General features: G+C 45.3%; 8 protein-coding genes across 21 annotated transcripts in view; 1 reads left to right on the top strand and 7 right to left on the bottom strand.

Moving 5' to 3' along the window:
- Positions 1-11,043: 11,043 nt before the first annotated feature.
- Positions 11,044-23,388, bottom strand: plppr3b (phospholipid phosphatase related 3b). Its single transcript, XM_047374356.1, has 8 exons — positions 23,118-23,388; positions 22,131-22,236; positions 20,334-20,519; positions 16,098-16,224; positions 15,754-15,949; positions 15,616-15,673; positions 15,288-15,461; positions 11,044-14,806 (listed from the first exon to the last, which is right to left on the bottom strand). Exons 2-8 carry the CDS (start codon positions 22,230-22,232, stop codon positions 13,433-13,435), a joined length of 2,217 nt encoding a protein of 738 aa, XP_047230312.1. The 5' UTR covers positions 22,233-22,236; positions 23,118-23,388; the 3' UTR covers positions 11,044-13,432.
- Positions 23,389-23,950: 562 nt separating this feature from the next.
- Positions 23,951-38,877, bottom strand: med16 (mediator complex subunit 16). The gene is made up of 16 exons (XM_047374358.1): positions 38,537-38,877; positions 37,071-37,247; positions 32,690-32,797; positions 32,413-32,582; positions 32,049-32,330; positions 31,823-31,972; positions 31,638-31,743; positions 31,401-31,556; positions 29,527-29,744; positions 26,791-26,997; positions 26,486-26,696; positions 26,271-26,413; positions 25,793-25,985; positions 24,560-24,776; positions 24,404-24,487; positions 23,951-24,246 (listed from the first exon to the last, which is right to left on the bottom strand). Exons 2-16 carry the CDS (start codon positions 37,207-37,209, stop codon positions 24,120-24,122), a joined length of 2,511 nt encoding a protein of 836 aa, XP_047230314.1. The 5' UTR covers positions 37,210-37,247; positions 38,537-38,877; the 3' UTR covers positions 23,951-24,119.
- Positions 38,878-39,581: 704 nt separating this feature from the next.
- LOC124873368 (mitotic spindle positioning) lies at positions 39,582-54,445 on the bottom strand. Of its 4 annotated transcripts, none has more exons than XM_047373958.1 (6): positions 54,315-54,445; positions 53,288-53,439; positions 46,564-48,490; positions 44,899-45,101; positions 44,772-44,810; positions 39,582-39,974 (listed from the first exon to the last, which is right to left on the bottom strand). In XM_047373958.1, the coding sequence occupies exons 2-6, from the start codon at positions 53,345-53,347 to the stop codon at positions 39,885-39,887; spliced, it is 2,319 nt and encodes a 772-aa protein (XP_047229914.1). In that variant the 5' UTR covers positions 53,348-53,439; positions 54,315-54,445; the 3' UTR covers positions 39,582-39,884. The 4 variants fall into 4 exon arrangements, with proteins under 4 accessions (XP_047229914.1, XP_047229913.1, XP_047229915.1 ...); XM_047373957.1 differs by having other exon boundaries at positions 46,564-48,532; XM_047373959.1 differs by lacking the exons at positions 53,288-53,439; positions 54,315-54,445 and adding an exon at positions 52,931-53,019 and having other exon boundaries at positions 46,564-48,532.
- Positions 54,446-62,662: 8,217 nt separating this feature from the next.
- Positions 62,663-78,184, bottom strand: palm1a (paralemmin 1a). Of its 8 annotated transcripts, none has more exons than XM_047373965.1 (12): positions 78,100-78,184; positions 77,894-77,965; positions 77,774-77,802; positions 76,758-76,797; positions 75,619-75,699; positions 69,487-69,614; positions 69,288-69,351; positions 69,142-69,163; positions 69,011-69,079; positions 68,852-68,917; positions 63,956-64,087; positions 62,663-63,553 (listed from the first exon to the last, which is right to left on the bottom strand). In XM_047373965.1, the coding sequence occupies exons 4-12, from the start codon at positions 76,791-76,793 to the stop codon at positions 62,928-62,930; spliced, it is 1,224 nt and encodes a 407-aa protein (XP_047229921.1). In that variant the 5' UTR covers positions 76,794-76,797; positions 77,774-77,802; positions 77,894-77,965; positions 78,100-78,184; the 3' UTR covers positions 62,663-62,927. The 8 variants fall into 8 exon arrangements, with proteins under 8 accessions (XP_047229921.1, XP_047229918.1, XP_047229922.1 ...); XM_047373962.1 differs by having other exon boundaries at positions 77,894-78,016; XM_047373966.1 differs by having other exon boundaries at positions 77,934-77,965; positions 78,100-78,152.
- Positions 78,185-85,511: 7,327 nt separating this feature from the next.
- map1sa (microtubule-associated protein 1Sa) lies at positions 85,512-94,315 on the bottom strand. Its single transcript, XM_047375699.1, has 7 exons — positions 93,898-94,315; positions 92,356-92,457; positions 90,590-90,672; positions 89,726-89,866; positions 86,460-89,583; positions 86,057-86,271; positions 85,512-85,964 (listed from the first exon to the last, which is right to left on the bottom strand). Exons 1-7 carry the CDS (start codon positions 94,028-94,030, stop codon positions 85,809-85,811), a joined length of 3,954 nt encoding a protein of 1,317 aa, XP_047231655.1. The 5' UTR covers positions 94,031-94,315; the 3' UTR covers positions 85,512-85,808.
- Positions 94,316-97,952: 3,637 nt separating this feature from the next.
- Positions 97,953-116,148, top strand: trmt13 (tRNA methyltransferase 13 homolog). Its single transcript, XM_047373766.1, has 12 exons — positions 97,953-98,104; positions 104,839-104,975; positions 105,095-105,147; positions 105,243-105,309; positions 108,536-108,595; positions 108,665-108,734; positions 109,006-109,112; positions 109,391-109,612; positions 111,040-111,112; positions 111,180-111,254; positions 111,336-111,741; positions 115,784-116,148. The coding sequence occupies exons 2-12, from the start codon at positions 104,865-104,867 to the stop codon at positions 115,959-115,961; spliced, it is 1,422 nt and encodes a 473-aa protein (XP_047229722.1). The 5' UTR covers positions 97,953-98,104; positions 104,839-104,864; the 3' UTR covers positions 115,962-116,148.
- Positions 116,102-126,982, bottom strand: lrrc39 (leucine rich repeat containing 39). Of its 2 annotated transcripts, none has more exons than XM_047373768.1 (9): positions 126,731-126,982; positions 125,381-125,592; positions 124,621-124,729; positions 124,392-124,548; positions 124,108-124,244; positions 117,249-117,394; positions 117,020-117,172; positions 116,643-116,803; positions 116,102-116,404 (listed from the first exon to the last, which is right to left on the bottom strand). In XM_047373768.1, the coding sequence occupies exons 2-9, from the start codon at positions 125,503-125,505 to the stop codon at positions 116,376-116,378; spliced, it is 1,017 nt and encodes a 338-aa protein (XP_047229724.1). In that variant the 5' UTR covers positions 125,506-125,592; positions 126,731-126,982; the 3' UTR covers positions 116,102-116,375. The 2 variants fall into 2 exon arrangements, with proteins under 2 accessions (XP_047229724.1, XP_047229723.1); XM_047373767.1 differs by having other exon boundaries at positions 116,643-116,818.
- Positions 126,983-127,116: 134 nt separating this feature from the next.
- The window catches only part of dbt (dihydrolipoamide branched chain transacylase E2), a 15,677-nt gene continuing 1,351 nt past the window's right edge, over positions 127,117-141,442 (bottom strand). Inside the window, exons 1-12 of one of the 3 annotated variants that reach the window (XM_047373765.1) lie at positions 137,005-137,059; positions 135,301-135,432; positions 135,033-135,165; positions 133,977-134,052; positions 131,760-131,941; positions 131,553-131,680; positions 130,308-130,557; positions 130,050-130,216; positions 129,853-129,930; positions 129,576-129,767; positions 129,430-129,501; positions 127,117-128,445 (exon numbers count right to left, since the gene is read on the bottom strand). In XM_047373765.1, coding sequence (XP_047229721.1) covers positions 128,278-128,445; positions 129,430-129,501; positions 129,576-129,767; positions 129,853-129,930; positions 130,050-130,216; positions 130,308-130,557; positions 131,553-131,680; positions 131,760-131,941; positions 133,977-134,052; positions 135,033-135,066 — 1,347 coding nt within the window. In that variant the 5' untranslated portion in view covers positions 135,067-135,165; positions 135,301-135,432; positions 137,005-137,059 and the 3' untranslated portion in view covers positions 127,117-128,277. Of the gene's footprint in view, positions 128,446-129,429; positions 129,502-129,575; positions 129,768-129,852; positions 129,931-130,049; positions 130,217-130,307; positions 130,558-131,552; positions 131,681-131,759; positions 131,942-133,976; positions 134,053-135,032; positions 135,166-135,300; positions 135,433-137,004; positions 137,132-141,442 lie in introns of those variants that run through there. The other 2 variants (XM_047373763.1, XM_047373764.1) reach the window with 2 other exon arrangements.

Raw genomic sequence — 141,442 nt, forward strand, 5'->3', positions numbered from 1 at the left:
GATCAGCTGTCTCCAGTCTTCACAGACATTTTTAACACCTCACTGGAGACATGTCATGTGCCAGCCTGCTTCAAGTCCTCCACCATCGTCCCTGTTCCCAAGAAGCCAAGGACCACAGGGCTTAATGACTTCAGACCCGTCGCCCTGACCTCTGTGGTGATGAAGTCCTTTGAGCGCCTTGTGCTCTCACACCTAAAAGACATCACCGACCCCCTCCTGGACCCCCTGCAGTTTGCCTACAGAGCCAACAGGTCTGTAGATGATGCAGTCAACCTAGCCCTTCACTTCATCCTCCGGCACCTGGACTCCACAGGAACCTATGCCAGGATCCTGTTTGTGGATTTCAGCTCTGCCTTCAACACCATCGTCCCAGTTCTGCTCCAGGAGAAGCTCTCCCAGCTGAGTGTGCCCGACTCCACCTGCAGGTGGATCACTGACTTCCTGTCTGACAGGAAGCAGCGCGTGAGGCTGGGGAAGCACGTCTCTGACTCCCTGACCATCAGCACCGGTTCCCCCCAAGGCTGTGTTCTCTCTCCTCTGCTCTTCTCCCTGTACACCAACAGCTGCACCTCCAGTCACCAGTCTTTCAACCTTCTGAAGTTTGCGGACGACACCACCCTGATCGGACTCATCTCTGATGGTGACGAGTCCGCGTACAGATGGGAGGTGGACCATCTGTTGGACTGGTGCAGCCAGAACAACCTTGAGCTCAACGCTCTAAAGACAGTGGAGATGGTTGTGGACTTCAGGCAGAACCCAGCCCCACCTGCCCCCATCACCCTCTGTGACTCCACAATTGACACTGTGGAATCTTTCCGCTTCCTGGGAACCATCATCTCCCAGGATCTCAAGTGGGAGCCAAACATCAGCTCCCTCATCAAGAAAGCCCAGCAGAGGATGTTCTTCCTGCGGCAGCTGAAGAAATTCAACCTGCCAAAGACTATGATGGTGCACTTCTACACAGCCATCATTGAGTCCATCCTCACCTCCTCCATCACCATCTGGTACGCCGCTGCTACAGCCAAGGATAAGGGCAGGCTGCAGCGTGTCATTCGGTCTGCTGAGAAGGTGATTGGCTGCAGTCTACTGTCGCTCCAGGAACTGTACACCTCCAGGACCCTGAAGCGGGCAGGGAAGATTCTGGCTGATCCCTCCCACCCTGGTCACAGACTCTTTGAGACTCTCCCCTCTGGCAGGAGGCTGCGGTCCATCCGGACCAAAACCTCACGCCACAAGAACAGTTTTTTCCCATCTGCCACCAGCCTGGTTAACAAAGCCCAGAAACCACCCTGACATTCTCCCTTTCCCCCACACCCCCCCCTGTTTTTGCTGACAGGACACCTGTAACCTGTAACTCTATGAGTTACATTAACTCTCAGCTTGGACTCCTGCTTTACTTGAACAATGATCACCTGCACTGTTGTATTGCTCTTGCATCTTATACTGCTCTATATTTACTCTCACTCACTTAAAACTGTGCACATATATTTATATTATATTGTAGATATGTTTATACTGTTTCATTTGTATTGTATTGCACCGACTACGCCAAAACAAATTCCTTGTATGTCCAAAAACATACTTGGCAATAAAGCTTTTCTGATTCTGATTCTAATTCAGATTTTTGGTCATAATTTTCAATCATCTTTAATCAACTTGTTTATATTGTACATAGTCCATTAGTCTTCATTATTCTTTAATTATGCTTGATAGTTTAGTTGGATTGTTTTAGCAAAGTAAAGAGTTTGTTGATTGAAATATGTTTGACTTTAAGTTGACTTATTTTTATTAATAACTTCTTGTATTTTAAGAAATTGTGTGAATTCATTCCATATATGTGCAGAGTTTATGCTGTTCAATAATGTCAGAGCTCGTCTCACACCTTTCTATTCTGTCCTAATACCATCGCCTTACTGGGCTGGTATTCACAGGACAACCCTTAACAGACCCAAATATTATTTGATGAAATATTAAAATATATTAAATATTCTCAGATTCATAATTCCAACATTTGTGTGTGTTCATATGGTAATAAATTTTAATTCAATTTAATTTAATTATAAAATCTCAAAAGTCTTCAATTTAACATATAAATTTTTCAAGATAAACTTTAATGAATATTTAAACAACGTCCAGCTGTTTGTATTGTAACGTCTCAGTTGTTTCAAAGATTCTTCTCCGTGTTGCTGGATGCAGACGACGAGTCGCTAACGGCGCTGAATGCAGGAGATGTAGCCGTAGATCTGAGGCTGATGAACGTTGTCAACTCGTTCAATCTGGTGCTTCACCTCCGGTTAGAAGATTTCCCGCCGCTGGCCTTGGACGTTATGTCACAAATATTGCAGCGAGCGTCATCTGCATCTCATTTTAAAAGGTGGAGGCATACTTTCTATCAGCCATGCTTGCTTTGTTGATGGTACCAGCGGCTGCTGACGCTTTTGTGCGTGCAATGCTGTGATCAAGTCCGGCATGGAAAATCGCGCACTCTTCCAATCCCTCAGTGTCACAATGATACGTTTAGGTACCGAAACATGGTACCGTTTCATTTTACATGAATCTGCATATTCTGGTATCACTGGAATTCGGTCAGTATCTGTAAAAGTATCAAATTTGTTACCCATCCCTAGTCGTGTGTCCTCTTTTGGGCAGCGTATTCTTGTTGCACTGGGCCAGCTGGTTGGCTATTCTTGTTGGAGTGGAGCTGTGCTCTGGGTCACCGGCTGGTTCCTCTTTGTCGGGGATCAGTGGCTTCTTCAGACTCCTGACTGGGTGCCGGGGCTGGGGATCGGGGTCGGTTCCTGGGGGGCTGGAGGTGTTTGCAGTTGGTTCTCGGGTCTCAGTGACCGTCCCTAGCCTAACCCTAACTCTTGAAAATCCTCGGTGGATGTGCCAGTGACTTCCTCCTTTGGTGGATCTCGGCAAGCGGGAGTGCCCATTAGGTTCCTGTTGGTAGGCAACGGTACCGCTCCAATCCAAGAGAGAAAAGCAGGGAAGACAGGTGTGTGGATCATTTTTGATCCATGCAGAGAGCAAGTTTTGCGAGGAGAAGGAGGCAAGAGGGAGGAAAAAAATACCACTGCAAGAAGCATTAAATCTGAGTGCAAAAACAAAGATTTGAGGGAGAACTGAATATATTTGAAAGAAAGCAGAAGTTTTGAGGAGAAGCATTACTAAGTTTCAGTACAAGCAGATTGAAGTTCTGCTCTCAAACTGAAAATATGTGCTCTTGATTTTTGGCAGTAAATTAGTTCTGACATGTTGACAATGGTACAGTGGTCCGGAAGGTTCGTTGCTCGTGTAATTCATAATTTATTGACAGACATAGGGACAATTCGATTGGCTGCTTCTGAAATAAAAGTTGGAATAAATATTACAGAGGAGAACAAACGTGTGCAAAGCGTTTTGTTAGGCATGTAATTTGGACTTTTTACTAATGTGCCTGCTGGCAACCTTACATTTCTGGGTTACCTGTAGCCCAGTATATCAACTCTCATACCACTTGATTTACCAACCAAGATGTACAAAGCTAAATTTAATAATAAATAGCAATTAGTAAAAATATATGCAGTGAAGAGCAAAAAATAGATATATTACACAGTTAAATAGTAAAGCTGAAATGAACTTTGCAAAGTACTAAATACACGTGTAAAGCATGAGATAGTCCTTAATATTGCACCTAAAGTGAGTAAAATATTGTACCTTTGGTGGGTGAAGTGTTTAGTGCAGGTCAGTGTGCAGTGAAAGAATCTACAGAGGGCAGCTTGAGTTCAGCAGTCTGACAGCTTCAGGAAAGCAGCTGTTTCTGAGCCTGGTGGTCTTGCTCTGAATGCTCCTCAGAAACAGTCTGTGTGCGGGATGGGTGGAGTCCTTCATGATGCGGAGGGCCCTCCCCCTGCATCATGATGTGTAGAGGTCCGAGGTGGTGCGAAGACTGCTCCCCATGGTCCTATGTGCAGCCTTTACCCCCCTCTGCAGAGCCTTCCTGAACCCTGACTATGTGACAGCTGGGATGTCTCGCCGAGCAGTCATATGTCATCAGAGTGAATAGGAGGGGGCTCAACATGCAGCCCCGAGGCGAGCCAGTGCTGAGGGTGACGGAGGAGAAAACAGTGTTGTGGATCCTGACAGACTGAGGTCTGTTGATCAGGAAGTCCAGGACCCAGTTCCCCGGTGTGGGTTTTGAAGGCAGAGGAGAAATCCAGGAAGAATAGACGGACGTAGGATTTACTGCTCTCCAGATGGGTGAGGGCTGTGTTGACCACCAATGAGATGGCTTCTGCAGTGGAGCGGTTCCTCCTGTAGGCGTATTGATGGAGTCCACAGTGATGTCGATATAGTTCTTGATATGAGTCATGACCAGCCTCTCGAAGTACTTCATGTCTAGCGGGGTTAGGGCTACAGGTCGTTAGTCATTTAGGCATGTCATTGTGGAGCACTTGGGGACGGAGACAATAATAGCAGTCCTTAAGCAGGTTAAAGACTGCTCTTTCAGTACCTGAAAACAAGGAAAGCCTCAGGACCTGATAACGTCTCCCCATCATGCATAAGAGCCTGCGCCAACCAGCTGGCCTACATCTTCACTGAGATCTTCAACAAGTCACTGGAGAAATGTGAGGTCCCCTCCTGCCTCAAACGATCCACCATCATCCCGGTGTCCAAGAAACCCACCATCGTAGGATTAAATGACTACAGGCCTGTAGTCCTGATGTCTGTGGTCATGAAATCCTTTGAGCGGCTGGTGTTGAAGCACCTGAAAGACATCACAGGCCCCCTGCTGGAACCCCTGCAGTTTGCTTACCGAGCAAACAGGTCGGCAGATGATGCTGTTAACTTAGGTCTACACTTCATCCTGCAACACCTCGACCACCCAGGGATGTACGCCAGGATCCTGTTTGTAGACTTCAGCTCGGCCTTCAACACCATCATACCAGACATCCTCCACCAGAAGCTCACCCAGCTCAACGTCCCAGCCTCCACCTGTCAGTGGATCAACAGCTTCCTGACGGACCGACAGCAGCAGGTGAGACTGGGGAGCATCTTCTCCTGATCCAGATCAATAAGTACTGGTGCCCCCCAGGGGTGTGTTCTATCCCCACTCCTCTTCTCTCTCTACACAAATGACTGCACCTCATCGGACTCGTCCGTGAAACTCCTGAAGTTTGCAGATGACACCACTGTCATAGGACTGATCCAGGATGGTGATGAGTCTGCATACAGACAGCAGGTGGATCGGCTGGTACACTGGTGCAGTCAGAACTACCTTGAACTGAACCCACTCAAGACTGAGGAGATGATGGTAGACTTACGGAGAACACCACCCCCATACACCCCCCTCACCATCCTCAACAACACTGTGTCTGCTGTGGACTACTTCCGGTTCCTAGGATCCACCATTTCTCTGGACCTGAGATGGTCTTCACACATAGACACTGTTCAGAAGAAGGTCCAGCAGAGACTGTACTTCCTGAGGCAACTCAAGAAGTTCAACCTTCCCCAGGAACTGTTGGTCATCTTCTACACTGCCATCAGTCAGTCTGTCCTGTCTTCATCCATCTCAGGGTGCACCTGCTCAACACAGGGGTTGGGGTGGAGGGTTGCCAACTTCTCACCCAGTGTACATGCAAAACTAGGCAACACAGAACTTGTGCAGAGTGTACCTGAGATGTAAACAGGTGCCATGTTTTTAGCTCCCATGTATCCACATTACCAACTGTCTCCACATTGGAGCTGGGCCTGTCCAGAAAACCACTGCATCAGGAAAATACATGAAACCTGTTGGTTTGTTAACCAAGTCATCATCAAGTCAGTCAAATGATCTTGATGAAAAATCCACTGTTTCAAGAGGTGAAAGGGTGCAAAGGCACCTGGAGTTTCTTAATTGGTGTGTAGCAGAAGAGTCCAGATTAATTATTGATTGAAAGAAAAAAGGCTCAGTCCACAGTCTGATGTTCAGAACCTCCAGAGAAGAGTTCAGTGTGGAATTCATGAGTTCCTTTTAGAGCCTGAAGCATCTATGAAACTGGTTCCCAGTGAGCCTAACCCCCTGTTCACTGCTCTGTGGACTTGATGTTTAGTTTAAGGTAAGGCAAGTTTATTAGTACAGAACATTTCAGCAACAAGACAACTGAAAGTGCTTTAAATGATGACAAAAACATTCAAAAAATACATTACAGTTGCATGACAAAGGAAGGTAACGCAAAGTAAAGAAAAGTTGGACTTCAGACTGAAAATAATGTCCTCAACCTTTTTGTAAAATTATAAGACTAAACGTACCCCCTGCAGGAAAATGTGCATCTTTAACCCATTCATTGATGCACTCGGTGCTTTTTGGTCCAAATTCTTTCACCATAAAATAAAACGTTTCTCCCTGTCGACGAGGGAATTCCTTAGAATCTGTCTGGTCCATTACACATCTGGGTAATGAGTGAATATTTCTTTAAAACTGGTCCAGATCTGGACCAAGAGTCAGAGCCTTCTTGGCGTTCTGTAACCTTCATCCTAGCTATTGTTAGTAGAGCCCAGTTCAGCCACGGTCCGTCAGGGACGGGTCTTCTGCAATGAACTGCTTCTCTCTTTGGAAAGCGAGGTCCTATACTCTGTCTGTTCCAAGGTGGAAAATCCTTACTGACTTTTAACCCCAGTAAAAACTTTTACCAACATGTTTTAGTTTATAGTTCAAAGCAGCTCTGGACAAATGGGTTTTAGCCTTAATCTAAAGGAACTCAAGGATTCAGCATCTCTGCAGGTTTCTGCAAGTGTATTCAGACTAGTGGAATAAAAGAACTGAATGCTGCCATGTTTGGTTCTGGTTCTGTGGATGCAGAGTAGACTGGAACCAGAAGACCTGAGTGGTCTGGAAAGTTGATACAACAGCAATAGATCTTTAATGTGTTTTGGTGCTAAGCCATTGAGTGACTTAGAAACTAACAGAAGGATTTTAAAAACTATTTTCTGAGGTCCCGGGAGCCAGTGGAAGGACTTTAGAACTGGGCTGATGTTCTCTAGCTTCCAGGTTCTAGTGAGGACCAGGCAGAAGCGTTCTGGATCAGCTGCAGCTGTCTGATGGACCTTTTAGGCAGACCCGTGAAGAACCTGTAGTGATCAGTTCCACTAAAAGATGAGTTTCTCCAGATCCTGCTGGACAGTGACTGTCTTGATGTGGTTCTGGAGGTTCAGGTCTGCGTCCATCACTACACCCAGATTTCGGGTTTCTAGATCTGTGGTTTCTAGAGGTAGTAACTGAATCTGCGTTCTGACTCTGGCTCACTCCTTCTTAGGTACGTCTCTACATCGATTAATTCGATGCATCTACCCAATGCTTGAATTGGTTCACAGGTTTAATTTAGGCACAGGATTTGCTCTGGCTCTGCTGCTCCAGGATTGGTTACATACCCTGAACATTCAGACTGTTTCAACTGGAAAAGGTCAGATTTTTCTGCCTAGAAAACATAAAAAGATGTTTTTCAGGGTTTGAGCCGAGTCTTATCACACCGGATTTAAGCGAAAATTGAACATTTTACATCTTGGTTCTGTTGGTTCTAACAGAATTGGTCCTGGCTCGGGTTAGTTATTTCTGACAGTGACCTGCTCAGCTCATTTTAAAAGTTACAAAACATTGGATCCAAGTTTTTCTAAAGGAGACACTGCAACCTCAAAGCAACCATATATCCCTGGCTGCTGTTGCCATGGCAACCTTTGGCTACAGCATCGCCTCCAGGAGATCCAGAGATGGAGAGGTGTATGCAATGACTGCAGCCTATCTGTCTCTGTGAGGACCAGAATGCTATTCGGCTGGCAGGTTTAGATGTGGTTCTGGTTCTAACCCGGTTAAATCGGTGGTATTCCAGTTGAGTTTGAAGAGAAAAAAACACAGCAACAAGTCCTAATTCTGTTTTCAGAATGAGATTCTTCAGCTGGGCAGCTTCTGTTCTGATTCAGTTTTGGGTCAGTTCTGGTTCTGTTTCTGGTTAAAATTGAGTCCTAGTCCAGCTGGATTTGTTTGTTTGGATTTCTGGTTGGGAACAACCAAATAGCTAAACTCTGGATCCATGGGATCTGGATCCAGACTTATCTCTGGACCCATGTGTCCTCTCCATGGCTGGACATGGAGAAATTGTAAATGTCCAGAACCAGAACCGAACAAGATGAAGCCGCATTTAGTTTCTAAGCTCCTCAATTCTGGAACAAACTCCCTGAAAATCTGAGAAGTGCAGAAACTGCTGCTTCCTTTAAATCAGGAATGAAAACATGTTTGAATCCAAGAAATGAAGAGTTGTCCTGTTTGAAGCGTGAAACTGAAGATTAGATTTGGATGGGATATAAATTTAAACCAGAGGCAGATTAAGATTTGCTTTTATTATCTTTATTTTACCATCCTCCCCTTTAATGCAATCCCTTTATACTTTATTTTGGTTTATCCTGTAAAGCACTTTGGACTCCCTTGTGCATGAATGGTGCTATATAAAAAACGTCCTTGCCTAAATTTCAATTTTTCTGAATGCATCATGTCAGTTTTGCTAAGTTAGGTAGATTTTACTCCCACGTGTTTGAACCTTCAGAAGAAACCATCATCACAGAAACATTCTGCATTTCAGTTAGGTCAAATGTTTATTGTTTTATCGCAACAGCAACTGGTTGTCATGGAAACTGTGTAATTAGTATTAGACAGGAAGGGCAGGAGAGCTCGTTGTGTACTTGGTTTGGTATCGGTCAGATGTTTTAATACACCTGAACTTTACGCTCCACCTGGAACTCACCTTTTCTGTTTGACTGGATGAATCCAACTGGACCTGTTCTATGCAGACGCCCTCCACAACTGACCTACCTGTGCTCCTCACGCAAGTTCATCTTCATCGACAGTGAAGCAGTATTTTGAAGCTGGTTCACCTACAGCTGAAGCAAATCCAAATTAATCTCCAATCTTGTGTCAACTGATCTTGTCCCAGACCTTGAAGGCCAGAAAAAGAGCTGGTTCTGGAGTGAAGATTTCAGCAGTTATTTGAGTTAGTGAAGGTCCCATGCATTCTTTAGTTTGTGGGTTTATTTTCACCCAGCTGCAAAGATTCATTTTAAACTAAACCAATGTGACCAAATGTTTCTGCACACAGATTGTGTGTTTTATCATCTTTGCAGCACCAGTTTCTGTACTCAAAGTTCGCACTGTTTCAGATTGTTGTGCAGAGCAATCAGATGTAGATCAATTTATTACAAAGAGCTGTATTAACTAAAACAAATACAACTGGAACTTTAACCATTTGTAATTGTGTTAGCCTTGTGCCACTGCCACAGTGTTCAATTTTGCTGGGAATCAACCCTGAAGGGCTTTAATCCCACTGTTTATTGCAACACTAGGATATATGCAGCTCCTCTGCACAACCTGCTCTTGGGAAGCCAGATCATAGCTCGGCTCTCGCTCTGTGTTGAAAAACTTATTGGTAGAGTCAAAGTATTACCTAAAGAACTGTGAGGAGGTGGTCACAGGGACCCGAAGAAGCTCTGCAGGGATGTTTCTTTTTGCCATGTCCACATGTTTTATGAAAGAACTGAAGCAGTAAGGGGGGTTGAAGTCTGCCCATTCTGTCATGCCTCTAAATCATGAAATGAGGTAGTTACAGCCCAGCATTAGCTGGCTTTGACAGGGACAAGCCAGCATCATGGGCCAGGAAGTGATGCTGTGATGATGTCTAGTTTGTATGACCTGCTAGCAGCAAGTTTTAAAAGCATAAATAAGACTCAGAAATCATTTCCACCAAGAACAGTGCAGAGGTGAACTTGATTATCTAAAGCTGATGCATTTTAGGATCACTGTACTGAGTTTGTTCCATTAATGTTTTCAAAAGAAAGGTATGGGAGAGTTCCGATGCAGGGTTTGGGATATCGGCTTCTCCACTTGTGCTTTGTCATTTTCCAGGAACAGCCAAGACAGCTTGTCTTTCCAGGTTTATGACAGAAATGTTTTGTGAAAAAAGCTTAGAATACACTCTTTGAGCCCCAGTAATGTCATGACTGTGTGACTGACAGTCAGTGCAAAGAGCTGGTGGACCACTTTGTGTCACTGTATGGGAACAAGTGTCTCATCTTGAATGGGAAAAAAACAAAGGAGATCATACTAGGGGCCGGTGGTGGGGACAGTGGTAGAGGTTCATCCTCGACATTTCACCCTCTTTGCCTGCTGATGGGGGTCTGAGGGCCGTGCTGCGCCGATTGTATGGCAGCCTCACTTCTGTCAGTGTTGCCCAGGGCAGCTGTGGCTACAGTGTAACTCACCACTGTCAGTGTGTGAACGGGTGGATGACTGATTGTACTGGAAATAGCTTTGGGGTCTCTGGGGACTTGATAAAGCGCTACAAGTTCAGGCCATTTACAATTATTATAAATTTAGATAATGGGAGCTCCAACAATTTTTAATTTCCCCTCATGATTAAAAAATATTATTGAACTGAGTTGAATGTATCCATGAGGAGAAGCAGGAGGAAGCCCACTCCCTTAGAGTAAAAGGAATGCCACCATCAGGATGCCTTACTGTTGCCACCACACATAACTGATGGTAGCTCTCAGCAGAATCTATCATGAACTTTTCTGCAGCCTCCTTGTTCTTCCTGCAGACTTCAGCCTGCCCTTCATGGTTTTCTTGGACAGAAGTAACGTCTTTGCCGCTCACTGCGCTTCTAGATGCATTCACTACCACTTGCTACTGATGCTGAGCAAGCTCTCCACAGGTGGCACCATGGTTATGACCATGGTTCCTCTGAAGCTGAATTTCTCAGCTTGATATTCTTTATGGAAACTGTTCCCTCAGCTGTGTTTTTTGCAGCAGTTTCTAAAGCTGTTTTGATGCTGCAGCTTTTCTTTGGAGGCAACCATTGTCAACAGAAGGATTCCAGAACATCTGCAAGCTAAAATGAAGCAGTCTGCTGATCAGACTGACAGAGTGATTTCATCTGATCACATCACATTTATGTCACTGCAGAAACATCTGACCACAGCTATAACTCCTGAGAAGAAAAGCAGGTCAATAATCTTAATAAGGTGACATAAAGCAGGTGATAAAGAACAGTTTTATTTTAGCCTCTTGATCGTGGCGAGAACAAAGCATGCAGCATCATCTTCAGTCTGACAGATGGAGATCTTTTTATAGCAGCAGTTAGTCACATGATGTAGTGAAGCTTCATAGTTTTACATTCAGACGGAAACAGTTTTCAGGATGTGATCACATGCAGCAGCAGGGACAGAATAGATCTCACTAGTTTTATAGATCACTGCCCAGCACTCACAGATCCTCACCCTGATTGGAGTTTCATGTCTCCACACACTCCAAGTTATTATTTACAACATCAAATCCTGATAAGATGTGGAGATGGTTAGAATGGGCGGTCATGGCATGTTTCTGATCAATAATCATTGACATCACATGCTGAGGAGATCTGTTTAGATGTGAGCCAGAATCTGAGCCACGCGAGAAAGAAAATGCCATTTTTCACAATAAATTACTAGAGAAATAAACAGAACGATAAACAGTCACGGGACTACACTCTGTCAGCAAAAACAACAATACCCAGAATGCCTTTTTTCTCACAGTGGCCCTGCAGTAAGTTAACTACAACCCAGCTGCTGTCAGCAGATAAACATCAGCATCAAACACCTGACAAAACTTCAGCCAATCAGCAGACAACTAACATATGACAACAAAGACATTACCGCAGCAACTGAACCATCACCATGGCAACAAAGCCAGAGTGCCGCAGTCACTGCTTCAACTAAGAGATCACCCTGGCAACACAGCTAAAACCGAGTTGTCACTATGGCAATAAAGCTGTTGCCACGACATCTGAGTTGTCACTGTGGCAACTCAACCGTCACCATGGCAACAAACACATGACCAGGAGATGTGTAATTTGGATCCGGGGTTCTGGTTCTGCAGTATGGCTCTGGTTCTGATATTGGGTTTTGGGTCTCATCTTGGTTTTTAAGTACAGTTCAGGTTCCGCTGTTTGGCTGTTTCTGTACAGTTCTGGTTCTGGTTAAGATTTGCTGCTGTTTTGTGCTTCCAGAAAAAATATTTTAGGATCTGTCTGTGTGGCCTTTGACCTCAGACCAATCACTGTGGATGTCCTCTCTCAGAGATGCAGATGTACTTCGGTAGGAGCTCTTTTCTGCTGAGACATGATGGAAGCGCTCTCAAGGTGTCATACCGCCGCAGAGTGTCCCAACCAATAACTTCATCATTTTTGGCACTTTGAACGTAATAAAGCCAATAGATCTAATACCCTGATGTCACTTCCTCTTAGCCAAGGTGCCAGCTTAGTGCAACAAAGCTGTATGAAGTAGTTCCCAGTAGCTGGAAGGCATGACATGATGTCCACTGACTTAGGACCAGTTTTCAAACTGAAACAAAGACTTATCATCAGCTGCGTTTAGCTTCACCTTCCAAAATATTGTTCCAAGGTGCAAGCGGTGGATGCCCACGCCGCCTACCAGGAGTGAGCAGCAGAGTGTTTCGACCCATAATGTAATGAAGTTTTTGAGCCAATAACACAATAACATTAATAAGTTATTACATCACTGGCATAACATAAAAAACCTTCTGAATCGTAATAACTACAGCTGATAACGTAATAATACATAATAAATATTACAGGTTTTTCAAATAACAGATTTTTTGCAGTTTTTTCATCAAACATGGTGGATGTCAAAGATTTCATATTCAAACATCAAGGATACAAAATACGCGACATTCACCTCCTTATTTATGGTTAATAAAGCTTATCTAAGAATTAATTCTTGAACAATATCATAATTTACAAGACAGTTGATATCTATAATAATTTTATGATCACATTATTGGCAAAACATGTTTTTTGTTATTGGCTAAAAAGCTTTGCTACATTATCATCCAGTTATTCAGTTCTTAGCTTTATTACTTTAAAATGGCCAAACTGATTATATTTTTGAGCATCGTTACATTATTGGTTCCTACAAGGTGTCGTATCGTCTAGATGTCACACTGTCAAAGTGTCATATAGTCCCGGTGGTGAATCAGCAAGGTGTCATAAGGTCCAGGTTCTGTATTGACTAGGTGTCATTTGGTCCAGTTGTTTTATTGCCAAAGTTCTGTCATCCAGTTGGACCCCTCAGGTGTCATTCCATTCAGTTTTTTTTGTCCAGTTGTGGTACTGTCAAGGTGTTATAGTGTCCCGGGGTTGTATCATGCAGGTGTCATACCATCTAGGGGTCATATTATCCACGTGTCACACAGTCCAACAGTGTACCGTCCAGGTAACGTCTCTCCAGATGTCATATAGTCCAGGTGTAGTACCATTCAGGTGTCGAATCATTCAGATGTCATTTCCTCAGAGTATTTTATTGTTGGGGTATTTTGAGGTGACAGTGACCAGTTTCAGGACAAGGCCTTTTTACCTTGCAGGTTAACAGGTTAATCCTTGAACCTCCGTCCCTGCAAACTCTTATAATAGTTCTCTTGCTCAGTCTGGTTACGGATCTCTCGATCCAACAGAACTAGTGCTGTTTTGCGTCTCATGGCCATTTCCTTGCGCTGAGCGTCAGGCGACAGCCCCACATGTAAGGTTGGGTCAGTGGCAGCAGCTGGCGAGGCTGAGCGGCGTGGACAGAAGCTGCTTGCACGGGTAGCTGAGTCTCCCCTGTTAAGCTTGTTGAGCTCGTAGGAATCTCGTGGGCCATCTCCATTGGACGCCGCTACCCACTCCCATGGATTTCCGTTTCCAGCCAGGGGTGGGGCCTGTGGAAGGGGTGAGGTTTGTACAATAGGATGGTAGGGGGCGTGGGCATCCACTGTTATGATGCCTGGTCCGTCCCGCTGTTGTTCTGAGGGATGGCGACAGTGTGGGGAGTCTGTGTTGGAGGAGGTGCCAGAGCCGGTGGACGTGGTCTCAGAGGATTTCTCGCCAGAGGAGGAAGAGGAGGGAAGAAGACCCTGCTGCTTCGACATGGCAATGATCTGCATGAGACGAGGCTGATTGGCAGCACCCCGACCCGATCCCTCCCCACTTGTCTTCTCCCGGATGGCAAGCCACTTGGCCCTAGTCAAGGCGCTTTTTGGGGACACCGGTGGGGGTCCAGCTTCAGGAATCTGTGGTGGTCTAGGAGTTGCTACTGCTTTGGCGCCACCTGGAGGAGGAGGTGTGGGGTTGCGACCTGAGCCTGCCCTCACAGGTTGCACTGAGGGCTGGTAGATTGGGGCCTGAGAACCAGCATCGTCAGTCCCAACAGAGCTTACTTCAGAACCGTCCTCACTGGGCTCACAATCCACATCTTCTCGAGCCCCTAGGCCTCGCATCTCCATAGATTTCTGCTTCCATTCTGTCATCAGCTGTTGTGACCTCATTGGGTCCACTGGTACCTGAACAGCCTTCAGACGACGCTGAACTGGCTGAATCGATGGCACCAGATCGCCCAGGACCTCGTTAGTGCCAAAAGGTCCGTTAACATTCATGCTTGTTCTTGGCAGGGTGTTGCTGAATGTCAGCATGGTCTCTTTTCCCATCGGGCTCCTAGGGGCCAGCAGCTCCACATCAACACTGGCCCTCTTCAGGCTCCCCATGGAGCCCTTCTCCCTTTGCAGGGGCCCGAGGCCTTCCAGTCGCTCTATGGGTGCCGGAGCCGCTGCTATCTCATCATTACTCTCAGAGGCAGAGGCAGGGCCCTTGTTGTACACCGACTCGTGTCCACGCTCTGTCAGCGCTCGCAAAGGATCTTCCATTGGAGGGGGAGGGGGTGCAGCCTGAGCGAACTCATCCGAACACTTGAAGTTGGCGACTGCGTGAAGCGCCTGGAGGATGAGAATAAAATCAGACCATCACAGAGCATCTGGAACAGAAAAGATATTCCTGCCACCTGCTGGGTAAGTCAGGTGATCAGGCAGCAGGTATTTCAAGTTGTTGGGTGATTACATCTAACCTACTGGTCTTATGGACTGATGATGTACAAAGCAAAACAGACTAATGTTCAACAAGTTCTCTGTTTCACATCTTCATGTTTTTAGTTTCAGTTTTTTCAGCTGAAACATGGACATTAAATAAAGCCCTGACGCCTCCACAGGGTGAGCACCTCCACGAAAGTCTCCTGAAGAGTTAGACTGATGCAGTCTCCATGACAACTGCATCCCGTAGTAAAGCCCATGACAAAAGCCAGACAGAAAATATCAGTCCTAGCCTTGAGCCCTTAGATGATAAACTCCAACTGTACGCTGCTCTGGTTTCTTTCTGTGTGAATAAACAAAAAAGTCAAACGGGTTTGTGTGACGATCTCACCAGGTACACAGAGATAAAAGATCCAATCAAGAAACCCACATAGACATCGATAGGATGGCTTCGATGCTGCGTGATCTGAGTCAGGCCCGACAGCGCCGCTGCGATGGCAAACGCAAACACCAGGACTGGCTTGAGCAACTTGGTGGAGTCGGATATGGTGGAGTTAAAGTACATCTGAGAAGGACAGAACCAGCAGAGACATGGAAGAGAACCAACAACAGCCTTCAGACCAATGTACTGGGAGAACAGGTAATCGTTATCACTTTCAGACCAACAAACAACCGAACAAACCCAGGTTACTGTTTGCTCCAGAAAATTAATCACTTACCGAAACATAAACCGCAGCGAAGGCCGAGAGAGTTGCATGCTGGGAAGGAAACGTCCTCCTGTCACAGAGACACCAACCTGTCATTAACAATCAGCCTTTCCCAGAAGACACGACACAAACATGAAGAGAGGTCTCCACCTGGCTGCCATGATGGCGTGCTGGTCATGTCCTGAGCAGATATCTTTGGTGATGTAAGCATTTTGATCACATGACACGCCTGCCAGAGTGTAGTTGGGTTTACATACGGTGAGAAAGAATGGGGCGTGGTACCCTGTCGATAACTGGATGATGTCAGTAAGCAGCGCTGTCGCACAGAGTCCGAACACATGCACACCTGCAGAGCGACACAGGAACACACACATTTGCAAAAGTAGACAGACGACCGGTGTGGCATCTTTGTCAGGTGTGTCGAGTGATCAGGTGTTTCAGGTATATCAGACAGACAGGTCACTGGTGTGGCAGGTGGATAGACACACTCATACCTACAAAGCGGACGGTCCTCCTCAAGAACGAGTTGAAGCTGCAGCCACCGGCGTTGATGCTTCCTTCAGCTCTGTGGATCTTCAGGTGGGGCTGCAGGCAGTAGATCACTGCTTCCACCAGCATGATCTGACAAAACAAACGCACCCTTAGCTGATCGGGGATCAGGGCCCTGTCCCAATACCCACACTACACCCTACGCCCCTCTATGAAGGGTTTACTTTGTACAAGTGCATGTAAGGGTTGAAGTGGGCAGGTTACAAGCTGCAAAATTGGAGAATTGGGACAGTAGAGGTTACGTCATCGACTTGCACCTCTGCACTGTAACATCAAAAAGGGCGGGAACCAGCGCTGTTTTCACATCTTGCTGCTAAAAAAACGATTTAAAACTGCAACAAACAGTTTTGAGGAGAAAGTGCAGGAAGTGACGGAGGTTTATACACCAGACTCTCGCTGCACCAGTGTTTGTTTGAAAGATAACTTCAGTGTTATGATCTACTGGCCCAGACTCACTCTGAACCCACTGGTTTCTTACAATGTTGAGCCTGGAAAACCAGTAAAAAAATATATTTGTCTGCTTGCTGTCTAAAGTTTACACAGTTCTTATTATTCTAATTTGATGGCTGGTTACGTTGACGGTTGTGGTTGGTTTTTGCACAGAACGTCATCTGCAGCAGTGAATTGTGGGGCACAAAGTGGGCGGGGCTAAGGACCACTCTGGAGAATTGGGACACACTACGCACTCGAACCCATCAATGGGAACGCGCAATTCAGGGACAGAAGGGTGGAAGTGCGGGTATTGGGCGGGTATTGGGGCAGGGCCCAGGTCTGGTTCCTCTCAGGTGAAATCCATGTATCAGTCCTGGGAGAATGTGTTCAGAGGGGAACATGGATCCACCAACAAACAGTCCAAGAACAAACCGGTTGGGTTCTCCACTGGTCATCTAGCATTTCTCCAACGTTACAATCCAATCAGTCCATTTTTAGAAGATGGAAATATTAAAAAAGCAAAACATTAAATGTATGACAATGTAGACGTGCAAAGGTAGGAAAAAAAGTCAATAAAGCAAAACAACTTCTGACAAGAAATAAAATAAAAAAATAGAAATAAAGATTAAAAGAGTAATTAAATAAAATATATAAAAAGAAGTTAAAGCAAAACATTTAAAAGAATGTCCTGCAGAAAATGAGTCATATAAACAGAAGACATTTTCATGTAAGTTGGAATAATGAGTAGAACCTTCAGGAGGTTTCGATCTAAAAACCTAAAAATGTTTTCTGGACCCAGAACCTCCAAACACAAAGTGGGGGTGGCCTTCTAACATCACCTCCAGCTTCTGTAGCCTCTGGACCACCATCACCATCTCTGTCTGTTTGGACCCTGAACCGACTGCATACAAAAAAAGAGTGTGGAACTAGACCTGGGGCCTCGTGTACAAAAGAGTGCACAGCTTTCATACTAAAAGTTGGTGGTAGGAAGAAATGCGTCCAAATAACCATGACAACGGTGCTGTGGCAGTCACAGAGGGACTTTGACTACACCCTGAGTGATGTTTGTGAATTACAGCAAACCAACAACTACTTGAATGACATCAGCGACTCAAACCTGAAAATAAAACATTTGTCGGCCTGAACCCGACTAGTTCTACAATGTCTGCATCAGATCCAAATGGAGCCATCTAGCTGCTGCACTGATGTTAACATGATGTTAAAGATGTTAACAGCTTTACAGAGAGTGAGTTTATTCAGAACTTTATCATGTCGAGGGCAACTTTTAATCATCTATGTCGGCGCCTCTCCTCTCAACTCCACAGGCAGAAGACTTTGTGCAATCCAGTGTCCAATCGGACTGCAGCAGGGGCAGATGATCACAAGGTCTGTAACCTCGATAGCATTTTAAAGTCCTCTGTTTGAATGGCTGTATACAAATTATACAATACAAACTATGTCCCACATCCAGACGGTTCCTATGAGCCTTTCAATTAGGCTTGAATAAAGTTTTATTGCTGTTTATTAACGAGCTTTAATGTCTCGCTGTCTCTCCACTGTGCAGTTTTATTCTAGCCTCCCGTCTGTTTTGCTAACTGCTACCGTTTCCTGTATGGAGGTTAATTTGTCTCAATATTATTCAAGGTTTCTGGAGAAATACACAACTACCTCAAATGTAGTATAAAACAGAGTCCATGTCAGGCAGATGGCATCCCATAATCCTGTGTGTTGTCCTCACAACCCGTGAATCTTCCTCTCCTGTGCAGTTCCCTCACCACACTGTCCTGCTGAGACACAGAGTGCTTTCCACCGTGGCTCTGTAGATATCTGTAAGCAGCTGAGGAGATGAAGAAGAGCTGTTGTTGTATCTTCTTCAACAGGCGAGGGGCGTTTCTAGTCCAGGAGAGGTCAGAGGAGATCTGGATGCTCTTGAACTTTAACCTGTCCAGACCACTTCCCACAGGACCTCATCGACCTCACCAAAAAGAAGCGTTTGTGGTACTTTGTTGGGGTAGTTGTGTATTTCTCCAGAAACCTACAGTGAAATTATGAAATATTAATACTGGTTATAATATAGATGACCCTCTAATATAATCTGAAGAGATTGTGTTGTCACCTCTCATGGTTTTGGAGAAATAAATTCCTGAAAGTGAAAACTGTACAGTAAAATATTAAATATTTATTCTTTTACATAAAACATGAATGTGAAAGTTGTAAAAATGTAATTAATATAAATGTTCTGTAGGTTACTTTTCTGTTTTCCTCTTATTTTCTCAACCGTTGCCAGGATCTGGTCCTTTCTGCTCCATTAATGCATCTTGTATGAAGCTAATCTTTAAGAGAGAGCTGGTGTCGGCTGACGTCACCACGTATTTCTGACTGTCGGCTCAGTTTTCTTCTGTACAGTTGATGTCTCCTCACTGAAGCGACGCTGCAAACCCTGCAGTTCGACCAGAAGTTCAGAGGTGGAGGGGATCAGAGTCTGCTGCTTTAGTCAGCGCTAACCAATAGGGAAACGTCTTACAGCGTTCGTCTTTAGGCCCCGCCCAGGATGTTCATGTTTCCAGAACTCAAAATTATTTGAGTTCAACCAAAATCATCGTCAAAATCAAAAAAGCGAGACTCGTAACCAAAGATTTTTGACCTGCGCAAATAAAAGTTTATGTTTTGCAAATAACTTTTTTCTCTTCGTGAGAAAAAATGAGTCATTTTAATCAATAAAGGTTTTATCAAACAATTTTATTTCTCCCCAAAATAAAATATTCCATTTAAAAAAAAAATAATCGTTACAACTCTGAAAGTTTTGATCACAACTTAATATTTTTTGATTGAGATTAGTTGTTTTTTTTGATTGAATAATATTGAGACAAATTAACCTCCATATTCCCGCTGGGTGGCGCAAAATTGTGACAAATGCCACAGAAAGTGACGTCAAAGTTGCATTTCATTAGCCTTGGTGGTTCCCACTGGAGTCACACAAGATCAAATACGAGTCGGATTCAGGACCACATATGAATGTGGCTCAAATGTGAGTTGTAGCTCATGGCTACGGCGCAGCAGCACTGATAAAGCTTGTTGGTGTATATCTGCACTTTAAAGATCTACTGTAGCCTGAAACTGGTCCGGTTCTGGTACCAAATACAGCAGCTGGTGGTGGACTGCAGGAGTGCTGACATTCTAGCCGTAACTCTAGAAGCTAATTTGGTCTGTCTTCTTCTCTTTAGCTGAGGCGGTACTCCGTCACCACCTGCTGTGAACCTGGTGTTACTACAGATCAGCTATCTAATGACTGTGGTTTTGTCCCGGGCTCATTTCCTCCCCCCAGAATGAGGCTGAGGATGTAAAGGTCAGTCAGTCAGTCAGTCATTTTCTACCACTTATTCCATAGTGGGTCACAGGGAAGCTGGTGCCTATCTCCAGCAGTCTATGGGTGAGAGGCAGGGTACACCCTGGACAGATCGCCAGTCCATCGCAGGGCAACACACAAACAACCAAGCACACACTCATTCATACACCTAAGGGCAATTTAGAGAGACCAATTAACCTAACTGGCATGTTTTTTGGACTGTGGGAGGAAGCTGGAGTACCCGGTGAGAACCCACGCATGCACGGGGATAACATCCAAACTCCATGCAGAAAGACCCCCGGCCAGGAATCGAACCCAGGACCTTCTTGCTGCAAGGCAACAGTGCTACCAACTGCGCCACCGTGCAGCCCCAGGATGTAAAGGTTTCATTATTAATCAGTACCGAAGCAGCCGGGCCGGCAAAGGCGAGGCTCAGCAGCATCAGCAGCGGGATCAGCTCATCTCCTCCATCCACGTACGGCATGCTGAGGTCTCTGTCATGGCACCGGAAACCCACCTGAGCCGGCTGCACCACGTCTGTCAGCTCCAGGAAGTACAGCGACACCATGGAAGAAGCCACAATGGGCAGCTGCACAAACACAACACAGAAAGTCAGGGCTTACACTCAGGTTCTGGTTCTGTAAGTACTAATGCAGCAGTGGGACAGCTCTGAATTGATCCAGCTGGACTGAAACATACTGAGATTCTCAGGAGAAAAAGACAAATCTGCAGGAAAACCAAAGGCTCTGGTTCTCCAGACGTTGCTGCAGGTTTACATTTCTGTGACAAAAGAATCACCCCTCTTATTAAATCCCGAATCAGATGTGATTATCCACATTTCTAAGTCCAATTTCACAAGCCACACCCAAGCCTGGCCCGGAGAATCAACATGGCACTACAGAGAGAAAATGTCCAACAGCAGAAGGTAGAGTAAAAGATCGCAGAAAGCAGAACATCATGCTCCAATCTAAAACAATCAAGAACAGATTAGAAACTGAGTCTCTGACATCAATCAGTCTGGAAAGAGTTACAAAGCAATTTCTGAGGCTTTGGGTCTCCAGAGAACCACTTTGAGAACCATCATCCACACATGGAGAGAAGATGGAACAGTGGAGAACCTTCCCAGGAGAGGCTGGTCTACCAAAATTACTCCAGGAGGTCATCAACGACTCATCCCAGAGGTCACAGAAGAACCCAGAACAACATCTAAAGCTCTGCAGGCCTCACTGGCTCAGTTAAGGTCAGAGGTCATGATTCCGTGACAAGAAAGACAAACTGGGCAAAGATGGACTCTATGGGAGAGGTCCAAGGCCAGAACCACTGCTGATCCAAAAGCTACAGAACAGCCCTTCTCACATTTCCCAATAAACATCTTCAAGATCCTGAAGAAAAATGATTTTGTGGACCAATTAGACAAAAGCAGACCTTTTTGGAAGGTGTTGGTTCCGTTACACGTGAAGTAAAACTAACATAGTATTTCAGAACCAGAACATCATAGCTACAGTCATACAAGGTGGTGGTAGTGTGATGGTCTGGGTCTGCAGTGCTGCTTCAGGACCTGGACAACTTGCTATACTTGATGGAACCATGAATTCTGCTCTCTAGCAGAAAATCCTGCAGGTGAAGGTCCAAACATTGGTTTGGGACCTGAAGCTCGAGCTCACTTGGGTTCTGCAGGACCACAATGATCCAAAGCTCAGCAACATGTCCACTTCTGTATGGCTAAATAAATAAATCAATATTTTATTTTTGGAGTGGCCCAGTCATCGCTGGACTTTGAGATTTTGGGACATGACCTAAACAGGCCGTTCATGCAGGAGAACCTTCCAATGAGGCTGAATTAAAGCAATTCTGCAAAGCAGAGCGGGTCCAGATTCCTCCACAGTGATGTTAAAGACTCAGTACCAGTTATTAGGTTTAGGGGGTAATTACTTTTTCACACCAAGCCATGTTGGTTTGTAGAGATTTATTTGTTTAAAAAATAAAATCATTTTTTAAAAACTGCTTTTTATGTTTACTCAGGTTCTAACATTTAATTGATGATGTGAAACAAAAAGGGGAAAAAAGAACCAGTTTCTACCTCAAACCAACCAGTTTAAACTTATACGGCGCTCCCAGAACTCTGATCTGAACCAGAACCTCCAACCACCATACAGTGTTTGGGTAGTCATGTGACTGTGGGTCATGTGATGTTCCTAACCTCAACAAAGTAGAAACATGGCAGTAGAGTCAGACTGTCCTTCGGAGGTTTTTTCTTCATCTTCTCTGTAGACGAGGAGCTCACCATCATCATCATCCTCATCCACCTGGAACACACAGAACCTTGCATTGACTTTCATTCATTGCTATATCCAAACCCTGACCCTAACTCAATTCATACCTGGGTCCTAAACTTAACCTTTAACCCACATTTTCCCCTTGTCTGGACCAGGTAACATGTTGGTATCCCGTCAGTGGTTGTTCCATACAAAGTTATATTTACACACACATTTGCTGTCAGATGCTTTCAGGTTCAGGATGAGAATCAGGACACTGCTCTGAATGGGAGGCAGATCCTTTAGTTATCAGGCTCCTCTCCTGTGGAACCAGCTCCCAGTTTTAGTCCGTGAGGCAGACACCCTGTCTACTTTTAAGGCTTAAAACTTTCCTTTTTGATAAAGCTTATAGTTAGATCCAGGATCGGTTTAATTTACCCTGAGAGCAGATCTCCACAACCATGCTGGTACTGAATCAGCTCTGAGATAATCAGCATGATATGGAACGGTCCAAATGTTACAGTGACTAGTTCCAATAATGGACCGGATCAGAAGCTCTGTAGGATCTAGGTCCGTTAGTGGACCGGATAAGGTGTTCAGGAGATGATTCTTGTCACAGAAACATGAAGCTGATCGGAGTCTGCAGCAGCTTCTTCATCCTATCATCTTCCTCAGACCGACAACCAACACCTTTAATGCCAATTAACCTCCGACCAATCAGAATGCAGAACTCCATGGCAGACAGGCAGAAAGACAGGCAGGCAGGCAGACAGACAGACAGACAGGCAGACAGACAGGCAGACAGACGCAACTGTGGGCTCTTTGCAGACCGGATCAAAGGAATCAGAACTGGAATGTTCTGATTCTAACCTGCAGCGCGTGCACATGCACGGACAAACATTCGTTCATGCAGCAGAACGGGTCGGTCTCACCCCAGAATATGGACCTTCTGTGATTCAGGTTTCCTGCTGCAGAAGCAGAACCACAGCGGCTGCACCCGTTCTTGGGGATCGCGCGCCTTTGGTCCAGTTAGTTCGGGTTCTGGTAGTTCCAGTTCCGACCCTTTCGGTTTTGGTTTGGACTCCGTTTGCCCGCAGTCCGCAGATCTAAGATCCGTCAACGTTTTGTCTGGTGGGGATGCTGCTGCACGGCGGGAGCGTGCGTCTGCGTGTGCATGTGTGTGTGGGAGAGAGAGAGCTGACAGGGCGCCCCCTATTGGTGTGTGACAGAAAACACTGCAGCGTCTCAGAACAAACTGGTTGTGACTGATCACACCTGCCCTGCAGAACAAAGGTTCTGGTTGTACACATTCACAACACAAACACCTGACATGACCTTAAGGAAGACTAGCTCCAGAACCTCTGATCTGCTGGTGTTTCAGCAGATCAGGTGACTCATCACACTCACAGGCTCAGAGTTCAGAAAGGACCCAGTGCTCTCAGCTCCCGGTCCTCTCTGTGTGAATTTCCAGGTTCTGTTGGTGCTATGGTCTCATCCCACAGTCCAAACTCATTTGAGTTGGTTCCAGCTGAGTGTCCCTGTGTTTGTCTTGTGATAGGCCGGCGGTCCATCCAGGTGCCCCCATCTCCACCTGTTGGTTGGGTCAGGGCTTTTTATAAAAAAATCATCTGAAAATTTAACAGCACTCTGATGCGTCATCTGGACCTGAACCAACTGATCCGTTTAGAGCAGAACCAACAAAGAACTGACCTTCACAGTAGAGCACGGACACTTGGTTGGATCTGAGACAGACGACAGACTTAAATAAGTTTGGAATCTTTATTAGAAAAACAGGTTTTATTTACAGAAGACAGGGGGCGCTGCAGCCTCGTAGGTTTTAAAGCAGGAGGTTCTGGTCCTTACGCCTGCTTCATTCAGAACTTGTGTCCAGCTACATGACCACAGTGAGGGTGAACACACCTGCTCAGGTGTGTTCAGGAGAACGTGGGCGGGATCCTCCTCCATAGACCCCCACACAGGCAGTTCTTGATCCAGCGCTGCTCCCACTGCTTAATGGCATTGGTCTTGTTGGGGGAGCGAAGCATCGTCACACAGCCACACCTGAAGGGGGCGGAGTTTCACACCTTACAGCTGACCACTTCAACATCATGTTTCAAACACACCAAACATGATGAATAACTGAGATCAGGATCAGAAAATCAAACGTAACAGATGAATAAATCCTGTGCTGCAATGACATCACTTCCTGTGGACTCACCTGGTGCAGGCCTTACTCTCTTCAGTGGGACTGACGCCCATGTGAATGCAGCGCAGGTTATCCATCTTCTGAGCTCCAGGACTCCTGAAAACAAGCACAAATCCGTTCATCTGGACCTGGATCACAGTCTGCTCTGACTGACCAGCTGAGGTTTACCTGGTGAAGACGTCCAGGGGAGCGGCGCCTCCTGCTCCTTGTAACGATGAGGCTTTTCCAAACTGCAGCCGCAGTGGAAGCTTTCCCTGCAACTTCACGATAATACCATCATTCACTGGGAGCCAGTCCATACTGGGAACCAGCAGCTGACTGGGCAGCAGACAACACTCATCTATGAGGCTCTCATCGGGTTCCTGGGGGAGGCCGTCGTCCCGTGCTGCCAGATAGGGGACAGGAGCTGGGGATTAACTGCAGGCGTTTTAGATCAATATCTAACGTGCATTACAGCTGAGCGATGTAACAATATTCATAACATCATTTATGACATGCAAGAAACAAATATTACACCATCGCCAAACTGATATGAATTTCCATAGAATCCATACCCATCTGCATACAATTAACTGGAAGCTTAGTTGTTTTCCTAATGCTCCTGAATGCATCACTTACATGCTCTTCACCCCACCCATCCAGAAAGCCTGCATCTGTTTCAGGTCAGTGGCGGCATCATGGCGACAGTTAAAGAGCCCGACAAGAATTACAGCGGTCAGAGATGTTGCATCAATACAGTAGGAACTTATTTTAGAGGGAAAAAGGTTCTGGATGGAAGAGGAAACTTTCTTCACCGAGTCATCCTGGAGGAGAGACATGTCAGCTCGTTTCCATCTAAACTGCTTCTGTTGAGTGCTACATTTGGATAATCTGACGAGGAGAGAAACTGTTGAAAAACTCAATAACCGTTTGAGGTTGGACGATATGGCGGCACCAGACAGAGCAGAGCAGAGGAGGTCATCGGTTTTATCAAGACAAATTCACGGACAACAGCGTTCGTGGTGACAAGAAGCTGAGTAATGTGGCAGCTTCCATCGTGATCTCTCTGCTGCCGTGTTTCAGGCCATGCAGGACTCAGATATTCATTTTCCTTTTAGTTGGTTTTTTACATTTAGTGGTTGATTAACCTTGTGCTCTGGTCAGCTGTCAGGAGACCCATTCTGTGTGCTCAGATTATTGGCAACATTTTGGGTAGTGATTGTTTTTTGCAAGTCTGTGGATGAGCTAATCTACTGTTTTCATGATGAGGAGCCAAACTGCAGGAGTACCTTTAGCCTGGCAGGAAATCATGTCTAGTTCCAATGGTCGATATGAAGAGGACAGCTGTGTTACGGTATCATGTTACAGCCATGAAACATCAGCTGTGTTACAGGTGTGTAACACCAGGAATATTTCTCTTACAGCACAGCCACAGTTTGGTGAGCAGTCTGAACAGCAGCTGCATGCTGTCCTGGTTGTCTGACATGGCGGTGAAGGTGGGGAGGCAGCCAGGCTTCAGCAGACCCCAGATCCGGATCATCACCAGCATCTCCCTCAGCATTCCCAAAGATGCACCGTCTCTCATGAAGCCAAAACCGGGCCGAACAATGGAGCCCTGCAGGAGACAGCCAAACAGAGGCAAGAGGTCAACATCTACCCTTAGGGGTGGGGGAGGGTCAAAGTTCCCCTTTAAGGAACCTGTAAATAAATGCGAACATGGAGTCAGGTGTGATGCGGCGGCTGAATTTCTTTTGCAGGCGTTTAATCTGTGATGATTTTATTTTTGTAATGTTATTGATCTCACACAGTTCATCTGAGATGGCGTCCTCCACTGTGCTACGCCTGCAGACCTGCGTTCAGTCTGTCCACATGGATCATCCGCTGTGTGCGCTGTACCCACCTGACTCACCTGGTTGGGCAGGTTTGAAAGCAGATACAGGACGAAGTCTCCCACCCACTGGATGAGCTGCTGCAGTGACTGAAGGGGAGGACCATCCAGCACAAACTCCTCCGTCTTCAGATTGATCATCACCTTATCAATGTCTAAGGAGACACAATGCTCAGGTCAGCCGTACTCCAGTACCTGATTGCTGCCCCCAGGTGTGCTGGTTTTACCTGTGTCTGTGTTCTTGGCGCAGATCTCGGTCAGGCGGTCACCTGGACTCTTGTCAGGCGTGTTGAGGACGTGCGGCCTCAGCAGAGACTTGAGGGTGGAGCTGATGGCGATCAGCAGCAGTTTGGCGTGGAAATCACATGCTCTGGCAGCCGTCGCCGTGGACAGTTTACAGAGAGAGGCTTTGACAGCTACGATACGTGTTGCCAGAACCTGAATGAGAGGACAGATGACCGATCAATAAAAAGGATCGTATTCCAATCAGAGACTTATTAATAATCGACAGTGCAGTAGAGCAGGTTCTGACCTGCTGCAGTGCCTGGTTCTGCCTCATGTACTCCTCGTGCAGTTTCTCCACCAGGTTGTGGACCATGTTGGGCTGCACGTGCAGCAGGACGTCCCACCAGTCGTAGCCCGTCACCATGCAGTACTCCAGCAAGAACAGCAGGTGGCGCAGTGTGGTGTTCATCTCCAGAACCTGACCCATGGAGGGTGACACTCGCAGCATGTGGAGCTGAGGATCAAACAGCCACTGGTTAATGAGAGGAGGAGACCTGGCGCGTTACAGCAGGAAGACATAAAACCCGTTCAGGGCAAAGCTTTTCTCAGAAATTATTCGTTTTATTCAAAATAAATGTAGAAATGATGGCTGTGAGTTTTCTTTATTTGCTTGTTTCACCAGAACACCGGGCCGGATTCCAACCAGTACTGAGCCTCTGGACAGAGTGGACTGATGGGCAGCTGGAAACATCATCTAACATCTGATCACTCCTGATTAGCTCAGAAGAGTGGTGTAAATACACTGCTTTACTTGAATGTTTTTCATTTCATTCAGGAACAGAACCCATTTTGGGTCAGGGTCAAGTCATCTATCTAATAATCAATAGATTAATTGGATAACCAGCACATGTCCCCTCCACCACCAGAACCAGAACTTTACCTGCTCACATGTAAACCCCAGCCCTCTATCTACAGTCAGTTCAGTGACCTGGATCTACCTGTTGTTAGCACCGTGTGCCTGGATGGCTCTGAACTTCAATGAGAAAAACTGAGGTGAAGGTATGGAAGCTCCACTGAGAACCTCATGTAGATGTTGGTTCCTTGGCCCGGTAGATCAGACCCACCTGTGGGTCAAAGTAGCAGCTGGCTAAATGAAGGCCAATTTTTACTCAGCCGCAGTTGGAACCAGCGATCCACTCGGCTGGACTACTGTGACAGACTTTATGAGGGAACCAGTGGTTCCTGCATCTCTCAGCTTCAGAGGAACCAGAACGCTGCTGCAGGTCTTTCAACTGACACGCCAAAGTCTGACCTCCCTGTCTGTTCATTTAAGGATTCCTTTTCAGTTCTTTTATTTGCTTTTGCTTGGACAGGTGCGGCGTCCCTACACTCCCTCATGGTCCCTCGGGTCAGACGATCAGCTGCTCCTCAGCGTCCTGAAGATGAAGAGTAAGCTCAGAGGAGACCGTGTTTTTGCTCAAGCAGCTCCAAAATAATGGAACGACCTTCCCTTGAACATCAGACAGGCGTCTTCTCTCTGACCTTTGACCCCATCTGATTTTTAAATAGTTTTTCCTCATTCTGACTGATTTTAATTAATAAGATGGACTTTATTGACCTCACAATAGAGAACTCAAGTCGTTACAGCAGCTCTTAGTAACACACAGGTGCAGAAAGTCAGGAAGAAATGTGCAATCAAAGAAGAACAAGGTGCATGAGTAGAAACAAGTAGAAATAATAGAATCAAATAACTTATGTACAGTAAAATGTGGAGATCCTTATGCTAAAGTGACAATGATTGCAGGTATTCACAAATACAGAAGTGGTTGCGTTTTATTACTGGTTTATTTTGGTTTCCTGCTGGTTCATTTATTCTGTGTTCAGGTCTTTGCTTCTGCAGGGGTTTAAAGTGATCTATGAATAAAGCTGTAATCATTTCTACCTGTTGTTATGGAGAGCAACGTTCTGCTAGGAACATCGTTCCAGATTTGATTAAACTTCACAATAAAATCTAGAAACAATAGTTTTGACTTGTGTGATGTAGAAGGCGAGAGCTTGTGTCTCACTGGGTCTCGGCTGTAGAAACAGAAGCTCTGGATGAATGAATGAAACGTCTTATTTCTAAGAATAAAATCAAACTCACAGTGAGTCGTGTCGGTGTGCAACAGGAGCTCCATGATGATCCTCAACCTTTTATCTGGGTTCTCTAGCAAATATTTCTTTGACAGTAAAACAGGTACAGACAAGCTCCTCCTGGATCTTCTAAGCTGGACATGTAGAAGTTCATCTCAACATTGTTGTTGAATATCTGTGTGTTAAGATGCTCAGAACCAAACTGATCCATTTGTGGAGCGTTTGGATCATTGCAGCATGTCATTTGAAGCTTTCTTCCTCACATCTGGACTCAGGTTTGTTCATGATGGCTCTGGATCATCCATCTGTCTGTGGCTCCAACATTAGACTGATTATTTGTGAAGATGAAGCTGTTTATGGGTTTCTACACCAAATGCACCTTGAGCTCCGCTGCTCTCTGATATCCGTTCACCTCTACCGCTTCTCCGTGCAACAACGTTGCGGAGGAGCACGGTGCGCCCAGGTCTCGGCTGAACTTTGACCTCGGTGCACCGTGACAGATGTTCTCGCGGCCAACAGGATGTGTATCACAGTGCTCCAGACAGAGCAGAAAGCAGCTGGTCCACGTGGACACAGACTCCTTCAGAACCTCCTTTCTGGATCACAGCATCTCATCATCATTTTCTCTCAGGGTTCTTTGCTTTTAAACGTTTTGGGTCTTTTCCCCCAGCTTCCTGTTCATAATCTCCTCTCTCAATCAGGGATAATGTTAACAGAGACAGGTTGTGCAACCGCAACAAGTGTCCCCTGTGAAACACGGGACCCAGGCAGGACATAAATAGGTTCTATGAAATAAAGAACCAAAGAAAGGGATTCTATTTTAAATTGAATCTTTTGAGTCACTGGAGGAATCGTTTCACCTCGAATCAGGAACAGTTTCCAGTTTTAATATCCAGGTGTTCTGCCTCACCTTTCCATGGCTGTCGACTCCAGCCAGGGCCAACGAGGTCCAGGAGAACTGCAAGGCCTTGAAGTGGAGCGTGGGGCCTGCGGTCCTCTGGCGTTTGATGGCGGCCTCATCTCCGGGCCGCTGGGCAGAGGAGGAGGAGCCGTAGAAGACCCCCATGGTGTGGAGGGAGAGGCGGTGGAGGATCTGGATGCTGCCATCATGGAAGCCCAGAGCCAAACCTGAGAACCAGAACAGGACAGGTGGGTCACATACAGGTCCTTCTCAAAATATTAGCATATTGTGATAAAGTTCATTATTTTCTATAATGTAATGATGAAAATTTAACATTCATATATTTTAGATTCATTGCACACTAACTGAAATATTTCAGGTCTTTTATTGTCTTAATACGGATGATTTTGGCATACAGCTCATGAAAACCCAAAATTCCTATCTCATAAAATTAGCATATTTCATCCGACCAATAAAAGAAAAGTGTTTTTAATACAAAAAACGTCAACCTTCAAATAATCATGTACAGTTATGCACTCAATACTTGGTCGGGAATCCTTTGGCAGAAATGACTGCTTCAATGCGGCGTGGCATGGAGGCAATCAGCCTGTGGCACTGCTGAGGTCTTATGGAGGCCCAGGATGCTTCGATAGCTGCCTTTAGCTCATCCAGAGTGTTGGGTCTTGAGTCTCTCAACGTTCTCTTCACAATATCCCACAGATTCTCTATGGGGTTCAGGTCAGGAGAGTTGGCAGGCCAATTGAGCACAGTGATACCATGGTCAGTAAACCATTTACCAGTGGTTTTGGCACTGTGAGCAGGTGCCAGGTCGTGCTGAAAAATGAAATCTTCATCTCCATAAAGCTTTTCAGCAGATGGAAGCATGAAGTGCTCCAAAATCTCCTGATAGCTAGCTGCATTGACCCTGCCCTTGATAAAACACAGTGGACCAACACCAGCAGCTGACACGGCACCCCAGACCATCACTGACTGTGGGTACTTGACACTGGACTTCTGGCATTTTGGCATTTCCTTCTCCCCAGTCTTCCTCCAGACTCTGGCACCTTGATTTCTGAATGACATGCAGAATTTGCTTTCATCCGAAAAAAGTACTTTGGACCACTGAGCAACAGTCCAGTGCTGCTTCTCTGTAGCCCAGGTCTGGGGAATGCAGCACCTGTAGCCCATTTCCTGCACACGCCTGTGCACGGTGGCTCTGGATGTTTCTACTCCAGACTCAGTCCACTGCTTCCGCAGGTCCCCCAAGGTCTGGAATCGGCCCTTCTCCACAATCTTCCTCAGGGTCCGGTCACCTCTTCTCGTTGTGCAGCGTTTTCTGCCACACTTTTTCCTTCCCACAGACTTCCCACTGAGGTGCCTTGATACAGCACTCTGGGAACAGCCTATTCGTTCAGAAATGTCTTTCTGTGTCTGACCCTCTTGCTTGAGGGTGTCAATAGTGGCCTTCTGGACAGCAGTCAGGTCGGCAGTCTTACCCATGATTGGGGTTTTGAGTGATGAACCAGGCTGGGAGTTTTAAAGGCCTCAGGAATCTTTTGCAGGTGTTTAGAGTTAACTCGTTGATTCAGATGATTAGGTTCATAGCTCGTTTAGAGACCCTTTTAATGATATGCTAATTTTGTGAGATAGGAATTTTGGGTTTTCATGAGCTGTATGCCAAAATCATCCGTATTAAGACAATAAAAGACCTGAAATATTTCAGTTCGTGTGCAATGAATCTAAAATATATGAATGTTAAATTTTCATCATGACATTATGGAAAATAATGAACTTTATCACAATATGCTAATATTTTGAGAAGGACCTGTAATACTTTAATTTAAAGACTGTTTCAGTCGGACAGTTCTGCTGGCTCTGCTCACCGAGGCCGGGGCAGAACTTGGTGTCTGACGCCACCTTCAGGTCGGTGTTGGAGATGGAGATGGGCAGTTTGGGCAGAGCCACGGCAGACACTCGCTCCAGGTCACTGGTGGTCGTCAGGATCCTCCACTTCAGGATAGTTGGCTGCTTCTCACCCACTGCACACAGAAGGGGTCAGGGGTCAGGGGTCAAGATAGGGCTCTGCATTTTGATCAGTATAACTAGTGTGAGTCTCTTACCAACTGGAGATCGATGCTGGAAGATGTTGTTGACAGGAAGTCCCTCCTTCCTCAGGGACCAACACTCCACAATGCTGCCGTTCTGATTGGATGCACACAGCAGCACCTGAAACACAGTTGAGTTGTCAGAGAGCTGCTCGCAGTCAAACGTTGCTCATACTGGTGGAACTGGTGCCACAGGTCACCTGCTCCGAGTTCTCTCGGGTCAGAAACTTGAGATGAGTGACAGCTGGGTATTTGTCCCTCCTCATCGGGTCGGTGGTGCAACGCAGGAACAGCGATGGCAGCAGCTCAGTGTCGATACGACACTTCTCGCTCACAACGCTTACCACCACCTGAACGCACACACCAAACTGTTTACCTCACCGAAATGGCATGTTACCGTAGCAACCAACGCTGGCTCACTCTCACCTTGTAAAACTGAACCGGGGAGGAGCTGCTGCCATCGGTGGCGGCCACCACGATGTTGCCTCCTCCTGTGAAGGCGATGTCGGCCAATGCCACGCGTCCTCGCAGCCGACACAGGCTCTCACTGGCTGTCAGCAGGGCGCCCCCTGGCTTCAGCAGCGACACGGTGACCAGGCCGCTCACGGTCACCGCCAACCAGCCCTCCATAGGCTTCCCGCCAAACAGAGTGAGAGACGGAGAGAACTTCACCCGCGAAAACTTCTCCCCGAAGTTGGTGGAACCGGACTGAAGCAAGAGGAGACAGGATGACGCATTTGCCTGCTCTGCAGCATTCTATTGGCCAATAACTGACAGGAAGTGACCTCACCATCTCCACATGCAGTGCCAGTTTGACGCCGTTGTGCAGCCAGCTCAGAGCCACGATGGGATCTCCGTCCACAGAGCTGGAGAGGACCCTCTCCCAGCTGTTGACCAGGTGGTCCGACATGGACCAGCATTTAATCTGACCGTCGCCATCAGCGGACAGCAGCCTAGAACCTTCAGAACCCAGCAAGAACACAGCAGAACAGCATTAAAACAAAAAGGAACCTTGGAGTTAGAAAACCTGACCACCACTAGCAGCCTAAGCTGCAGGGAAACCTCACCAGACTGGTCCCACTCCAGACAAGAAATGACCTCGCTGTGGCCAGAGTTGATGGAGAACACGTCCCAGGGATGCTCGGAGTCAATGATGTGGATCATGTGACTGATGTCTGAAAAACAAAGCTGAGGATGTCTGGAGGTGGAGCCTGAACAGGTCTGAGTGGAGCAACATCTGAGTGGGTCTCTGGGCCTTTGTTGGTCTGTACCTGATTTATTTGGTTATCTGTGGGTTTAGATTACTTCAAATCAGAACCATGCAGCACCTTGATGCATTGAAAACTCCTGGTCCTGCAGGCCAACCTCAAATCAGGATCAAGTTTCTGTTATAACTCTGTCAAAGCTAGAAGAGTCAGCATGTTTTAGAGGACTAAATGGGAGTGTCTGAAGCATTAGGACCAAGAAGAAATGGCTGACTCTCCCTGACAACAGGTCAGAGCTTCCAACTCCTGCTGCTGCCCACACCCACCCAAGGCAGACCAAATCCCACCTCCCAGACCTGATGTTGATATTCTCCTATTGCTTGGTCAAAACCAGTCCTTCCTTCAGATCATGGAAGCAGAGGTCCACCAGAACATAGCGGGCTGACTCTCGTTCCCTCCGCTCAGCAAGATGCTGACTTCCTGAAAATGAACCTCTTGTTTGCATGTTTCCTTAGTGGACGTGTAAGTTGTCTATCTGGCTGCACTGGGGCTGCATTGAGGGAACTGGTTCTAAATTCAATTCAAAGGAACTGATTCATGTTCATAGTTCATCATCTAAACACTCTGAACTAAGTTCACAACATCAACTAGTTCTCATTAATCAGATTTTTAGAAATAGGTCATGACATCCTTCACTAACTAGCATGTGGTTTATGTTATTTGCTCCTGTTGTCCTGAAACAGCAGCTTTCATTCATTTAAATGTTCATTTTATTGTTTTCATCATCACAAAACTATGAAATTTGACCAAACAAAATCCATTTAGACTAGGTTTGTGATAAGATCACTAAAACCGGTCTTCTTACCATCTAGTCAGCCCAGGCAGGACCTGGCATGATTTAGTTTGATCCTTCAAGCTGCTCAGTAATCCTGATTAACTGCCTGATGTCCTGGATAAAGCAGTAGAAACGCTCAGTCATGATAAATAAATCCAGGAGGGCTTTAAATTATTTTGGTCATAAAGGAGTTAAAACAGCACAATGTTGCTCTTTAATGAAATCTTGATTCTGTCGAAGAACATCGATCTACTACATCGATCGAGCTACCGACCCGTATGGAAGCTGTCGCTTCTCTTTGCTGTTTGACCCGTTGGTCTGTTAGGTCAGAGGCTTCTGTTGCAATCTTTAAGTATAAAACAGATTGGAGGCGCCAAAGTCAAGTTTAAAGTGACGGGAGAACCGTTCGTCTACATTTTCAATATAGGTCCTAAAAAGAAGGCAAAAGTGGCCTGAATGTGGGATGAGAAAATGGCAGCGCACACGGACGCAGCGGATCGGTCCTCTTCACCTCAGGGTTTAGTGTGCTAGTATCACCACTTGTTTAACATACATGTCGAGCTGACAGCTGGCAGGAACCTTTTAAGATTAACAAATGCAGCGAGGGGAGTGTTTCATCAGAGTTTCTCCGCTCCTACAACATTCTGGTCGACATAGCGAGAATCCCGGCTCTCCGTGGATTATCCTCCTAGCGGTGCTGCAGGGCCGGTGCATCAGTAAGGCTACATAAGCGACTTACTAAAGCACCGCTCCCCAGTGTTTTCCTCACTAAGCAAATAACCTTTTTGCATTATTTGCTGTTATTTCAGCTTTTAACTTTGTTCTTTCTTTTCTCTTCCTAGAAGCTACACCTGGCCTGACTCTGAGTCTACCTGTGACACCTTTCTGGAGAGGGGCATCGTCCAAGCTTCTGCTGGCAACAACTTAATGCTCACCTTCTACAGATGATCCACATGACCCTGTCTTTCAGTGTTTAACCCTTTCTCTCTCCTAGACATGGCTACTGACTGAGCTTCTACTGTAACTAACTCTATGTTCTCTCTTTCAGACTCTAACCTTGAAAACTGGATCAGAGTTTATCTGTTCTTTCTTTCTAGATGAAACGACTAAAGGAGCTACATCCATTAACATTTACTTTTCCTTCCCATAGAAAGTACTCCTGGATCAGTGCTTCTTTGTTCTCTTTGTGTCTCTGCTCTGTTCTCTCAAACCTCCAGTCGGTCGTGGCAGATGGCCGCTCACACTGAGCCTGGTTCTGGTTCTGCTGGAGGTTTCTTCCTGTTAAAAGGGAGTTTTTCCTCTCCACTGTCGCTACATGCATGCTCAGTATGAGGGATTGCTGCAAAGTCAACGCCAGTGACTGTCCACTGTCTCTACATGCTCATCCAGGAGGAGTGAATGCTGCAAGTCACTGACTGGATGCAATCTGCTGGGTTTCCTTAGATAGAAAAACTTTTTATCCAATTTGAATAAATAACTGAATCTGACTGAACTGTTCAATGGTTACGATTAATTGGAATGTATGAACCTGACTGTTGTGAATCAGCCAATAGAAATAAACTGAATTGAATTAAATGAATTCCAGATCCCTCGCCAACAAAATCATACGTAGCGCCAGATGCTAACGCTAACTCGGCTATCGAACCCCTTCACCGCAGTATTAGCAGTCAGCTGACTGCGCCCTGTACGTCGTTGCCAGGGGTGTTAACCACGTGGAAATAAATCCAGAGCGCCCTAAATTCCAGCAGCACGTTGTAGAAGGTACACATCACACAGTGCTTTAGGACCACGCTGCTACCACACCTGGGCCATTCTGACCACACCACACTGGTTTTAATCCCACTGAGGAAAGCTGCCCCTAACAGCATAAAGACAGATGGAGCCTCTCAGCTGCTGCAGGACCGTTTCAGTAGGACCAGCTGGGACACTTTTGAAGACTGGGAAATGTTTAGTGATGTGAACTGTGCTACATTAAAAGCTTCAGCATTATTGTCACAGTGGATAAACACATACGAGTCTATCCCAGTCTGAACGCCTGGATGACCAGGGTCGTCCAGAGGCGGCTGGTCTGGCGACATGACCGTTCCTAACTTAGAGAGGAGGATCAAAAATCTGATTATAAAAGGAAGACTGAGGAACATCTGGACAGCAACAACGGGAGGCAAGTATGGATGGGTGTCCAGCACAAGATCAACTACAGGACTGGTCCTGGAACTGTGGGAGATGATTTATCGCTGGCAGAGGAACTGGACCACTACTTTGCTCGGTTTGAAGTGGATCCATCAGAGACAGTTAGATCCTACCCAGAAACCAATACGCCCATTGTCATAGAGAAGGACGAGGTGAGACGCACGCTGCAGGCCATCAACCCACAGAAGGCAGCTGGACCTGATGGCATCTCAGGATGAGTGCTGTGCAGACCAGTTGGCTGGAGTCTTCAACAGGATATTCAACCAGTCCCAGTCTCAAGTCCACTGTTCCACCCTGCATGAAAACCTTCATCACAGGGCCTCTAATGCCTACAGGGCAGTTACACTGACCCCTGTGGTTATGACGTGCTGCGAGAAACTCCACATCGTGTCATTTATTCATTCAATGCTTCATCCTCACCAGTTTGCCTACAGTCTACAGAGGACACTGGCTACTGCTCTTTATGCTGTCCTGTCCCATCTGGAGCAGCAGGGGGAGCTACGCTCGGCTGCTCTGCATTCAACACTGTCCTCCCCCACAGACTGGAGACCAAACTGTCACACAGGACCACACTCCACCTAGCAATGGATCGAGGACCTCCTGAGTGATCATCTCAGTGGGTTAGAGTGGACCGCTTCCTGTTTGTAATGCAACCCAGCGTCTTGTCCAGAACACGGTTCTCTGTCAGTTCAGACTAAGCAATAAGTGCAAAATGATGTGACATGAATGGAAGACAGTTACGGATTATTTAGGTATTAGGTTTTGATATTTTTTATTCTTCTTTCTCTATATTTTAGTTATTAAGTGGAGAACTGCGATTACATTTGTTGTTCAATGTTTATTTGCTACAGTGACAATAAAGATTCTTTGTATTTGCTGCCTGCACACACACGTACACACACACACACACACACAGCAGGCCCTCAGTGCTCACCTTGAAGGAAAATGCTGCAGCTCTTTCTACATAAGGAAAGTTTGTCCCTAAGGAAAGCAGAGTAACTGAGTGCTTTTAAAGAACTTCGTATTAAAAACAGCACGGTTTAGTTCACAGCTCTCAACAATGTCAGCTCCACCCAGGAACACGCAGCACTGCGTTCATTTATGAAGATGAACGCATACAACCAGAATGCACTTTCTAATGGTCCACAACCTAATGTCATCATATCTCCCACCCCCCACTGTGAGTGTCTGTGGATCTTGGTAGATTTTTGTGGGTACCTTTGTCATCATCTTCATTCTTCAGGTCAGTGGTGAAGGCCACCAGGTTCCTGCAGGACCAGGAGCAGACCAGAGGGATGGATGGACAGTGGGTGCTCTTTGGACGTTTCTCCCACTCACACACATACGCCAGCTCCATGATTTAACCAAAGAAGAAGAACTGGGAGGACACCTCACCTGAGGAAACACACACAGTTAGTGAGGCTTGAGGTTGCAGATCAGTTTATTGTTCCGATCATCTGTGAAAGATTTTAGAGTTGCTGTTTAGTTTCGCTTTTAACTGGGAACAAACCAGCATCGTTTTACTCTCATTCAATCTAGTTTTATAAAAAATGTGTTGAATTTAAAAATAAAAACATCTTGATGTGTGAGAGCCGATCCAGCACAGATCACCTGGAGACACCTGCTGAATAATTCTCTCCAGCAGTGAATCATCACAGAGGACAGGTACATAAGTCACACAGGGCCCCATGCTGGTTACATGGGGCCACATGAGGCATCCCAGTGTGAAGAAACACAAATACATCAGGTCTTCTGCACCTACTGAACCCCAAGCTTAATTCAGATGACGCTTCCTCTGCCTGACCTTCACTGTTCTGACTGTTGGATGCTTCAGTTACCACCTGATCACGCCATCACTCCTCATGCCAGAACCTGGACAGTGTTTTCAGATGCATCCCTGAAGCCTCTGGTGGCTGTTCTCGATGATCCAGCTCCTTGATAGGATTTAAATCCCCGTCACATTTGGACCAGCTCAGATCAGGACTGCACAATGCCAGGAAACCTTTCTACTGTCATGCTGATGCTGAGGGTTGACTAGGATGAACCCACATTTTCACCACCAGTCGCAGTGAGACCAACAAAGATAGAAATCAAGTGTGAGCATCGAGGACCGTGAAGGTCCATCTATGCAGAACCGTTGCATAGCATTTATAACATCCTCTCAAATATTGCATCCAAGCAGTTCTTTGCTATTGACATGTTGCACACATTGATAATCATATTTGGGTCCTGATTAAATCTAAATGAAGTTTCCTTCTGGGACCTCCACTGGTTCTGGAGCGACCTGTAAATCTCCCACCTACACAACGGTTGTTCACTATACCCTGATTTTATTAATAAAGCATAAACGGAAGATCTGACTGTTTATGGAAACTGGGAACCATAATAAATTAATTACCTGATTTAAAACGGATTTGAGGTGTAAAATTAACATAATACTGTTTAATAGGGTAGGTTCTACTCCATTTGAAAGCCCTTTTAAATATGGGCCCATTTAAACTCGGTTCAATCTGTTAGTTTGAAGACAGACTTTAATCAGATATCTTTATTTTTCATATTTAAAAACAACCTCTTTAACCTAAACCTGCAGCCGAACTGAACCAATTCTCAGACGGATCCAGGTTCAGTAGATGGAGGAAGTTAAAAGTTCGCTGGTTTCTTTAATATAGCTGCTGTTAGCTTACCTGACCGATTAAGCGCCGATAAAATAAAGAAAATAATCTGGTTCAGACTCAGAGTTAAAGCTTAAAGAATAAACTTTAATATAAACTGCGGGTCGGAACCGGGCAAGGTTTAGAATAACAGAATTTTAGAGTTTAAGTATATTCATAAAGCGGAGTTAAAGATCGTTTGTGTTTAAAAACAATCCGCCTCGGTCCAACGCAAGCTGTCCGAACAGCTGCCTGAATGTAAAACTGATTTATGGAAGCATTTCCACAACAAGCTTGACATAAAAATGATTAAATCTGTGTTGTGCTTGCTTCTTGGTGCTGAAGGTGACTGCTCTACAGATAATTCCCGTATTATCCGGTTAAACCTGCGAGATGTTTCCCGAAAAGGCGGCGCGGGCAGCCTTCAAAGCGCCGAGGACCTTTTCCCTGAGCGCGTTCTGACAGGCATACAAACATGTTTAAAATTCACATGCCCACCATCATTAATTTACTGACGCATTTGCTTAAACCTCAGTTACAGATTTGGGCAGAACATTCCTCTGAAGTTTAAAAATGAATGTGCATGCTTTCATTTTGATGGTCAGACGGACAGTTTCGCACACCGAATCAAATCTGAAACTCAGACCCAAGAGGTGGTTTATGCAAATGTGTTCATGGCAACAGTCAGAAAAAAAAAAAAGGTGTGCTTCTGAAGGCCATCAGTTAACATTTAAATGTATTTATTCTTTATTTAAATCAGGAGAAATCTCAGTCGGTAAGCATATTCTCCACCTGTCACATGGTCTGATTGACTGCTAATCAAGCTGATGGAACTGACCAATTAGAGCGCACCATGCTGGTGAATCTCACTCGGCTGGGAGTTATCTGGGTTCGTGAGGTGGAAGCACCTTAAATGATGTTAAGTCCCTTTAATCATCTCTGAATAAGGACACATCTGGTGCCGAGAATAAACCTGACAGTGGGTTGTGTCCACTGCAACGTGGAAGCTCCGATTACAGCGTTTTTTAACTGAAGCTGTAATCTGTGGAGTCTGCAGAGTAAAGGCCAGAAACTATCATGATTTTATTATTTCGTTTATTTTGGTGCATTAGCTTTATTAATGAACAGTTACACACTTCCTGCTTAGCTGTGTCAAATTAAAATTCTCAAGATTAAACCGCTGCTTCACTCTGAGGTTCTGCTGAAAGAAACCAGTTGTCTCTACTGGGCAGCAGCTGATTGGATGAGGTGAGGACGCCACGTCTGTAAGAGTCCGTCAGGTGCTGCTTGATTTGTTCAGGAGTCTCTAATCCTTCACCCTGCTCAGGATTTATCCACACTCAGGGAACCATATCTGGTTCTGCATCTGGTCCTAGTGGTCTCACTGGTTGTCTTGGTTGATGAACATTCCTGCCTCCCACAGCAGAGCTCGCTGGTTCTTATGACGAACAACTCGAGTTGACTCCACCACCTGAAACAGGAGACAAGGAGTCAGAGAAGACAATGAGACAATGAAATACTAGGGAGACTAGGGAGCAAGGAGACAAGGAGACCAAGGGGAGGATGAGACAGCTTAAGAGATTTTCCAGAAGAGTGGATCATAGGAGGGAAATGTCAAGGATTAAAAACTGGATCAGGATCTATAAACAGAACTGGATCGAATTTATTGAGGGTGCCAATTCATAACTCTTGAAGCAAACATTCAGCATGTTCCTTGATGGAGCACCACCAAGGAACATGGTGTGATCTGTCAAAGGTTCTTCCACAAGGCAGGAGGAACCGAAACATGCTGTTTGATTGGGAATAATAATACATTTATTTAAAGGCACCTTTCAGGGCACACATGGACACCCTACAAAAGTAAAAAGCAATAAAAGTAACAAAAATCTGAAAAAAAAAAAAAATCAGGAGCAAAGTAATAGAACCGTGGTGCTAATCATGGTAAAAATGTTTGTTTGAACGGATACGTTTTTAGCCGGGATAGAGACAGAGTGGCGGTGTTTCTACTGTCAGGAGGGAGGGCATTCCAGAGGCGGGGAGCGGATCAGCTGAAGGTCCTGGATCCCATGGTGGTCAGATGAGGCTGTTGGAGGAGACTGACCTAAGAGACCGGAAGGGAATATCAATGTGGAGGAGGTCAGAAAGATATGAAGAAGCAAAGGCATGGATGGCCTTAAATGTTTAGAGCATGATTTTCAATTCCAGGCGATATCTGATGGGAGCCAGTGGAGCTGTTGAAGTACAGGTGAAATGTGACGGGTGGACGATGTTCTGGAGATGACACAGGCAGCAGCGTTCTGGACCAGTTGGAGTTTATGAGTAGATTTGTGGGGGAGACCAAAGAGGAGAGAAGAGAGAATAATGTGCTCTGACCTTCAGAACAGGTACATGCAGCAGTGTTGATGAAAACTCGGATCCACAGGAACCCTGAAGGCAGGCAGGCCGTTGGACAGTCCCACGGGACATGCTCAGGACGGATTTTACATTAAAGCATCAGAGAACACATCTGTTCATGAAAATGATCTCAGAGGTCATCTAACCGCCTTTCTAACATAAAACTGAGGTAGCTGCAGAAAGATCTACATCATAGTTTTCATTTTTCATTAATTTTATGGCAAACAGATCTTTAAGTATTGCTGCAAGCTTCTAATCTGTGAAGGTCTACATTCAACATAGCTAAAACTACTCGTACATGTCATCTTCCACATATCTGGGACCTGGTTGTCGGAGCAGCAGATGCGCTTTGACTTTCCTCACCGCCGACACCTCCTCCAGCTCCTCTGGGGAAAACTCAAGGCATTCCCAGGCCAGTCACTCCAGCGTGTCCTGGGCCGTCCCCTGGGCCTCCTCCCGGTGGGACGTGCCTGGAACACCTCCCGAGGAAGGCGTCCAGGAGGCATCCGGTATAGATGCCCGAGCCACCTCAACTGGCTCCTCTCAATGTGGAGGAGCAGCGGCTCTACTCCGAGCTCCTCCTGGATGGCCGAGCTCCTCACCCGATCTCTAAGGGAGTGCCCGGCCACCCTACGGAGGAAGCTCATTTCAGCCACTTGTATCCGGGATCTCGTTCTTTCGGTCATGACCCAAAGTTCATGGCCATAGGTGAGGGTAGGAACGTAGACCGACCGGTAAATCGAGAGCTTCGCTTTTCGGCTAAATGTAGCGTTCTCGTTATTGCGGAGGCCGCACCAATCCGTCTGTTGATCTCCCGCTCCATTCCCTCCTCGCTTGTAAACAAGAGCCCAAGATACTTGAACTCCTCCAGTTGAGGTAAGAACTCCCCTCCAACTCGTAGAGGTGAAGCCACTTTTTTCCGGTCGAGAACCATTGCTTTGGACATCCCCACCGCTTCGCACTCAACTGTGAACCGCCCCAGTGCATGCTGTAGGTCTTGGCTGGAGGTAGCCATCTGCAAAAAGTAGAGACGAAATCCACTGGTCTCCAAACCAGACCCTCACTGGCCCTTGGCTGCACCTGGCTAAAGCTATTTAAGCTATTAATAGTAATAATATTAACTGCTAATAATTTCTGCTGGGTGACCAGTAAACATTGAAAACTGTATTCAATATGCTAATTACCCAGCAACAACACACATTTCATGACCCCAACATACAGGCTTCGGGTCAGCCTTAGGAATGCTAGCCATGAAGTTGATAATAAAATGAAACCAGTTTGCGAACATGAAAACATGTCTGTATTGTAATGCTGATCTGAAGGCTCCCACAGGTTTAGTCAGCAGGCAGTGCTTCATTTCCTCATAAACATCAGTGTTTTCAGCCCATCCATGACTTTCCTGTTCTGCTTCAGTGCAGCAGTGACGAGGGAGACAACTGGGTTAAGCTGCTACACCCAGTTCTGTTTGGACCTCCATAGCTCACCCATCAGAACCATCATTCAGTATAAATGGGTCAGAGAAAGTTGGACTGTGCCTGACTCAGTTATCATTTTGATCACTTTTCTACAATCACAGTTAAAGTTGGAAGTTTTATTTCAGATTTTCCCACAGAATATTCAGCTTAGAGTGTGATGATGGTTCTGACCCAGTGAAAAACCGATAACTTTTTGGATTTAATCTCCTTTCATGCCTGTTTCATCTCATCTTGTTTCCTATTGCTATAAGAGTTTTCTGTCCAATCAGGCCAGAGAATAACTGGACCCAAAAGTTCTGTTTAACACATAATGTCTCCAACAGAAAACATGGCAGAAATCTACAAAATGTTCCAGAATGTTTCTGATGAGACGATTAGAGGGAATCACCATAGCAACCAATGACAAAACAGCTTCTTCTTTACATTAATCCATCTTGGCTACCTCCATAGACCCTGAATAACTCCAGAAACCGGGTCAGAACCTCTCAAACTCAAATTGTGTGAGAGGTTATGTAAAACTCAGGGTTTTCAGCTTTAAAGGGATTTTTCAGAATAAAGCTCATAGATACCCTTCAAAGTAAAAGCACTTCTCTGTCATAGTTTGGGCCATAATTTAGGCTCTATGTTCTCCAGGAGCTCGGAAAGAACATAGTCCTTTGTTAGATCTTTGGCTCTAGATGCTTTGGGACTCTCCATATTTCTACAGGTCCTTCTCAAAATATTAGCATATTGTGATAAAGTTCATTATTTTCCATAATGTCATGATGAAAATTTAACATTCATATATTTTAGATTCATTGCACACTAACTGAAATATTTCAGATCTTTTATTGTCTTAATACGGATGATTTTGGCATACAGCTCATGAAAACCCAAAATTCCTATCTCACAAAATTAGCATATCATTAAAAGGGTCTCTAAACGAGCTATGAACCTAATCATCTGAATCAACGAGTTAACTCTAAACACCTGCAAAAGATTCCTGAGGCCTTTAAAACTCCCAGCCTGGTTCATCACTCAAAACCCCAATCATGGGTAAGACTGCCGACCTGACTGCTGTCCAGAAGGCCACTATTGACACCCTCAAGCAAGAGGGTAAGACACAGAAAGAAATTTCTGAACGAATAGGCTGTTCCCAGAGTGCTGTATCAAGGCACCTCAGTGGGAAGTCTGTGGGAAGGAAAAAGTGTGGCAGAAAACGCTGCACAACGAGAAGAGGTGACCGGACCCTGAGGAAGATTGTGGAGAAGGGCCGATTCCAGACCTTGGGGGACCTGCGGAAGCAGTGGACTGAGTCTGGAGTAGAAATATCCAGAGCCACCGTGCACAGGCGTGTGCAGGAAATGGGCTACAGGTGCCGCATTCCCCAGGTCAAGCCACTTTTGAACCAGAAACAGCGGCAGAAGCGCCTGACCTGGGCTACAGAGAAGCAGCACTGGACTGTTGCTCAGTGGTCCAAAGTACTTTTTTCGGATGAAAGAAAATTCTGCATGTCATTCGGAAATCAAGGTGCCAGAGTCTGGAGGAAGACTGGGGAGAAGGAAATGCCAAAATGCCAGAAGTCCAGTGTCAAGTACCCACAGTCAGTGATGGTCTGGGGTGCCGTGTCAGCTGCTGGTGTTGGTCCACTGTGTTTTATCAAGGGCAGGGTCAATGCAGCTAGCTATCAGGAGATTTTGGAGCACTTCATGCTTCCATCTGCTGAAAAGCTTTATGGAGATGAAGATTTCATTTTTCAGCACGACCTGGCACCTGCTCACAGTGCCAAAACCACTGGTAAATGGTTTACTGACCATGGTATCACTGTGCTCAATTGGCCTGCCAACTCTCCTGACCTGAACCCCATAGAGAATCTGTGGGATATTGTGAAGAGAACGTTGAGAGACTCAAGACCCAACACTCTGGATGAGCTAAAGGCCGCTATCGAAGCATCCTGGGCCTCCATAAGACCTCAGCAGTGCCAAAGGCTGATTGCCTCCATGCCACGCCGCATTGAAGCAGTCATTTCTGCAAAAGGATTCCCGACCAAGTATTGAGTGCATAACTGTACATGATTATTTGAAGGTTGACGTTTTTTGTATTAAAAACACTTTTCTTTTATTGGTCGGATGAAATATGCTAATTTTGTGGGATAGGAATTTTGGGTTTTCATGAGCTGTATGCCAAAATCATCCGTATTAAGACAATAAAAGACCTGAAATATTTCAGTTAGTGTGCAATGAATCTAAAATATATGAATGTTAAATTTTCATCATGACATTATGGAAAATAATGAACTTTATCACAATATGCTAATATTTTGAAAAGGACCTGTATTAAAATGTTCTTGCTGGGGTTGGTTCTGTAACTCATGTAACTGGCTTCCAGTTCTGCACCATTTGATAGTTGGCAGTGTTTACCTCATTGTTGATGTCATCAACCAGCTGGATTCCTGCATACTGAAAGACACACAGATGTTGTTCAGACAGGACGTTCTGCTCCATTCTCAGAGGCTGGGAACTACCAAAATCAGAGCAAGAAACTCACAGCGCTGTCTTCCAGCTTCAGCTTGGCTCGATGTTCCTCAAAGTCTTGTAGCAGAGTCTCCGTCAACCCTCGAGGAACAAGAGGCACTGTCCGGACCGCCGCTGGGGAGGAGTCGAGGGAAGGTGAGGAGATCCAGGGCTTAGCGGTGATGAAGGACACGGAGCTGAGACGAGGAGAGGACGAGGACATACTGACGGGTTTGTCTGAGTCATAGGAAGGAAGCACAACTTGTACATCAGAACCTCCAGAAATGTCTGGACAATCACAAGCAGAGATGTTCACACACAGCAGTGTGGAAAACCACAGATATGAACAATAAAGTTGCTTTGAGCAGAAAGGTTTTCTAGATCTTTATGTTGTGGTTCTAGACTTCTAACACCTCCATCAACAGTGCTGCAGTGTTTAAAATGAAAGCTGCTCTGAACTGAACCCCGAATGCATCTCCGTAACATGTTACTGATGGGTAACACTGTCCTCCACAGGTCAGACTGAGAAGGACCACCCAGTTCTCCTTAATGTTTAGATGTGGTTTCTCAAGGAGACCATCTGAGTCAAAATCAGAAGCTGTTACTAATTCACTCAGACCGCTGGACTCTGGCCTCATTAGGTTACTCATTCTGTCTGCAGTGGGTTTGTACTGGAGCAAGTCCTGGTTCTCACTCTGTACAGGACCACCATCACTCTGATCCACAGATCTGTGATCCTGTCAGACCTCCAACTGGTCTGAACCACCTGATAAACACCAACCCAATATCAGAACCCTGAAACATCATGAAGTGGGAGGTTCCCATAAACACATCCCTGATTTCATTATAAATGACAGATGTCAGCAGAGGTAACATACAGAAGTTAGATCCTTGGTGTCAGAGGTGTTTTTATCTCCAACACCGAGCTCATGTTTTCAGGAGGAACCTCAGCACGTTCAGGACATACAGTCAAAAGCTCCTATCACAAAACACTTCAAGGTGGGATTAAGGCACCTTTTTGCATCTCCATGTGTTCTGTGAAAGTACTGAAGCGGTGAGGGGTGTTCAAGTCAGCCCGCTCTTGACCCTGACTCACCAAACGTGGTAGTCACAGGCCCGGATCAGCTGGCTCCACGGGTCCATGGAGTGATGTGAAGAGGTAAGGCCAGCCAGCAGCAGGCTTTAAAAACGTCAGCAAGACTCAGAAATCATACGCAGATCATCCACCGCTCTGATTTTAAGAGCAACGGGATGTAGAGACTTACTTTGCAGATTTTATGCGCAGTGCTGACGTCGATGACGAACGACTCCTGCTGTCGTCCTGCCGGTTTGCTCTTTGCACTCAGCTGTGTGGAGTGTCAGCGCCTCCACTTGTTATTCAGGGATGGCCAAACAGAGCTCAGAGGTGGCCCATCTTCACCAGATGATGACAGAAATGTTTTGTGAAAGAGTCTAAAGAGATTTCAATAGAACGTGCAGCTACTACAGGGAATCAAACCTGTGACTTTCTGCTTGGGTTTGTACTGTTCAACTTGATCCAAAGCCACCTGGTTTTGGCTCTGCTCAGTGATAATCTTACCAACATGACGCCTGAATCTGAATATTCCCAACAAACAGACTTGCCCAGTTCCCGGTTCTCAGAACATTTCTAAAACTGGAACTAAAAACCCACAGACCAGGTGCTGTGAAAACCAGTTACCTGTTTTCACTGGAGGGTAGAACTGCCCGATGGCTATCTTGGATGCCTGTTCCATCAGAGGAGTTGGAGAGAAGATGGGTTTGCTGGTTTCCTTCATGGACTCCCTCAGCTCTCTCAGCTCCAGTTCCCGTTTCAAAGCCTCCTCAATCTCCTTCTCAATGAAATCTGGAGCTCCTTGCCCTCTGGGCTGCAGGCCAGTGGACCCCAGGTTCTTCCTCCAGCTCTGAGGAAGCTCTGTTTCATGCAGTGCTGTTGGTTTTAGAGAAGCAGGAGGGGAGGGAGAGAAAGCTGTTTGTCTCCTGTCATTAGAGTCTCTGCTAGTGAATGAGGAGAGGAGGGAGGTGGCCTGGTTTGTTTGGGAGAACCAGGACTCATCAGGATGTCGGTGAGGGCAGCATGGAGATAGGAACACGTCCTCTGTTCCAGAATCAGGCTCATCTCCAGTCATGTTCTCATCTTGTCGGTCAGCCTCTCTACACTTGTCCTCAAGTTGTGGTGGAGGATCTCTGCTGTCTGGTTCCTGGCTCTCCTCTGGTTGCTGAAGACCCTCCTCCCTTAGGTTTTCCCTTTGGATTTTGGTGTGGATGTTGAAGCTCCCTTGATTCTTCCTAAAGGTTGTGTCAGGCGTCAGGGACAGCTGTGAATATCTGGTTTTGATTCTGACCATCTCTCCTCGACCACTGCTGTGCTTCAGTCCTCGAGACCGTCGTAGTTCCTCCTCACGTTCCTGAGTTAATCGGATTTCCCTTTCAATAGGTGTTTCATGGACCACCTTGGATTTGCTCCGGTGATCTTTGCAAGTGTCACCAAGTTGGCCATCATCACTGGTGTAGCCTCCAGCCATTTCTAATGAGAGTACTTCATGGCCAGAGTCCATTTCTTCAAAGACACTACTTTCCCTACTCAGACTGCTCTTCGACCCAAACACCGTCACCTTCCTCTGAAGATCCGTCTCATCTTTCTCTGCTGGTTTAAATGGAGTCGTGTCATTGCTTGCATCCATGGTACCATAGATCTTCACCTTTTTTGACACATAAACATCAGGATCCAGCTCTGGAGTTAAATTCATTTGTGTTCTGGGGGACCGAACACTGCTGAGCATCAATGCCAGTTGGTCCTGCTCCATCTGCAGAAACTTCTGTCGGGCTGTACCAAAGTTGATCTGCTCCTTAACAACAGTCCCTGGCTCAGCGGGGCAAGGGGGTTCTGGTCTGGAGCTGACAGGACTGAAACTCAAACTGAACCCTTCTATCAGTCTATCTGTGGACAGTATGGGGTCCAGAGTCTCTCCTTGGGTCTGTGGTTCTGTTTGGCTCCTCTTAGGAGCTTGGCTGTGGATGATCATCTTACGAAACTGTTTCTCCTCATCCTCATCCATCATTCTGATCCCATTGTTGGGATTCACCCTATACTGGGAGTCACCATTGCTCTCTGTGAACAGACTCTCTGGCTTCTTGTTGCTGCTGTAGGTCTGTAGTTTGAATCCTTTCTCTTTCTTCAGGATGGCCAGTTGAGACTGCCGCTGTGGTGACACCATCCAGGCTTTGTTCAGCTCAGCTTCAGGACTTGCGGGATCCTCCACGAAAGAGTAGAAACCGCATTGAGAGCCAGAGCCACTGCCAGGACTGCTGGGCTGCCACTCGTCACTGCTAGAGTTCCCATCATGCAACACAGTGACAAGGTGGACTTCAACCTGGCCATTCTGGGTTCTGTCATTCTCCTGCAAAACCACCAAGGAGCCAGAGTCCCGGTCATCTGGGCTAGGAGCAGGACCAGCAATGGTTCGCAGATCTGAGGGCTGCAGCAGGGGGGACAGAGGCTTTAGCACCCACCTCCTGGGGGAGCTGTCCATGTCTGCAGCGGAAGTTGTGGAGACACTGGGGGGAGGCTCTGCTGGAGGAAGACAGTCTCTGGATCTCTGAGAACTCTGTGGAGACCAAACAGACTGGCAATCTTTGTTTGAGAGTCTCTGAAATGACAGCAAAATGGATTAAGGAGCCAAAAAGGACCAAGGATCAATGAACTAATGACAACAACATCCAGGAAGTGTAGGGTGTTTGCAAAGCACTGTGAGAAATTTGTGACTTTCTGAGCTGGTCTGGGAGCAGTGCAGATGTTTTTTGGTTTGGAAAAATGAAACTGAAGTCAGTGTGGTAAGAAATGATTGATCAGTGATTAGTTTATAGCTCAGAGGGAAGCAATAATTCTCCAATAACTCTCATTTTATCGGATTTTCACCCTGCAGTCGCAGAGATAAACCCAGAGACTGGCAACTATTTATGAGCAGCTGTGTCCTTGATTTGATCCAGTTCAGATGAACCCAATCCAAAATTCCTGATCATAAACCAGCCTAAAAGGTCAGAGTCCAGATGCTGACGGCAGCTGGTCTTGTAGGAACTGAACCGTTAAACTGAGAGACCGTCATCAGAGACGATCACCTGAATGCATTTCTGCTGAGGTCATCCAGATTTACGCTGCTTTGCAGTTGAACTGTGTCATTAGAGCAGCCTTAAACTGGATTTTATACTGGTTTTGTTGATGGTTGAGGTATAGACACAGAACTGCAGAATCATTTGGGCCCAGTTGTGTTAAAAACAAGAAACTGAATCACGTCAATGGCTTTCAAACTGGTTTAACTCATTCCGTTTTAAACTGGTTGTGGACTGGGTTGAATAAGAATAGGGTATTATTAGTTTTAAAGTGATGAGTTCCATTAACATTGTTTTTTTACTGGATTTAGCAGTCATGTTTTATGCATTTTTACATGCTTCTGGGGCCTCATGTACGAAGCGTATGTACGCTCAAGAACCTTGCAGCGCCATGTTCTACACACAACTCGGCATGTACAAAAATAAACGTTGCGTGAAAGTGTGCGTAAATCCTGGCAAACCTTTCCTATCAACGATAATAAACTACAGAGAACTGAACCTCCCCTAAATCCACTGAAATATGACTCCATCCAGTTTAATTCATGGAGCATCAAACTTGATGTTTCTTCATGACTTTGAGCTTTTATGGTTTAAACCAGAGCGATGAAACTGAATCACATTCAGCCTCAATAACGTCACACAACTCAGAAAATGATGGAAACAACCTCAGTTGGATGGAAACAGAAACTTCCTCTGTTTCTGTCACCTGTAGATGGAAATGCTCCTCAGTCTGAGCGCTGAGGAGCAGAAAATGCATGAGAACCATCTAAGGGACACTTTCATTCTCACTGAGAATAAAATGGTGTCGGATCAGCAGATGAACTCCTAACAAGTCAGGTTTAATGGTTCCTAAGGTGGACCAGCTGGAGACAACCACACATGTCCATAAATAGCTGCTAAAGTTGCTCCTAGTTGTAGAACGATGGCAGCTTTGGTTCAGCTGGAGGACATCACCAATGGAAGAAGTTGGAGATCCTCCTGACCTGCTGGGACATGATGATGCATGGCTCATCAGCTGGTTTAGATTGTCCAGGACAATCATCTTGGAGCTCTGCATGGAGCTGGTCTCAGTGCTACAGAGGGAAACAGAACCACTGGTACCAGTTCCAGTTCTCACTACCCTGCGGTCCTTTCAACCGGAGCTTCTCTGATGGATGCAAAGCAACGATGGCCTCAACTCATGATCCCTTTATACTATAATAATAATTATAATTAATCTAATAATAATAGTTGTGTTGGGAACAAACCTCCGTGGCGATGGCGGCTGCTGGGTTATTATCTATCTTTTTATGTGACGTCCTGAATGGTTGTAAAGATTTAAAGTTCTTCACAGAGTGTGTGGTGACAGTCTTCCTGATGGAGATATAGGAGACATATTCACCTCATGATGATCACCATTCAGCAATGATTGAACTCAGTGCAGCAGCTAGATGGCGCCGTTTGAATCTGATGCAGACACTGTAGAACTGGACGGGTTTGAGTCAACAACCATTTTATTTCCAGTCAGATTTGAGTCTCTGATGTCATTCAAGTTGTTGATTTGCTGTAACTGACCCAAAGATCCCTCATGGTCTAGTCAAAGTCTCTTAGTGTCGACTGTCACAGCACCGTTGCCATGGTTATTTGGACACGTGATGGGTGCTCTCTGGTTATTTATACTACTTTGCATATGTATTCAGGGGCGTGAACCGGGCGGTCCAAGCGCCACGTGCAGCTGCACAGAATCCACCATAAATTGGGATGTATGAAGGCTACGTGTGCGGGGACGTGTCTACGCACAGCTTCTGCATCTGATTTTTTTGGTTTTTGTGCGCCGCAGGTTTCAGAATTCCCTTCTATCGCAAACATTTAGTATGAAAGCTGCGCACTCTTTAGGACGTGGGGGCCCTGGACTGGTTCCATTTAGACTTTAAACTGGTTTTATTGCTTTTTTTTTGTTTTTGTATTACACTTTGGGTGTTGTTTTTTTAAATGTGTCTTGTAAATAAATTAAACTTGAGCTTGGTTCTTGACACGATTTAATTAGACTTGGGCCATACTAGTTCATTTTTAAAGATTCTTTTTGCGGCACTAGTGGCCTTATTTTTTCCAGTATATTTTCTGACAGTCAGCAGACAGGAAATTGGGTGGAGAGACGGGGAAGACATGCAGCAAATGTCACTGGGGCCGGGACTCAAACTTGGGACAGCTGCGTCGAGGATGTAAGGCCTCCATACATGGGTCTTGCGCTTAACACCCTACACTAACTGGTTTCATACTGGTTCTGTGCTGGGTTGAATTAGGCAGGTTTCTTTCTGGTTCTGAATAGTATATTGACAGGTTTTGTGCTGATTAAAAGTTGGCTCTGAACTGTTCTTAAACTGGGTCCGGACTGCTGTTAATCAGATATCCCCACTGTGTTGGTCTCATTTTGAATTTAGCCTTGTTTTAGTTCTGTGTTGGACTGGTTTAATAATAGTACAGGACTGGTGCTGTTCTAGGTGTTCTGCAGCAGAATGTAGCACCCTCTGCAAGGCTCCTGTTTGAATGTTCTGTTTCTGAAAAGTTCCTCCTGAAGCTTTGCTGGCAGCAGAACATTCGGTGGTGCTGTTAAAACCCAACTGAGAATCCAGAGATCTGAATGTTTTTGGACCTGAACTGCTGATGTGTGTGTTTCAGAACCAGACTGAACCAGTAGCAGTCAAAGCATAATTCACACAATTGTGTCAACACAATTTCCCCACGTAATAATAAAGGTTCTGAAGACCATTAACACCATTAAACATTTAAAATGTGCCCAGCTTGGTCAAAGCTGATTAAGAGCTTTAATTGCCCTTGAGATAAAATAATATGTGTACTGACTGTCTTACAGTTGACAACCTGTACCTTCAACCTGAAGGAAGAACAAAAGGGAGGTGTAGCTAGGGGGCGCTGTGGAATGCCAATCATTTTACTGGGAGTTTTAAGAAGACTGAACAGCTTTTATTTTTCAAGGACAAGCTTCCAGACCACGCAATCAAACCAAACATTAAAACAGACTCAATAAAACATCTACAGAATAAAATCATCTGTGTTATTAATTAATTGTCTTCAAAAATAAAGTCTTTGCAGGTCCTTCTGGCAAACTGTGTGTTGGTCAAAGTTGAGAGAAATGTCCACAAGAGTTTGATGATCTGAGATGGTTCAGGCTTCTTAAAAAGGTGGGTTTATATCAGGAGGTTCAGCCTGGATCAGTACAGTTTACCACAAATAAATCACATGGTAGAGGAGAACCTGGACCAAGCAGAATCTGACATGGAAGTGTTCAGAGGTTCAGAACTGCAGCTCTGTCTGCGTCCAGCTGATAAGCTGCCACTCCTGCAGAGAAGCTGCTAGTGTGTCCTGATAGCCTCTGATAGCTTCAACTGTCTTTATCAGCCTGAAGGTCCGATGGGAGACAGAACATAGGTGGACCAGTTATGGACCTGATACACAGATCCTATTTGAGGTCAATAGCCCTGGAATCAACAGGTGAGTTCATCTGACACAAACACACACAAGCTGATCCACAGTCAGCTTGTGTGTGTTTGTGTGTGTGTGTGTGTGTGTGTGTGTGTGTGTGTGTGTGTGTGTGTGTGTGTGTGTGTGTGTGTGTGTGTGTGTGTGTGTGTGTGTGTGTGTGTGTGTGTGTGTGTGTGTGTGTGTGTGTGTGTGTGTGTGTGTGTGTGTGTGTGTGTGTTTGTGTGTGTGTGTGTGTGTGTGTGTGTGTGTGTGTGTGTGTGTGTGTGTGTGTGTGTGTTTGTGTGTGTGTGTGTGTGTGTGTGTGTGTGTGTGTGTGTGTGTGTGTGTGTGTTGTCTCTGGACAGAGCTGACTGTGGACAAACATGACTCCACCCCCTAACACACTCAAGCATCTCCTCAGTCTCTTCTTTTGACCTCAAATCAATCGATTTAGTTAACAAACAAAGTTTGAATCTTACCTCAGATCAGCTTCCAGTCAGCAGCTCCAACAGTCTGAAGAGGAGCTGAATGATGCGACAAAGGTCACTATGAAGCCCCGCCCATACACTAACGCCCCGCCCACAACCCTCTCCCTCATCAGGTGGACTCTGGATCATCACCATGGAGTTGATATTTAGTATCTAGGTTCCTGCCTCACAGGAACTGAGAGGTTCTTAGAGAAGAAGAGAAACGTGACGCTGCAGCTCTGATGTTTGTGGCGATGTGGTCAGGATTGATTTTTTCTTAACTAAGACCCAAGAACAAACCTGATTCTTCCCTCACTGCCCCCTGCTGCCCAAATAGTGGCACTGCATCATGTTGTTTGTGAGCCTCACCTTGTTCTCCGGATCCAGACTCTGGCACAGAACCTTCCAGGGCGGAGTGTACCGAAACATACTGCTGCCACAAACTGGACCTAACTTGTTCCTTCTGGTTCTGGTTCAAGTGAGGATGATGGTGTCACTGTGACCAACAGCCGGCTGCAGCCCTGAGACAGAATAATCAGGATTATTCATAATTATTGTAACGTTTAATTTTGATGTGAAACAGGAAGTCATTAATGAGCTGTAACTGTTTAAATGAACAAGATTTATTTCTCCTTATTGATCCATGGACCCATCCCTTCTGCTGATCTGATATGTTGTTGAGGATACTTGGAGGACTTTAGGGATCTTCTGACCAACCTCTCTGTGTCACCTCAACAGACTGAATATTAATGTTTCCAGTCAAGCTTTATATGAAAGTTTAACCGGTTACAGAAAAACTGGTGAAACGTTGAGATTTTGCATTTAAAGCTAAAGGGGTTAATTTTGTGGCACTAGAGGCCTTATTTTTGTAAGTTATCTAACAGGAAATGGGATGGAGAGAGAGGGGCAAACATGCAGTAAAAGTCACAGGGCCGGGACTGGAACCCATGAAGGCAGGTCAAGGACCATGGCCTCCATAGATGGGTTGCACACTTTACTCCTGCTGCACCGCCACGCCCGACAAGTTCAACTCTAACAGAGGAGAAAAGGTCTATGTTTAGTTTACGGTTCTGATGGCTGAAGGTACTGGTCAGTCTGTTGGGTTTGGTTCTGGCTGTGTCGAGATGTTTGATGGTTTATCTTCAGAGACTGTTTCCTCAAATAACTGTTGGTAGTTCTTGATTGTTGAAAAGAATTTTGTTTCATCAAAGAAACCGAAACTTTGTTTGTTTGTAAACATCACAAACTTGTTTACGGAGTAAACAGCAGCTGTCGTCAGCTGTGGGGGCGGGGCTAAAACTCCACATTCAGTAAAACTGATCAGTAACACAGGAAGGTGATGTCATCATGATGTCACACAGGTAGAGGAACACACACAGAGACAAGCAGGACTCACCTCATAGAGTCGCCTCAGAGCCAGTGGACTGATGGAGGCTGTCTGTATGTGTTTACATGTGGAGGGGTGGGTGTGGTCGGCCATTGTGCTTGTGTTTCTGTCGATCAGCAGTATTCCTGACTCATTCCACTGCTCAGGAACACACACACACACACAAGTTTTCAGGATTTAAATCAGATGATGACCAGCCTGGGCCCACTGAGCCCAGTCAGAACATCATCCTGACAAGAGGCAGCCGCTGCTCAGCATCTGAACTTTGAGCAGAAAACGTTTCATTCAGAACCTCAAGTAGATGTTAGAATAAGGTTTAATAATCAGCACAAAGGTGAAAAGTCCAGATATTGTTTGTCTGAGAAGGAGGCAGTACACTTTTCATCAATTTTTTCCTTTAAAAAAATCAATAAAAACCACATGAGTAAACTAAATTGTGGGTATTTTCAAACATTCAACATGAGACAGAAAACAGAGAAAATCTTTCTTCATCCTTCCACATCCAGATCTGTGCCTCATTTACAGTTCCAATATGAATCCCAGCTGGATTAAATCTGATTGTATCATCTTTAAATAAAATAAACTGGGGAAAAAAGACTTAAATAGCAATAATAACATAATTGAAACAGACAGTGAGCCCTGAGGAACTTCAGATTTAAAATTCCAGCAATCAAAACCTAGACTGAGCATTTGTTCAGCTTCTGTCAGAGCTTTCTCTCCTCCTCCTCACATCGGCAGCCAAAACACAGACTTCTGATGCTACAGCCGTGGTGTCTCCATGGAAACAGGGATACTAATGGGATGTCAGGATTCTACTATCATGTTTCCTCAGACTCATAAATGATAAGGAAAATTATTATTATTCCTAAAGTAGCAGGGCTTGTACAGGGAATGTAAGCATACATCTGAATTCTTGTTGTAATACACTTAGCAACCTGCAGGTGGCAGAGTCCAGCAGCTGAGAATAAGGCTGAACTTTCCTACAGATGAGAACAAATTGAAGAGAATGCGGCCTGTCTGAGTCCCTGATGGAGACCTTCATCATGAGAGCGAGGATGACCTTTCAGGTGATCTCTGCCTGGTAGTTACCATGGTGACAGCAGGTTGTGCTGTATGGTCCCAGGTGCTCATCAACACTTAGAGACATGAAAATTCAGATTCTGCAGAAAAAGAACAGGAAGCTTGGCATCTGAAGGAGATAGAAACCTGGAAGCTTAGATGGATCTCTTGCAGAAGGTTTTAATGATTTATTTGTTGTTTTATTGGCATGACAGAAACCCAGAACTGCCAGTAAGCTCCTGAGTATCCGCCCGAAACACGTAGAACACCTTTAGACTGACATCTGTTGAATCAAAGACTATTCTGCTGATCATCTACTGCTTTTAATCAGGTAGAAGGTGTTGCTACAAAGATCTTTCCAACAACAGAATAAAACTCTTTTTCATATTAAACGTTTTTAGTTTCTTCAACAATGAATCAATCAACAGATTTAAAAGTTGCTCTTCTCAGAATAGAAGCTCTGAACAGCAAATCCTTTTCTGTTTTCTGGTTGTTTACTCGGTCATATCATAGTATCTGGGTGAATCTGGAAAATCCTGGAGCATTACTGGCTGGTATGCATGGAAACCATAAGCCGCAGAGGAGCTATTGTTAGATCTGCCTTCACATTCTTGTTAGTTTTTTATTTATTTAGTGATGTGTGTGGCCCAGGTCATATGTTCACTCACTGAGCAGAATTTCCCAACTGAGACAGTAAAGTATCTTTTCTATTCTTCTAAGTTTTATGAGTTTCCAACAGCGTTAAAGTTATTCCACAAGCTTAATGTTAATGGGAAAACCCAACTGTGTCCAAGTTTGAATCATCTGACCCAAACTGTGCAGCTCAGATAGGAGGAAGCTGGTTCCAGGTTCAAAAACAACCCAAGAGCCACCAACACTTAGGTCTGCCATGAACTAGAAACAGCTGGAACACCAGTATCACTCCACAGTGAAACTAGTTTAATATCACCGTGGACTGAGAGGACCAGGAAAGAATCTCTTACTCCAACATTAGCACCTTAAGCGTGATCTCCTTAATATTGGAGTTTGCTTGTTAGAGGTGAGTTTGTTAACTCACACAAGATCCCAGCGGACATAGCTGGGAGTCTCGGATCTCCGTGGTTTACCTTCCCTGGGGGAAGTAGACGAAGGCGGCACCTTGAGCAGGAGCAGAAGCAAAGCAGTAGAGCCGGCGTGCTAGCTAAGCTACAGAGACCTGGCTACACTCATCCATCCTGGATTCTGCTTTTGAGCAAGCAGGCTACAGTGCGCAGCACCAGGACAGGGCTCTGGTACGAGCAGAGGAGGGGGGCTCTGTGTACATTAATAACAGCTGGTGTACCAACACAGTAACTGTAGACGGTACCTGCTCCTCTAGCCTGGAGTATGTGACTGTTAAATGCAGGCCCATCTATCTCCTGAGAGAGTTCACCGTAGTCTTGGTAACTGCTGCTTACATCCTACCAGATGCTAATGCTAGCTCAACTGTTGGACAGCATTAGCGACCAGCAGAACCAGCACCCTGACGCTGTATAGTGTGGGGCTTCAATCAAGTGGACTTAAAGGCAGTGCTCCCCAAACTCCACCAGCATGTAATGTGTGCTACATAACCCTCTACAGCAACCTCAAGCTGGGTTACAAGGTTAGGCCACTACCACAACTGGTCCAGTCTGACTACATGTCTGTTTTTAATTCCTGCGTATGTCCCCCTCAGGAAACCTGCTCTCACCACTACAAAAACTCTTAAAATGTGGTCTGATGATGTCTTCCAACAGCTGCAGGACTGCTTTGAAAGGACCAATTGGGAAATATTTGAAGACCCAAACCTGGAGGTGTTCCAGATAGTGTTCTGTTACATGAAGACCTGTGTAGACACTGTTACTGTGGAAAAATGCACCTGGGTCGACCCTAACAAAAAGCCCATGATGACCAGGGAGGTCCAGCCGCTGCTGAAGCAGAAAAACAATGCCTTTAGGTCAGGCAATAAGGGACTCTACAGCACAGCCCAAGCAAATGGCATCAGAAAGCCCAAGTCAGGCTATAGGAGGAGGATCGAGGACCCCCTGAAGAGCAACAACAGCTGGTACGTGTGGAAAGGGCTCCAGCAGCTACCTGACTACAAGACCAACCTCATTGCTGCTGATGGTGATGCCACCCTGACAGAGGAGCTCATCCTCTTCTTTGCCCACTTTGAGATGATCCCACCACAGGTAGTTGCATTACACCCTACAGCCCACAGTAGCTTCACGCTCACTGTGGAGGAGAATGAAGGAACGCACAAGTTGCAGGCTGTGAAGCTGAGGACCCGACGATCTCCCCAGATGAGTGCTGAGGGACTGCAGTGACCATCTGGCAGTCCTTATCAGGATTTCTAACTTTTCACTGTGGACCATAACTCTGCATTCAACACCATTTCTCACAGTCTTGTGGACAAACTGAGGGACATTGGACTGCCACACTCCACCTCCATGTGGATCCGCAGCTTTCTGTCGGGTCGCAACCAGAAGGTCAGACTGGGCCAACATACATCTTCGGCCTTCGGCCTCAGCACCTTCTCTTAAACTACAATCGTACAGCAACTAAGCTCTTCTTCCTGCTGTCTCGATCTTTTACCCACAGCTTTCCTTAAGAAAGCTTTGCCTGTAATAACGTCTGATTTAACACAAATAATAAACACGTCCCTTTTGTCAGGTGTTTTCCTCCAGCCCCTTGGACCTTAGTGCAGCATTCGACACTGTTGATCACTCCATTTTATTAGAGCGCCTGGAAAACTGGGTCGGCCTTTCTGGTACAGCACTCAACTGGTTTAAATCCTACTTGAAGGACAGGGACGTTTTTGTGTCAGTAGGTAACTTTACATCAGAGAGCACAAAAATCACATGTGGCGTTCCCCAAGGGTCCATCTTAGGGCCCCTCCTATTCAATATCTACATGCTCCCTCTAACTCAGATTTTAATAAACAACAACGTAAGTTATCATAACTATGCAGACGACACACAGCTATACGTTACGATGTCACCAGGTGACTATGAAGCAATTCAAGCGCTGGGTAAATGCTTAGAAGAAATCAATGCATGGATGGGTCTAAATCTTCTTCAGCTGAATCAAAACAAAACTGAAGTAATAATCTTTGGACCAAAGGAAGAGCGTTTAACAGTTAGCACACAGCTTCAGTTAATACAGCTAGAAACCACCAGTCAGGCTGGAAACCTGGGTGTAGTGATGGACTCAGACCTGAACCTTCAGAGGAACATAAAGACAGTAACAAGGTCGACCTTCTATCACCTAAAGAACATCTCCAGGATTAAAGGACTAATGTCTCAGCAGGACCTAGAAAAACTAATTCATGCGTTCATCTTTAGTAGAATTGATTACTGTAACGGTGTCTTCACAGGTCTGCCTAAAAAGTGGATCAGACAGCTGCAGTTGATCCAGAACGCTGCTGCCCGCGTCCTCACTAGAACTAAGAAAGTGGAGCACATCGGCCCGGTTCTAAAGTCCCTACACTGGCTCCCCGTAGCTCAGAGAATAGACTTTAAAATACTTCTGTTAGTCTATAAATCACTGAATGGCTTAGCACCAAAATACATTACAGACTTGTTGTCAGTGTATCAACCACCCAGACCTCTCAGGTCTTCTGGCTCAAATCTACTCTGCAGAACCAGAACCAGAACCAAACATGGAGAAGCAGCTTTTAGTTCTTATGCTCCACTAATCTGGAATAAACTCCCAGAAAACTGTAAAAGCGCCGAAACCCTAAGTTGTTTTAAATCAAGATTAAAAACTTATTTGTTTAGAGCGGCCTTTGACTGGGCCATCTAAACATTATTAGTTAAGTTTTCAGTCCAACTTTCCTTTCATTTTCTTATAATTTTATCATTAATTTTTCATTTCTTATCATCTTAGCACTTTAATTATTTATTTTTATTCTCTTTAATTATTTGTGTTCATTGATTGTTTAATTACCTTTATGCTACTGTAATGTACATTTCCTATTACGTCTCTTTCTCTTTTTTTTCATGTACAGCACATAGTCTTGCTACTGAAATGTGCTATAAATGAACTTGCCTTCACAGGGCTGTGTATTGAGCCACCTGCTTTACACCTATGACTGCACTCACCACAACACCATTGTCAAGTCTGCAGATTACACCACAGTGGTGGGGTTCATCTCTGGGGGGTGAGTCTGGCTTTAGGGATGAGGTGGAGTGCCTTATGCAGGCAGTTCTTGTTTTAGAAAAGAACTGGAGAGTTTGGGTTGTGTCTCTGACAGGCTGGTCTGCTGTATGGGGTCCCTGCAGGGAACTGTGCTGGCACAGTGCCTGTCCATCCTCTACACTGCAGACTCTACCTCATCAACTCCCCTGGTTGGACACCTTCAGAAGTTCTTTGATGACTCTGCCATAATCAGCCTCGTCACAGGTAAGGACGACTCAAGAGTACAGAGAGTGGACACAGGACTTTGTGGACTGCTGCCAGCTGAACCACCTCCTGATCAATGCCCGGGAATGCCAAGGAGCTGGTGATGGACTTCTGCAGTCGTAGACCCACCACACTGACACCGGTGAACATCCAGGGAACTGACATTGAGGTAGTGGACACTGATAAGTATCTGAGTGTTCACCTGAACAATAACCTGGACTGGAGACCCAACACAGATGCTCTTTACAGGAAGGGCCACAGCAGACTTTAGCCGCTGGGGAGATTCTTCAGGAGTGCTCAATGCACTCCTGTTGGCATCTTCTATCGTGTTGTAGCAGTTGTTGGAGCAGGAGTTTATCTGCAGCTGAAAGGAAGCAGTTAGATAAGCTCATCAACACCATAACACCACTTTTGGACAATGTCTCCCGCCTCATGCATGAAGCTGCTGCAGAACTAGAGGGCTTCCTCATCAACTGACTGTTGCATCCAAGGTGCACAAAGGAGTGGTATCACAGATCCTTCCTACCAGCAGCTTTTAGACTTTATAACCATCCCTGCTCCCAACAAACTCAATAAGTGTTCACATCCCTGCTGTTGTTTACACAGAATTAACACAAATATTTCAAAAGCAGTTTGTATAGTGTTTTTTCTCTTAATGTACTACAATTGTACCTTTTGTAGAATCTGGATCTGATATTTTTCATAATTGTATAATTTTCTTCAGAGTTCGTATATTTCATATTACTGTACTGTCTCTACTTTATTTTTATTTTTTATTATTATTGAAGAGCAAATAAAGGATTACTCTATTCTATTCTATTCTATTCAGATTCACTCCAGTTCAAAGGAATCAAACTTCTGATATGAACTGTATAAATCTTAGTGAACTGTTTTGGACTGGAATGTTTTCTTGTGATTGATTTTTAATTATTCTGAAAGTCAGAACCAAAACATGCTGAGACCGTCTAACGGACTGGAAAAATGGAAACCAACTAAATTTGGGACATTCATTTCAGACACGTTTCCAGCTCAGCATTTAGCTGAGTTCATCTATTTAATTTAATTTAAGCTGATTTTCTCTGCCTGTAAATGATGTAAGTCTGCATCCTCCTGCTTTTATTAACTCTTCATGCTGTTATCTTTCATCAGATGGATCCACGTCTCAGGAACCTGAACTGATGTCTGTAGTTTTCGGGATCTCCTCACAGTCCAGATACTGGAGTCAGGACGATGGTCTGAGAGGTTTACCTGGGTGACAGGTAGCAGAATCTGCTCAGGTTTCACAGCTGAAAGGCTTTGATGAAGTTAAATGTCTTAAACCTGAGAGCTTCACCTGAAATCACTTGGGGCTTATGTACAGACTTGCATGATTTCCTGTTAAAACATGGTGCAGATTTTAATCCAGAAACACACAGAAGCTAATCCTGTTGTATAAACTGTTTAACTAAGCCTTGAACATGTGATTCTCTGTGTCTTCTCATGATAAGAACTGAGCAAAATGTTAGCTGGAGAATCAGACATCTATTAATGCATGCACGGATACTAACACGTACTGTTACTGTAAATAAAGGCAGAAGGATGTCGATGAAAGGGTGAGACCTTTCTAACTTTATGCATCTACTGTAAACACGGAGACAATCAGCAGCTTGGTGGAAAACTCCAAGTGTGGAGTTTAACCATTTAGAAGAAATAAAGACAAGATGATGTCTTAACAGTAGCTTTTTATGTACATCGAGCCAGTGTGCACGCACATCAGGAGGATAAATATCCGGACAGTAAAATGAACTGAGCTACCAAGGAGCCACCAATCCCCACTGATCCAGCTGGGTTGGGAGTCAGTTCCTAACCTTGATAGAGTGAATCGCACCAGGCCACAGCACTGTAGACCTGGTCATAGATCAGCTGAAGGAAAGAAATGTATCCATACTTGGACCATTGCAGCTCAATCCTCCAATTACCTGAAGAAAACTGGCTCTCACCATCTGCACGTTAGTATTGGTGTTAGACTATGTTCTCATGTGAACTAGTTTTCTATGAGTTTTTATCTTGTATTACTTGTGTTCATGCTGCATATTGTTGATGCTTCCTTTATGTGGTAGCAGTGCTGCGGGACTATGTTTGTGCATGTTATTCTAAAATTGTCCACTACCTGGCAACATTGAGTTCTCTGCTGAAACTAACACTGTTCAGAAGGAGATGTTGGTAAAACAAAAATTGAATATACAACCACCTGACGGAGAAATGGATGGTTTATGGTGAAGATGAGTAATGAGCAAGAAAATGCAACGATTGGCTGGCTCAGCTGTGTTGTGGGAAATTTATTAACCTAGCTGACAGCTGGGATGGCTTAGCTCAGGGTCCAATGGTGCTGTCTGCCAGCTCCCTCTGAAATGTCCCTGTCGTTAGGAACCCCGCTGTAGTCAGCAGTTGTATGGATACAGGCAGCACACAGCTCTTCAAAGCACCACTCCAACACTGGTGGCAGCACTGAACACAGTTCCAACAGGATTACCCTTAAAAGGGACAAATGAGTCTTAGGCCAGAAAATCCTGTTTGGCTCTAATTCTTGCTCTCTCATCATTGATAGTAACCTTTAATGTTTAATAATAATAGTTTTTACATCATCAACAGTTTCCCAGTATACCTTCTAGGTGTCGCCAAAAGGGTAGATTATTACAAACCAGCCTAAGAGTTGTTGTGGATCTGAGCTCATTTCCACAGTCAGTATTATTGATGCACAATTTTGTGCCTACAGACCCTTTGTAGATGAGCCCCCTGCCCTCAATCACAGACGCGAAACAGGACGCTGTCATGTGAGCATGAGGCAGGAAGTTTATTTTACAGAGACCTCTTGTGAAAGGTTCACCTGCAGCCTGAGGCCAACACACAGACTTAGCTTCATGTTAACTCCAATTTATTTCCTCCTTTAGAAGATGGACAACAAGCATACAGGTAAACACACCTGGGGAGGGTAAAGCTAACATGCTAATGTGCTCAGTTGTGTTGGAAACAGGAGGCGTATTCAAGTGAAAGAAGAGTAGAAATGAAAAGATTTTGTAAACCTGATGAAGGAAACTGCAAGTGATGCCATGTTGTTAAAGGCAAAGAACTGTGCAGTGGGTGGAGTTAGAATCTGAGTCATTCGGACAGGTCACATGATGGTCACATGATGCTACAGCATTTACATGGCTTCTTCTTCTTCTCCACTATCGCCCTTCCCTCCACCGCCGCCTCCCCATTGCTCGCCACTATCATTTCTGAAGGTTTGTCAGGTGTGGGTTGGGCAGCGGAGGTCGGAGGAGCAGCAGAGCGGGCCGCAGAAGCAGAGGCAGGAGGAAGTGGATCTACCTTTCTGTCAACATCATCGATTAGCACCAGCTCTGCCTTAACAGTGCCATGCAGCCCCAGAACCTTCCTGGTCTCATCCTCATCTTCCACATTCTGGTAGCCCATAAACACCATGGTGACCGGGTTTTCAGCACTGGCCTCTGCCCCTCTCGGTTCACCACCTACTTTGGCCTCCAGCCCGGTGATCTCTGCAGCGACAGGTGGGGCCGGCGTGGAAGTCAGCATGGCAACTGGCATGTGGCTAGGTGCAGGGCTCCATGTGGGCCCGGGACCTGGTTCTGATGTGAGGCCCAACTCCCGTAGGACCTCTCCTGTTGGCAGGGAGGTTACCGTGGTGACAGACTGAGACATTATCGAGGCCTCGTCAGCTTTGTGGATGAGATCTTCAACCTCAGAGGAACTGAGCAGCTGAGCGTCTTCGCCGTTCATCTCATGGACCACTAGGGGACAGGCAGAGACAGGTTAGAGGGGGACACCAGACACACCTGTAGCTGAAGGAGCAATAAAAACAAAGCACTGGATGATATCACAGCGTGCAAGACTGAATGTTTCCCTCAGCTGCAGGTGTCACTAATGATCAGGTGTGAACCACACTAACCTGATTTGTTCTCCTGAAAGTCAGGTGTGGATCAGATTATTGTGTTTCTCATGCATGCATCATGATGTCATCAGTTGCGGTTACTTTAGGAGAAAGACACTGAGTCATAACGAACAGAATGTTTTCATATTAAATCTGGAACCATCCTCCTCATCACCATTAGGATCCACTATGAGGCTGCTCGTCTCTTCTCATAAAGCCCGCTATGTTTGTGTTTATCTCATGCTGGTGTTCCCCTGCTGACCTTTCTGCTCATCTTCATACACTTTGACCCCTTGATTGGAGAAGTCAACAGGAAGTTTGGTGTTAGTGGACAAGACCCGGGTTTCCCCCGTCACTCGGTCCCGCTCTACTTTAATTTCCACTGAGTACATCGCTGGAAGGAAGGATGTGGTCAGAGAGGTTGACACACAGATTGAAGCAGCTACAACATGAAACAGGTGTTAGTAAAAATGACAGACAGCTGTTAGAGACACACAGGTGATACTCCAACCTTGAATAACTCCCGATGATGTCAACATCACTGTCTCATGTCCTGATGTCTGACCTGCCAACCCTGCAATCTGGATTTCCAGTTAAATATTTCGAAACTAGAGCTGAGTGAAAACAAGTTGACCAAAAATGAATGGTAGCTACAGCTGCAAACCTTTGTTAGCAGGTTCATGAACCTGTTGTTAATGTGCAGTAAATAAGTGAATATCTAATCAACCTGTTAACATGTTATAAACCTGTTGGTAACATTTAATAAATCTGTTAAGATGTTATAAACATGTAGTTAACATGTAATAAATATGTTGTTAACATGTTATCAACCAGACAATTCAAAGTGCTGTACATGAAAAAAAGAAACCATAAAAGACATAAAAGGAAAAGTACATTACAGTGGCAGAAAGGTAATAAATAATTAAAGAGAATAAAACATGAATAATTAAAAAGCTGATAATAAAACAAATTTAATAAAACATTATGATAAAATGATAAGAAAATGAAAGGAAAATGTTTAGATGGCCCAGTCAAAGGCCGCTCTAAACAAATACGTTTTTAATCTTGATTTAAAACAACTTAGGGTTTTAACACCTTTACAGTTTTCTGGGAGTTTATTCCAGATTAGTGGAGCATAAGAACTAAAAGCTGCTTCTCCATGTTTGGTTCTGGTTCTACAGAGTAGATTTGAGCCAGAAGACCTGAGAGGTCTGGGTGGTTGATACACTGACAACAAGTCTGAAATGAATTTTGGTGCTAAGCCATTCAGTGATTTATAGACTAACAGAAGTATTTTAAAATCTATTCTCTGAGCTACAGGGAACCAGTGTAGAGACTTTAGAACCGGGCCGATGTTCTCCACTTTCTTAGTTCTAGTGAGGACGCGGGCAGCAACGTTCTGGATCAACTGCAGCTGTCTGATCCACTTTTTAGGCAGACCTGTGAAGACACCGTTGCAGTAATCAATTCTACTAAAGATGAACGCATGAATTAGTTTTTCAAGGTCCTGCTGAGACATTAGTCCTTTAATCCTGGAGATGTTCTTTAGGTGATAGAAGGTCAACCTTGTTACTGTCTTTATGTTCCTCTGAAGGTTCAGGTCTGAGTCCATCACTACACCCAGGTTTCCAGCCTGACTGGTGGTTTCTAGCTGTATTAACTGAAGCTGTGTGCTAACTTTTAAACGCTCTTCCTTTGGTCCAAAAATTATTACTTCAGTTTTGTTTTGATTCAGCTGAAGAAAATTTAGGCCCATCCATGCATTGATTTCTTCTAAGCATTTACCCAGCGCTTGAATTGCTTCATAGTCACCTGGTGACATCGTAACGTATAGCTGTGTGTCGTCTGCATAGTTATGATAACTTACGTTGTTGTTTATTAAAATCTGAGTTAGGGGGAGCATGTAGATATTGAATGGGAGGGGCCCTAAGATGGACCCTTGGGGAACGCCACATGTGATTTTTGTGTTTCTGATGTAAAGTTACCTACTGACACAAAAAAGTCTCTGTCCTTCAAGTAGGATTTAAACCAGTTGAGTGCTGTACCAGAAAGGCCGACCCAGTTTTCCAGGCGCTCTAATAAAATGATCAACAGTGACGAATGCTGCACTAAGGTTCCAATAATACCAGCACCGTGGTTCTTCCACAGTCTGCATTTATACGGATGTCATTGAACACCTTGACAAGAGCCGTCTCTGTACTGTGGTGAGCAGGAAGTCTGACTGGAAGACATCGAAGCGGCTGGTCGTTGTTAGGAAGTTGTTTAACTGCTGAAACGCAGCTTTTTCAATAATCTTACTGATGAAGAGGAGGTTTGATATAGGCCTGTAGTTCTGTAGTAGCAGCTTGTCCAAGTTGTTCTTTTTCAATAAAGGTTTGATAATTGCTGTTTTCTGAGCCTGGGGGAAAACACCTGACAAAAGGGACGTGTTTATTATTTGTGTTAAATCAGATGTTATTACAGGCAAAGCTTTCTGAAGGAAAGCTGTGGGTAAAACATCGAGACAGCAGGAAGAAGAACTTAGTTGCTGCACGATTTCTTCTAAGATTTTGTAGTTTATTTGGTGAAATTGGGAAATTTTGTCAAAATCAGTTCTAGTTGGAGACAACATTGGTCCTGGAGTTGATGTGGATGTTCTGACTGCCTCTCTGATCTTTTGGGTTTTTTCAGTGAAGAAGTTAACAAATTCATTGCAGGTCCTGGTAGAGTGGAGTTCAGATGCTACAGTTACAGGAGGGTTTGTTATCCTGTCGACCGTGGCAAATAATACACCAGCATTGTTAATGTTTTTACTGATGATCTCAGAAAAGAAAGATTCTCTTGCATTTTTCAGTTGTAGGTTATATCTGTATAGTCTCTCTTTATAGATAATATAGTGAACCTGGAGTCCAGTCTTTCTCCACCTGCATTCAGCTTTTCAACACTCCTTTTATTCACTTCTGACTGGTGGAGCACTTCTCCATGGAGACATTTTCTTCCCAGAAACGACTTTCACTTTAATTGGAGCAATTGAATCAATGATGTCTGAGATTTTAGAATGAAAGTTATCTACCAGCTCATCTACAGTGTTACAGGACAAAGTGGAGGTAGAAGAGTAAATCTGGTTAAAGGTTTCAGCAGCACCGTCCTTAAAGATGCGTTTTCTTATCATGTCTCTTTGGCAAACTGAGTCATTGCAGATGATGCTTTCAAAAATAACAGAAAAGTGGTCAGATAGAGAAACATCAGTTACAGACACCTTGGAAATGTTTAGACCCTTAGTGATGATCAAGTCCAAAATATGTCCCTGTTTGTGTGTTTGCTGTTTAACATGTTGAGTCAAACCAACATTTCTAAGAGTGTCACATAGATCTATTGGACTTCTGTCTTCAGGATTTTCCATGTGAATGTTGAAGTCTCCCACAATAATTAAACAGTCATAATCAACACATATCACAGATAAAAGTTCATTAAAATCACTGATAAAGTTTGTTTTGGACTTAGGAGGCCTGTAAATATTCAAGAACCTGGTTCGGACCGGGCTCTTTACCTGGAGAGCCACATATTCAAAAGAGTCAAATTTTCCCAGAAATACTTTTTTACCCTCTAATAAATCTTTAAACAAAGTAGCCCCTCCACCTTTTCTTTGCTGTCTGCTCTCACAAAGAAAATAGTAGTTTGGAGGCGTCGCCTCTATCAGGATGGGAGCTTCATTAAATTCATGTAACCATGTTTCTGTTAAAAACAGAACATTAAGATCGTGGTCAGTAATGAAGTCATTGATTAAAAATGATTTTCCTGATAGAGATCTAATGTTCAATAAAACCAGTTTATATGACTTAGTTGCTGATATTAACTCTGTGTCTGGTTGTACCTGACAGTTTATGGCTTCTGTTGATAGTTTATGACTGTCTCTTATCCTTTTAGCTTTGTTCTTTCTGTCACATAGAAGCACAGAGATTTTACAACTATCTCCTATTAGGGGCCCATGTTTTTCCTGGACATGATCATTTCTGATAGAGTTACCACTGGGGCCCAGACTGTATCACAAAGAAGTGATTTGAAGGTCCTGATTAGGAGGAGATAGATTAGGAGGTGGTGGAGGTCTGCAGCATTTGGAAGATGTTGGTTTAGTAGCAGGGCCTCGGCCACGGGGGGTGTTGAATGGAGAAGATGTCAGAACCATTTGGGTCCCACTCTTAAAAACTTCTTTCATGTTATCAATGAAACCAGAAAAGCAAGAATTGGGCTCAGTGGGGAGATGGGAAAGTTCTATGTGGTCTGGGTTGGGGTCATGGGTGATAGGGGTTTAACAGGGGTGTTGGTCAGGGTCAGGGTTTGGGGGGAGGGGGTTTTAACAGGGGGGGTGCACTTCTCCTGTGAAATTTATCGGAAAGAGGCCTTTTGTGATGAACTCTCTTAGCCAACTGCCTGGTTATCTCCATCTCTGCTGGAGCTGTTGGAGGCAGCGTTATCATTGTTGTTGATACTCCATGTTCTCTGCTGAAGGTCGAAGCTGTTGGCGGATTATTTACTGAATAGAAGAGATTAGATGCGAGACGTTTGGCTCCTGGCTTGTTCAAACAGAAACCATCTTGCTTGAAGAGTTGTCTTTTTTCCCAAAAATATTAAAGTTGTCGATGAAGTTCACAGGTGTAGTAGCACATGTTTTTTTCAACCATTTATTAATCATCAGAAGTCTTGAAAAAATCTCATCTCCACAGAAAATCGGTGCAAAGGGTCCCCTGAGAAACACCTTGATATTGAGACCTCCAACAATATTCAGAAGACGAGTGAAATCCTCCTTCAGTCTTTCTGATTTTTTCTTAGCCACGTCATCCATGGCTCCACAGTGTATAATAAGGTTTTCTAGAAAAATTTAAAATAATAATAATCCTTGGGAGTCCCTGGTATTTTAGTCCAACTTTTCTGTGATTTTGGCAAAGAGATAAATAGTTAAGAGTAAAAGAATGCAAGCTAGCAGGGATTGGAGCAGAAAAGTGTCTAATAATAATGTATAATAAATGTTAACATGTCATAAATATGTTAACATGTTATTAACCTGTTGTTAACATGTAAAAAATAAATGAAAACCCTGTCATCTGCATGCCTCTTCTGGTTGACCTGTACTTCACCTCCAGTTCAGGTGTAGTTTATCTGCTGAACATCTCAGACTCACCTTTCTTCATCTCTCCCAGTCCTTCTCTTGATTTGCTGACTTGAAGACTTTTGTGAACTTTGGCCTCTGCAGGGTTTCATTGGACAAAGGGGCAAATAAAAAGACCGAATGTAACGCCATCACACTTTACTGTAATTTGACTGGTGTAATCACTCCCACCTTGGATCATCTGACCTGATGGCTTAGCTCCGCCCAGTTGGATTCTGCTTTGACCTTTAACCTGAACAGCTGATCAAAGACATGGGTCAGATGAAGAAGCAACAAAACAATACACAGAGAAAGTAGTTTACCTGGATCAGGAGCTGACATCACCTGGAGACACAAACAAACAGACAGGAAGTCACCCTCCACAATCAAAGCCTCTGTTGAGGCAACAGCTGAGACGCTTTTCGAAATAAAATGATCACAATGAGATTCAGTCCGTGTGTTTACTTACAACACAGTGTGTTACGGGCTGACTGACAGATCCAGTTTCCAGACTTAAGAGATCCTGCTCCAACCTGCAGACCACAAACACACAGATACATTCATAAACTCAGGGATAAATTAGATGAAACCCTTCAATAAATTAGTTTTAAACAGATTGGTGCAGACGTGTTTGAAGCAAATTAAAGTCACAGTAAACCAGATCAGACCTTCTGACTGACTCCTCAAGGTTCCTGGTCTTGGCCTCGTCCTCCTCTAGCTGACTCCGGACCTGGTCATGATCTGGTCCAGCAGTTGGGGGTCCTTCCAGCAGCCAACGCTCCCTCAGAGCTTTCGACTGAAGGGGAAACAGTCATACTGACGCATCCAGGTGAATATGGAGAACATGGTTCTGTTGTTGTCAGTGAGTTTGGTGGATGCTACCTTTCTGTCAGACGCTGATCAGAATGGTGCTGTAAGAACTAGAGAATCCACTGATAGATATGCGCATGAAGAGGAAGCTGGCGGACCGCGAGGTGGAGTAGACGTGTTTGGGACGAGCTCCACCGTAATTCTTTTTCTTTTTGTGCCTGACCGAATTATTCTTGAGCTGTTACGCTATAGTCCCTCGGTGGCTGGATGCAAAATGACTAGAAAAGGCAAGGGACTCAGATCTGAAAGTCTTTTTGTGACGATTTTGATGCAAAGGACAAAAACACAGGTGCCATAGCAGCTAGCGCTAGCTCTGCTGCTTCGGCTTCAGCCACCGACGAAGATATTCTAACCGCAATACATAATATGAATAATGCGGTGGATGTGAGATTTGATGAACTTAAAGGGTCCCTTAGCAATCTTGAAAGAAGTTTATCGACCATTTGTGATCGTGTTTGTGCCACCGAGGAAGCTATGGGAGCTCATGAGAAGCGTCTGGAGGAGCTGGAGAGGCAGCATGGGAACCTGGCTTTAATGTGTATGATAAGGCGGGCTAGGAAGGAGGATTTGGAGTCCTGCTCTTGGAGGCAAAATATCCGCATTATTGGAATAAGAGAAAAAGCAGAAAATGGCGGACCCTCCGAGTTTGTTGCCAAGCTGCTCTCCGTTTTATTGGGGCAGGAATATTTTGATCAACCATTGGATGTCTTCAGACACCAAGCCAGGTTCGTGGTTACGGTCAAAGATAACACCAGAGTGTTCAATACTTCTGCCCACGGTGAGAAATTTCTGAATGGAGAGGTTCGGGACTGGAACACTGACTCTGGCATAGGCTAGGCTCTAGGATCACACCATACGGCAGAATGTTACATGTACTGTGAAATGGGTGAGGTCAAATTATTTGTTTAATAAGTACGTTTGCTTGTAGCATTGAGGTTGTTTGTTTGTTTGGATTGCAGTTTTTCTTCTTTTTTAAGTGCATCCATCATCAGGGTTACACCTTTCCTTTTTGTGTCTTTCTATTATTTTACTTTATATAAAACAGATGGCTTATGTCTGGAAAATTGAGTAAAAACAGTGGGAATGGATTTACATTTGTCAGTTGGAATGTTAGGATGCTAAACACCCTGTTAAAGAGAGGAAAAGCGTTAGCTCATTTACGCACCATTAAAGCTGATATACTATGTTTTCTTCAAGAAACATATTCTGGGCTTCTTACGTTTCGCAAACAAACTTTAGCACAAAGATAAGAGGTGTTGCTATAACAAAAAAATATACCTTTTATCCACAAGCACTAAACTATTTCTGGTAACAGGGGCAGATACTGGATTGTTACAGCAGAGCTAAATTCAACTCCAGTCACCTTGGTTAATGTTTATGGCCCCAATTTTGACGATGCAGTTTTCTTTCGGAACCCTTTTTAACATTATCTCTAGTTTGCCATATGCTTATACTAATATTATCTTAGGTGGAGACTTGAACTGGGTTCTAGATCCTTTTCTTGATCGGCAGCACCGAAATATGGGAGCGTCTCAAAGTAGTATAACTATTAATAATCTTATACAGTCATTTAACTTAGTGGACATTTGGAGACTTCTTCACCCCACAACAAAAGGCATTTCTTATTTTTCAGCTGTGCATAAGACCAATTCAAGGATTGACTATTTTATTTTAGATTCTAAGCTCCTGTCAGATATTTAAAACTTAATCACAAACAGAGTAAATTTAACTGGCCATTAAATAATTCTTTGTTAAATAAGGAATGTCATTCTTACTTATCAAGCAAAATAGATCTATACATAAACACTAATGATAACATGGAGGTAAAAGATTTTACGTTCTATGAAGCCATGAAGTCTGTTCTGAGGAGTCATATCATATCCTACGAAGCTGCTAAAAAGGAAAAATCTAAATATAGGATGAGCAAAATTGATAACCAATTATCTGACCTTGAGGCATTATATAAAGAAAATAGCTATCTGGAGCTGGTGAAGAATTTTCTGTCACTGAAATATGGTATAACTCAATAATGTCCAAGGATATTTCACGTTTGCTTGTCCATGTAAAACTTTGAATTCGGGGACTGATCCCACAGATTGCTGGCTTGTCAGCTGCACTCTCGTTCGTCTAGAGCCATTCATATTAATGAATGTCTTATTAATTTTTATAAAGAGGTTTATCGGTCCCATGGAAGTTGTGATAGTGGGGTAATGGAGCAATTTTTGAGAAGATCGACTTGCCAAAATTATCGAGAGAATCCTCCTCCTTGTTGGATAAAGATATTCATTTAGATTAAATACTAAAAGTGATCTCTTCTGTTCCCAACAATAAAGCAGGGGGACCAGACGGGATTTTTCAAAGCATTCCATGAAAAATTAGCCCTTTCTATATTGCATATGCTCAATCAATGCTTGCATATGTGTTGGTTACCCCTACTTATATTTCTCTTTTACCTAAGCCAGATCGAGATCCCTGTCTGGTCTCCTCATATCACCCCATCTCTCTACTATCTATAGAGACTGAAATTCTCAGTAAAGTTTTAGCAAACAGATTAAAGGAACACATTTGCTCTATTATCCACCCCATTCTAACTGGTTTTATGCCTGGTAAGCACATGTACTTTAATATGCGCCGCTTCTTCCATATTTTGTAAACAAAGCATACAGAGGAAGCAGCAATAATATCCTTAGATGGCAACATGCATTTGACCAAGTTAAGTGGCCATATCTGTTTTTTTCACTTAAAAAATTTGGGTTTGGGCCCTCTTTTATAAAGTGGATTGAGCTCATTTATGCTAAACCAACTGTTTCCATTATCACTAATCAAGTCTTATCACGCCCCTTTACAATAAGTCGTGGTACTCGTCAGGAATGTCCCTTATCCCCTTTTTTATTTTCTATTGCTCTTTAACCATTAGCAGCAAGTATTAGACAAAATATTTTAATCTCCCCAATTAGTATCCTCAGTTTAGAACAAAACATCTCGCTTTATGCGGATGATATACTTTTGTTCATATCTCATCCTGAAACAACTGTACCCCCGCCTGTGTCCTTAATCAACGAATTTGGTAAATTCTCAGGGTTTCTGTTAACTGGCACAAAAATGAACTTATGCTTATATCTGAGAAGATTAATTTAACATATATTCACTCCACATCCTTCAAAAAAACATTTGAATCTTTCACCTACCTCGGTATAGCTGTAAGAAAGGATCCAAGGACCTTCTCCGAATGAATTGGCATAAAAAGATTGAAAAACTCAGAGTATAGACAATTGGAAGACACTCCTAATCTCTCAAGTCGGTAAAATAAGCGCAGTTAAAATGGTTGCGTTGCTACGTTTTGTTCATCTTCTCCAATCTCTTCCCTGCTATATTTCACAATCTCACTTTAAGGAGTTAGATTCAGTTGTTGTGCCTTTCCTTTGGGGCTATAAATCTATAAGAATCACAAAGAAACACTTATGCAAGCCGCATGAAGCTGGAGGGTTTGTCCTTATCAGATTTTAAGATGTATTACTGGGAGGTACACCTTTCAGTGCTGTCTTGGTGGAGAATACCCCAGGCACCCCCCTCCTTGAGCCCCTATCCGTCTTGGTTGTGTATAGAACAACAGGTATGTTGGAATACCTCCCTGTTAGCAATGCTTAACAATCCCACTAAAGTTAAAATACATAAATCTCAATATAGTGACAGCTTTGTAATCAATAACTCTCTGAGCATACGGGAACAGGTTAGACTTTATATTAAAGCACCTAAAATGTATACAGACACCCCTATCTGTGAAAATCATGCTTCTCAACCTGGTCTAAATGATGCTGTCTTCTCGGATTGGAGGCAGAGGGGCATCTGTAGCCTAAAAGATCTTTATCTGAAGGGAAAACTTTGCTTCTTTTTCACAACTTCAAGCAATATATAAAATTCCCAACTCCATTTGTTTTTAGATATTTGCAGGTCAGATATTTTATCAAAAAGAACATACCAAATTTTGAATCCCTGACTGAGTATAAAACTCTGGAAGAAATGATCAAGTCAAACCCGAGCCTTCGTGGGGCACTCTCCTCATTTCATCGAATCATTCATAACAATATTTTATTTAATACTGAGAATTACAAACAGTCCTGGGTGGTTGAGCTTAATATAGAATTGAGTGATGAAATTTGGGAAGACTGTTTAAGAAATATTCATAAATGTTCTGTAAATGCTAGACATAATCTCAAGCAATTTAAAACAATTCATAGACTTTATTTTTCACAAGAAAAACTACATAAACTTTTTCTAGGCGTTTCCCAATTTTGTATTTGTTGTAAATCTATGACAGGTACTCTAGCACACTCCTTTTGGTTCTGTAAAAATATTCAACCATATTGGAAATCTGTTTTTCAATGTTTTTCTGATTCATTTGGTAAAAATGTGTCACCAAACCCTCTAACAGCAATTGTGGGAGCTGTTAACACTGTATCTCTTGCTAATAAGTACGGATAAGCTGGATTCAGTCCCAACGGTTGCTCAGTGGATGGGAGAAATGTTCGACATGTTGCACCTTGACAGACTAAGACGGAGTTTGATCAGACATGGGACTCTCTTCTGAATTACATTAAGGGCAAAGAATCGTGATTCTTCGGCAGCTTTGTGATCTTGACTGTGCCAGGATATATAAGTTCTTTATAACTGTCAATTATTCCTTTTTTTAAAGAAGGATAATTGTGTTTGGCTCATCTATGTAGTTGTGCACTGTTCTGTTCAAGTGTTCTATTGTAGGTTCTTCTGCTTTTTGTTGTATTACCGACAGAACATAAAAATCTAGAAAAAACAAATAAATAATATGGGCATGAAAAGGTGGTTCCTTCATCAGAACCAGGCTCCTTTGTCCTGTTTTTGAAGACAGAGTTGTGAAGTGAAGGTACGTTTTTTCAGTGAAACCAGATGAATGAATGAACACTGATAGTAAATCATTTACCCCAGCTATAAACATGTTTGATCCTTAACTCCTTCCTGATCCAGTTCAGGCTTAGTTTTAGTTTCAGTACCACGTGACTCTCTGACTGTCCAAAAAACTAAAAAACTGTGTAACTGGTTTCTAACTTGAATCCAGTTTCCATCTGTTCAGCCCTATTCCTTTTTTTTCTCCCATCGTTCCTGCTGCCAGAGGAGGTACCAGTTGCTTGATGACTTTGGATCAGATCCAGTTCGGCATGTGCTCCCTTTGTCAGCTGGGATGTTATTTAAAGCTGCAGCTGCATCTCTGATACACAATATTTTTACTGAGCAGCTGTTGTTTGTTAGGCTGCATCTCACCACACGTCTGGATCCATGGTCATATAATAACCACAGATAAAACACTGAAACACTGGAGGGGGCGGGGGGTGCACTGGGGGGCAGATGTTGTTTAGATGATCTATTCATGAATCATCAGATCTGATGTTCATCCTACATCATTAAAGTTTTCAGTTTTTCCTAAATGATGATTGGATCAGGAGAAAGTGATCGTTTGGACCCAGAACCTCCTCATGCTGAGCAGATACCCCAGAGTTTGCAAACATTGGACTCAGACCAGCTAGCAGAAGAAATGAGGTCCTGGTTTGTTCTGTTCCTAACAGACCCTCAGACTGGCTGTAGAACTGCAGTACTGAGGAGATCAGCTGTTTCCTCGCCAGGTGATTAGATGGTTTTGGCAGAACCCCTGAACCTGGCCTGACTTGGCAATCATGTTTGTTTGGGCATGAACAGATTAAGTTCAAGATCTTTTCTCAGCGGTTAGTTTAGTTACTTTCATCTGCTCCTGGAAATGTTCAGGCCACTCCCATTCTGAGGCACACCTATTTAGGCCACCCCGCTTTGAGGTATTTGAAAATGTATGTTCTCAGGGGTGTAGAGCAGGTTGTTGCCATGGTTACACATTCTGTGGGTGGAGCTGGAGATATAGAACCAACCTTCAGGTGCTGCAGAGCTCTCTTTTCATCCTCCAGTTGACGATGCTTGTTCTCCATCTCAGCCTGCCACTTCCTCTTCTCCTGAGGCATGATGGGAAACTGAGTCAGTTGTGTTATATCTCTTTTGATAAAACATCCTCTTAAACAGCAGTGACCCAGAACCAGAGAGTCGATCCTCTGTCCCTCAACATGAACCCTCAGGTTTGAGAAGATGGATCAAATCCTGAAATCTAAGGTTCTGTATTTCTGATGCTTTTATTTTGAAAATGTTCACATAAAGGTCGTGGTTCCTTTAAAGGTTTGTTCATCATGTTTGTTTCTCTTTGGCTTCTTATTGCTGCTACCATCTTATCTCATTCTAAGCCCTGCTTGCTGACTGCCAGGCATGTTTGTCTCTGAGTGTGTGTCTGAATAAAGCTGGCCTGGTTTGAATGCAGTGCTGGGAAAGTGTCTGTTTCATTTCAGTCAGACTGGATCGATATCTGGATCGATGGAAAGCTGACCTCAGAACTCTTCCTGTAGTTGAGCTAACAGCTCCTTAACTCAAGGCACAGACACAGCCTGGACTCAGTGTGTTCTCACAAAAAACCCGTTTAAAACGTCTCGACCTCCATCACTGCTATCTGTGCTCAGGTGTGATGATCTGGTGCTCCAAAACATTACAGGATCCAAACTCAAGTTTTCTTTAATGTCAAGAACCGACGGATCCAGCTACCAGACCCGCTCAGAGCTCACACAGAATGGGTCAGACTCTGCAGAGACCGGTGCTGTGTAGGAACCCTGACTGCATCTCTTTCTGCTATAAATAGGATTTTATTCTTTTCAGACGTTGATTCTGGTTAAAGTGATCAGCTTAGTTTTCTGGGTTTCCCTGGTATCTGTTCCTGGTCCGTGTTGTTGGACAGAAGTCCATGGTTCTGATTTTCTTCATGAATAACCTGAAGTAGCCTGCAGACATGTCTGTGAAATCAGGTCTTCCACAAACAGGTTCTGATTCAGCAGCTCAGGGTGTCTGTATGTTCTGTGTTTCAGACTGAAGCTGCTCTTGGTTCTATGTTCTGTTGGACCAAACATGTGAAACCTTCATGCTCAGCTTCTGGGTCAGTTCTGGTTAAAACACATTCAGAGTAAAAACTCACAGCAAGTAGTTGCAGACGGTCCTGATGAACGTCCATCACTCTGAAACAGAAACACAGACGGGTTAGAGTGAGTTCTGATGATCTAATAAACATTTGACTCAAAGTTCTGGACCACACAAAGAATTGGAAAACTACAAAAACTGTTAAAGAAAAAGGAAAATAAGTGCCACAGAAAACCGAGTCAAATTAATTTCTACGGAAAATAAGGGCTCTTTTTGATCGGTTATGGATCTCTCAGAGAACAGAAACTTCCTGACTGGATGTTCAGCAGCAGAATCAGAACCTGGGGATCAAAACACTTTGCTCTGGTTCCTTGTCCTGATACGAGGCTCCGTCCCGCTGATGCTGAACAAGAAGATGATTTCAAAATGGACTTATCATGTCACCAGAGAATGGTTCTGTCCCTCTGTGTTTCCAGAACCTTGTCTGACCCAAATGGACCTAGAAACACAAAGGAGAGGCTGAGTTTCCAACAAGTTACAGAAGAGTGGTTCTAGTGGGAGAGAGGTTCTGACAGGAGGCAGGTTGGAGGAACCTGGGACTCTTAAAGAACTTTGTGATCCACCATCAGGATTTCCTGAGTCTGCTGGTCTCACAGACCAGACGAGGACCTTGAAGGTCTGAAGGACAGGTCAAAGTCCTGATGTTGAACATGTTGATGCTTCCTGTAGCTGACCTCACGAGGAACTTTGACCTCCTTGGTTTCTTCCAGGGGCCACAGACCTGCTGGGGCTCCCTCAGCCCTCTTGGGACCCTCTCAAACCTATGGGCCTTAGGAGGACTTGTAGTCCTCCCTCTCTGCAGGTGTTTCTGCAAGTGTTCTCAATCATCAGAGCTGTCGAGGCTCCTCCCATCCCCATCACAGAAAGGTCACTGAACCTGTACCAAGGATCATCAGGACATTCATGTCTCTAATGTTGGGTCTAATGTTCAGATCATGGCTTTATTCTACTCCATATCAATAAATCTGTTTATTCCAACGGAAGTAGCCCGTGCTTTTAGTCTGAAAAACTCACCGGAAGTCAGGCTGTCTGCGGGCGTCCACCTTGATGTGTCACAATAATCACAAACACAAAAAACTGATCAATAACTAATAACAACAGCTATTGTAAATCACTGATCACATTACTCCGCACAGGAAAGTAGAGCCAGCAAAGGAGGACCGTCGGCACCGACCCGCCCACGCCGGTTCTGCTGCAGAGGAAATACTTTTGCCGCACAGTGACGTCACATCGCATGTACTCACAGGCACGCGCATTCAGCGAGAAAAGCATAAACAAAAAGATTTACAACAAGAAAATAGAGAGAAAACAGAAGAAGAAGAAATAAAATGAATACTCACTCTTAGGGGCAGATCAGTCCGCTGCAGGTATGCGATGTGATGTTCATCCGAGACACAAAATAGACCCGCCCACCGGGATGCGGAGAGGGGGAGGAGTCGCGATGTGAGCTTACAAATGATGGAAAGGTTCTGACTGGTCCAAACCAACATGATCCAGATCATCTCTGATAGTGTTATGTGGTGAATGTGATGCATTTCCTCTAACTGGTTCTGAACTCCATCCTGATCCAAGCTGCAGCAGTCCAGCAACTTCATTTGGTTCTCCTTGATCTTCTAGGAACATTGTTCAGCTCTTCTGAATGAACAGCTCCAGAAGGAGGGGGAAGAATACTTAAAAGGCTCTTAGGGTCAAAGTTCAAATCTAAATGGACCCTCAAGGTGGTTCAATGTGTGTGAAAGACAAACTGCTGGTTGGATCTGGTGGACTTCAGGCAGGTTTCAGTCATAGAACATCTGTAGCATCCAGCTGTTTGCTCTGTTAGCTCCCCCTGCTGGTCTGAATATACCGATGATCAATTTCTAATAATATTGAAGAACTTACAACCTTTCGGGGTCATTCTGCCAAAAATCAGAAGCCTGTACCTCCCCTGGAGACACAATCCCAGACAGGACATGTTATCCAGAAGAGAGCTCCACGTCGTCGTGTAAAACAGCGTGTGGACCCCAACATCACCTGTGTCTGCTTTAATATAAAATGTTGCTGTTGTCACCTTTATAATTCTGCCTCTGTTGATTTATCTGCATGTTCGGAACCAGCTGGGAATGCTACAGCTGCATGACTTACAGGTGATCCGTAAAAATAAACCTGGAAGAACAAACGAGGAGCTGCAGAATGTTCTTCTGCTCCTGCTGCAGGTAAAACCCTATAGCTGGTTTTTATGTACTTCCTCTGTGGTGGATCTATAACATTTTACATGCAGGGGCAAAGGAGGCTCAAAAGGTCTACGCAGGTTGGCAATGCTGGACCTCGTCATTGAAAGAAAAGAAAAAAACATAGTGACCATTAGAATCATCTAATACAGTTTTCACTGTATTTCTGTGTTGTAGGATTTGGTTTTATTATAATTATACAGTGCATGCTGTAGGTCTTGGTTAGAGGGGGCCAGCAGGACTACATCATCTGCAAAAAGAAGAGACGAAATCCACTGGTCCCCAAACCAGACCCCCTCCGGCACTTGGCTGCACCTAGAAATCCTGTCCATAAAAGTTATGAACAGGACCGGGGACAAAAGGCAGCCCTGCTGGAGTCCAACATGCACCGGGAACAGGTCCGACTTAGTGCCGGCAATGCGGACCAAACTCCTGCTCCGCTCGTACAGAGATCGGATGGCCCCTAATAAAGGGCCCCCGATTCCATATTCCTGGAGCAGCCCCCACAGGGCATCACGAGGGACACAGTTGAATGCTTTCTCCAGGTCCACAAAACACATGTGAACCGGTTGGGCAAACTCCCATGAACCCTCGAGCACCCTGTAGAGGGTATAGAGCTGGTCCAGTGTTTCACGGCCGTGACGAAAACCACACTGCTCCTCCTGATGCCGAGGTTAGACTATCGGCCGGACTGTCCTCTCCAATACCCTGGAGTAGGCCTTACCAGGGAGGCTGAGGACTGTGATCCCCCTGTAGTGGGAACACACACTCCGGTCCCCCTTCTTATAAAGGGGGACCACCACCCAGTCTGCCAGTCCAGAGGCACTGTCCCCGACAATGTTGAAGAGACTTGTCAACCATGACAGCCCAACAACATCCTGAGACTTGAAGTACTCAGGGCGGATCTCATCCACCCCCGAAGCCTTGCCACTGCGGAGGTTTTTAACCACCTCGGTGACTTCAGCCTGGGTGATGAAAGGGTCCAACCCCGAGTTCCCAGCCTCTGTTTCCACCAGGGAATGCATGATGGCAGGATTGAGGAGATCCTCAAAGTACTCCTTCCACCGCCCAATAATGTCCCCAGTTGAGGTCAGCAGCTTTCCACCTCCACTGTAAACAGTGTTGGCGAAGCACTGCTTCCCCATCCTGAGGCACCGGACGGTTTGCCAGAATCGCTTCGAGACCAACCGGTAGTCCTTCTCCATGGCCTCACCAAACTCCTCCCAGGCCCGGGTTTTGGCCGCTGCCACCGCCCGGGCCGCAGCACGCTTGGCCCCACGGTACCCGCCAGCCGCCTCAGGAGTCCCACAAGCCAACCACAGCCGATAGGACTCCTTCAGCTGACAGCGTCCCTTACTGCCGGTGTCCACCACCAGGTTCTGGGATTGCCGACGCGACAGGCACCGCAGACCTTACTGCCGCAGCTACAGGCAGCAGCATCGACAATAGATGCGGAGAACATGGTCCACTCGGACTCTATGACTCAAACATCCCCCGGAGGAGAGCTTTGACCAGAGTTTTTACACAATATGTAAAAACTCAAGGTGTTTTTACATATTGTGTTTGTTGTTTTGAACCATTAAAGTTGATTCTGGTTTGGATTCTACGAAGCTCTGGATCCAGTTCCATCCAATTGTGTTTAAGAAACCTTACTGGTTCCTGCAGTTTTCTAATTTAACATACATTATATTGAACTCCTGCTGACCAGTTTCCTGAAAATGTTTCCCAAAACCAGGAGAAACTGTTGGAGAATCCCTCATGGGGACAAACACTCACCTGAGCAGGTAAGGTTTCCAAGCCGCAGACTCAGCGATCCATCTGGTTTGGGTCGGTTCCATTAGAATGGAGAACCTCAGATATTCAAGTGTAAAGCAAACATTCCCACTGAGTTTATAACATTGGAAACTGTTAAATATAAATCTTTAGGCAGGAATTTGAATTAATTTCACAATAACAGCCAACACGTACTCTGCTCAACAGCTACTTTTATTCTGAAAGGCAGACTTAGTGTTTCAGGACACAAACTGACTGTGGCTTCAGGTTCAGGCTGGAGCAGGGTGGTGTTATGCCTAAAAATACATTTTAAAAATCTTTACAGGATCTCAATTGCCTCTGTGGCCTGACGGAGCTTCAGAACCACATAGCAGGTTCTCAAAGATCCCAAAAGAAGCATCTCTTCGTGGCTGTCACATTCCAACAGACCTTCTTGATGAGTTGAGGTTGAAAACAGTCTGCAGCCTCAAGAGGAGGCGCCGGTGGCGAGCAGGCCAGACAGATGTTGCTGTGAGGGTGGCGGCGGCCTGAAGGACACTTTGTGAAATAACATTTAATTAAATAAATAAACTGAAATGTCTGAAATTGGGCCGGATTCAGTCGGGTTTCATCAAAAAACAGAAAATTAATAGGAACACTAAAGGAATTACAGTTATATTGATCCACTGATTTTCCCCCTATGCTTTTAAGCACTCCAACCCCCACAATGCACAGCTGCAGGTGGTACAGCAGGAGGCACTGTTGAGCACTCAGAGAAACTGGGTGAGACATCAAAAATGATCTGAGGTTAGTTCAACACTTCTTGTGGTACCGGTGTATGGTGGTGCTGCCTACTGGATCAGGACCTGCAGGAGGAACAGGGGACTTCAAACAGAACTCTTCATGCCGGGTTAGAACTCAGCAGAACAGGTAATGGTTCTCAGAACAGAAGGAGAAAAACAAAACGTGGAACCCCCAGAGGTCTGCCGAATATAATTCCTGATGATTGGTTGCACTCCTGACAAAAAGAGCTCCAACTGGGTTCTGTTCAGAGGCTGATGGATCAGAACAAAACAAGGACTGGAAAACTGATCATGAGATCCCTAAGATAAGGAAATGGTTGATATGGACACCAGGGCCCCCACGTCCTAAAGAGTGCGCAGCTTTCATACTAAATGTTTGCGATAGAAGGGAATTCTGAAACCTGCGGCGCACAAAAACCCAAAAAATCAGATGCAGAAGCTGTGCGTAGACACGTCCCCGCACACGTAGCCTTCATACATCCCAATTTATGGTGGATTCTGTGCAGCTGCACGTGGCGCTTGGACCGCCCGGTTCACGCCCCTGAATACATATGCAAAGTAGTATAAATAACCAGAGAGCACCCATCACGTGTCCAAATAACCATGGCAACGGTGCTGTGACAGTCGACACTAAGAGACTTTGACTAGACCATGAGGGATCTTTGGGTCAGTTACAGCAAATCAACAACTTGAATGACATCAGAGACTCAAATCTGACTGGAAATAAAATGGTTGTTGACTCAAACCCGTCCAGTTCTACAGTGTCTGCATCAGATTCAAACGGCGCCATCTAGCTGCTGCACTGAGTTCAATCATTGCTGAATGGTGATCATCATGAGGTGAATATGTCTCCTATATCTCCATCAGGAAGACTGTCACCACACACTCTGTGAAGAACTTTAAATCTTTACAACCATTCAGGACGTCACATAAAAAGATAGATAATAACCCAGCAGCCGCCATCGCCACGGAGGTTTGTTCCCAACACAACTATTATTATTAGATTAATTATAATTATTATTATAGTATAAAGGGATCATGAGTTGAGGCCATCGTTGCTTTGCATCCATCAGAGAAGCTCCGGTTGAAAGGACCGCAGGGTAGTGAGAACTGGAACTGGTACCAGTGGTTCTGTTTCCCTCTGTAGCACTGAGACCAGCTCCATGCAGAGCTCCAAGATGATTGTCCTGGACAATCTAAACCAGCTGATGAGCCATGCATCATCATGTCCCAGCAGGTCAGGAAGATCTCCAACTTCTTCCATTGGTGATGTCCTCCAGCTGAACCAAAGCTGCCATCGTTCTACAACTAGGAGCAACTTTAGCAGCTATTTATGGACATGTGTGGTTGTCTCCAGCTGGTCCACCTTAGGAACCATTAAACCTGACTTGTTAGGAGTTCATCTGCTGATCCGACACCGTTTTATTCTCAGTGAGAATGAAAGTGTCCCTTAGATGGTTCTCATGCATTTTCTGCTCCTCAGCGCTCAGACTGAGGAGCATTTCCATCTACAGGTGACAGAAACAGAGGAAGTTTCTGTTTCCATCCAACTGAGGTTGTTTCCATCATTTTCTGAGTTGTGTGACGTTATTGAGGCTGAATGTGATTCAGTTTCATCGCTCTGGTTTAAACCATAAAAGCTCAAAGTCATGAAGAAACATCAAGTTTGATGCTCCATGAATTAAACTGGATGGAGTCATATTTCAGTGGATTTAGGGGAGGTTCAGTTCTCTGTAGTTTATTATCGTTGATAGGAAAGGTTTGCCAGGATTTACGCACACTTTCACGCAACGTTTATTTTTGTACATGCCAAGTTGTGTGTAGAACATGGCGCTGCAAGGTTCTTGAGCGTACATACGCTTCATACATGAGGCCCCAGAACCTTTGAGGATCCATCAAAATACGTAGAGAACAGGAACCTCTGACAGTTTCAACTGTGATCTATTGGGCCAGGCAGAACCAGGACCAGAGGCTCATCTGTCAGGAATGGGGTGCGTTCACCAAGCGATGGCCTGGGGTGAATATCAGCGCCCCCTACTGACCAACTGTGCTACATTTATAACTGTGGGGGTGTAGGTTTGTAGAAGTGAGCCGGAGCGGTTGTGACAGTGCTGCTATGAACATCATCTCTAGAAGAAGTGATCACTAAGGCGGAACCCAACAAACCTCCCCAACAGGACCCGTTTCAGAACTTTTGTGATTGGATCCTTTCAGTGATTTGTTCCTTACATAAGCAGCAGCTGATGGTTGGTTCTGCTCTTCACCAGTTTTAGCCTTTTGGTACCAGTCTTTAAACATCTGATACCACCACCAATCTATAAGGACGTTTGGCTATATGACTCCAGTCAATTATTCTGTTCATTGTTCCTCAGAGCCAGCTGGTCCAAACTGGGATCAGAAATGAGGGTGCAATCGAAAAATCACAGGAAGTAATGTACATTTATCTGAAATTGCAGCTGAAAGTTCAGGACTGGAGAATATTTATCTACAGGTATGTACTGTTACCCACCCTTTACAGCACTGAGACATTAGATATGTTTACATGTGCAACATTTCTTGATCGGATTCAAATATTGGATTGAGCAAAAAAAAAAACTAATCTGAATACACTGTTTATAAAAATCCAATAATCATGATGTGAGTTTAAATGCACCACGCTTATTTCAGAGTAAGAGCATTTTGACATGCACAGTTTATATTTCCCTGAAACAGGATGACAGAGTGGGAGGAAACGAACATCCCTCCAAGTTTAGCCACTGAAGGCGGACATACGGCTGACCTTCAGTCAGGTCAGTTTGACACAACTGACCTGACTGAAGAATGAGACGATCAGAACAAGTGTGTACATGGACGCCGTTTGGATTGTGGATCGGCATAAACCACCCCTCTCGTTCAGAATACAATTTCTTTCTGCTTGAGCTGAATCAGATCAGAATTTTTCAACCGGGACGTTTCCATGTTTCATTTTAATTCTGATCAGCCCTTTATTCTGAATACTTATGTCCATGTAAACATGCCTAGTGTCTGCATCAAAGTCAGAATGAAATGTATTAAAAACTCATCTAAAAAGGAGGAAACCATGAAAATCTCATAAAAATAAACCCGAAAATAAAACAATTAAATGTGGCTTACTAAGATCTTATAAGATCTCTCTCTTCAAAGACTTTGCTAGTTAATGACCTGATTTGTGACAATCAGATTGATTTATTTTGCCTCACAGAAACCTGGCTGCAGCAAGACGATTGTTACTATAAATTAGTCAACTCCTACTAATTAAATTTTCACATACCTTGAAATACTGGGCAAGGAGGAGGTGTAAATGGTAAAAATGGTAAATGGACTGAACTTATTTAGTGCCTTTCCAGTCATACTGACCACTCAAAGCGCTTTACACTAGAGCCACATTCACCCAGACACACTCACTAACACTCACACATTCATACACTGATCGCAGATCGGTGGGCAATTTGAGGTTAAGTGCCTTGCCCAGGGGCAACATGTGGCAGGAGGAAGCTAGAACCCTTGGATTGCAAGACGACCACTCTTTCTACTGAGCCACAGTCGCACAAAGAATCCTAAGATTAAAAGTAGCAACCATCTTTCAGTCTGATTTATTGACTAGTTCCAGACCAATCAATAGCTACAACTCTTTTGAATATTTAATCCTTAGTTTTCCTCATCCAAATTGCAAAGCACTAAAACCACTTCTGTTTGTTGTTTTGTACCGTCCACCAGGCCTTTACTCTCAATTTTTAGATCAGTTTCCAGACCTTTTATCTGATTTAGTGTTAAATACAGATAAAGTTATTATAGTGGGGGATTTTAACATTCATGTTGACACTGAAAGTTAATCCTATCTTAGATTCATTCGGCTTTGCTCAAAACATCTGCAGACCTACTCACTCCTGTCTTCATACTCTGGACCTTGTGTGTGGGTTAGGATAGGCTTTGAGTGTGTAGAAAAAACAGTATTTCCTAATAACCCTGTCCTGTTGTCCATTTTTAATAACCATTGAGTTTAATTTAACTCCACCCCTGGGAGAAAATTTCATTAATCTGCATTCAGATCCACCAGTATGGGTTCTAATCCAGCTCATTTGTAATTGATCTTAACACGCTTTAACATTGTGAGCTGAAGGTTCTGATCCAGCAGGTGGGAACCGACCATGATGTCACACAGGTAAGCAACAAATGGAAGACACATTTCTAACTGAGCATGCTCACTACAGTACATCCAGCTACATCCTGCGGTGAGGTCAAAAGGCAGGTGGGTGGAGCTTCAGTTCAGAACTCCACCTTGCAGGCAGGAAAAGTCTCATCCTGCATGGCAACGGTACTGTTGCTGCCCAACACGGTCAAATTAAGCTCCCGCTGGCGCTCGTGTGTATCCTGGTACCACTCGTGCATCGCCATCGAATCAAAGGTGGGGATGAGGGTCACCTGAGGGTAAGGGTGGGAAACAGACTAATCAGACCACTAAAGCATAATATGGAGGAGATGGAAGTGACAAATTTAAGGATCGTGTCACCCACCGGAATGTTGGGCCAGCTGCTCTTCCCCTCCAGCAGACCATCCAAGAGGCTCCTTATTATCACCTCCTTCACTGGTTCGTCTCCACTGATGATGTAATATGAAGAACGCAGGCATCTAAACAGGTCCTGGTTAACAGTGGAGGAGGCAGAGCCAGAAGGCAGGTAGGTCAGGTCCACGTAAACCACAGAAACATCAGAACCAGCAGGGATTGAACCTGGACATGAAATAAACAGATTAAATTGAGTTATTTCAGAGGGCTGCTCCAAGCAGTCAATTATAAACAATTTACAGGTATATCAGAGCAGGTGAGATAGCAAGTGGGAACAGGAGTGGAACTCAGTGTCCCTTAGAGGCTTTTAGGTGCAGCCAAAACTAAGAACTCTCACTATTGACTTGGCCTACCTGATGATTGTGGTCTTGTAGCTCCGACTTTGGATCCACCAAGTGAACTTTGTGATACAGGTTTGGTGTCTAGGCTGGTCTTCACGGACCCAGTGGAACCGGCTTTGGACCTTGTGCCCTGGGCAGAGCTGCTTCCTGACGTGGTTCTCTGCAGCGGTTTCTTCTTGACAGCGCAAATCTTTGGGCTCTTGTCGGCCTCGGGATCGGTCATACAGGCCCCGCTTTGGAAAGGTAGTGGGGGCAGGTCTTTAACAGGGGCCGGGGGCGGGTCAAGCGAGGAACGTAGTCCTGGTCTGTGGTTGAAGTGCTGGCTGGAATGATCATGTGGCTGACCCGGGAGGAAGAAGCTTGAGTCTTCATCAGAGTCAAGGTCAACAGTGATAGACGGACACTCCTCGGTGCTGGGGGGGATGTCAAAGTCCGTGGCGGTTGGCAGGGAGTCACTAATTGATGTGGGTGGGGTCTCCTGACTATAGGCTGAGGTTTCACTGCTGTTTTGGTTCCGGGAGGAATCGTTATCCGATAGGTCTGGTGAGGTGTCGGGGTTGAGGCCGGGGCTTGTGTGATGTTGGTGGTTCTCTGAGGTTCTGGGGTGCTGGAACTCACAGGGGGACACCAGGCATAGGTCAACATCATGTGGAACATCAGAGGTGAGTTCTGGCATCCTGTGGATGTTCTCACTGGATCCACAGCGTCCATTCTGGGTGGACCTGATGGGAAGAACCAGGCCGGTGCTGCAGTCCGAGTCTATGATGTGTTCATTTGCGCAGACTTTGGCAGATGAGACTTGCTCTGAAGAGACTGAAAGGGAATAATCGACCTCTGTGGAGTGGGGGGAGTCGACCTGAGCCGGCATGGACGTCATGGTTGGGGAGGAGTCTGGAATCATGTCCCTGACAGGACTGAAGAGGCTGGAATATTTATCCTGAGAGGACGTGGAGTTTTCCAGACCTTCCCGCATGGAGCTGATGTCCGAAGTTCTACATGATCCTCCCTGATTGTAGTCTTCAAAGCCCAAACTGGAGCCTCTAGCTCTGAAGGTGCTCTCCTCCCCAAAGCCCCGAGTGTTTTCTTCAGGAGACTGATGGAAGGGGGTGTGTCCAGCACTGTTCGGAGCAGAGTCTGCAGGTGAAACCAGCTCAAGAGTCTTCTCCTCTCCCTGAATTTTGGGGGAACCCTCAGGCACCAGAAATGTTGCTGGAGTGAGGTCAAAGTTAACACTGAGATCACCTTTTGACGTTTTGGTAAGATGTGAGGAGGTGCTGACCAAATTCTGGCCGGTCTCCACAGAGCGAAACTTCTCTGGACTCTCTGTGGTTGAGATTTGGTTCCCATTGGTTGAAGTTTCCTCAGGCGGCTGTGTAGTCTTCTTTGGACCCCTGTTTCCGTTGTCATCTTCCAGACGAAGTCTTTTAAGCTCACCTGTCATGTGCTCAGGTGTTGAACTCTTGGAAAAATTAGCTTCCTTCTGGTTTTCCTTAGATCCAAGCTTCCCTTTTATCTCCTTGTGTAAGGTGTCTTTCTTTGGAAGCATCCCATCCTTCTTTATATTCCCAGTTTTTCCTGAAACTTTCTTTTGGTCTGTAGCTCCAGTTGCGGAAGTGGTTCCACTGGTTTTCTTCACTTCTTTAACCACTAACTTCGCCGGTTTTTTCTCATCGGTTTTTCCATCCTTTCTGTCTTTTTTGGGTTCTGCTTTAGCCTCTTTCTTAGTCTTCAGACTAGCTATGTCCTTCTTTGCAACATCCTTCTTCTCTGTGAGTTCTTCCTTCCTCCCAGAAGCAGCAGACACCTTCTCGTCCTTCTTCTTAAGTTCCTTCCGGTCCTTTGACTCCTCTTTCTTTGGATTAGGTTTCTCAGAAGCTCTTACCGGCTTGGATTTCAGATCAGCATCCTTTATTTTAGCCTTTCCGTCTGAATCTTTGGGTGTGGAGTCACCCGCTGCTTTAGTCTTTGTCTTCAGCTCCAGTTTCCGGACTTCGACCCGTACAGGTTTGTCTTTCTGCAAGGCACTGTTTGGTCTAAGGTCTTTGGACTTGAATTTGAGACTTTCCCGACTCTCCTCACGCTTTAGTGGCTTGTGGGATTTGGACGCTTCAAGCTCCTCCAAACACACAGAGGCTTGTTTGAGGAATTCTAGATGTGACAGTTTTTCAAGGCCGTCCAGGATTTGGGTCTGTGGTGTGCATCCGGGAAAGAGAACTCGAATGATCCTCTCCTGAGGACTGGATGGATGCCAGACCAACAAGGCACAGATGGAAACCAGGCACGTTAGTGGAAGATGGGAGCTCTTTGTGCTGGAGCTGCTGTTTGGCCAAAGCTGCACCAAAGCTTCAAAGTCCTTACAGCCTCTGACTGGATTCAGGATGTACAGCTCCAGACGACCCACTCCCATCTTTTGAAAAAGGATCACTGGTTCTATGGTGGGTCCGTTAGGCCTACACAGAGGTTCAGGTCTTATTGCTAGCTTCTGTAAGTTCAGCAGAGCGTATGCTGCAAGGTCACAGCTCCGCAGCTGGCTGGGATCAGGCTTGATGGACTTTAATCTGTCGGGAGCGTTGAAGAAAACCACTCCAATCTCTGGGGAGATGAGGTTCTTCATCCTGTCCTCTTCAGGGTAAGATCCACCAGCCTCTTGATCCTGCTCAGCCACCTTCCTCAGCAGCAGACTGTTCAGACCTGGCAGGTTGTCTACGCCGATGTGAGTCAGGAGCACAGAGTCAATCCTGTCCAGGTGTCGAACCAGCTTCCAGAAGCAGGAGCGGGGATCCGAGCCACCATTTACCAGGACGTTAAAACCGTTGACAGCAAAGAAGGCAGAGTCTCCCCGCCCCCCTGGGAAGATGTAGCAGCAGGGTCGGGACAGCTTCAAGAAGCCCACAGTGCTGGGGGGCTCCAGCAGGTCGAAGGGGGACTCGTGCTCCAGAGACTCTGAGAGGTACTCTGTGAACTCCTGAAGACCCTCCATCTCAGGAAGAACAGGGACTGGGTTGATCTGGATGCTTATGAAGTCCTGCAGGTTATGTTTCTGCAGCTCTGAGTCCCTCCAAAGACCGCTGACTGGACAGCTGAGGGTGAGATGGGCCTTCAGAACTGGGTCAGTTGAATTCAGCAGCTCTCCAACCTGTAGCACCAGAACAATTACGGTGGCAGCTTTTACATCTTAACCTCAAACAGACTCACAGATTCTGGACAAAAACATGCTGCAATAAAAACTAACAGTCTGGACTTTCAGCTGGTTCAGAACCCTGTAAACATGCTCTCACCTCTTCATCAGCAAAGATCTGCAAAAAGTCCCTGAAGGAAAAGCAGCCCTGCTGCAGGACAAGTTCTCCACTGCTCTCCACACACTGACCGGCCAGAACCAGCAGCTTGTGCCGAGACGGGTCACAGACCAACCGCTGGACCTTAAAACATTCAGAAAAACACCAGAGAGAATCGAAACGTCTTTCATTGTCCCTCAGTGAAAAGCAAATGGAAGCAGGCAGAGATAAAAACTAGGAGTGAGAACCCAGACAGCCTCAGATCCTGAGAAATCATTTCAAATGGTACAAACTGGACTTTTTCCAGGTATAAAACCGTCTCCAAACATTTCGGTTATCTCTCTCTCACACATACACACACACACATACACACACTCACACACACACACATACACAATACACACACACACACACTCACACACACACACACACAATCTTGTTTTGCTATATGTAGTGAGGACCATGTGTTGACTCCCATTGACTTCCATTGATTTTCAGTCATTTTCAACCCTTTCTATGCCCTAACCCTGACAATAACCCTAAACCTAACCATTACCAGTGCATGCTTAATCCTAACCTTAACCTAAACTCAATTCACACCTTAGTCCTAAACCTAACCGTTAGCAAAATAGGTCGTGAGGACCAGCAAAATGTCCTCACTTTGGTACAAACGGTCCTCAATTTGATGGTGAAATTGGGAAAATGGTTCTCACTGTGATGCTAAGACAGGAACACACACACACACACACACACACACACTCACACACACACACACACACACACACTCACACACACACACACACACACACACACACACACACAGACACACACACACACACGAGGTAAGAAGAAAGTCCTACTACTGACCTCTGAACAGACAAAGCTGCGAACTGGGTTCACCACCACCTGGGCGTCTAGTACCTCTCCACAGTGCTGCAGAGTCCGCTGACCTGCAGAACCAAACGCAGCAGTTGTTTAGCAATAGGGTGAACCCGTCTCAGACAGACCCGACCGTGTCTGTGTCACAAGTCAGCAACAGAAAATCTGGTTCTTATTTCGTTAAAGTGACTTCACAGATGGAGGCAGGTCATACCTCCTGACCCTGCAGCTGCATATGGATATTTTGGATCAGAACCAGTTCATTTATAAAGCTGGAACACTGAAGGAGAATCAGTCCGATCTGACTCCCACTTCCTTCAGTCCTCGCATCTTCATCTCCACCCATCTCTATTTGACATCATGATGCATTCACTGAACCTGGAAGGTTGGACTTCTTCTGCTTTGGGTCTGATTCTGGAAGCGGTTCTGCTCTTCCCACAGAGAGATTGTGTTTCTGTCAGCAGTTGGTAACAGTAACTGAACTGTTTAATCTAATTTGCACGAAGCTCAGTTTCTCATTCAAACCGTCTTAGTTTGGATCTGCATTCAGAACTGAGCTCATTGGACTCAACATTATCCATTCAATACAAGCAGTTGGTTATATTTATTAGAAATGGACCCTAGTAATAAAACAGAACAGTCCAGTTTTGTTCATTATTTCCGTGTTGGTAAAAAAAAAGAACTGGTTCACAGTCAGAACCTGGCTCAGAACCAGAAGGGTGGTGGGAACCCCCCTGATGTTGCTGCAGGCGCTTCAGCAGAGTCTCAGCTGACTGTGTTTATGAGCTTACAGAAGACAACCAGCTGTCTGTGTGAACCACACACACACACACACACACACACACACACACACACACACACACACACACAGACACACACACACACACACACACACACACACACACACACACACACACACACACACACACACACACACACACCAGGTCACCATCTCTGTCTGATGAGGAGTTATTTTATCAGTGAAACCCCCTCGGATGTCCTGAGAGGGTTCGGTTCCAGAAGAAGGTCCGTCTGCACAGAACCAGTCTGAGTCTCAGCAGAGCAAGCTGAACCATAGCTGGTTCTGATCAGCAACACTAACATCAGCACAAAGCCCCGCCCACTGTAGCCCATCCGATAAACAACTAACCACGAACCTCTAATCACGAAACACTTTGTCCTTTTACATCACCCATCGAGAGCAAGAAGGCTCCTTACTGAGCATGCTCTGTGATGATGGACCCAAAGGGGCGTGGCTTACAGCTAGCTGCATCTACCTGAGGAATGTGTGTGACCGTGTCTCCATCCTCCTGCAGGTTTTCTAGTCCGTTTAAACACCAGCAGAGCTGCTGTGCACCGTCCTCAGCTTCTTCTCGTTGCCTTAAGATTCTGCTGAGCAGAATATTTCTGAGCGGTTCACAGCCTCCTGCTGCCTCTTCACTTCGTATGTCACTACGTCACACTCCGTCTACCACCATGTATAACCTCTTCATAGTGGAATGGGTTTGTGGATCAGGTGGAGCACCGTCAGCCCTGCAGTCCTTGTTAGGACCTCAGTCGTAGCTTAATGCACACGTGTAGGTCATCAAGTGGCTTCGACCTCTGTAGCAGCACCCACTGTAGCTCCGCCCACTGGTCCTACATGTACTGTAGCCCCGCCCACTGCTACTAGACCCACTGTAGCTCTACTCATTCTACCCCTGCCTACCGGAACCGCTTCCAGTGAAGCATCATGGATCTTTGGTGTTCCTCACCTCGGACGTCTTCAGACAGAAAAGCTGAATGTCTTGACACAAAGAGCTTCAGCTGCTGATCCAGAACTGGAACATCCAGACTCACCTGCCAGCAGCGCACACCTGGAACAGAAACATCACCTGATCATCATCATCATCATGAACACAGCATTTAACCCCCCCCCCTGATGTCCTCACAGCTGCTGCTGTCTGCAGTAGGTTTAGTCAGGAGGAGAGGTTCTTCACCCTGGCGTGAATCTGGACCCACAGACGGATCAGAGATCCTGCATCATGATCATCATCACACTTTATGGATGTTCGTTTAGGAACAATAAAGACCTTCATTCTAACATCTGGAACTCTGTGGTTCTGCTGGTTCCAGAGATTCATATGTAATAAGATGAAAACGCTGAGGCAGATTTCCTTTTCTGACAGGAAGGACTTCTTTTAATTTTGTTGCTTTTATTTGATATTCAGACAGGAAATGGGCAGAGAGCGGAGGGGGAAGACACGCAGCAAAGGTCCGAAGGTCGGGATCGGAAGCCTGCATGAAGGACTCACTACGCCCCAGGAAGTGACCTTTAACATTACAGAGATAAAACACACCTGAGCAGGTATGAAGCTCAACAAACATCTCAGACAGCGAGAGAAAGCTGAGCAGCTTGTGGTTCAACCCTGGGAGGTCTGAGACAGAACCCGTCTCTCGTCAGAACCTGAACAAATGCCTCACTGAGCACCCGTTTCCACAGAGGGTGACCCATCGCTGTTTGTTCCTATCTCTGGCCGATAAGTGGTTTCCTGCACAAACAGGAAGGTGGTGTGTAGAACCAGAACTTCCTCTTTCTGTGCAACAGAATTTGAGCAGGTTCTGCAGAGAGGCCCAGATCCACAGCAATTACCATGACCAGTTCAGCTTTAAACCAAACCAAAACTTAATCTGAAGAGGACCTCCTGGAGACTCTTCAGGTCCAATCAGAACAATGAACACCTGCTGACAGACCTGAGATAATAGACATAAATCCAAACTCTCTGAGACCAGCTGAGAGCTCAGAGTGGATCTGCTTCTTCTGACCTGGAAACGACTCAGAAACTGATCAAGTTCCAAACATTATGCTGACACAAACAAACTATTCAGAACCAGGTCAGAACCAGCAAAAAACAGACCGAACCCTGCCATCCCTGGTTTTTGATCATCACAAGCAGCAGCCAATCCGATGTACTGCTGCTTAGTTAGAGATTCCGAGTCCAGTTTATGTTTCCAGATCACTCTGGCTGTTCTGACTGGTTCTGGTTTGCCTCAGCCAGCTTCCGGTACTGGAAGCATACATGCTAACACAGATAGCATGGTTCTATCTCACCACCAAATGTTCTTCTCTAAATCCCTGTCATATATTCAATGCACACTCCATTCCTTCACATCGAATGTTAACCCATGAAAAACCCGAACCGGGTTCTAAACTAATCCGGTAACCCGTGCTGCTCAAAGCTCAGGCTTTTATTTTGAAGGGCCGTAAGACTTGCCGCCCTATGGTTCGGTTCTTCAGTGCTCCAGAAACCGCTCACCTGCTTCTATCTGCCGCAGTACGAGTTCTAGCAGCCCACTAGGCTGCAACGATCCCACCACCACCAGTACCGAATGATCCGCAGCTGCTGTGGGCTGAGAGGAACCGGGACCGCCGCCCCGCTGCGCCGCCATCACGCCGCCGATTGCTAGCCGTCAACGTCATTCCGTACGATCACGTTTAGATCCGCCCTGCTAACGGTAGGGGCGGGAACGGCTGGGGATGCGTGTAGACGGGTTACTTGCAGCCAATCGGAGAGAGGAGTACTAAGGCCCCGTCCAATCATAGCAGCGAAGGGGCAATTATGTGAAATCACGATGCCAAGTAGAACTACACTGCTATGGCAGGCCATGTTAACATTTATTAGCTTGACTGAACATGTATTTCAGATATCATAAATAAAATTCTTCCTTTCTAAAATGAACATTCTAGATATCTTGAATATAATTCTTACTGGTACAAATGACGTCATTTCCGCCTTTCATGTGTAATGGGCTTTTACTTCCTCCTATCTCAAATAAACATTCTAAAAATGAATTTCAGATCTCCGTAATCCAAGAGGGCTTTTGAATGTGACGTCTGCAGCGCAATGCATTATGGGAGCCCTGGCGAGAGATCAGGTGTTGTACGAAATTCTGTTCCCCTGAAATATTCTGTTCCCTCTGTATCGGGAGCGCGCACTGCAGCCAGAGAGGCAGATCTGACCGTCTTCACAGATTTTCTGATCAATTTGTTGGTAAAATGATGAAACGTATTCATGTCAATGTTGTTATTTCATTTTGAATCAACAGCTTCTAGAAAAAAGAAATAAATATAAAATGAACCTGGTCTTGTGAGGTTGTTTTTGCACAGTTTCGTGTTGTTTGTCTTTTCCAACTTGTGTCATTTTCACTTTAACCTGACAGTCATCAGTCAGACACCAACATGTCGTGTTTATTTCTACTTTTTTATTACTGATATAAATCAATGGATGCTCACTCTGTTGGCTTCCTGAATAGATGAGAATGTAGCTTATTTTTCTGGTAAATCGCGTTCTAATGTAAAATATGACAAAATACTGGATTTATAAAAGACATTTTACTGCTTTGATAATGGTACTGTCTGATGTTTGGTTTAAAATAATCCTCTCTAGTTTTATTTAAGTGCTTTACATATTCCTATATTAAACATATTGTCCCTGTCATGTATGAGAACATATTTCCTCTCTTTTAAAAAGAGGGGAAAATATTTCTAGGAACATCATAGAGGAACACAGTCTTCCAGCCTGACGCTCACACCTCGTAATGTTTTGTTGCCTCATGGGACAGAGATTAACCAATCACCTTATATTTTGGGTGGGTCATTCCTCACATCATACACAATTATTCTTGTGAATGTGGAAACATTTACTCTTTATTTGCCAGAATTACAGGAACAGAATATTTCAGACAGCTGAAATAATCAGTTCCTCCTCTATAACATGGGAACAAAATATATTTTCAACAAGTCCTTCACTGGGTTTATTCCTCTCATCGTGGACAACAAGTCCTGTGAATTTGGAAACATTTGCTCTTTATAGGCCCGAGATACTTTGGAGGAAAAATTCAGTTATATTGTTTTTAAATTTCAAAGTTGTTACAATATTTTGCTAATCTTTGGTCTTTTAATGCATTTATTGCTAAAATCATGAAGGATTACAACATCCAGAATACAGGTCAGGCTGCTTTTATTGATTCATTTGCAATGACCTCAATATGGCAGGAAAAAGTCCAAGATTAAAGGTAAATCTCATGCATTCTACTATGTGTTTATGAGTGAGTTTTCTATGTGGTGATAACAGTTTTGAATCAAAACCAGATAGAAACCAGATCTGCATCTTGAAGCAACTCACTGAACTCCACAGACAAACAAACTTTGAATCACAAAAGATTTGCAGAGTGAATCTGCAAAAACATGAAAAACTGTATATATAGCTATATTTTTATACTTCACATTTCTTCTTATCAGATGACTTAGAAGATTTGTGCCACTTCTACGGAGAGATGGAAAAAGAGACGGATTTGAACTGGGTAACAACATTATAGAATTATTCAAACATGTATTGTTAGGAGGTTAAATGGAGAGGACCTAAACTGTCATTTTAACTTGTGTAAGCAAGCTTTGATAGGATCCTGTCCTCCTGCGGACCGAAGTTGAAATAAGAAGGAATAGAAAATGAATGGATGTTATAATTGTAAAAAGATATTTTTGCTGAAAATACCTTATATTATTTGTCCTTTTTCTAGATCCAATGTGAGATGTTCCTGAGGTGGTTTCATCAGGCATGTGTGGGAAGCCCACCAACAGAAAACACATTTAAGTGATTTGCAAATTCTTTTTAGGTTTGTGTGTCTGCTGTGCTTGTTTGTTTAGACTTTCTCTAAAAGTTAATAAATTACATTTTGAAAAATAAGCATGATATTTTTCTTCACAAAACTTTTGTATAAGGTAACTATGGGAAGAAAAGACCCAAAGTCTCACTAAATGTAACATCTATTAATCCTGTAAGTTATTTTGTTCCCATGTTATAGAGGAGGAACTGATTATTTCAGCTGTCTGAAATATTCTGTTCCTCCTGTAATTCTGGCAAATAAAGAGTAAATGTTTCCACATTCACAAGAATAATTGTGTATGATGTGAGGAATGACCCACCCAAAATATAAGGTGATTGGTTAATCTCTGTCCCATGAGGCAACAAAACATTACGAGGTGTGAGCGTCAGGCTGGAAGACTGTGTTCCTCTATGATGTTCCTAGAAATATTTTCCCCTCTTTTTAAAAGAGAGGAAATATGTTCTCATACATGACAGGGACAATATGTTTAATATAGGAATATGTAAAGCACTTAAATAAAACTAGAGAGGATTATTTTAAACCAAACATCAGACAGTACCATTATCAAAGCAGTAAAATGTCTTTTATAAATCCAGTATTTTGTCATATTTTACATTAGAACGCGATTTACCAGAAAAATAAGCTACATTCTCATCTATTCAGGAAGCCAACAGAGTGAGCATCCATTGATTTATATCAGTAATAAAAAAGTAGAAATAAACACGACATGTTGGTGTCTGACTGATGACTGTCAGGTTAAAGTGAAAATGACACAAGTTGGAAAAGACAAACAACACGAAACTGTGCAAAAACAACCCCACAAGACCAGGTTCATTTTATATTTATTTCTTTTTTCTAGGAGCTGTTGATTCAAAATGAAATAACAACATTGACATGAATACGTTTCATCATTTTACCAACAAATTGATCAGAAAATCTGTGAAGACGGTCAGATCTGCCTCTCTGGCTGCAGTGCGCGCTCCCGATACAGAGGGAACAGAATATTTCAGGGGAACAGAATTTCGTACAACACCTGATCTCTCGTTGAAGCGGTGCGGGTTTGTTTTGATTTAACATTCAAACAGTTATTAACGGTTATTAACTTCTGCAATCGGTGTCATGACAACAGAGAAAACGGGTCCCAGCGTGGAATAAACACAATGGTCAGAGCTAATAACCTTACTGCGGGGTAACATCCCACTGGACCTGGTGCTGCCATGACTGTTTGTGCTCTGAACAATATGTGCCCCAGTATTGTACTGGAAGCGTAAAACCCAATAGCTTTATGAACCAACTGTGAAACTTGTGCTACGTTTTGGGAACTCGAATTTCGTAAATTCCGCTTCCGTCCGCACTCCAGTCCAGTAGGTGGCGGTAATGCACCTTAATACTTGGTTTGACAACCGCCATAAAACACAAGAAGAAATTCTGCTTCAGTGTTGCCAGGTGTACGATAATTATCGTATTTGTACGACAGTTTTGTTCTCTGTACGATGTACGATCAATATTCGTAAAAAAGGCCAAATGTACGATAATTTGACCATTCCGTGAACCTGTGGTTGTAATCAGTCGTCATCAGCCAATCACCGAAGTCTGTCGGAATTTTTTTGTGAACCCTGAAGGCATCTGCGTCCGGATTCGGAAACAAATGCTGGAAATTCCAGCCAATCGTGCTGTTCTAAATGTGACCTACGTGTGACGTGATGCGTTGGCCTCAGAACAACGGCCATGATTGGCTGAATAGTCCACTGCGCCCGCCCATGAATGAGTAAAAGAAAAAGAAGAAGAAGAAGCAGAACCCGGTACTGTGGGGCTGCAGATGTTGATGAATCCATTCTGTTCTGACGCCTCAAAGCTGTGAGTTCCTGTTAAACGTTATTCAACACGTCATCAGACTTGTTATTTTAGTTATGACGAGTTACGATAATTTCCCTCAAAATACGATCATTTTATGTCTAGTAAAATAATCCTACATTTCTCACCTGGCGAGTAGTAATCAGAATCAGAATCAGAATCAGAATCAGAAAAGCTTTATTGCCAAGTACGTTTTTGGACATACAAGGAATTTGTTTTGGCGTAGTCGGTGCAATACAGTACAAGTTAAACAGTACAAACATATCTACAATATAATATAAATATAAGTGCACAGTTTTAAGTGAGTGAGAGTAAATATAGAGCAGTATAAGATGCAAGAGCAATACAACAGTGCAGATGATCATTGTGCAAGTAAAGCAGGAGTCCAAGCTGAGCGTTAATGTAACTCATAGAGTTACAGGTTACAGGTGTCCTGTCAGCAAAAACAGGGGGGGGGGTGTGGGGGAAAGGGACAGTGTCAGGGTGGTTTCTGGGCTTTGTTAACAAGGCTGGTGGCAGATGGGAAAAAACTGTTCTTGTGGCGTGAGGTTTTGGTCCGGATGGACCGCAGCCTCCTGCCAGAGGGGAGAGTCTCAAAGAGTCTGTGACCGGGGTGGGAGGGATCAGCCAGAATCTTCCCTGCCCGCTTCAGGGTCCTGGAGGTGTACAGTTCCTGGAGCGACAGTAGACTGCAGCCAATCACCTTCTCAGCAGACCGAATGACACGCTGCAGCCTGCCCTTATCCTTGGCTGTAGCAGCGGCGTACCAGATGGTGATGGAGGAGGTGAGGATGGACTCAATGATGGCTGTGTAGAAGTGCACCATCATAGTCTTTGGCAGGTTGAATTTCTTCAGCTGCCGCAGGAAGAACATCCTCTGCTGGGCTTTCTTGATGAGGGAGCTGATGTTTGGCTCCCACTTGAGATCCTGGGAGATGATGGTTCCCAGGAAGCGGAAAGATTCCACAGTGTCAATTGTGGAGTCACAGAGGGTGATGGGGGCAGGTGGGGCTGGGTTCTGCCTGAAGTTCACAACCATCTCCACTGTCTTTAGAGCGTTGAGCTCAAGGTTGTTCTGGCTGCACCAGTCCAACAGATGGTCCACCTCCCATCTGTACGCAGACTCGTCACCATCAGAGATGAGTCCGATCAGGGTGGTGTCGTCCGCAAACTTCAGAAGGTTGAAAGACTGGTGACTGGAGGTGCAGCTGTTGAAGTTGAAGTTGCTCCTCTGGTGATAGATCTTGTTTTCCACATAAATTATTAATATTACCAACAAGTTGAATTAGTTTTTCTCTCCTCAGTTTTGAAGCCCGTTTACTGATCCTAATTGCAGCTGCCCTAACTTTAAATCTAAGCCATTCTCATTTAACTCAAGGGTGAAAGTCCCATCAGAGAGACATCCTCAATGAGATTAATAACTTCTGTACAGAAATCCTTATTAAGCAAAAGTTGCTATTAAATTTCCACATAAGGGCTGAAGATGGTTGGCATTTTGTCAAAGAGAATAACACTGAGCAATGATCAGTTAAAGGAGATGGTGATATTACACAGCTTAAAATATGAGTTATTATACTATGAGGAATTAACCAATAGTCTAACCTAGAACACTTTCCATTTTTGGAGGAATTGAACCAGGTGTATTGTTTTACATCAGGACTTCTTACTCGCCAACAATCTGTCAGATTAATACTGGAGACTAAGTTCACAAAAATATCATTAAGGAGAGGATGTTGCCCTCTAGAGGGGATACGATCAGTGAATTCATCAAGAGCTACATTAAAGTCACCTCCTATGATAACCTGATCAGTAAAATACTTGAACTTCCATTGTTGGATTTTCTCAACATCTGTATAAAATATTTTATTAATCGCTTTACTATTATACCCAAACACACATACCAGAATTATCTTTAGTCCGTTTCCACTAGAACAGTAATCCAATGACCATTTGTGTCACTAATATGCTCCAAGATAGAACCTGGAAACCTAAAAAACAAGATCCTAACCCCAGCAGAATGAGATGTGCCATGACTAAAGTAAATTAAATCTCCCCGTTGAAGTTTCCAAAATTTTGTTACCTGATTAGATGAGTGTTTCTTGTAAGAAAAAACAATGTGCCTTTTGTTCCTTGCAGTATAGAAAAGAAGCCTTACTTTTAACGTTATCTTTTAATCCCCTAGTATTTAAAGATAATAAAGACAACATGGATTAAACAGAATAAATGTGTAAATACCTCGGGAACGATGAGCAGGAATGAGTAAAATAACGTAGGCAATAACTCAATAACAAATAGTGAAAAGCATCATAGATAAGAAGAAACATAACCTACAGTACAGACTAAAAGATTGGACACACCTTCTCATTCAAAAAGTTTTCTTTATCTACATGACTATGAATATTGTAGCTTCACACTGAAGGCATCAAAACTATGAATTAACACATGTGGAATTATATACTGAACAAAAAAGTGTGAAACAACTGAAAATATGTCTTATATTCCAGGTTCTTCAAAGTAACCACCTTTTGCTTTGATTACTGCTCCACACACTCTTGGTATTCTGTTGATGAGCTTCAAGAGGTAGTCACCTGAAATGGTTTTCACTTCACAGGTGTGCCCTGTCAGGTTTAATAAGTGGGATTTCAAGCCTTATAAATAGGGTTGGGACCATCAGTTGTGTTGTGCAGGAGGTGGATACAGTACACAGCTGATAGTCCTACTGAATAGACTGTTATAATTTATATTATGGCAAGAAAAAAGCAGCTAAGTAAAGAAAAACGAGTGGCCATCATTACTTTAAGAAATGAAGGTCAGTCAATGCGAACAATTGGGAAAACTTTGAAAGTGTCCCCAAGTGCAGTCGCAAAAACCATCAAGCGCTACAAAGAAATCAGAATCAGAATCAGAAAAGCTTTATTGCCAAGTACGTTTTTGGACATACAAGGAATTTGTTTTGGCGTAGTCGGTGCAATACAATACAAATTAAACAGTATAAACATATCTACAATATAATATAAATATATGTGCACAGTTTTAAGTGAGTGAGAGTAAATATAGAGCAGTATAAGATGCAAGAGCAATACAACAGTGCAGGCTCATACAAACTGGCTCACATGAGGACCGCCCCAAGAAAGGAAGACCAAGAGTCACCTCTGCTGTGGACGATAAGTTCATCCGAGTCACCAGCCTCAGAAATCGCAGGTTAACAGCAGCTCAGATTAGAGAACAGGTCAATGCCACACAGAGTTCTAGCAGCAGACACATCTCTAGAACAACTGTTAGGAGGAGACTGTGTGAATCAGGCCTTCATGGTAAAATAGCTGCTAGGAAACCACTGCTGAGGACAGGCAACAAGCAGAAGAGACTTGTTTGGGCTAAAGAAGACAAGGAATGGACATTAGACCAGTGGAAATCTGTGCTTTGGTTTGATGAGTCCAAGTTTGAGCTCTTTGGTTCCAACCACCGTGTCTTTGTGCGGCGCAGAAGAGGTGAACGGATGGACTCTACATGCCTGGTTCCCATCGTGAAGCATGGAGGAGGAGGTGTGATGGTGTGGGGGTGCCTTGCTGGTGACACTCTTGGGGATTTATTCAAAATTGAAGGCATACTGAACCAGCATGGCTACCACAGCATCTTGCAGCGGCATGCTATTCCATCTGGTTTGGGTTTAGTTGGACCATCATTTATTTTTCAACAGGACAATGACCCCAAACACACCTCCAGGTTGTGTAAGGTCTATTTGACCAAGAAGGAGAGTGATGGGTGCTGCACCAGATGACCTGGCCTTCACAGTCACCGGACCTGAACCCAATCAAGATGGTTTGGGGTGAGCTGGACCGCAGAGGGAAGGTAAAAGGGCCAACAAGTGCTAAGTATCTCTGGGAACCCCTTCAAGACTGTTGGAAAACAATTTCAGGTGACAACCTCTTGAAGCTCATCAACAGAATACCAAGAGTGTGGAGCAGTAATCAAAGAAAAAGGTGACTACTTTGAAGAACCTAGAATATAAGACATATTTTCAGTTATTTCACACTTTTTTGTTCAGTATATAATTCCACATGATTTAATTAATAGTTTTGATGCCTTCAGTGTGAAGCTACAATATTCATAGTCATGAAAATAAAGACAACTCTTTGAATGAGAAGGTTTGTCCAAACTTTTGGTCTGTACTGTATCTCGTAGGAGAATAAGGAATAAAATGTAAAATGATTATTTGGGATCCACTCTTTGGTTGTCGATGAGAGCATAACCTTCCTTCAGGTACGCACTGCTCCTGGCTTGCTGGACCAATGACCATAACTTGGTTCGGGTGAGTCTGTCCTCTTTGGAAAAGTCCTCTTTGAAGCTGATGTGAAGATACTTGCAAACCTTCACATCTTTGGACTTCTTCCAGACCTCATCCCGTACAGTGGGCATACCAAACTGTATCATGACTGCTCTAGGTTGGTTGTTGGATGTTGTGGGGTTGGCCTTCCTTCCCAACCGATGCACAGTGTCAACCGTGACTCTCAGGTGATCCACGGACATAGGGATAATTCGCGTGTGGATTCCAACGATAAATGTATGTTCTCGTCATCCTTTTCAGGCAGTCCAATCACCCTCAAGATCCATCTTCTCTTGTACCGCGAATGATCTTCACCGCTGGCTTTTATTGCTGCATTTTCATTTTTCAGATGGTCGACTGTAGACTGAAGTTCCAAGATGGCCTTGTTGTTTACCTCAATAGCACTGGTATTGGTCTCAATGCGCTTTTCAATACTTTTCTGATTGTCCATTTTTCATTGAGCTCACCTATCGCTCGGAGGATGGCGCTAGCAGAGTCTTCCTGTTGCTCAAGTTCATGCAGCTTCATCATCTTTTTATTTTTGTTTTTAACAGGTGTGTGGTCCCAATTAACTCTTTGTTATTTGGCAGTAAGCGGGCCTTGAGAGTCAGCATTACCTTTATCAATATCTATAGCAATATCCTCATCATCACAAGCCTCCCGAAGGGCTGCTAAGTTATAGTTATGGTCGGACATGCTAACCTAAGCAGACGAACTCCCACGAAAACAAGTAATTTCGAAGAAAAGTCACGTGTTAAGAAAAAGAAAAGCTTAAGGTATTCAGAAAGGAGGTTATTTCACTAATAAGAAGTAAAACTCGGCTGGAAAGAAATTAAATGTAGATCCTGCGAAAAACACGCCACTCTCTCCGCCATCTTGACTCCTCCGCAAGACTCGCTGATATGTATAGTTATATTTATCAAAAGGAAGTTAAAAGTAAACAGGAGTAAACCGCTATAACCCCGAATCAGAATCAGAATCAGAAAAGCTTTATTGCCAAGTACGTTTTTGGACATACAAGGAATTTGTTTTGGTGTAGTCGGTGCAATACAATACAAATTAAACAGTATAAACATATCTATAATATAATATAAATATATGTGCACAGTTTTAAGTGAGTGAGAGTAAATATAGAGCAGTATAAGATGCAAGAGCAATACAACAGTGCAGGTGATCATTGTTCAAGTAAAGCAGGAGTCCAAGCTGAGCGTTAATGTAACTCATAGAGTTACAGGTTACAGGTGTCCTGTCAGCAAAAAAAGGGGGGGTGTGGGGGAAAGGGGGAATGTCAGGGTGGTTTCCGGGCTTTGTTAACCAGGCTGGTGGCAGATGGGAAAAAACTGTTCTTGTGGCGTGAGGTTTTGGTCCGGATGGACCGCAGCCTCCTGCCAGAGGGGAGAGTCTCAAAGAATCTGTGACCAGGGTGGGAGGGATCAGCCAGAATCTTCCCTGCCCGCTTCAGGGTCCTGGAGGTGTACAGTTCCTGGAGCGACAGTAGACTGCAGCCAATCACCTTCTCAGCAGACCGAATGACACGCTGCAGCCTGCCCTTATCCTTGGCTGTAGCAGCGGCGTACCAGATGGTGATGGAGGAGGTGAGGATGGACTCAATGATGGCTGTGTAGAAGTGCACCATCATAGTCTTTGGCAGGTTGAATTTCTTCAGCTGCCGCAGGAAGAACATCCTCTGCTGGGCTTTCTTGATGAGGGAGCTGATGTTTGGCTCCCACTTGAGATCCTGGGAGATGATGGTTCCCAGGAAGCGGAAAGATTCCACAGTGTCAATTGTGGAGTCACAGAGGGTGATGGGGGCAGGTGGGGCTGGGTTCTGCCTGAAGTTCACAACCATCTCCACTGTCTTTAGAGCGTTGAGCTCAAGGCTGTTCTGGCTGCACCAGTCCAACAGATGGTCCACTTCCCATCTGTACGCGGACTCGTCACCATCAGAGATGAGTCCGATCAGGGTGGTGTCGTCCGCAAACTTCAGAAGCTTGACAGACTGGTGACTGGAGGTGCAGCTGTTGGTGTACAGGGAGAAGAGCAGAGGAGAGAGAACACAGCCTTGGGGGGAACCGGGGGGAACACATTTGCAATATTGATTCAGTTTTAACAGACTGTAAATAAATAACAACACATACAATCTAAAGGTCTTATTATTGCTACAGTTCTGCAACTTTAGCCTCACTATGACCGATGTAGTCTGCTGACATTAGGACGTTTTTTAATGAGGCAGACACTAACGGGGGAGCTGCGCAAACATCATTACGCAATTAAGGGATCACGTGTTTCTGACGTGTTCCCCCACTAGAGGACCGGAACACCGTTTCTGCAGTCAGGTACTCCCTTCCGACACCCAAACCCTTCCCCAATGTTTCATTTATCGTTGTCGGTGAGTGTCTGGTCTTTCCTACAGCCAACGGAGCTCCTGAACGCCTCAACATGGCGGCGCCCCTGCTCGGTAGATGCAGCTTCTTCGTCCAGAGAAAAAACCGTTTCTGTAAGATGATTGCCGGAAAAGGGAAACGTTTCTGTGGAGAGCACGCGACCATGGTGAGGCCAGGTTCTTGTGCGCTCAGGAACACGTGGACACAGCCAGCTTTCCCAGGATCAATGCCCCTGATCAGCAATGACGTCATTTTATTTAACCTGTGATGTGTTTGGTGTTTTAGGAGGAGGGGGATGGTGGCAGCAAGAGGATCAGCTGTCCTCTGGACCCCAAACAGTGAGTCCTTAGTGTTCAGCCACGGTTGATCCGGACTGGATCCATCTGGCTAAGGATCAGACCGGATCAGTAACTGTAATCTGTTCCTGCTGCAGCACGGTGTCTGAAGACAACCTGGAGAAACACCTGAAGAAATGCAACTCCAGAGATAAACCCAAACCGGTAACATCCATCCATCTCCATCCATCCACCATCCATCCATCCATCTCCATCCATCCATCCATCTCCATCCATCATCCATCCACCATCCATCCATCCATCCATCCATCTCCATCCATCCATCCATCCATCCATCTCCATCCATCATCCATCCACCATCCATCCATCCATCCATCCATCTCCATCCATCAATCCATCTCCATCCATCATCTATCCATCCATCCATCTCCATCCATCCATCTCCATCCATCCATCCACCATCCATCCATCCATCTCCATCCATCCATCCATCTCCATCCATCCATCTCCATCCATCCATCCATCCATCTCCATCCATCCATCCATCCATCTATCCATCCATCCATCTCCATCCATCCATCCACCATCCATCCATCCATCTCCATCCATCCATCCATCCACCATCCATCTATCCATCCATCCATCCATCCATCTCCATCCATCCATCCATCTCCATCCATCCATCTCCATCCATCATCTATCCATCCATCCATCTCCATCCATCCATCTCCATCCATCCATCCATCCACCATCCATCTCCATCCATCCATCCATCTCCATCCATCCATATCCATCTATCTATCCATCCATCCATCCATCCATCTCCATCCATCCATCCATCTCCATCCATCTCCATCCATCCATCCATCCATCCATCCATCTCCATCCATCCATCCATCTCCATCCATCCATCCATCCATCCATCCATCTCCATCCATCCATCCATCTCCATCCATCCATCCATCCATCTCCATCCATCCATCTCCATCCATCCATCCATCTCCATCCATCCATCTCCATCCATCCATCCATCTCCATCCATCCATCCATCTCCATCCATCCATCCATCCATCTCCATCCATCCATCCATCTCCATCCATCCATCCATCCATCTCCATCCATCCATATCCATCCATCTCCATCCATCCATATCCATCTATCTATCCATCTCCATCCATCCATCCATCCATCTCCATCCATCCATCCATCTCCATCTATCCATCCATCTCCATCCATCCACATCCATCTATCTATCCATCTCCATCCATCCATCTCCATCCATCCATCCATCCATCTCCATCCATCCATCCATCCATATCCATCTATCCATCCATCCATCCATCTCCATCCATCCATCCATCCATCCATATCCATCCATCTCCATCCATCCATCTCCATCCATCTATCCATCTCCATCCATCCATCTCCATCCATCCATCCATCCATCTCCATCATCCATCCATCCATCTCCATCCATCCATCTCCATCCATCCATATCCATCCATCCATCCATCTCCATCCATCCATCCATCTCCATCCATCCATCCATCCATCTCCATCCATCCATCCATCTCCATCCATCCATCCATCCATCCATATCCATCCATCTCCATCCATCCATATCCATCTATCTATCCATCTCCATCCATCCATCCATCCATCTCCATCCATCCATCCATATCCATCTATCCATCCATCTCCATCCATCCACATCCATCTATCTATCCATCTCCATCCATCCATCCATCCATCTCCATCCATCCATCCATCCATCTCCATCCATCCATCTCCATCCATCTATCCATCTCCATCATCCATCCATCCATCTCCATCCATCCATCCATCTCCATCCATCCATATCCATCTATCCATCCATCATCCATCCATCCATCTCCATCCATCCATCCATATCCATCTATCCATCCATCATCCATCCATCCATCTCCATCCATCCATCCACATCCATCCATCCATCCATCTCCATCCATCCATCCATCCATCCATCTCCATCCATCCATCTCCATCCATCCATCCATCTCCATCCATCCATCCATCCATCTCCATCCATCCATCCATCTCCATCCATCCATCTCCATCCATCCATCCATATCCATCTCCATCCATCCATCCATCCATCTCCATCCATCCATCCATCCATCTCCATCCGTCCATCCATCCATCTCCATCCATCCATCCATCATCCATCCATCCATCTCCATCCATCCATCCATCTCCATCCATCCATCCATATCCATCCATCCATCCATCATCCATCCATCCATCTCCATCCATCCATCCACATCCATCCATCCATCCATCACCATCCATCCATCCATCCATCTCCATCCATCCATCCATCCACATCCATCCATCCATCCATCACCATCCATCCATCCATCCATCTCCATCCATCCATCACCATCCATCCATCCATCCATATCCATCCATCCATCCATCTCCATCCATCCATCTCCATCCATCCATCCATATCCATCTATCCATCCATCCATCCATCTCCATCCATCCATCTCCATCCATCCATATCCATCCATCTCCATCCATCCATCCATCCATCTCCATCCATCCATCCATCCATCTCCATCCATCCATCCATCCATATCCATCTATCTATCCATCTCCATCCATATCCATCCATCCATCCATCTCCATCCATCCATCTCCATCCATCTATCCATCTCCATCATCCATCCATCCATCTCCATCCATCCATATCCATCTATCCATCCATCATCCATCCATCCATCTCCATCCATCCATATCCATCTATCCATCCATCATCCATCCATCCATCTCCATCCATCCATCCACATCCATCCATCCATCCATCTCCATCCATCCATCCATCTCCATCCATCCATCCATCTCCATCCATCTCCATCCATCCATCTCCATCCATCCATCCATATCCATCTCCATCCATCCATCTCCATCCATCCATCCATCCATCTCCATCCATCCATCCATCTATCTCCATCCATCCATCCACATCCATCCATCCATCCATCTCCATCCATCCATCCATCTCCATCCATCCATCGATCTCCATCCATCCATCTCCATCCATCCATCCATATCCATCTCCATCCATCCATCCATCCATCTCCATCCATCCATCCATCCATCTCCATCCATCCATCCATCTATCTCCATCCATCCATCCATCTCCATCCATCCATATCCATCTATCCATCCATCATCCATCCATCCATCTCCATCCATCCATCCATCATCCATCCATCCATCTCCATCCATCCATCCATCCATCTCCATCCATCCATCTCCATCCATCCATCCATCTCCATCCATCCATCTCCATCCATCCATCCATCTCCATCCATCCATCTCCATCCATCCATCCATATCCATCTATCCATCCATCCATCCATCATGCTGTGCTGGTGTGTTGCAGGGTTATTATGTGGAGAACATCAATGCAGGTCAAGCTGACAAAGACCAGAAGCTTCAACAGGTAACACCTCACCTGCTGCAGGACATGCTGATGCTGAAGGTCTGTTGCTGATGCTGATCTGTGTGTCAGGTGACTCTGTGTGAGCGCAGTAGAGCAGAGTTGGAGGCTCTGGTGGAAAAACTGAAGACAGCTGTTGAGGGTGAGTTTCTTCAACAGGTTGAAGTTAACCAGGTCATCTCCTGGTTATCTGCTTTAAATAACCCTACCTATCAGATCTCTGTGGGCCAGCCAGGTACTGATTCCAGACCTGTGCAGGTTCAGGTATTTTCAGCTGACCAATCAGAATCCTGGAACCAGAAACAGAAGAACCGCTGTCAGGAACAACGTTCAGAGGAATCGTTCTGTTTGAGGCTCCAGCTGTCCAGCTTATGATTGGTCAGATTTAGAACAGTGTGTCTTTGTTGTTGCAGGTCTGCAGGGCGATGTGGAGGACAGAACTTTGTCCCATCCCATCCTCCAAGAAGAGCTTCTTAACCCAATGAATGGAGACTCTGCCCACAAACACCTGAAGCAGCAGGTGAGGACAAACACTCATCCTGTCATCAGTCACACGGACCAGAGGTCAGATGAACCAATCAAAAACTGACTCAACCAATCGCTGAGCTGCTGACCAAATAATTAAAAAACCCACAGAATAATAAATGTAGACCAGATCCAGAACTGAGACCTGAACCTGATGACTCAAACTTTAACTCTGATCAAACAGGGACCCACATTAAACCTTAAAGTCAGAAACCTTCAGGCCACACCTCTCTGAGGAGGTGTGGCCTGGACTGACCTTCCAGGTGTGTTCAGGCCTCTATCTTAGGTCACCTGCAGGAGCTGGGGCTGCTCAAAAGGGGGCACTGCTTTGTGGAGTTCGGAGCAGGTCGAGGAAAACTGTCCCACTGGATCCACAAGGCCCTGAAGAACCCTGAGAACCCAGAAATCTGTGAATATCAGAAGATCATCAACAATCCAGAGACCTTTGAGGACCTTCAGCTACTGCTTGTGGAGCGCTCCAGCACCCGATTCAAGGTAGGAAATCACAAGTTCTGTGTTTGAAGGGATCAAAGCTTCAAAAACCCAAATAAGCCCAAAAATCTATTAAAGTCTCAGAAGAACTGAATTCTAGAGCTGTTGGGGTTTGAGTATCCAGACCTTTAGGTAATCTCTAAACATGTTAAATTATCGAAGCTTTAGGACCAGAACACCTAGTCCATGTATTTGTTACTTCAAGGCTGGACTATTGTAATTCTTTACTATCAGGATGTCCACAAAATGCAGTTAAAAGCCTTCAGCTGATTCAAAATGCTGCAGCAAGAGTTCTGATGAAAATTAAAAAGAGAGATCATATTTCTCCTATTTTAGCTTCCCTTCATTGGCTCCCTGTTAAATCCAGAATAGAATTTAAAATTCTCCTCTTCACATATAAAGCCCTTAATGATCTAGCTCCATCATACATCAGAGATCTGATTGGTCCATATGTTCCTAACAGAGCACTTTGTTCTCAGACTGCAGGTTTACTGGTGGTTCCTAGTGGAACCATTTAGGCTGCTGACATCATCATGAACATTACAGCAGATTCACCTCATTTACATCTTCCTGCTCTGGATATAGAGCTCAGATTATTGGACTGTTGGAGACAGTTTGGATCTATATTATATATATTATATATATATAAACTTTTCAAATTTGTTTAAATGTATTTTTTGAAGCATTTTACAGTCTAAATATTTTTCAAATAATTCTCATCTATATTGTTTGTAATTTTGTTCACTTTTTATTCATGGTTATTTAATATTATTTCTATTATTTATTGATCCTTCCTAATATCACCTTCCTAGAGGTTGACCTTTAACCTGTCCTGCTGCTGAAACTATTTAATTTTCTCCTAGAGGGATGATAAAGTGAATCTTATCTCTATATTAATAATTATATGATTGTTCTAGAAGTTTCTGTTCTCATTGACTCGACTGTTTAGGAGGTGGATCTCTGCACCATGGAGCTGGTAGCGTTTTATTCATTCACTGTTGTTCATTGGAGGAGAAGATCTCTCCTTTCTCTCTGTCTTTCCTCCATCTTCTCTGCTTCAGACACTCTTAGGTTCACTAAAGGTCCTCCTCACTGCTCTGAACATCTCCTCACGTTAGGAGCTCTCTGGAGGCCTCAGATGCTTCATGAATAACTTTTATCTTCATGAGGGAAGATGATGCACTAGGAGCTACGTTTAGTCTTTGTGAATACGGGCCCTGGTCTATAAGTGGTGCCTCGGCAACTGGAGGGCTCTGGTTCCATTCAGGGTACCCCTACATGCTGATTATGATAAATATTGATGTGAATTGACTGTGGACCTTTTAAGGAACAGAACCACAGAGGACCAGGTCTGTGAAGTTTATGAAGAGTTGAACCCAGAATAGATCATCACTCCCTCTGAGGTGAGCTGTGGGATTTATCTGTTCCAGGTGGATGGGAAGCATCAGGATGCCGGAGTGCCGTTTGAGAGGCTACAGGTGGACATTCAACACCTGGATCTGAGTAAGAACCCAACATCTGGATATTTTGTTGGGCTGAAGGTTAGCATCTGATCAGGCTCTGTTGTCAGGTAAAGTTCCCCTGCTGAGGAAGAAAAAGCTCCCGTTGGTTGGAGTCGGGAAGCATCTCTGTGGAGCAGCGACAGGTGAGAACCACGTACAGACTCATGAATCTTCACCACTGTCTCTGTTGTTGCAACCAGGTCCTGGTTCTGTTCTGTCCCCAGATCTTGCTCTCCGGTGCTTATTAGAAACAACCAGAGTCAGAGAGGATCCTGAACCACCTCCGAAACGCCTTAAAGAGCCAGAAACTGTGCCGAAATCAGAGGATGATGCAGAGACAGCCCCACCTGACTCCAGTTCAAGTACTGGTACTAGTAAGGGTCCAGTGCTGGGCCTGGCAGTGGCACTGTGCTGTCACCATCGCTGTGAGTGGCGTCACTACGTGGGTCAGCACTTCTTCCTCCAGAGAGGACTTGGAGCTGTTGAGTTCTCCACCTTCTGTCGGATGTCCAGCTGGGCTACGTGTGGGCTCAGACTGGCCAATCAGAGCTGCCCATCACATGATCCCACCAATCAGAGAGGAGAGGATGAAGACCATGAAGCAGCAGAGGAGACCGAAGCAGTGAGCAGGTAAACGTTCCAGTCAGTTTGTCTCAGTAGTGTCTGAGGTGAAGGATGAAATGATTCCTCCAGTGACTCGCGGCCCGTGTTTCACAGGGGACGGTTGTTGCGGTTGCACAACCTGCTTCTGTTAACTTGGGCCCTGTCCCAATACTCGCACTTCCACCCTTGTGTCCCTCTATTGCGCGTTCCAGTTGATGGGTTCCAGTCCGTAGTGTGATCCAATTCTCCAGAGTGGTCCTTAGCCCCGCCTCCTTTGTGCCCCACATCCGCCCTTCGGCGAAGTCCGCTTATATTACCCACAATTCACTGCTGCAGATGATGTTATGAGCAAAAACCAATCACAACCGTCAACGTAACCAGCCATGAAATCAGAAAAATAAGAACTGCGTAAACTTTAGACAGCAAGCCGATAAATATATATTTTCACTGGTTTTCCAGGATCTCCTCAATCCTGCCATCACGCATTCCCTGGTGGAAACAGAGGCTGGGGACTCGGGGTTGGACCCTTTCATCACCCAGGCTGAAGTCACCGAGGGGGTTAAAAAGCTCCGCAGTGGCAGGGCTTCGAGGTTGGATGAGATCCGCCCTGAGTACCTCAAGTCTTTGGATGTTGTAGGGCTGTCATGGTTGACACGCCTCTTCAACATTGCGTGGCGGTCGGGGACAGTGCCTCTGGACTGGCAGACTGGGGTGGTGGTCCCCCTTTATAAGAAGGGGGACCGGAGGTTGTGTTCCAACTACAGGGGGATCACACTCCTCAGCCTCCCTGGTAAGGCCTACGCCAGGGTATTGGAGAGGAGAGTCCGACCGATAGTCGAACCTCAGCTTCAGGAGGAGCAGTGTGGTTCTAGTCCCGGCCGTGGAACACTGGACCAGCTCTATACCCTCTACAGGGTACTCGAGGGTTCATGGGAGTTTGCCCAACCGGTCCACATGTGTTTTGTGGACCTGGAGAAGGCATTCAACTGTGTCCTTCATGATGCCCTGTGGGGGGTGCTCCAGGAGTATGGAATCGGGGGCCCTTTACTAGGGGCCATCCAGTCTCTGTACGAGCGGAGCAGGAGTTTGGTTCGCGTTGCCGGCACTAAGTTGGACCTGTTCCCGGTGCATGTTGGACTCTGGCAGTTCTGCCCTTTCTCACCGGTCCTGTTCATAACTTTTATGGACAGGATTTCTAGACGCAGCCAAGGGCCGGAGGGGGTCTGGTTTGGGGACCAGTGGATTTCGTCTCTTCTTTTTGCAGATGACGTGGTCCTGCTGGCCCCCTCTAGCCAAGACCTACAGCACGCACTGGGGCGGTTCGCAGCCGAGTGTGAAACGGCTGGGATGAAGATCAGCTCCTCCAAGTCCGAGGCCATGGTTCTCGACCGGAAAAGGGTGGCTTGTTCTCTTCAGGTTGGAGGGGAGTTCCTGCCTCAAGTGGAGGAGATAAAGTATCTCGGGGTCTTGTTCACGAGTGAGGGAAGAATGGAGCGGGAGATCGACAGACGGATCGGTGCGGCTGCTGCAGTAATGGGGGCGCTGTGCCGGTCCGTTGTGGTGAAGAGAGAGCTGAGCCGAAAAGCAAAGCTCTTGATTTACCGGTCGGTCTACGTTCCTACCCTCACCTATGGCCATGAACTTTGGGTCATGACCGAAAGAACGAGATCACAGATACAAGCGGCTGAAATGAGCTTCCTCCGTAGGGTGGCCGGGCACTCCCTTAGAGATAGGGTGAGGAGCTCGGCCATCCAGGAGGGGCTCGGAGTAGAGCCGCTGCTCCTCCACATCGAGAGGAGCCAGTTGAGGTGGCTCGGGCATCTATACCGGATGCCTCCTGAACGCCTTCCTCGGGAGGTGTTCCAGGCACGTCCCACCGGGAGGAGGCCCAGGGGACGGCCCAGGACACGCTGGAGGGACTATGTCTCTCGGCTGGCCTGGGAACGCCTTGGGCTCCCCCTGGAGGAGCTGGAGGTGGTGTCTGGGGAGAGGGACGTCTGGGCGTCTCTGCTGAGTCTGCTGCCCCCGCGACCCGGTCCTGGATAAGCGGAAGACGATAAGTACGAGGTTTTCCAGGCTCAACATTGTAAGAAACCAGTGGGTTCAGAGTGAGTCTGGGCCAGTAGATCATAACACTGAAGTTACCTTTCAAACAAACACTGGTGCAGCGAGAGTCTGGTGTATAAACCTCCGTCACTTCCTGCACTTTCTCCTCAAAACAATCGCTTGTTGCAGTTTTAAATTGTTTTTTTAGCAGCAAGATGTGAAAAAAGCGCTGGTTCCCGCCCTTTTTGATGTTACGGTGCAGAGGTGCAAGTCGATGACGTCACCTCTACTGTCCCAATTCTCCAATTTTGCAGCTTGTAACCTGCCCACTTCAACCCCTACATGCACTTGTACAAAGTAAACCCTTCATAGAGGGGCGTAGGGTGTAGTGTGGGTATTGGGACAGGTCCATTATCCCTGATTGAGAGAGGAGATTATGAACAGGAAGCTGGGGGAAAAGACCCAAAACGTTTAAAAGCAAAGAACCCTGAGAGAAAATGATGATGAGATGCTGTGATCCAGAAAGGAGGTTCTGAAGGAGTCTGTGTCCACGTGGACCAGCTGCTTTCTGCTCTGTCTGGAGCACTGTGATACACATCCTGTTGGCCGCGAGAACATCTGTCACGGTGCACCGAGGTCAAAGTTCAGCCGAGACCTGGGCGCACCGTGCTCCTCCGCAACGTTGTTGCACGGAGAAGCGGTAGAGGTGAACGGATATCAGAGAGCAGCGGAGCTCAAGGTGCATTTGGTGAACAGCTGCTGCTGCTCAGAAAGTGAAACTCATATATAGATTCATTACATATAAAGTGAAATCTTTTAAGCTACAAATGGTCATGGCTAAAGATGCTGGTTGTTCAAAGATTGCTGCATCCAACCATATTCTTAGAAAGTTGAGTGGAAGGAAAAAGTGTGGTAGGACAATGTGCAACAGGGAGAACCGCAGCCTTGACAGGATTGTGAAGCAGAACCCATTCAGGAATTTGGAGAAGCTTCACAACCACTATGCACAGACGAGTCCTACATATGGGCTACAAGCGTCTTACCTGGGCTGAGGACAACCAGAACTGGACTGTGGCTCACTGGTCCAAGGTCCTGTTTTCAGGTAAAAATCATTTGGAGATCATTTGGAGATTGAAGGTCTCAGAGTCTGGAGGAGGAGTGGAGAGGCTCAGAATCCACGTTGCTTGAAGTCCAGTGTGAAGTTTCCACAGTCAGTGATAATCTGGGGAACCATGTCATCTGCTGGTTCTGGTCTACTGGGTTTTCTAATGTTTACAGTCAACACAGCCAGCTCTACATGCTTCCTTCTGCTGACAAGCTGTATGGAGATGTTGAATTTACTTTCCAGCAGGACCTGGTACCGGCCCAAAGGTACCAAACAATGAAAACAGTGTTACTGTGTTTGACCAGAACCCCATAGAGAATCTATGGAGTATTCTCAAGAGGAAGATGAGAGACACCAGAACCAACAATCCAGACAACCCCAAGCCTGCTATCAAAGCAATCTGGGCTTCCTGAACACTTCAGTAGAACCTTAGGCTAATCTCCTCCATACTAAGCCGCATTTATGCAGTGATTCATGCAAAAGGAGCCCAGACCAGGTACTGAGTGCATAGAAATGAACATAGTTTTCAGAAATCAGACATTTCTGTTTAAAGTCTCGTCTTTTATTGACCTGCAGCTGGATGCGCAGCTGGACCTGCAGCTGGACCTGCAGCTGGACCTGCAGCTGCATGTGGCCCAAAACTGAATCTTGACTTTAATGAAGTTTGAATCAGAACAATTTACTGAATGCTAACAGGTAGAAATGAGTAAAGACTTTTCCAGTTCACTGAACAGACTGTAGATGGTGGGCTGGGGTTTACATGTGATCAGGTACAGTTCTGGTTCTGGTGGAGGGGGAGGAAGCACCTGTTTATCCAATAGAATATTAATATTCAATAGATTTCTTGTTTACTAGAAGATTATATGGTTCCAGCCTGGCGACTGTCTGTCTATAAGTTCTCTATCCCTGGTTCTGCAGGTTCTGGACAGCAGCTGAGCGAGAGCAGGTGGGTCGTCTCTGCAAACTGTTGATTGACTGCGGCAGACGTGACTTCCTGAAGACCAAAGGATTCAGCAGCAGACTGACTCGTTATGTGGAGACTGCAGTGACTCTGGAGAACGTCTTGCTAACTGCAGTACCCTCCTCTTCTTCCTGATGTTCTGCTACATTTACAGGAAACTGATAGCCTTGTTTTAGGTTTGGACAAAGTAAGACGTCATGTTGGATGGATCGGGTTTCAGAGGAGCATCAATATATTGATTATTGGACCGTGCAGCTAAAATAAGAGGACAACTCTTTATATAAAATCTGTTTTAATAAAAATTAACTCTTCATCAGATAAATATTAATGGTTTTGTAATTGTCTGCTGCGTGTTTCTTGATCCAAAGTGTTTTCTGGTTCTGACCCAGTACACTGTAATCAGTGGATGGGTGTGAAGGATGTTCTCACAGCTGGAAATAATGTCAGTAGATCTGAGTCCTCCTTCATGTCCTGGTTTGTAAAGCTTGTAAAATTCTGCAGCTGTACAGCCAAGAGGAACCAAGGAGTCCAGAACCAAGGAGGGCTGGGTTATTTATCAGCTGAGTCTTCATCAATCTCTGAAAGGTCCACAACAGAAACGCATCAGAATCTCAGATAGAAATCACTGATCCAGTTAATACCACAGTTTATCGATCTGACTGATTAACAGATGAAGGTTAATGTAAGAGTGAGATGGTGTCGTCAATCCAGTTAGTATGTCAGGTTCTGCCTTAATGACCCGGTTACAGCTGCAGTCCAATTATCTTGGTTTGACCAGTGTTACAGGGTTAGAGTCCAGAGGTCAGTGGTACTAACGGTTGACACAGTGCATGTTGAGCACAGCATACGATCTCTTCCTGGCCTCCTGGATGTACATCTGCATGAACTCCCGTCCAAACATCTCTCTGTCGTCCTCGTCATCCTCAGCCACCTTCTTCCTCGGAGGCAGAGTCACATCCATGGTCAGGGGGTTATCTCTGAAATTCACAAACCTGCTCAGAAGAAACGGTGCAAAAATCAGTCTACAACAAGACAGAGACGTAAGACACTTTCACGTTCATAGACCGATCTAAGAGACCAACCTAAGGTGGGGTGAGACTGAGGTAAAGAGCCAGACCTATGGTTGGACAGACTGACCTAATGACGGGTGGACTGAGCTGAGGTTTGGACAGAGTAAGTCTGGACAGATGTACCTGAGGTTGGTCATGTCCTCCATCAGTGAAGGGATGTCTCTCAGCCTGTTGCTGCTGAGGACCAGCGTGTCCAGACTCGACATCCGGCTGATGTTTTCTGGAAGTTTCTCCAGATCATTTCTCTGAAGCCACAGCGTGTGCAGCTTCTCCATCCTGAAGACAAACATGCCCTGCTGTTTGTTGGCTGTGTGTGAAATGGGCGGAGTTCAGGTGTTCCTCAGTCACCTACCTGTGGATATCATCAGGTAGGAGCTGAAGGCGGTTCCCTCCCATGTCGAGCCACTGCAGCCCTGGCATGGCAACCACACAATCTGGAAACAAGCTGAAGTCGTTCATGGACAGGTCCAAATGCTGCAGCCTCGTCAGGTTCCTCAGCTGGAGTTCAGAAACCAACAGAACCTATCTGGACCTGGTCTAGAACTACAGTTTCAGGTTCACAGAAGTGTAATAAAATCTTCACATGCTCTAACATCTGGACTAAAAGACGGGACCAATTAACACCTGAGGCTGCGATTTATGTTCACACCTGGTCTGGACTCATACCTGGTCTGGACTCATACCTGGTCTGGACTCATACCTGGTCTAGACTCATACCTGGTCTGGACTCATACCTGGTCTGGACTCATACCTGGTCTAGACTCATACCTGGTCTGGACCTGGTCTAAACTCATACCTGGTCTGTATTCATACCTGGTCTGGACTCATACCTGGTCTGGATCTGGTCTAGACTCATACCTGGTCTGGACCTGGTCTAGACTCATACCTGGTCTGGACTCATACCTGGTCTGGACTCATACCTGGTCTAGACTCATACCTGGTCTGGACTCATACCTGGTCTAGACTTATACCTGGTCTGGACCTGGTCTAGACTCATACCTGGTCTGGATTCATACCTGGTCTGGACTCATACCTGGTCTGGATCTGGTCTAGACTCATACCTGGTCTGGACCTGGTCTATACTCATACCTGGTCTGGACTCATACCTGGTCTAGACTCATACCTGGTCTGGACTCATACCTGGTCTGGACTCATACCTAGTCTGGACTCATACCTGGTCTAGACTCATACCTGGTCTGGATTCATACCTGGTATGGACTCATACCTGGTCTGGATCTGGTCTAGACTCATACCTGGTCTGGACCTGGTCTAGACTCATACCTGGTCTAGACTCATACCTGGTCTGGACCTGGTCTAGACTAATACCTGGTCTGGACTCATACCTGGTCTGGATCTGGTCTGGACTCATACCTGGTCTGGACTTATACCTGGTCTGGACCTGGTCTGGACTCATACCTGGTCTGGACCTGGTCTAGACTCATACCTGGTCTAGACTCATACCTGGTCTGGACCTGGTCTAGACTCATACCTGGTCTAGACTCATACCTGGTCTGGACCTGGTCTAGACTAATACCTGGTGTGGACTCATACCTGGTCTGGATCTGGTCTGGACTCATACCTGGTCTGGACTTATACCTGGTCTGGACCTGGTCTGGACTCATACCTGGTCTGGACCTGGTCTGGACTCATACCTGGTCTGGATCTGGTCTAGACTCATACCTGGTCTGGACCTGGTCTAGACTCATACCTGGTCTAGACCCATACCTGGTCTGGAGTCATACCTGGTCTGGACTCATACCTGGTCTGGACCTGGTCTAGACTCATACCTGGTCTGGATTCATACCTGGTCTGGACTCATACCTGGTCTGGACCTGGTCTAGACTCATACCTGGTCTGGACTCATACCTGGTCTAGACTCATACCTGGTCTGGACTCATACCTGGTCTAGACTCATACCTGGTCTGGATCTGGTCTAGACTCATACCTGGTCTGGACCTGGTCTAGACTCATACCTGGTCTAGACTCATACCTGGTCTGGACCTGGTCTAGACTAATACCTGGTCTGGACTCATACCTGGTCTGGATCTGGTCTGGACTCATACCTGGTCTGGACTTATACCTGGTCTGGACCTGGTCTGGACTCATACCTGGTCTGGACCTGGTCTGGACTCATACCTGGTCTGGACCTGGTCTAGACTCATACCTGGTCTAGACTCATACCTGGTCTGGACCTGGTCTAGACTCATACCTGGTCTAGACTCATACCTGGTCTGGACCTGGTCTAGACTAATACCTGGTCTGGACTCATACCTGGTCTGGATCTGGTCTGGACTCATACCTGGTCTGGACTTATACCTGGTCTGGACCTGGTCTGGACTCATACCTGGTCTGGACCTGGTCTGGACTCATACCTGGTCTGGATCTGGTCTAGACTCATACCTGGTCTGGACCTGGTCTAGACTCATACCTGGTCTAGACCCATACCTGGTCTGGAGTCATACCTGGTCTGGACTCATACCTGGTCTGGACCTGGTCTAGACTCATACCTGGTCTGGATTCATACCTGGTCTGGACTCATACCTGGTCTGGACCTGGTCTAGACTCATACCTGGTCTGGACTCATACCTGGTCTAGACTCATACCTGGTCTGGACTCATACCTGGTCTAGACTCATACCTGGTCTAGACTTATACCTGGTCTGGACCTGGTCTAGACTCATACCTGGTCTGGATTCATACCTGGTCTGGACTCATACCTGGTCTGGATCTGGTCTAGACTCATACCTGGTCTGGACCTGGTCTATACTCATACCTGGTCTGGACTCATACCTGGTCTAGACTCATACCTGGTCTGGACTCATACCTGGTCTGGACTCATACCTAGTCTGGACTCATACCTGGTCTAGACTCATACCTGGTCTGGATTCATACCTGGTATGGACTCATACCTGGTCTGGATCTGGTCTAGACTCATACCTGGTCTGGACCTGGTCTAGACTCATACCTGGTCTAGACTCATACCTGGTCTAGACTCATACCTGGTCTGGACCTGGTCTAGACTAATACCTGGTCTGGACTCATACCTGGTCTGGATCTGGTCTGGACTCATACCTGGTCTGGACTTATACCTGGTCTGGACCTGGTCTGGACTCATACCTGGTCTGGACCTGGTCTAGACTCATACCTGGTCTGGATTCATACCTGGTCTGGACTCATACCTGGTCTGGATCTGGTCTAGACTCATACCTGGTCTGGACCTGGTCTAGACTCATACCTGGTCTAGACCCATACCTGGTCTGGAGTCATACCTGGTCTGGACTCATACCTGGTCTGGACCTGGTCTAGACTCATACCTGGTCTGGATTCATACCTGGTCTGGACTCATACCTGGTCTGGACCTGGTCTAGACTCATACCTGGTCTGGACTTATACCTGGTCTGAACTCATACCTGGTCTGAACCTGGTCTGGACTCATACCTGGTCTGGACTCATACCTGGTCTGGACTTATACCTGGTCTGGACTCATACCTGGTCTGAACCTGGTCTGAACTCATACCTGGTCTGGACCTGTTCTGGACTCATACCTGGTCTTGACCTAGTCTGGACTCATACCTGGTCTGGACTTATACCTGGTCTGAACTTGGTCTGGACTCATACCTGGTCTAGACTCATACCTGGTCTGGACTCATACCTGGTCTGAACCTGGTCTAGACTCATACCTGGTCTGGACTCATACCTGGTCTGAACCTGGTCTGGATTCATACCTGGTCTGGACTCATACCTGGTCTGGATCTGGTCTAGACTCATACCTGGTCTGGACCTGGTCTATACTCATACCTGGTCTGGACTCATACCTGGTCTAGACTCATACCTAGTCTGGACTCATACCTGGTCTAGACTCATACCTGGTCTGGATTCATACCTGGTATGGACTCATACCTGGTCTGGATCTGGTCTAGACTCATACCTGGTCTGGACCTGGTCTAGACTCATACCTGGTCTAGACTCATACCTGGTCTGGACCTGGTCTAGAATAATACCTGGTCTGGACTCATACCTGGTCTGGATCTGGTCTGGATTCATACCTGGTCTGGACTTATACCTGGTCTGGACTCATACCTGGTCTGGACCTGGTCTGGACTCATACCTGGTCTGGACCTGGTCTAGACTCATACCTGGTCTGGATTCATACCTGGTCTGGACTCATACCTGGTCTGGATCTGGTCTAGACTCATACCTGGTCTGGACCTGGTCTAGACTCATACCTGGTCTAGACTCATACCTGGTCTGGAGTCATACCTGGTCTGGAGTCATACCTGGTCTGGACCTGGTCTAGACTCATACCTGGTCTGGATTCATACCTGGTCTGGACTCATACCTGGTCTGGACCTGGTCTAGACTCATACCTGGTCTGGACTCATACCTGGTCTAGACTCATACCTGTTCTGGACTCATACCTGGTCTGGACTTATACCTGGTCTGAACTCATACCTGGTCTGAACCTGGTCTGGACTCATACCTGGTCTGGACTCATACCTGATCTGGACTTATACCTGGTCTGGACTCATACCTGGTCTGAACCTGGTCTGAACTCATACCTGGTCTGGACCTGTTCTGGACTCATACCTGGTCTTGACCTAGTCTGGACTCATACCTGGTCTGGACTTATACCTGGTCTGAACCTGGTCTGGACTCATACCTGGTCTAGACTCATACCTGGTCTGGACTCATACCTGGTCTGAACCTGGTCTAGACTCATACCTGGTCTGGACTCATACCTGGTCTGAACCTGGTCTGGACTCATACCTGGTCTGGACTCATACCTGGTCTGAACCTGGTATGGACTCATACCTGGTCTAGACTCATACCTGGTCTGGACTCATACCTGGTCTAGACTCATACCTGGTCTGGACTCATACCTGGTCTGAACCTGGTCTGGACTCATACCTGGTCTGGACTCATACCTGGTCTGAACCTGGTCTGGACTCATACCTGGTCTGGACTTATACCTGGTCTGAACCTGGTCTGGACTCATACCTGGTCTGGACTCATACCTGGTCTGAACCTGGTCTGGACTCATACCTGGTCTGGACTCATACCTGGTCTGAACCTGGTCTGGACTCATACCTGGTCTGTATTCATACCTGGTCTGGACTCATACCTGGTCTGGATCTGGTCTAGACTCATACCTGGTCTGAACCTGGTCTAGACTCATACCTGGTCTGGACTCATACCTGGTCTGAACCTGGTCTGGACACATACCTGGTCTGGACTCATACCTGGTCTGAACCTGGTATGGACTCATACCTGGTCTAGACTCATACCTGGTCTGGACTCATACCTGGTCTAGACTCATACCTGGTCTGGACTCATACCTGGTCTGAACCTGGTCTGGACTCATACCTGGTCTAGACTCATACCTGGTCTGGACTCATACCTGGTCTGGACTTATACCTGGTCTGAACTCATACCTGGTCTGGACTCATACCTGGTCTGGACCTGGTCTAGAATAATACCTGGTCTGGACTCATACCTGGTCTGGATCTGGTCTGGATTCATACCTGGTCTGGACTTATACCTGGTCTGGACTCATACCTGGTCTGGACCTGGTCTGGACTCATACCTGGTCTGGACCTGGTCTAGACTCATACCTGGTCTGGATTCATACCTGGTCTGGACTCATACCTGGTCTGGATCTGGTCTAGACTCATACCTGGTCTGGACCTGGTCTAGACTCATACCTGGTCTAGACTCATACCTGGTCTGGAGTCATACCTGGTCTGGAGTCATACCTGGTCTGGACCTGGTCTAGACTCATACCTGGTCTGGATTCATACCTGGTCTGGACTCATACCTGGTCTGGACCTGGTCTAGACTCATACCTGGTCTGGACTCATACCTGGTCTAGACTCATACCTGTTCTGGACTCATACCTGGTCTGGACTTATACCTGGTCTGAACTCATACCTGGTCTGAACCTGGTCTGGACTCATACCTGGTCTGGACTCATACCTGATCTGGACTTATACCTGGTCTGGACTCATACCTGGTCTGAACCTGGTCTGAACTCATACCTGGTCTGGACCTGTTCTGGACTCATACCTGGTCTTGACCTAGTCTGGACTCATACCTGGTCTGGACTTATACCTGGTCTGAACCTGGTCTGGACTCATACCTGGTCTAGACTCATACCTGGTCTGGACTCATACCTGGTCTGAACCTGGTCTAGACTCATACCTGATCTGGACTCATACCTGGTCTGAACCTGGTCTGGACTCATACCTGGTCTGGACTCATACCTGGTCTGAACCTGGTATGGACTCATACCTGGTCTAGACTCATACCTGGTCTGGACTCATACCTGGTCTAGACTCATACCTGGTCTGGACTCATACCTGGTCTGAACCTGGTCTGGACTCATACCTGGTCTGGACTCATACCTGGTCTGAACCTGGTCTGGACTCATACCTGGTCTGGACTAATACCTGGTCTGAACCTGGTCTGGACTCATACCTGGTCTGGACTCATACCTGGTCTGAACCTGGTCTGGACTCATACCTGGTCTGGACTCATACCTGGTCTGAACCTGGTCTGGACTCATACCTGGTCTGTATTCATACCTGGTCTGGACTCATACCTGGTCTGGATCTGGTCTAGACTCATACCTGGTCTGAACCTGGTCTAGACTCATACCTGGTCTGGACTCATACCTGGTCTGAACCTGGTCTGGACTCATACCTGGTCTGGACTCATACCTGGTCTGAACCTGGTATGGACTCATACCTGGTCTAGACTCATACCTGGTCTGGACTCATACCTGGTCTAGACTCATACCTGGTCTGGACTCATACCTGGTCTGAACCTGGTCTGGACTCATACCTGGTCTAGACTCATACCTGGTCTGGACTCATACCTGGTCTGGACTTATACCTGGTCTGAACTCATACCTGGTCTGGACTCATACCTGGTCTGAACTCATACCTGGTCTGGACTCATACCTGGTCTGAACTCATACCTGGTCTGGACTCATACCTGGTTTGAACTCATACCTGGTCTGAACCTGGTCTGAACTCATACCTGGTCTGAACCTGGTCTGGACTCATACCTGGTCTGAACCTGGTCTGGACTTATACCTGGTCTGGACTTATACCTGGTCTGGACTCATACCTGGTCTGAACCTGGTCTGAACTCATACCTGGTCTGAACCTGGTCTGGACTCATACCTGGTCTGAACCTAGTCTGGATTCATACCTGGTCTGGGAGCTCATTAAGGTTCCGGTTCATAGCCAGCTCCAGTTTCTCCAGACTCTCACATCCACTCAGTTCTTCAGGGACAAACTGGATTCTGTTGTAGCTCAGCAGCAGTTCTCTGAGCCGGGTCAACGTCCCTGAAAGAAGAACCAGGACAAGAAAAGTTTCCTTAAACCGAGGCTAATCTGAGGCACCATCTGGATCCTCAGTCACATGAATCGAGTTCTGTGAATCTAGATCAGCCTACTAAATAGAAGTTCATTCAGAAGTGTGGAGGTACTCACCAATCTGTTTCGGGACCTCTGCGACTGCATTGCGGGAAAGATCCAGAACCAGAAGGTTCTGGAAGTTGGAGATGAAATGAGGAATCTTCAGCAGGCCAGTCTTATGGATCTGCCACTCCTGGGCCTGATTGAATTGGATCAGGCACCCTGGCAAGATCTGAGAGAATGAAAACATGTCAACAAGTTGTTCTGAAATCAAGAAAACCAGTCCAGTCCCTGTGTGGGATACCTTCCACTCCTCTTGTTCAATTCGGAGAACCAGTCTTCCATCTTCCATCTGTAGCTTTTCCTTCAGCCGAGCCAGAACCGCCCGGTCCTCCCAGACCCGAACACTAAGTCTGGCCCAGAAAGTTTAATAGCAGTTAGAAATTAGGTGGACCACAACCTGGTTAGAGGATCTTAGTCTGGTTTCCTCAAGAATCTTTGATCCCAGTTCAGTTCTTGCCCAACAGAGGGATGCATGTTTGGGCCCAGGGGCCTCAGGCTCAGTTTAATATGCAAATGGTCCGTTTCTAGAGGAGAACAGTTCTAACGCTGAATCTGAAGACATTGACCTGGACTGGTTTAGTTTCTCTGTGAGAGCCCCGAGATGATTCTATTCCTGAGGTCGTTTTAAAATATGCAATCAGAAGAAAACCTACAACAGATTGGAACCACTTGGTACTGGAAGCTGAATTAGGCTCTGGCTAACTGGGACCAGTACAGTTCTCCTAGGGCCCAAGGACCTGATCAGACCCAAGAGTCCATGAATGTGAAGTGCTGTTTAGAACCATGACAGCAGGAGGCGGTTTCATGGTGTCCAAACACAAACAGGAAAAATGTTGAATGTTTAAATACTGCGTTACCATGACAACCATGTTAGCTGTGAACAGCTAACTAACCTTACCAGTAAAACAGTTACATTTGTTCCAGCTTCCAGTTTCATCCTGATCCAACTCAGGATTTATAAGATGGTTTTAACCAATAGAAAGGACCGGGCGGAGTCTGACCTGCCTGTGGTCCCGCCCCTGGACGTCGTCCTCCTCTGCTCCTCCTCCTCCCTTCCTTTCTTGATCCGGGTCTCCCACAGAGCTTTGATGGAGCTCATGGAGCTGCACGCCACCACGCCCACCATGACAGCCAGGTGATGTCAAAGTGCACAGGATGACCGGTAGGACGAGCTTTGACCTTTGATCTTCAGCCTTATGCCCCACTGAGGATGCTGGTTGACATGAATGGATGATCATTGATCGGCAGGTGATTTAGAAACATGTGGACAATCTAAAAGTCATTGACGCAGCATGTCAAAGCAATAAGCCCAGAAAACCTCAGAGCAAAACGTGCAGAACAAAATATAGACCATGACTTATTTTTAACTTGCTGTTGTAGTTAATCAGCAGGAAGATTATAAAGATGACTTCATATTTATCTGAAGGCCAGTGAAAAGAAGGACCTGGAGTTTCAATGCGGGAAGTATTTCACCTGAAACTGTATGATAGAAGTCAGAAAGTCAGCTGGGAGACAAGCTGCAGTTCTACAACTATGCAGCTGGTGAGGTATCAGCTCTGTTTCCATGCATCTGCACCATGTGCTTGATAGAAAAATCCCAGCCTAGACTGAATGTTGCAGAAACTGTTGATGTTTGAGACCTGGAAAGGTTTAAACCAAGAGTCTTCAGTCCTCTAGAGCTCCTATTCTGCAGCTTTTAGACGCATCCCAGTTTCTGCAATATTTTATGATGCTAAATTTTCTGACTTTAGTTTTCTGTGTAACCTTCTGGTTCCAATCAGCACCCAGAACCATCTGATGTCCAAGGATGATACACAATGATGTTAAGACCTTAGACAGAAAGTCCATCAGGTATTTATCAAAGATCTGGCTCTAAAGCCACTAAATGACTGTAGTTCCACTCTGTTCCTAGTTCTGTGACTCGTAGAGAATCCAGTATGAGGGTCCAACATGACCTGACCTCAGACTGGGATCGTTTTACAGTTAAAAATGAATAAAACCATGAGTGCAACTTTGTCATCTCTAATCTTAATCAGATGTTTTTAATGTAGCCAACAGCTAGAGACGGGCACTGGTCATTAGCACCACCAGCTGGTTTGAATGTATTACTGCAGAACACCGATTCACAGAAACTGAAGGTGAGACGTTCATGCAGTAGAAAATACAAACCCATACATTAAATATTAATAACCACAAACCGCTTTAAACGTCTGCAGCAAACCAGTTCTAAACCAGATCTCTGACCAAAAGACCGTCTGTTCTTCCTGCTTCATCTTATTAACCCCAGAGGTTAGTTTGTTGCTTTCAGTACCAGATTATCAGTAAACTCTCGGTTCTACGTCTCTTCTCACCTTGGAGCCCTGCGGCCGTCCTCCATGCTGCTGTAAACTGACGTCAGATCTGCTGGGTAATTTTAGCCCCCAGGTCACATGACCCGGCTGAGAGGCAGCTGACATGGTGTTGGTTCTAACAGTGTGTAAACAGGTGGAAGCCTTCCTGGTTCCTGCCTGATTTCTCTAGTTGATGGATGTACAAAGGAAAACCTGCCCAGGTTCTTCTCCAGTCGTCCGTTCTGCTGCCTGGGTTAGGAGAAGACCTCATAATCAGGGTTAGGTTCAAGTCTTAGGACATGAGAACAAAAGGGCTTAAAGCTTAGGGGCCTGAAAACTAAGCCTGAAGTCCTTGTTGGCTCTGCTGACAGTTTGGGTCGGAACCATGAACAAACACAGACAGGAAGTGATTTGTGCACGTCAGCTTTATTCAGATCATCCTGCAGACTCAGGAACATAAAAAACCTCCACATTTAATCTGAGGCTACCAACCACACAGAGCAGGAACCTGGGAGACTAAACCTTCACCCAGCAGCTACCAGCATTCTACATCAGAGACCATCTGAATATGGAGAGAGAAGTCTGCAGCTCTGGTTCTGGAGCATATTCGATTCCTGACAGCTTTTCTAATCTGTGACATCTGTGTCCTTCTCTAGAGTGATTCTGAGGTGTTCAGGGTCCTTCTGAGGCTGCTGGAAAAACCAGTGTCAGGTCCAAACAACATCTGACTCTTTATTCCATGGAGGTCCGACTCCTGGTCCTGCATGTTTCAGACGTGTCCATGCTCCAACAGCGCTGATCAAACGGCTGAATGACCTCATCAGCATGTGACCTTTTGAAGGACAACATCTAATACATGCAGGACAACTTGGGACACCACTGCTTTAATTCAATCAGCTGGATCACATGATCTCCCAGCTGTTTCACTGTAACAGAAGGGGGCGGAGCCTGAAACATCAGCTGGTCAGGTCATGTGATGGACAGAACTTGGCTTTGGAGCAGATTGTTACTGACCTACTTTCTTCTGGAAACCCAAGTAGTGAACTTTAACAGGTAAATCTGACTCCTTGTTGTGTCGAGAACCTGATCTGGACCAGATCTCAGTCAGTTTCTGTTGCTCCTAATGAGCTAGTCCAGTATACACAGATCCAGAATTCTCTGATGCAAAATTCACAAAACTAAATCCCACAGATCTAGAACACACTGAGACACAATTATCAGATCCAGAGCTTCAGAACAAACACCTGCAGGAAGTACTCAGGTGGACTGGTAGTCATCTCCTCTGTCAGATGGTTCTGTAAAGGCGATGGTTTGGGAAATATTCTGACTTCATCTTTCCAACCAGACCGACGACAGGCGTCCGTGTTTGGACGTCATGGTAACCCTGTGACTGGCAGGCTGAACCCTCCCCCCAGGGTCCTGCTCAAAGGCAACAAGGAAGCTACGGAGCAGACAGGAAGGCCTCAGACAGAAACAGGAAGTGAAGGTGGTGGATGGGCAGGACCGTTGGGAGAGTTGGGTTGGCGTTTCATCCTCCCAGATCCAGGTCCAGATGGGTTCTCAACTGTCTATTTGAGGTCCAGCACCATGCTGGCCGGATTCTCCAGGTACTCCCTCCAAATGTTGGAGAAGCGACACATGGTTGCGCCGTCAATGATGCGATGGTCCGCCGACCAGCTGACCTTCATGATGTGAGCTCGGGTCACCTGACCGGCAGTGTCAAACCGTGGTAGAACCTGAGTGGACAGGAAGCCGGAGTTATTCCATGAGAGCCAATCAAAAATCTTCAGATTTCACATCTGAACTGATCCTTACTCTGATTGGTCCATCAGTATCACCTGCTGTCACCTGTTAATTATTCTGGATCAGAATGCTTACAGAGCTTTTACACATTTTATGTTTTAAATTCCAAATTTGTCCAGACAGTTTTTAAAGTATGAATTCAAGGTGAATATTTCTACACATATTTGGCTGAAAATATGAAACCCACAAAAACAATCAATCAGGTCTAGGGTCAGGAAAAGGGCAGCTAACATCTCTGCAGACCCCACACACCCTGCACACAAACTGTTTAGGCTTTGACCTTCAGGTGGCGCTATTCAATTCAATTCAATTTTATTTCTATAGCGCCAATTCACGACACATGTCATCTCAAGGTTCTTCACAAAAGTCAGGTTCATATATTCCAATTAATCGTAATCATTGAACAGTTCAGTCAGATTCAGTTATTTATTCAAATTGGATAAAAAGTTTTTCTATCTAAGGAAACCCAGCAGATTGCATCCAGTCAGTGACTTGCAGCATTCACTCCTCCTGGATGACAGTCAGAGATCCAGAACAACACCGTGCATGATTGGACTGATCTCACAATATATTCTAGTAGAAAGCCACTCTGTTTATATGTACATTTAAAAAGATATTCATTATTACTGAGAGCAAAGTGGACCGGAGTGAAATTCCTCATTTTGTTTTACTAAACTTGGCAATAAAGCTGGTTCTGATTCTAAACTGCATATGGATGAACACAGAACAATTTCCAGAAGTGTAATTAATATCCAAATAAATTGGGGGGAAACTGGTTAAGGAATAAAGTCTGGAATGATGTTTTCTTACTTCTCCAGACCTGTAAAATATTGAAATCAAATTCCAGTTCTTATCAGTTAAAGAGTGTTCTGGTTCTTGCTCAGACTGTGTTATTGATGGGAAGGTTTGGACCCAACCTGGATTTTTCCCAGCGCTCCTATGGCGACCTCTGGAGGAAGAATGACAGGTTTGGCGTACGTCCCTCCGATCTGATCCATAAACAGAACACAGTCAATTTTGGGAATGTGGTCAGAGTCAGGAAGCGTGGTGCAGTCGAACTCACCGATCCGATGTTGGACAGAGTGAAGGTTCCCCCATTCAGCTCAGACTTTCCCAATTGTCCGGCCGCTCCCAGTGCCTGCAGACGGTTCAGCTCCTGAGCGATCTCGAACACACTGAGCAACTGAACATTCTTCACAGTGGGAACCAGCAGACCCTGACTGGTGTCCATGGCCAGACCGATGTTGTGAGAGGCCTGAGGAGATGCCAAAAGCATCATCAACACCTCAACCACAACGACCCCTTTCCTCTCCTCCACCGCAGCCCAACAGAAGGTTTACCTTGTAGATAAGGTTCTGGCAGCCTTCGTCCAGCGAGGAGTTCAGGATCGGGAAGTGAAGGAGGCCGAGGGAGGCAGCCTGAGCCAAACAGAGCAAAGAGTTCATTCTCAGCCAATTACTATAACAACATTGAGCCAATCAGCAGCTGCATTCGTTAACTTAGAGCCAATCAGCAGCAGTCTAACCTGTGACCTCACCTTGATGAAGAAGGGCATGTAACTGAGTTTGACCCCACGTCTCTCTGCAGTGGTCTTTAGTTCTGATCTCAGAAGCACCAGGCGGCTCAGATCCACCTCGTCACAGTAGCCAAAGTGAGGAATCTTTAGCGCTGCCGTCATAGTCTTCACCATGGCTTTATGGAAACCTGCAGACACATGGAGAAGTGGCATGACCCTCCAGACGTCATGACTCAGTAGAGGTGCACTATCTGGTTCTGATCCAACGACAGCGCTCACCTTTGAGTGGCTCCATCACATCCTTTCCGGAAAAAACAGGTTTGGGGGCTGTGGGTGTAGGTTTAACTCCAGCTGGAATGCTCATAGGCGTGGCAGCAGGAGTACTGGGGTCGGGGCCAGGGGTCTGAATCTCGTGGAAGAGTGGAGTTGGAGGTAAGATGGCTCCAGTTTGCTTTGCCAGAAAGTTCAGGATGTCCTCCTTCAGGATCCGTCCATCCTTCCCCGTCCCCACCACCTCACTGAGCTTTATCTGAAGGGAAACATCGGTTAGGTCAGTTACTCTCTCCAGACCCCCGTTCAACCGGCTGCATGTGAGATATTTCTGCTCTTTTACTGCTTCTCCAAAATCTCTTCGCAACAGGTGGAGGATACCTCCACCTCTGGGTCTATTGCCAACTGTCATAGTAAAGGTTGCAAGTCCCCCGATCACCTAACGACCATTTCAAATCCAGGTCGCAACATGAACAGAAACACCCGTTCTATTCTCTCCACCAGATGCCCACCAGTGCATCCATGGAAAAGCTCCTCCTGGGCTGAGAGGACTTCTCCTTCCAAAGACCTCAACGCTCAAACCCACTCCTTCTTCCCAGAACCAAACACTGAGGAAGATTCTGTGCAGCTGCCACCAAACTGTGGACCGTTCCTCCGGACGCTCTGGGCCGTCTCAGCGTGGGGACACAGTTGAAACACAAATGGATCTCTTTATTTTCACGACTATTTACATTGCAGATTCTCACCAAAGGCAACGAACTATGAATGAACACACATGGAGGTATGTAGTAAACAAAAAGTGTGAAATAACTAAACATTTGTAGATTTTAGATTCTTGAAAATAGCCTCCCTTTGCTCTGAGGTCTGCTTTGGTCTTTCGATGTCTCCGTGATCTTCATGAGGTGGTCACCTGTCATCCCAGCAATGGGCGGCTACTTTAAGGAATCTAAAATATAAAACATATTTAAAGTTCTTTTACAGTTTATTGTATAATTTTATTTGTGTTCATTCACAGTTTTGATGCCTTCAGTGAGAATCTATGAACAATAGAAATAGTCAAAAATAAAATAAACCAATAAATGAGAAAGCCCGTCTAAACCTTTTGACCAGAGGTGTATTTCTATGCTTTGTGTGTAATAAATAAAAGCCTTTTCTATTATTATTATTACTGGTCTGACTGACCAGTAACTGGGAACACTGGGACATTTTGATTGACAGAGACTAGTAATAAACTGGTACAGACTGGAGACTCACGTTGTTCTCCATGGCGAGGCGCCTGACAGCAGGCGTGGCCTGGGTCTTGTGACCTTTGATCTCCTGGTGGGTGTGCTCCTCCCGGGCCATGGCGGGTGTCTCCACTACGTCCTCCTCCTGACTCAGCTCTGAGGAACAGCATTCAGAGACACTACTAGATACCGAGCAGACTTGATGCCCCGCTGAAACTGGGTGCCGGGGTCTCACCTGATCCAGACTCAGTCTCGATGTCAACAAGTGGTTTGCCCACCAGCGCGGTGCCATCTACGTCGTAGTACAGTTTCCTGATGACGCCGTCATAGCGGCTGGTGATGGTGACAGAAGCTTTGTCGCTCTGGACCTCACAGATGCTGTCAAACTGAGACACTTTGTCCCCCTCCTTCACGTACCTGAGACAGCGAAGAACTGGTAGAGCAGCTGGACTAAACCCTAAATCTCCGTGTGTGAGAGGGTGAGGTCTGTCACATGACCTCAGACACTGCACCACAGTGATGGAAGCTAACAAAACCTAAGGTATGCTAAATGGAGCCAATTGACGCTAATAGCAGCTAACAGAAGCTAATGGAAGCTAACAGAAGCTAATGTGTGCTAATAGGAGCTAATGTGTGTTAATGGGAGCTAACAGAAGCTAGAGTGTGCTAATGGGACCTAAAATAAGCTAATGGAAGCTAACAGAAGCTAGAGTGTGCTAATGGGAGCTAACAGAACCTAATGGAAGCTAACAGAAGCTAATGTGTGCTAATAGGAGCTAATGGGAGCTAACAGAAGCTAACAAAAGCTAACAAAAGCTAATGTGTGCTAATGGGAGCTAACAGAAGCTAGAGTGTGCTAATGGGAGCTAAGATAAGCTAATGGAAGCTAACAGAAGGTAATGTGCGCTAATAGGAGCTAACAGAAGCTAATGGGAGCTAACAGAAGCTAACTGCAGCTAACAGAAGCTAATGTGTGCTAATGGGAGATAACAGAAGCTAGAGTGTGCTAATGGGAGCTAAAATAAGCTAATGGAAGCTAACAGAAGGTAATGTGTGCTAATAGGAGCTAACAGAAGCTAATGGGAGCTAACAGAAGCTAACTGCAGCTAACAGAAGCTAATGTGTGCTAATGGAAGCTAACAGAAGCTAGAGTGTGCTAATGGGAGCTAAGATAAGCTAATGGAAGCTAACAGAAGGTAATGTGTGCTAATAGGAGCTAACAGAAGCTAATGGGAGCTAACTGCAGCTAACAGAAGCTAATGTGTGCTAATGGGAGCTAACAGAAGCCAATGGGAGCTAACAGAAGCTAACTGCAGCTAACAGAAGCTAATGTGTGCTAATGGGAGCTAACAGAAGCCAATGGGAGCTAACAGAAGCTAACTGCAGCTAACAGAAGCTAATGTGTGCTAATGGGAGCTAACAGAAGCCAGAGTGTGCTAATGGGAGCTAAGATAAGCTAATGGAAGCTAACAGAAGGTAATGTGTGCTAATAGGAGCTAACAGAAGCTAATGGGAGCTAACAGAAGCTAACTGCAGCTAACAGAAGCTAATGTGTGCTAATGGGAGCTAACAGAACCTAGAGTGTGCTAATGGGAGCTAACAGAAGCTAATGTGTGCTAATGGGAGCTAACAGAAGCTAACTGCAGCTAACAGAAGCTAATGTGTGCTAATGGAGGCTGGAAATTAATTAAAGCTTGAAAGTCTTTCGGTTTTGTTCTTGAAGGGAAAACTCCACTAAAAGACTGCTCTTTTGGGCAAACATTGCATCATGTTTGGGTAAGAAATTCATTAATGTTTGATGTTAGGTAGTAAGAATACTGTGCAGCTGTGCAACAGTAAGTTGGTTCTTCATCACTGATAATAGTTCAACCAGCCAAGCAGAAGCTGTGAGCAGCATGGAGGTGCACCACCATTTCAGGGACGAAGGGGGAAATCTATATGGGACCCATACTTTACTGTGAACTGTTCCACTGTGGTTCTATAAGGTCCACCTGGATCTTTGTAGCTGTTCTCCACATAAGAGGGAACAGACGTAATTATCTGACATCCACGAAGCTCTCTGTGAACTCAACATCGGGGCTGACTGGGCTTTTCTTCCCCAGGCAGCCAAGTCTGGAGCTGCTACTAGCTGCTGCACTGCCTTATATGATATTTTGTGAGCACTGTTGAACAGACTGGCAGGTCATTAATAATAATTCTATAATATTATCTCAAGGCCTGCGGATTGTATGTGGTCCGCAGGCCCCTGAGCTTGACATGTCTGATCTGACCAATGAGCGGGGATCATGGGATTGAGGTTCACTAACAGTTTCGCAGTCATGTGACCCTTTTACAGTTTTATTGTCTTCATTTTCAGTTCAACTGCTGTTAAGTTTGATCTCTGATATCTTCAGCTGCCTGGAACCTGCTGCAGCTCAACAATAACAGGATTTATGACAAAAAGGTCTCCTACCATTCCTTAACCGTCACCTCCATGATTCCCTCTCCGATGTCTGACAGCTTGAACTGGACAATGGGTCCTCGCCACGCTGCGGGTACACAACAGTGACATAATCATCAGCTGATATCTGGAACGGCTGTTCATGGTGATGGTCAACATCTCTGACCACCCGAGCAGAACCAGCCCAGAATCAGACTGTCCCTCTGCATCAATCTAGACCAGGGGTTGGCAACCTGCGGCTCTTCAGCCTCCTTGTAGTGGCTCCCTTGACTTTGACAAAAAGAAAGAATAAATAAATATAAAAGATAATTTGTTAAATTTTCTTTTTTTTTTTTTGATGCATAGTTGTGTTGGCGGTGATACATCAACGTTCAATTATTAAAAAGGTTTTTATAAAATGTCGATCCACATTCACATCTGTCGCCCTCGCCTTTACCTGCAGGTGGCTTCTTGAGGTCGCGACCCCCGCAGTAAGCTAGCCATGAATACATCCCAGAAAAGAGAAATCTCAGAAGAAAACAGAGTTTAATTCTGCATTCATAGATTCCTTTGCCTTCACTGCCAACGATGCTTAAGATCATCTTACAGCCCCGACCCAGAAGATCCACACGGAGCTTCAGAACCAGAAGTCACATTAATCAGGAAGCATTTAATCGTCTGTTAATGAAAAAAAGACGTTTTTTATCGTATGTTTAGGTGCTTCGCTGACTGCCGCCGAGAAAGAAACCAGAGGGGATGAGAGCATACTGGTCAAAAAACGTTTCTAATTTTACTTTATTAAAACAGCTAAGCTGCAACCATGTTTTTTATGGGCTACGGTTCATTTTCATTTATTTATAGGAGAACTTCTAAAGGCCGGCGTAATTCAGTGTGTTTCATTTATTTTAAAGTAGGCCTACACACACCCTGAACTTCGGTTTGTTAAATTCTATTGGAGTAAAAAGGTCAAATAATGAGAACTAAACTATCAGCTGCGTTGTCTCTCGCAGCTCCAGACTATTTTCCTGTGGTGGAAGAGGGAACCAAAAGGTTGACGACCCCTGAACTACACCGTCGGTCCCGACTTACCAACAGCGGTGCGCAGCGTCCTGCTGCCGAACATCTGCAGGGATGTGTCCCATCTGGAGGCCAGCGGCTTCAGGTTCCTGCTGAATTGGAGGTTCTGTGGCTGGAAACAGCGCCGGCGGTACTGCTGGGTCAGCTGACAGGAAGAGAAGGGAAGAAAGTTACTGAAATCACCTGAACACTACTGGTGTTTAAACACTTTCTAGATCAAATCCAGAATCAGGTTCCTGAGTCGTCGTAAATCTTCTTCCATCCACTCCACAAAGCACACCTTGGTCAGAATGACAATCCTTCCTACTCCAGATCATGGATGATTTCCTCTACAGGAAGGCCTCCAGTTCTGTCACAGGTTCCTCTTCCAGGACCCACTGCTGTAATCGGTACCCTCATTTCCCACAGGACGCTGCATTGAAATCAGTTCATTTACTAGAAAGTTCCTGGAAAAACGTCTCAACATTTCCAATAATAAGCTCCAGGAACTTCATCACCAAAATCATTCCCACTCCAAACCTCCTTTGATCGTTCCCTTATTTCTGTCTGCAGACGACTGGAATGCTAAATATACCTTCATCCTGTCAAGGTTCTGATTCGCACTCCTGCTTCTAACTCGTACATTTGGTCTTTTCTACTCTCTTGGTGATGTTCCCTCTAATTAACCCAGATACTCCGGTCCGCTTTACAGTTACACACATTTAGATAAACCTCAGCAGATCTCCCAGCATTCCCGTCCGTATGACCGACCCACAGCTCATTCTAGAGTTAGGAACACCGAGCTGAAGGATGGAGTCTTCTTCCACAGCTTGAAACACAGAAATCCATGGATCATTGACAGAGTCCTGACCTGCCTCCAGCTCAGGGGATCTCTGGGAATTAGCTCCTTGTTCTGGAAGGGATTCAGGAATATCAAAGTTCCTTAAAACCAGACATTCCTTCACTTTACAGAAGGCCTGAGTCAAGAAAAAGAAGAAAAGCTTGGAGTATTAGTTTCCTCCAGAGCCACAGCGCCCCCTGGGGACAGCTGGGATCCTGAAAGGTCCAGAACAGAGTTCTGGAAAACCTCACAAGGATCAGGATATGAATTTTGTTTCTGGGATGAGAGGCTCTAAGCTCACCGTCTGCAGGAACACGAGCCCACAGTGCATTCAATCGGATCAGAACAGGGTCATATCGGACCAGAACAGGTTTCAGCTCCAGCCTGGAGAATCCTACGGATCAATAACAAAGAACAGTGAATGTTGAGGGAACTTCCAGGTTCATCTCCACAGCTCTGGTGGTTGCTTTGTGACTGCGGAACATCAGAACCACAGTTCTGATGTTCTTTAAGCAGGATCAGAACATTACATCTTGAGCTTCCTTCCACACTTTCCTGAGCTCAAGTTCGAACAGAACCTTTTAACTCTGCAGCTTTCTATCTGACAGAATCCAAACACATCAATCAGAACATTATGACCACCAGCTGGATGACTCCTCCTGGACCCTCCGGGGTTCTGCCGTGGGATGCAGCTGGACCGATGCCTGAGCAGCAAAACCTTTGAGCCACGTAGGGTCAATGGACCGGACCTATTTGTCCAGAACATTACACGGATGTTAGGCTGGATCAACTCCTGCAACTGGTTCTGTCTTCTTCAAACGTTCCTGGGAGTAGAAACACCAACCTACTGCAGGGAATACTGGTTCCATGAATTACTGGACTCTGCCCAGGTCAGATCACCTGTTCGGTTCGGCGCCGGTAGAACCCGATGACTAGGCGGGAAATGGATATTGCTCTAGAATCGAATCGAACCGAACCGAACCCTGACCATCACAGCCCAGTTAGCTTCAGTACGTGTCAGTTAGCACCGCAGTGACGTAACGTACGCATCAACAGCAGCTTTTAGTGTCAGACGCACAATCTCAAAAAAAGCGAGTGACCCGGTTCGGTTCGGGTGTTGTTTGGGTTTAGTTCCGTGTGGTTCCGGATGAGTTTGCTCCTCACCAGACGTCTGAGAGCGTTGAAGGATCCTCTGGTCACCGCCGCCATCTGTCTTCTCTGTTGCACGCCCCCGAACTCAGCCAATCAGAACTCACACTGTTCTTCTTCTGCGACAGGAAGCCAAAACACTGCCACCCAGCGGTCAGCGGGGGGAACCGCAGGTGGATGAAACTGCTTTTTTTCTGTTTTCATTTAGTTCATTTTTATGGTTCTTTCTCATGTAAAAACCGGAAACAAGCAATAAATGATCCCGGTTATGATCCACTGTTTCTGCTTCCTGCAGAAATTCGGCTGTTGTGTCCAGATATTTTCTCCACCAGCTGAGCTTCTGCTCAGTTTTACTTCATGGTTCATTCAAGTAAAACCGGTACAATAGCTTATCAATTCTAAAACATCTCCAAAATAATTCAGATGTTGTATACAACACTTCCTGAATAACATCCCACACGGTTTCCTGGTTTTATAAAATATTCAGAACACCAGCCAGGTCTGAACAGGTTCTCTTCAACATGTTATTCATGATCAGATTATAGGAAAACTTCAGCTCAGTGTAAACCTCCTCAGATAAACATGAACAATCAGTCAGTCATTTTCTACCACTTATTCCATAGTGGGTCACGGGGGAGCTGGTGCCTATCTCCAGCAGTCTATGGGCGAGAGGCGGGGTACATCCTGGACAGGTCCCAGTTCATCGCAGGGCAACACACAAACAACCACACACACACTCATTCATACACCTAAGGTCAATTTAGAGACCAATTAACCTAACAGGCATGTCTTTGGACTGTGATAGGATGCCGGAGTACCCGGTGAGAACCCACGCATGCATGGGAAGAACATGCAAACTCCATGCAGAAAGACCAGACCCCCGGCCGGGAATCAAACCCAGGACCTTCTTGCTTCAAGGCAACAGTGCTACCGTGCAGCCCTACATGAACACTGATTACTGTAATTTTGGTGTCTCCGGTTCAGTGTCTGTCCAGGCCCTGAAGTTTGATGCTCTGCATTTACTGCCTCATCTATGATTCCACAGTCTCCTACGGTCATTACAGCAAGAATGCTTCTTCTGTAGGGTGGCTAGGCTCTGCCTTAGAGATAAGGAGAAGAGCTCCATCATATAGGCAGAACCATGAGTAGAGCTGCTCCTCCACATCACAAATGAGTCAAAAAAGAGGTGGTTCACCCGGTTAGGAGGCCACTTTTTAGAGGCTTCTTTTGGGCAGGTCCCACTGGGAGCAGCCTGAGAACACAACAGAGGGACTATGCATCCCTTCTGGTCGGGAAAAACCTTTGGCTCCTTAAGGAGGAGCAGGAGAGGGTTTAAGTGGAGAATGATTTATGGGTTTATGGATGGATGGAAATGTTCTCTCAATAAATGTGAGTTTAAGGTTTGTTGAATTTGTCCCACAGACATCAGTGGTTTTCCACTGTGGACCCGTCCTGTGTGGGTGGTGCTGTCCGTGGTGCTGAACAGTCAGTTTATCCTTGTCAATACATAATAAATAATCCAAAAATGAGGCAGAGTAATAAAACCCCATGCTGAACGCAATTAGGCAGGGAAGTATTCTGTCCCTCTATGTCGTTAGCATCTACGTGGATGATCTGTCAAAGTTTTTGAATTGTTGCAAAACAGCCTGTTTAGTTGGTGACTGCATAATCAACCACCTGATGTATACGGATGATTTGGTGGTCCTATGTCCATACAGTGCTGGCCTTCAACAATTATTAAGGGAATGCTCTCAATATGGCTATGACTTCGACATAAAGTATATTGCCAATAAGAGCAACATTATGATTGTTAGAAGCAAGGCAGATAAGCACTTGATAAACCCTGACTTCTCCTTGTCTGGTGCTGCTCTCAACATATGTAATGAAGTTAAATATTTGGGGTGCTACATAAATGATGACCTGTTTGATGATCGTGACATTTACAGGCAGTACTGTATGATGTATGCACAACCTAATATGCTGGTCAGAAAATTCAATATGTGCTCACCCTCTGCAAAAATAACTCTTTTTAAAGCTTTCTGTACTTCAATGTACAGAAACCTCATGTAGCATACAATGACGCTATGAGGCTACTACTTAAACTACCTAGATGGAGCAGTGCTAGCCAGCTGTTTGCAGGTGTTGGTGCACCCACATGTCCTGCTGTGCTCAGGAACCTTATGCACAGGTGTACAGGTCCTTCTCAAAATATTAGCATATTGTGATAAAGTTCATTATTTTCCATAATATCATGATGAAAATTTAACATTTATATATTTTAGATTCATTGCACACTAACTGAAATATTTCAGGTCTTTTATTGTCTTAATACGGATGATTTTGGCATACAGCTCATGAAAACCCAAAATTCCTATCTCACAAAATTAGCATATCATTAAAAGGGTCTCTAAACGAGCTATGAACCTAATCATCTGAATCAACGAGTTAACTCTAAACACCTGCAAAAGATTCCTGAGGCCTTTAAAACTCCCAGCCTGGTTCATCACTCAAAACCCCAATCATGGGTAAGACTGCCGACCTGACTGCTGTCCAGAAGGCCACTATTGACACCCTCAAGCAAGAGGGTAAGACACAGAAAGACATTTCTGAACGAATAGGCTGTTCCCAGAGTGCTGTATCAAGGCACCTCAGTGGGAAGTCTGTGGGAAGGAAAAAGTGTGGCAGAAAACGCTGCACAACAAGAAGAGGTGACCGGACCCTGAGGAAGATTGTGGAGAAGGGCCGATTCCAGACCTTGGGGGACCTGCGGAAGCAGTGGACTGAGTCTGGAGTAGAAACATCCAGAGCCACCGTGCACAGGCGTGTGCAGGAAATGGGCTACAGGTGCCGCATTCCCCAGGTCAAGCCACTTTTGAACCAGAAACAGCAGCAGAAGCGCCTGACCTGGGCTACAGAGAAGCAGCACTGGACTGTTGCTCAGTGGTCCAAAGTACTTTTTTTGGATGAAAGCAAATTCTTCATGTCATTCGGAAATCAAGGTGCCAGAGTCTGGAGGAAGACTGGGGAGAAGGAAATGCCAAAATGCCAGAAGTCCAGTGTCAAGTACCCACAGTCAGTGATGGTCTGGGATGCCGTGTCAGCTGCTGGTGTTGGTCCACTGTGTTTTATCAAGGGCAGGGTCAATGCAGCTAGCTATCAGGAGATTTTGGAGCACTTCATGCTTCCATCTGCTGAAAAGCTTTATGGAGATGAAGATTTCATTTTTCAGCACGACCTGGCACCTGCTCACAGTGCCAAAACCACTGGTAAATGGTTTACTGACCATGGTATCACTGTGCTCAATTGGTCTGCCAACTCTCCTGACCTGAACCCCATAGAGAATCTGTGGGATATTGTGAAGAGAACGTTGAGAGACTCAAGACCCAACACTCTGGATGAGCTAAAGGCCGCTATCGAAGCATCCTGGGCCTCCATAAGACCTCAGCAGTGCCACAGGCTGATTGCCTCCATGCCACGCCACATTGAAGCAGTCATTTCTGCCAAAGGATTCCCGACCAAGTATTGAGTGCATAACTGTACATGATTATTTGAAGGTTGACGTTTTTTGTATTAAAAACACTTTTCTTTTATTGGTCGGATGAAATATGCTAATTTTGTGAGATAGGAATTTTGGGTTTTCATGAGCTGTATGCCAAAATCATCCGTATTAAGACAATAAAAGACCTGAAATATTTCAGTTAGTGTGCAATGAATCTAAAATATATGAATGTTAAATTTTCATCATGACATTATGGAAAATAATTAACTTTATCACAATATGCTAATTTTTTGAGAAGGACCTGTATGTATAGATTATCTGTCATGTAATGGCATAATTGTAATTTTAGTAAATCCCGCAGTGAGTACAGCCAGATTTACCTTGAGATTGTGGAATCACTGGCGTCATAATTTATGTGTGACTCAGCGAATAATATCAGGTGCTGTGGCTTTTAGAGCCTGTTATCTTATTTATTTTGTTGTTTGTGTTTCCTTTTATCTATTTTTATTTTTCCTTTGTCTGGAATAAAGATTGATTGATTGATTGAGACCTGTCCAGGGTGAACCCCGCCTCTCGCCCATAGACTGCAGGAGATAGACACCAGCTCCCCCGCGACCCACTATGGAATAAGCGGTAGAAAATGACTGACTGACTGATTGATTGATTGATTGGTAGTCTGATTCTATTATCATGAAATTATATTAAAACCAGTAAAACCACTTTAAACGGGTCTCCGATGAACGCAGTGATCACCCCTCAGCCTGAGCAGTCAGCTACTCTGCTGGGAACTAAATAGGTGCATTTGCACTAATCTAACCTATCTTTTAAAAAGGTATTGGGTGTAAATACGTCAATATTGCTTTTTTAAAATCTTTTTTAACTTCCTCTATAAAATAGACAGACATGAAATATCTGTCTATTTCAATTGTGCTGGACCTGGGGAGCATTCAGAGG

The sequence above is a fragment of the Girardinichthys multiradiatus genome, chromosome 9, assembly GCF_021462225.1.
Source record: "Girardinichthys multiradiatus isolate DD_20200921_A chromosome 9, DD_fGirMul_XY1, whole genome shotgun sequence".
NCBI classification, from domain to species: Eukaryota; Metazoa; Chordata; class Actinopteri; order Cyprinodontiformes; family Goodeidae; genus Girardinichthys; species Girardinichthys multiradiatus.

Bases quoted from the DNA above. Each gene is read 5' to 3' on its own strand.
- plppr3b (XM_047374356.1), bottom strand. From the start codon at position 22,232: ATGAGGATGATGATGATGGTGAGCTCCTCGTCTACAGAGAAGATGAAG. The intron at 15,674-15,753 runs GTGGAGACCTCT...TCTCTGTGACAG, and splicing joins CACGCCATCATGGCAGCCAG to GAGGACGTTTCCTTCCCAGC. The intron at 14,807-15,287 runs GTGAGATCGTCA...CTCATCCTCCAG, and splicing joins CTTTTATCTCTGTGTACCTG to GCGCTTCACGCAGTCGCCAA.
- med16 (XM_047374358.1), bottom strand. From the start codon at position 37,209: ATGGAGCTGGCGTATGTGTGTGAGTGGGAGAAACGTCCAAAGAGCACC. The intron at 26,697-26,790 runs GTCAGAACCTGC...CCTCTCATTCAG, and splicing joins AGAACCAGGCACTGCAGCAG to GTTCTGGCAACACGTATCGT. The intron at 24,247-24,403 runs GTGAGTCCACAG...CGCCCCCTTCAG, and splicing joins GAGAGTAAGGCCTGCACCAG to GTGTGGCTGTGTGACGATGC.
- LOC124873368 (XM_047373957.1), bottom strand. From the start codon at position 53,347: ATGTTTCGGTACACTCCGCCCTGGAAGGTTCTGTGCCAGAGTCTGGAT. The intron at 48,533-53,287 runs GTGAGGCTCACA...CTGTCATTTCAG, and splicing joins GTCTGGATCCGGAGAACAAG to AGACTCTCAAACAAAGATTG. The intron at 44,811-44,898 runs GTGAGTTTCTTG...TGTGTCTTTCAG, and splicing joins TGAAGCTGGAAGACAGCGCT to TATGCAGGAATCCAGCTGGT.
- palm1a (XM_047373961.1), bottom strand. From the start codon at position 78,031: ATGCTTTTCTCGCTGAATGCGCGTGCCTGTGAGTACATGCGATGTGAC. The intron at 77,803-77,893 runs GTGCGGAGTAAT...TGACACATCAAG, and splicing joins TTTGCTGGCTCTACTTTCCT to GTGGACGCCCGCAGACAGCC. The intron at 69,080-69,141 runs GTAAACTACTTT...GTCTTTGATCAG, and splicing joins GATGTCAGCTCCTGATCCAG to CTGTTCAGGTTAAAGGTCAA.
- map1sa (XM_047375699.1), bottom strand. From the start codon at position 94,030: ATGGCGGCGCAGCGGGGCGGCGGTCCCGGTTCCTCTCAGCCCACAGCA. The intron at 86,272-86,459 runs GTAGGCCAAGTC...TTTCATGTCCAG, and splicing joins TACAAGACCACAATCATCAG to GTTCAATCCCTGCTGGTTCT. The intron at 85,965-86,056 runs GTGGGTGACACG...CCTTACCCTCAG, and splicing joins GCAGCTGGCCCAACATTCCG to GTGACCCTCATCCCCACCTT.
- trmt13 (XM_047373766.1), top strand. From the start codon at position 104,865: ATGGCGGCGCCCCTGCTCGGTAGATGCAGCTTCTTCGTCCAGAGAAAA. The intron at 108,596-108,664 runs GTAACACCTCAC...TCTGTGTGTCAG, and splicing joins AAGACCAGAAGCTTCAACAG to GTGACTCTGTGTGAGCGCAG. The intron at 111,113-111,179 runs GTAAGAACCCAA...CTCTGTTGTCAG, and splicing joins CATTCAACACCTGGATCTGA to GTAAAGTTCCCCTGCTGAGG.
- lrrc39 (XM_047373767.1), bottom strand. From the start codon at position 125,505: ATGGTGGGCGTGGTGGCGTGCAGCTCCATGAGCTCCATCAAAGCTCTG. The intron at 124,245-124,391 runs GTGAGTACCTCC...TTCTTCTTTCAG, and splicing joins AGAGGTCCCGAAACAGATTG to GGACGTTGACCCGGCTCAGA. The intron at 116,819-117,019 runs GTACATCTGTCC...TCTTCTGAGCAG, and splicing joins GAGGACATGACCAACCTCAG to GTTTGTGAATTTCAGAGATA.